Raw genomic sequence first — 141,064 nt, 5'->3', positions numbered from 1 at the left:
TCCGCCTGCTAGGGCGCCAACTATATACTGGTCGTCCGTAACTGCCGACGTAGAGCGCAGAAGGCCTGAGCGGCGTCGCAGGCTCTGTCCCAAGGTGATCGTTGGGAGGGTCTTGACGGATCGGTGATTGTGCGGGCGAAGGAGGCCGTGGACGATGGTCGGGGTGGGTCGGAGCGTCCGAGGGGGCGCCGGTCGGATGCGCCTCGGATGCGTTCGGAGGGTCCGAAGGAGGCCGAAGCGGGGGTTCCCCTGACATCACCCCCCCCTTTGAATGCGGCGTCCCGACGCATAGTTCGGAAGGGCAAGGAGTCGAAGGTCGCTGAGGCGATGTGCCGTGGTTTACCCGGGTATCTCCGATAGAAGTCCGCAATCTTGTCTGGCGCAAAGACACGGTCGAACCGAACCCACGAGTCGTGTGAAGCATCATAGCCTTTCCACCTGACGAAATAGTTAAGACGCTTATACCTTATCCTGGCATCCAAGATTTCCTCGACTTCCCATTCGGGAACTCCGTCCTCTAGTTCGGGGGGCGGTTCGTCGTAGCCGGGTCGTCCATCGAAGGGGTCGTCCTGAGCGGGCTCGAGCTTAACAACGGGGAAGACGGGGTGGAGCTTGGAGTAACGCGGGGGGAGGTCTAGCTTGTAGGCACCTTTGCTAACCTCTGCGAGCACCTTGAACGGTCCAAGGCGCTTGTGGGAGAACTTCTCGGAGGGCCGAGTCGTTCTAATGTCAGAGGCGTCCAACCAAACCTTATCACCAACTTGAATATTCGGAGCGTCCGAACGTTTCCGATCGTAGTACCGTTTATACTCGTCTTTGGCTTTAACGAGCGCGGCCTTTGCCTCGGAGACGCCGTTTGCTATCCGATCGCGAAACTCGTTCACCGACTCCAACTCTGAGCGGGCGCCTGGCTCAAAACCCATTCGGGGGAGCCGACCAGTGTCAGTCATAAAGGGTACCTGTTGAGTGGAGGAGTGAATGTGGTTGTTATAGGCGAACTCAGCGGCAGGGATAAGCTCGTCCCAGTCGTCTTGTTGGTAGTTGGTGAAGATCCGGATGTACTGCTCGAGCTCTTGGTTAACGCGCTCGGTTTGTCCGTCGGTTTGCGGGTGGTAAGCCGTGGAGGTAGCCGGTTTGACGCCAATTAAGCGCCAGAGTTCGCGCGTGAAGTCAGCGATGAACTGCGAGCCACGGTCCGAAATGTACTTCTCGGGGGTTCCGTGGTGCCTCCAGACATTCCGATAGTACAAGCGGGCAGCTCCGACCGCGTCTATTGTCGTATGGCACTCAGTGAAGTGGGCGCGCTTTCCGAGGGCGTCGACCACTACCATAACCGCGTCATACCCATGGGCCTCGGGCAGCTCGACAATGAAGTCTACAGTGACAGTGTGCCAACGTTCGGGCGGGACTTCGGTCGGATGGAGCTCTCCATGCGGAAGCCTTCGGAGGGCTTTCGTGCGGCAGCATAAGTCGCAGGTCGCGACGTAGCGTCCGATATGGCGAGACATCTGCGGCCACCAGTAGTTGCGCGAAACCAACTCTAAGGTCTTGAACCGCCCGGCGTGTCCGGCGACTCGCGTATCGTGGCAGAGCTCGATGATGCGCCTCCTTAGGTCCTTGTCTTTAGGGACTACCACCTTGCCGCGGAAGTACAGGAGGTCGCCGGAGACGGCCCACTCGTCCGAACGTGATGAGCGGGGGCCCCGAACTTGACCTCGGACCTTCAAGAGTTGCCGGGCCGCAAGCGCGACGGGCTCCTCTAGGTCAGGCTCACCGGATAGCGCTTCCTTGATGTCGCGGACAAGTTCGGAGCCAGGCCCAGAGACGGTGACGGCCTCAAGCGCGCGAACGTGGAACAGTTCGGGGCGTAAGAGGGTGACATCCGAGTTGTCGTCGGAGATACCGTGGTCGGGCCGGGCGAGAGAGAGCATCGGGACGGCCCATTTGGCGACCTGGGACGTGGTGCAGCGTAAAGTCAAACCTGGAAAGGTACAACGACCATCGGGCTTGCCGACGGTTAAGGTGCTGTGCCTTTCGGAAATACTCCAAATTCTTATGGTCAGTCCAGATCTCGACCGGATGCGCGGCGCCCTCGAGGAAATGCCGATACTCCTCGAGTGCGGGATGATCGCGAGCATCTCCTTGTCGTGAATCTCGTAGTTGCGCTGGACATCATTTAAGCTTTTGGAATAGAACGCTACAGGGTGCCACTTCCCGTCCGGGGCGGATTGTTGTGAAAAGAACCGCCCCGTCGCATAATCTGAGCTGTCTGCTTCAAGTCGGAAAGGCCGGGAGTCGTCCGGGATCGCTAAGACGGGCTCTGAGACGACCGCGTCTTTGATAGCTTGAAAGGCGGCGGCTTCGGCGTCTCCCCAGGCCCATTTCTGGTCTTTCTTGGTGAGCGAAGAGGGGTTGCGCTAGGGCCGAGAAATCCCGAATGAACCTGCGGTAGAAATTAGCAAACCCCAGGAACTGCTGGACGTCCTTCTTGTTCTCGGGCGGAGGCCATGCGGAGACTCCGGCAACCTTAACGGGATCCATTTCGACGTGATTGTGAGAGATGATAACCCCCAGGTACTCGATTGACGATTTCTCAAGTCGCACTTCTCCTTGCGAAGGTACAGCTTGTGCATTCGGAGTCTCCGAAGGACTTCGCGGACGATCTCGCGGTGCTTACGGAGGTCCGAATGCGCGATAAGGATATCGTCGAGGTAGATCATGACGTCTCCTGAGAGAATGAGATCCTGGAAAATGTCATTCATCATCGTTTGGAAAGTCGCGGGGAGTTCGTCAGGCCAAAATACATCACCAAAGGTTCGAACAACCCTCGGTTGGTCCGAAAGGCCGCCTTCCACTCGTCTCCTTCTTTAATCCGGACGTTATTAAAGCCCCAGCGAACGTCGAGTTTGGTGAAGTAACGGGCGCCCTTAAGCCTGTTGATAAGGTCATTAATCAACGGGAGGGGTACCGGTTCTTAATCGTCATTGCGTTGAGGGCGCGGTAGTCCTGGACAAACCGAAGTCCTCCGTCCTTTTTCTTAACGAAGAAGACGGGGGAAGCCATCGGAGATTTCGAAGGGCGGATACGGCCTGTGGCAAGTCCCTCCTCGATGAACTCGTCAAGTTCGCGCTGTTCAAGGGGGAGATCGGATACACCTTGCAATTAGCGGGCTTCGCGTCGGGAACGAGTTCGATAGCGTGGTCCCAAGCCCTCCGCTCTGGTAACGTGTCGAAGGACTCCTTGTCAAAGACGTCTTGGAACTCCTTGGCCCAGTCCGGAATCTCCGAAGGCGGGGGGGCCGAGTTACGGGCGAAGGCCTCTGCAAGGCGTTGGGACACGGTGCTCCCAGCGCAATCTCCTCGATTGGGCGAAAGGAGGTGTAGAAGATGCGGTCGCCGTCTTCAAGATGCTCGTCGTCGTCAAGGTCTGGTGAGCACTCCGGAGGGTCCGGAGGAGCTCCGAAGTTCGTCGTCGGCATCGTCTGGGCCAGCGATATCGATAGCGCAAACGGTGGGGAAGGCGCCCGCAAGCAAGCGCGATTTAAGGAGTCGGAGGCGGCGAACCTCAGCGCGCTCGGTCCGTTCCTCGTCGCGGCAGGTGGAGCAGCTCGGGGGCAGCGGCTCATTTTCACCTCCTTTGTTTCCCAGTTGATCTCGGGGTTATGCTTTTGAGCCAGGAGTACCCGAGTATCAAGTCCTGTTTCCCAAGGTGGGTTACAGCCAGCTGAACGCGTTCGAGTGTCCGTTGTATCGTAGGACCAGGTCCGCGATTTGGCGAATAGACCCAGCATCATTGGGGGTGCCGTCGACATTGTAGACCGGTATGGGTACTGAGAGATTTCGGACTGGCACGTTGTTTCGGTTGACGTATTCTGTGTCGATAAAGTCCGGAGGGCTCCGCAGTCGACCAGACCTGAGAGGGAGAGCTTGAGCGCGTTCGCAGTGGACTCAAGCTCAAGAGGAAGGTGGAGCGAGTTAACCCCAGGAGCGGCAGAGATGGTATAGCTGCCAGGTAGCTTTTTCTCCCAGGCAAGTCGGCGAATCCGAACGGGGGGCTTCGGAGGGGGCAGGGGGTGCGTCTTTCGTTTCAGGCTCGTTGTAAGGCAAGGGAGTTGATTCATCATACAAACAAGTGAAACGATTTATGGACGCGAACGAGGGCACACCAGTCACTCGTCGCGGGGACAAAATCCTCTGCCGGAGCCTCCGAATGCGCCTCTGCTAAGGCCGCGGTGTCGGACAACCGCGCAAGTAGCTCTCCCAGCATCTCATCGCCAAGTTGCTGGATCACCTCGTCGAGGATGTCCATATGGCGAACATCGGCGGGGAGCGGACAGTCCCGAGCCAAGTGATTGGGGTCGCCGCATCTGAAGCAGGCTCGACGAGGGGCGCCCGAGCCCTAGTACGATCCAACTCCATAGGGACGGGAGCCGGAGGTACCGGGACGGGGCGCGGGCCGCGGGTGGCGCAGGTGCGGCCACCGGGCGGATGGGGAACGGAGTTGCCGAACGAGTGATGGGGAAGGCGCCGCGCGGAGCTCCCGGCGGTCCGGGGGTAGCCGTTCCCTTAATGAGCTTCGCTCGCACCAGGGCTTCATATTGTCGGAAAGCCCGAGTACGCCAGCCCAGATAGTCACGGAGGTCTGGGGGTCGTTCAAGACGTGATGCCGTTGTTGATCAGGGGGTCAAGTCCGTGGCGGTACTTGGTTACCTTAACCAACGCGTCTTCGAAGCCAGCGAGGTCCATCAAGTCCTCGAAGTCGTCGGTATATCCGTAGACATCCCGCGTTCCCATGTGATAACCCGCGCTTTCCAACTTAGCGAGCGAGGTCCTGTTCGTTCTCCTCAACGAACCGAAGGCGAAACTCGGAGAGGAACTGGCTCCACCGAGGGAAGGGGAAGGGGTTTTTGCTCCCATGACGCTCTGCCCATTGCTGAGCAGGTCCCTCCGCCATATAGGACATGGCGTAGCGGACGGCCTTTTCTTCGCTCGGCTCTCCGTTGACCACGAAGGCCTCCGGGGCAAGCCGAGCGTAAGTCTTGACCGCGTATAGGAAGGCGCGGCCGCGTTTTGCGATCCCCGTTAAACGCAAACGGAGGGTTTGGTCGTAAGACCAGTTTTGAGGCGACAGTAATATCACCAAATAACGCATCCGCGTCGGGGGCATTCGGAGATGCCGGGCGGTTCGGGAGCTGCCGAAGGTGGTGCAGCGGAAAGCCTGGGAAGCAAGGTGGGTGAGGATATTGGTGAGGTTGTCTAGTTTCGCCTCAAGTGCGTCCATGCGCGGCGTCAGCGTCCCGGAGCAGCTCCGGTGGACATAGCGGGTGTAAAGACGACAAGAGCAGAGGAGGAGGGGTCAAGTGGCAGGGGCGGTGACGAGGGGGGGGTACGGACTCGTACTCCGAGCCTGAATCAGCGCCAAACCTGGCAATCTTGACCGGTTAATCCCGTAGAGAGTTTCTTCTGCTGTAAGGGCAACCCTGGAGACTCCGACGAAAGCCTAGCAGGGGAGGATCCAAAGCGTGAATAAGAGCTACGGGAAATACACGGAGGGACCGACCTAGCAGGGGAGGATCCAAAGAGAAGAAACTCTAAGGGTCCGCCTGCTAGGGCGCCAACTATATACTGGTCGTCCGTAACTGCCGACGTAGAGCGCAGAAGGCCTGAGCGGCGTCGCAGGCTCTGTCCCAAGGTGATCGTTGGGAGGGTCTTGACGGATCGGTGATTGTGCGGGCGAAGGAGGCCGTGGACGATGGTCGGGGTGGGTCGGAGCGTCCGAGGGGGCGCCGGTCGGATGCGCCTCGGATGCGTTCGGAGGGTCCGAAGGAGGCCGAAGCGGGGGTTCCCCTGACAGCAATGACCAAAAGACATTAGATTCAAGGTGGTGTTTCTTGGATTCATACATGACTCAACAGCTCAGGAAACCACAAGGGAGTGTCAGACTAGCTATTATAACCTATATTTTACTATACCAGAGCTTGGTTATCTCTCCAACCACAAGATATGGAGATGTCTGTTAAGTTGAGATGTCTGTTAAGTTAGCATGTCTGTTAAGTTGAGTCAGATCCAGGTCAAGGTTCACTTCAGCAGGGTCAAGTGTATAACGTGGTAGTATTACATTATTGCTTGCATAGTTTGTCTAGAGTACTCCATAAAGAAAGTCCCTGCTGCCATCGTGTATCCTTTGCTGCTAACATAGCTTCAAACCCCTGCTTGTCTTCTGCTTCAAACTCATCCTCCGTCCGGAACCTGTTGTCCACAAAACGAAAGATACCGCCTGCAGTAAATTGAGTGAATGATGTCCGAGTATCGCCCTTTTGCACAGGGATGTTGGAATGCGAGAGCATTGCTGAAGGAATAAGGATAAGCGCCCCAGCAGGGAACTCGATAACGAGGTTGAGATCCCAGAGAATGAGATGGCCACCTTTCCTGGGGTCGAACTTACCCAACGCCTGAATCGCACACCATCCATAGGGCAGATTCAGGACGTCTCGATGTCGAAAGGTCCAGACATCTGGGCCAAAGTTGAACGCCGCGCATGAATATACTGATTTCATGAAGGGTCGCTGAAGAGGGAACCGTGTAGCTAGTTTCTGGTTGCATTGAATGTAATGTTGGTGAAGACGAGGCGCCCACATTCCAAACGCTGCTGAAAGCCGCTATCAAGGCTTGTAAGGGTTCGTAAATGAAGTACGCACCACTTGCAAAGGCAGCCATCCTAGCGATATGAGTATTTGCGAGTAAATCTTCACATATGTCCTCGTAGTCGTTTTGAAGCCACGTCGGTTTCGTTTGACCTTGGCCATACAAAATCCCGACGTTGATTGCCGCAAAGAGTCCCCTCCTATGCTTGCGCATGGAGGCAGGGAATTGGGCTAGTTTGCCCGCATTGACAATGGCGTCGTAAGCCATCGCTACAGAATGGGTGAAGGTGGGATCGTCAGGCTGGCCAGCCAGGACTGCAAAGACTCGTCCGTTGGCGTCAACCAGTGGACGCGGGTCTCTAGCGCGTGGTGTAAAGTAAAGAATCAAGATTTGGAGATAGAATATGACTCACCTGCCATTCCATTCGACTACTTGAAAGCCACGTCTACGGAGCTCTTCAAGACTCCTCTTCTTCTTTCGCCCATAGCCTTCGGTGGCACCTTCTAAGCTTGCCACATAGGCCCCAGCAGCAGCAGGTAGGGCGTCCGTCTTGAACTGAGTGTGGATTTGAGTGGCGCCATGGACATATTTGGAGGTCGCCGCGGCGCGTGGTTCGTGTCCACCCGCGACAATTCGCGCCTCACGCCTTGCACGTCTCCGTCGATGTGAACCCTTCAGAGGCGGCTGAGTTGCGGGCTCTGGGGGTTCCAGCTTGACCCGTTTGGCAGGGGGGAGGAGTTCCGGGGGCTCTGTCACTTGTGCCACCAACTCGTCATCCTTCTCGTCCTCCTCCTCGCGATCCTCTTGCGCGTCGCATTCCTGTTGAACCGCGGTCGCCAGTGAAGGCGCGATAGAGAACTGGGTGTGCAAGAAAGACGCGAAGACTGTGCCGCTGCGTGTCTGTAGCTCCATGAGCACCAGCAAAAAGCAATGCCTTAACATACCGTTCGAGAGACGGGGAGCCAAAGCATGAAAGATCTGTAGAACTGTGTCAGTAGTGAAGTGAGAAAGATGGAATGGGTGTAGCTACTGCGCGTTGACTGCCCAGAGTGCCAGAGTCCCATGTCTGAGTCTTCAAGGCACGAGGCAGCCAACGCGCAGTGGCTACTGGGAAATGCTTACCTCCACAGTGATCTTTTGCGAAAAGAGAAAGGAGGAAGAAGTTGTTGAGTCACACAGCGTCACACACTCGTGATCACACACTCGTGATCACACCGCCATGGCCTCACGACGTGGCAAGGCCAAAGCTGGTGTAACTGGGGGAGCCACCTCAAGCCGCATCCGAATGAGCTCCAGCGCCAGTAGATGGGCAGTAGGAACTGGTCCTACTGTGCGTCAGCAAACGCTCAACCCCACTCAAATCGAAATGCACAATCAGCAACGGCAGCAAGAAGAAAAGGAGCGTCTCTCAGGTGCGTGGTGGAGCTTGCTTTGGATTGCTCTTTCTCACTGCATCATTGAAGCCCTCTCTGCTCTTCAACGACTTCAAGAAGAACGTCAGTCAGAATGGGAGGACATTCCCTTCGACAACGACATCTTAGAGGGGCGTACTGCTCTCGAAATCAGCCACGCAGGCGAAGGGGATGTGGGTATGGACGAAGACGGACCAACGGCCGAGGACAGCGCTGAGGACGCGCTACTTGAAGAATTGAGGGCTGAACTGAAGTAAGTCAGCCAGCCTAACTGTCTCTGCTTATCTTACACCATGTCTTAGGAAGCTGCATAATCAACCTAGACGCGACCTCCGCAATCGCTCTAACCGCACACAACTGGTCATCGACCAGTTCCGGGTAGAGCTAGAGCGGATGACGGACAATTACATGGAATGGGCGCGATACTGCCACAGATGGCTTTTCGACACTCTTCCAATATCCCAAAGACGTTCAAATTGAAGGATTAATGGATACAGTGGTCGTCGACATCTACGGTACGTTTGCTTCTAGACTGAATAGTTTGAGGTAACTTAACAGACACATGACAGGTACTGAACGGAAAGACATTCCACTTGCTGTGGGGCAAGGGACGCTGGCAGCCTCTTGTGCCCGCCAGGGCCTTATTCCCTGCTCTGCGACCTCCTGCTCTGTGGTCTTCACTATCCGAACCCTCGAAACCTTCCGACGACTCGCACTTCGCTGCCCGCGACTAGGAGTTCAGGCCTTTTCCAGAACACTGAGCGACTTACATGGAGTCGCACCACGGAGCAACCTTGGGCCACAGTTTCGTCGCCCTAGACGTCTACCTGTCCATTCTTCGCAACGTTGACAAACGAGTCAAAGTTGCTTTGAACCGAGACTCGGAGGGGTGGAGGCTACGGAATGCCTGCCCCGCATGCCTCTACAAGCTGGAGGGTGAAGAAGAGCTGGAGGTCGACGTGCTCATGACCATCGACGGCAACAACCTCGCTCAAGCGATTCAAGCGCCGTCAGGCAAAAACCTTCATTGCCGATGGGGTCAGTGTTGCGGGTCAATCAAGCGAGCGGATGGATGACCGACCGCCTCCGGGTGACTACTACGGGTGACTACTACCTCTCTCCAGAGGAAGTAGATCGATGGGCGAAGGAAGGACTTGAGCAGCTGAAGGCGGCTTTGCCACAAGAGGAGGAGCTGCCGCCATTCGATGAGGAGCAAGATGGTTGTGAGGATGAGCGGTGGAAGAACATGCAGGAGGACATCACCAGTCGCGCGCTGGGAATCTACGACGAGACGGGAATCGTGCCAGCAGTCTGCAGACATGGATCTGTTTGGCTGATTGCGGATATGATCAGAAGTGGCAAGATGTAAGTCAACTTAACAGACATCCAACTTAACTGACATCACCTTGATCAGGCACAAGTACGGCTTTGCCTTACTGTACAGGCTTATACTGGGCCTCAAGCGGCTTGGCCTAGGCTACGACATCACCTGTGCAGCCCAGTACCCACCGTGAATTGTCGGGTCCACCCCGGCGGGTTGGAGCAGACAATTCATGGCCGTTTTTTTCTCCACCATAGTAATGAATAATTATTGAAAAGCGAAATGAATAATTCCAACTTTCAAGGTTTTTTCACTCTAAGTCCATAGAGGTATGAAGAATTATGAATAATTTTGATATGGTAAGACTCGGATAATAAGATGTGACACTAGTATGTGATGTCACGAAGAGGCTATCATCCAGGTGTACAATGTTATGAATAATAATGAATAATTCAAGCCTCTAGAGACTTGGGTTGGACTCAGCGCCCGAGTCACGCTGTTACATGTGTCACATAGAGTGACAGATGTCCCAAAAAGGAAACTTTCGCCGTTTGACTGTACAATCATCAGGAAATGTCACAGATCATCACAAAATCAAAGTTGTGTATTTTGACTATACAAACAACTTTCATCGAGTGACCTATAGTTGCAGCTGAATAATTGTGCTGGCATTAACCAATGATTGGCTGATCTACACTGATTACAGTGATAATATCACTGAGTAGATAACCTATAAAGGTGATTGAAGCACTACCAAGGGTGCCTAAGTAATAAGATCAATATCCTGCACAATCAAATGCCATTAGTGTAGCTATATCATCTGATGATGTTTCATCACCTACATTGATGCTGCAGTCTCTCTACCAATCCTGCATCAAGTCAGATGATTCTTGTACTGGTAGGTAGATCATAACCTAGTGTTCATATGATCTGATGTGATCATGGTCTTATATCTTGAGACTATGATATTACACCGTTTTTCTCTAGTTTTCATGTGTCAAATTTGATCAAACTCAATGATCACTTGATATCTCACTGGGGAATCCATGGATAAGCATAATCTAAGTTGTGCTATGTTATAATGGATGTCCATTATAGATATATGAGCTCCCATAATTTTAGGTGTCATATCTACCTCTATATATGACATATATCTTATTGCACTAATATCCCAATAACTCACTTAAAAGTGAGGGATTCCCAATGGTATAAGGGTAGGAAACAAACCAAGGGGTCCCCCTATGAGATTCAATTTCCCACACCATATTATATGAATGGAGAATCTTGTTATTCACCATTATAATAATGAATAGTACTGCACATCATATCGGTAATACAGATGTAATCTGCTAGTTGATTATAGATCAAATATGTAAAACTTGGCAAATGAAGTGTATACATCTACCCACATACTCTGATGGATCTCTATATACTCTTAGAGGTTGAATTAGAGTGAATATTCCGAGATGAGTTGAGTGCAGAACTGGTTTACATGAATGGTGGGGTCTATAGACTGAGCACTGGACATTTGGATGCATGTATGGGGGTATTTAGATGTCTACTCAGACTCTGTACTGTAATTAGTTGTGGTTCTGGCAAGTGTTACAGAAGGTAGCTGAAGAGAGGGTAGGTACCTATAGAGCAAAAGAGAGTGTCTTCGCTATTACAACTGGTCAGAAATTAATTTCAAGTATGATCTAAGACATGAATTTAGGATTGTATGGACCCCCAAATAAACCTGTCCAGCACTTGAATCAACCTTATAGCTAATGTGGATCTCTCACAGTACCATTATCAGTGTTATCTTACCCAAAAATGATGAGTTCACCATAGTATGGCCTTTGCAAATCTCATTGATTTGAGTACATCTACAGGTAGGGGTCTCATGCACCTCCCAGAAAATGGTGTCCTCACCCTTGTAGCTTATCTCCATCCTAGAATATATAGCACCCAAGGGCTCAGGGAATTGACTGATCCTCACAGTTGCTGTGTGGTTACAAATGGATAGAGATGTGGTAGACTATACTATGGTTCCATATCAACTTGGATCATAAGATTCCATGCATGTAGTCCCAAGATATCAGCAAAATACTGCTCCACTTAGTATTTAGGTATTCTTGGGAGGGAATAAATGAAGATAATGATAAAGAAAAACATAGCTGATGAAGCTCAAAAGATAGTAGGATAGTATATCTTCCCAATGAACTCTCTCCCAGCTTTATCCACCAAGGCTAGCTGGTGATATATGCTTATCTTTCAGAGGTGATGGAGATCAAAGGCCACTGATAAATGAATGCATTACATTCTTGGTGCCATATTCACTAGGACTTTGGAGCATACATACCAGAGCTTTATGTTAGAGTAGCCAAACTTGCAAGTTGGTCACCTTACATTTTTAAAGTACTAAATATTCAATTTTTCATAACTGAATAGTCAATATTGCCATCATATCAAATGATAGTAATCCAAATACCTTATGAATCAATAATGCTTTTGAGACCCTTCCTGCTAGTACTTGATTCATGCTTTTAGCTCAAGCAGGTATGGATATAGAGGCCTATCAGTTATACATGAGCTAGTGATGGGTCAGTGCTAACATACTTATGGACCTGCTACCATAGGTTACTTAATGAAAGTTGTTTATATAGTCAAAACATACAACTTTGATTTTGTGACGATGTGTGACAGTTTCTGATGATTATACAGTCAAACGGCGAAAATTTCCTTTTGGGGAGATAGTGTGTAACAGCATGGAAGCTGAAACTAGATATATATAGTATAATATAGATGAGTATAACAAGCCTTTAGATGTCACATACCAGTGTCACATCTTGTTGTCCGAGTCCTATAGTGCCAGAATTGTTCATAATTATCTATACCCGATGGACTTAGAGAGAAAAAGCCTTGGAACTCGTAATTATTCATTCTGCTTTTCATTAATTATTCATTACTATGGTGGAGAAAAAAACGGCCGTGAATTGTCTGCTCCAACCCGCCGGGGTGGACCCGACAATTCACGGTGGGTACTGGGCTGCACAGGTGTACGACATCGGCTGCGCGTTCTATCGTGCTATTCGCAAGCACCCCGTCCTTGGGCCACTAGCGCAGCGACAAGGCTTCCAATGCCTTGTAGGTGCCTTCCACGGCCCAGGCCATTCAAGACGATGTCAAGTTCGAAACCTCCCTCAGTACAGGAAAGGATTTGGGCTGGAATCTTTGGAAACCTGCGAGAACTGGTTCTCCAAATCAAATGCGCTGGCTATGACGACTCGGTATGCCTCAAGATTCCATCGACACCAAGCCATCGTTGGATATATCGAACATGCAAACATTGCAGACTCATATGGGGGTCTAGGTGAGCTTCATACTCAACCTCTAAAGCTTGTGAACTAATAATCTATTAGCCAATCTATTATACAGCAAGTATGAAGAGGCGCTTCGAATCAAGAACACTGCTACTGCCCTCGATGAAACGCTGCACGCGATGGGAGTAGAGAGCCGAGAAGCCGTTGAGGACTGGCTGGAGAAGGAGCGGGAGTTCTTGGATGGTTTGACCAAGGAGCCACCCGAGGAGACTGTGCAAATGGAGTACTACCAGGCACTGGTGGTGTTCTATGACCAGCAGTAAGCATGCACAGTGCTTATGCAGTCTCTTACTGACCTTGTTTGAAAGGGAGAAGGTCAACAATTTAAACCAGCTTATGCCCTTGATTACCTTCGTCGACTACGCCACCGACGCCGCAGAAACGCGGAAAATAGAGACGCAACGACGGCATGCTACCGAAAAGCTCGCGAAGGCATTGGAAAACGTACAAGCCCTTGAACGACGACTGGAAACCCATCGATGGCAGCCAGGAGAGCCAGCGTGGGAGGCTGCTGCAAGGCTGGTCCGGTCTAGACGGTTCAATCGAGCGCTGGATGAACTGGAGGGGCTGGTGGTCTCAAGAATGTTTGAGCTCAACAAATGCCACATGGCAGGCACTGGTGAGTAGCTCTAATGTCATGTTTTGCAACTGACTGATGCCTTTATAGCTTACAAACTTAGAATGCACATTTCCAGGGCTTTGCAGACGCGTTCTAAAGCAGTCCGCGCCTCATTGGACCGATACAATGCTGCAGCCGCCGCCTCGATACCTCCCAAGAGGCAGCTCTCATAGGATGAAGTCGTGAAATACGCCTTCATCGCTGACTTCGATCTGCTTCGAGAAGGTCGAATCGACATCCGCAACGAGCTGTGGGCGCAGCCAAAGGGCCGGGCAGCGATGGATATGTATTTCAAGCTGTTGCGAGCAGACGAGGAGATCAAGCGGCTGAACATCGAGATACGACGGCTGATCACGTATATGGCAGATGAGTCTGCCTTTCTCCAACACCATGAGCAACGTCTGGTGGAAGAAGGCCAGGCTGCACTCGCATATCAAGTGGCTATTCATCAACGAGAGCGAGAGCGATTCGACGTGCATCACACGTGGAAGTTACAGAAGTTGGCCCGGCTTCCAGGATTCACAGGCTCTCTGGTGCCTGGGAGGAGTGTCAGTCGTGAGCGGGATGTTCCAACCGGCCCAGTGGCTATGGGCAGTGGTGCTGGTAGGGAGGAGGAGGAGGATATAGTGAGCGAGGACGAGGACGAGGACATGCTGGTAGAACAAATGGACAACTTAATGCGCAGTGTAGAGGACTAGTGGAATCATAGAGCAACTTAACAGACACATCAACTTAACGGACACGTCAACTTAACAGACATCGGACTTGTAAGAATGGCAAGTGGGAATGATGATGTAATTGATGTGGCAGATTCAGCGCGCGCTGTGGGCTACTAGTAGGTGGGCGAGAGCGGCGGGCGTGCTCCAAAGATGGAGCTGCTATGGTAGCCGCAGGCGTTGGCGGGGCGGGCGGGCAGGCGGGCGCAAGGGGAGCAGTGCCAAGGGCAGGGCGGGGCGGGGGGCGGGGCTCCCGGACCGAGGCGATCGCTCGGCGTTACGGGGACCGGGATCCGAGCCCCGCGATGGCTTGGCGATCACTCGGTCCTGAGGGACCGGGCATCCGGGTACCGGGTGATGTCAAGCACCGGTACCCGGGTGCCCGTTGCTCACATGTCGCGCTGGCGCGCCGGGTCGCTGGATGATGGTGTTGATGCGGGTGATGCTCCGCCTGGCGCCGGACAGCCCGTCAATCACCTGTGGCAACAGGTGATGGATTGCTAATTAGCGTTGCTAATTAGCTGACATTAAGCTGCTCAGCCGCAGTTGCCTCTACCCCCTCTACTTAGAGGGGGGGAAAATATATATTTACCACCTCTATTTAGAGGGGGTAGGTGGGCTATATAGGTGTTTTTTACATTTCCCAATAGCTTAGATCTACCCTAATGCACACATGATGTTTCTGCTCTGATATCACGCCCACAACATAGACAAATGAGCAGACCATTGTTGAGCATCATTAGATGTGATAGCCGAGGCTAAGTAACATTGATTGATGCACATCAAAATCCCGTTGCTGCCCACTCCCACAAGAAGTGAGATGACATTGACCCAACATTCAGCAAGAACTTGCAGACTAAATGGGCAAGAAAGCTTCAGTGCATAGGCTTGCCCTCTCTCACATCTCGTTGACTGACTGCTCAAGGGGAAGCTTGCTGGTGTCAATGATACTTGAGCATAGTGGTGATAGCAGAGGTTGAGGCCCATATTCATGCCAGAGCTCGCATAGTGGCATGGCCAAATGGTGTGCACCCGCCAAACGCCGGCGTGCACGCCACTGATGGGCATGGAATGGCGTGAGCCACGACTGACTGATTTCCCCTGCTGTTTGCCCTCATGGGCGCACATTTTTGGTGCAGTGTGCTGGTAGTGAGTACCCACAGTAAAGTGGCCTACTACGATTTTGTCGGCCTTGGGTGTCGTGCTCCGACTTCTCCAGTAGCATATATGCTTCGGCGTCCAGATTATGATACACAATGGTACACAATGAGTATCCAAGACGTCCACCAGCCTCTGTTGTGGAATTAGAATGTTTCTACCAGCCTCACAACGATTTGGCGACACACATTAAGAGAGTGTGTGACACTATTGTCACATGCCCAAGAGTCTGGAGTGGCCGATGACGATGTGAGTCGGTGATGGCACGGTTGATGATGGTGTGAGCCGCGAATGAATCCATTGGCAGCAATATTGAAGTCTGGTCTGTGAGTCCTGGAAGCAAGGCAAATCTCGGCATAATGGGTCTAGTGCCTCGCATGCCATGCTCAAAGGCAGCACGTGAAGACAGAATATGCGTTCACAGTGCACTGCAGCCAGCACCTACTGATGCAAGGCCACTTTCCAAACCTATAGTAATGTTTATCTGAAGAGTTGAAGAGTTATCAAGTGTCAGACTGCAGGTCGGGCCGCGCAAGGATCTCTCCTAAGAACGCGCGCCCGGAACAGAACAGACGGATAGTCGGGCCCGCAAGTATGGCGGGCGGGATAGATTGAAACTGAAAGGGCCTGTGAACTCGGTCCCTTGTCGCTATTGGTGGTCGAAGAGTCGAATCGGGTCGTGTCGGGCCCGATGAGTCGATAACGCCTCCTTGCACGGAGTAAGGTAGTTCTTCAGACGATCTAAGCAATAGAGTACAGGGTACACTATTGCGTCTTATATATGCGGGCCCGCAAAGGGGGTGATCGGATACCCTGGCCTCTCCTGCTCCTCCTCGCCCCCGTTCCTAGCCGCAGAGGGGACGATCGTACATCCCTTGGGGGCCAGGCGCTACTCCTAACCTCCTAGCACTCCTCCCCAGTCCCCTTGTGTCGAGTTGGGCTCGGCGACAGCTCGACGTGTCGTTCTCGGTCACGTGCTTCCCACGTGTGCGTTCCTCCCTACTGGGGCGCATGTTCCCCGTCATCACGTGCTGCGTGCTACGGGCCCGCGATGGCCCGACACCAGTGCCGGAGCGGACGGGCCGGGTCTTATCCGTGACATGAAGGCCATTACACACCATTTGGACTCCAACGCCACGCCAAGCCACACCAAAATGTCTGGCATGCCAAGGTGACCAAATGGCATGTACACCTGATAGGCGGGCGTGGGCTTTGATGGCCAGCCAAAAAGCCACTCCCATGCCATGCCACGCCATTTGGCACTGGTGCACGCCATTCGGCCATGCCAAAACGGTAGCTCTTGTATTCATGCTGACATTGCAGGTTGGAGTAGAGATACTGATTCAGAGCTGGAGGATGATGTAGATGATGGCAATGGTGCCCCCTGAAATGTGTGGAATGAGAGCAATGGTAAATGCAGAAACAACTCCACAAGCAACCAAAACACCCAAATCAAGGTCTTGTGTGTTCAGAGCTCCATGGAAAATATATCCATGCTGCAACCCATAAGAGCAAAATGATGATGAACAAGCCGAGGTGGTGAAGGTGGTGTGAGTGTGATGGGATCACTGATGACAGTGATGATGTTGATGGTAGGAAGTGTGGTGGTGGTGGTGGTGGTGGTAGTGTTAATAGTGGTGGTGTTGATGTTGAAGTTGTTGAGTTGGGTGGAGAGGAAGCAGGATGTGCACTTAGTTTTACTAATAAAACTGTGGCTACTGGTGAAGGGCTGTACTCATAAAACCTGGGGGAGCTCATGCCAGCCATGGCCGGAGTACTGTGACGAAAAATGTGACATTCAATCAATTGTGAATATCTCAATGAGTTTGACAGCTATGACTAAGCTATTACCAGATATGGAAAGGCAAATCACTATTCTTTCAGGCCGAAGACCCGGATAAACATCTAGGTAGGCCTGTGATCCAGGGCAAAGGTATACATCCTAATTAGGCTAAAATTGATGTATCCTGACATAGCCATCAATGGTACTGATGTCCATCAAAAATCGTTCCACATTGATCACTTTATCTTGATGCCATCAATCCCATCATCAATAACATGATATAACACCCAAAAATGAATAAAATGGTTTTGTAAACAGTGTGACATTTGTGACCCTTGAGCCCTTCCCCAGGTTTTATGAGTACGGCCCTTCACCAGTAGCCACGTTTTTATTAGTATTCCTGAGTGAATGAGCTGGAGGAAGGAGGTGTGGATGTAGTATAGGACAGAGATGACTGATATACAGCATGCCTCTTGTGGTCAAACATCCCCACAACAACAACTCACTCCAAAATGATCTCAACCCAAAACTAACACCAAAACCCAAAATGGTAGTGGTCACAGTCACAGTCACATCTGGTGTTTCATTGCTGAAAATAGATACATTACCTGTTCCCATTGTTGTGTCCATCATTGAGGGCAGAACAACTAGTATCAAGAGCATAAGTTGCCATACCATAAATGGCATAAAAAACTTCAATATGGGTCACTCCATCCAAAGAGGGCAACATTCCATAAAGGAAAGCACATCTGAGCATAGTTTCCCCATATTCTCATCTTTACATCAACCTAGCATTCCAATCTCCTGTAAAATCAAAATAAATCAACACTTGTTCAACAATCAGAGGTTCATCGTCGTCGTAGGTGTTCTCGAGGGTAGCAAGTTCAACTTTCCACTATGGGGAGCAATAGAACCGCTATGGGGGCATTGTATTCTGAAGCCTACTGTAGCATACAGTGGGAATTTAAACCTGAGTGTTCCTGCCTTATCTAATCTGCCTTATCTAATCTTTGGCCGTGGCCCACAGCGTCCCCACAGTCATGTGCTTCGTTCTGAGGCCTCAGTGGTTTCTGATGTGTTCCAGCTCCTGTGTTTTGAGTTACATCCCTTTGTTTAAAGGGCCAGTGTTTTGTCTGAGACACATTTGAGGCCAAATGCGCCCTACTTTGTGGTTTGGGGGTGCCTGGCCGGCCGTGACCCAGTCCAATTCTGCTCCGAGGCCTGCCCGCCTGCCTGGACGTGGCCCGAATGGCCATTCCAGCCTATTTCCACCGCTTAGCATGTTGCGTGCACGACACCCCAAAGGAGTATCATATATCCATTATACATACCATATAATTTTATTTTATTTTTAATTGTCAAGCTTTGGGTCGGGCCGTGCAAGGCTCCTCCTAGGATCGCGCACATGAAACAGAACAGATGGATTGTCAGGCCCACAAAGGAAGCGAGTTAAGTAGAATCGCATCAAAAGGGCATGTTAATGTGATCCCTTGTTGAAGTCAGTGTTGGGGTCGAAGTCAGTTGTTTTAAGCCCAATGAGTCAGCAGTACCTTCTTGCACAAAGAGAAGTGATACAATAGCCAGTTATGTATCAAAAAATTACATCCAGCATATTATGCAAACGGAATATACATATGTACATATCCAACTTTGCTTGTCTTTAATTATCAGAAATTCACCTATACTACAAGTAAATGTTATCCACAACTTTTCCTAGTTTTAGTACTGGTACTAACTCTTGTTATTGTTATATCTGTGCTGACTCCGGCATTTGATTCCGATATCCAATTCTGGTATTTGGTTTTTATGCAATGAAGATTTACTGAGCATTTCCAATTACTCCGATTTATGATCTATGCAATCTATGCCTTGTTCCTTGTATGCAACTCCTCTTCTACTTTACTTGACTTTGTTCTAATCTCATTACTTACTTTGTTATCCCTTATTCCGTTTCCATTACTTCTTGTACTATAAATACTTTGATGTATTACTACGTACTTCAGTTTGTAAATTAACATTGCTGGTCCCTATTCTCCAGGATTGTCTCGACTCTGATCTTGTGAGGCGAAGAGGGTCCAAGTGCCAAGTTGATATCAAAGCCGGGGGAACAGCCCCAGGGCCAACTACTCAAGTACAGGGCTATCTGCGCACGGACCAGTCACATGATCAGTCACAGCTGTCACATCACATGATCCCCTTACAGATCTTCTCTCTTGTCTTGTCTTGGTCAACTGGAGTCTGGAAGCCCCGGCAGTTGATGGCCATAGGGGCCCTATATTGCACCTTGGGTCCCCACAGGGCCCTTAATGGCCCTATAGCCCTATATATAGGGCTGGCTTGTAGAGTGCTACATCCCAAAAAGGAAATTTGTGGTATGGCTGGCCAAGCTCTGGAGACCATGATTTGGAGGTCGATTTCAGCATGAGTGGGTAGCTGTTTGTCTGCACTGACATATGGTCACCCAAAATAAGCTTAACAAAACCTAAATTCCAACAAAGATCAAGGATAAGAGACAATCAGTTGAGATTTGATGGGATCAGATGCAATCATAGGGACTAAATAGGCTCCTACACAGGAAATGATTCCTATTAGGGGGGTCTAAAATAGGGGGGGTTCTGCATGGAAGCCCGTTGGCCCAAGAGATTTTCATGAAGCCAATTTCCAGTCAATAATACTATGCATTAGAGGGAGTGGAGGGTGGGCAAAGAAACAATTAGTGGCTAGGTATGTCTTCGCACGCGTTGTCTGTGTCGCAGAAGGCAGGAGAGTTGTCTCCTGTCTGCGACACATCTCATCCGCAAACCCAGCTCTCGATCACCCTCGTCCCTCAATCATCTAGAGCGCCAATTTGCGGATTCGTTCGCGCGTGGTGTGAAGTCAGAAACGGAAGGTGGGAGAAAGGCGAGAGGTGTCTTGCGGGCATGTGACTTTCGTGCCTGCTCGACAGCTCTGCTTTCCGGCACAACGGGGTTCTGCATGGAAGCCCACAGTCAGTAGGAGTCTAACGACGCATCCAGGCAGAACCCCAGAGCTCTTTAGGAGGGAGACTCACAGCGTATTGGAGGCATAGATAACTTGATGAATTCTGCGTGCAGTTCGGGATTTGCTTGAATGTAAGGAGCCAAAATTTGAGTGTGTTTGCGGAGGTATAGCTGGAACGCGTCGCTCTGCCAGCGTCCCATCATTTTGACTACTTCGAAAGGAACTCCACGTAATAGATAGAACAGAGTTGAACCAATGCAGATTCCGTGGCCTTGAAGCGGGTCGAGGTTGTTCGCTTTGAGAATTTGATGAATGCGCTTTATGAATGCGGACTTGGTTAGAGGCCGCCGAGCTCGGCCTGATTTGTAGGAGAAAAGGTGGGAGCGGGTATCCGGGAGATTTAGGGACAGATGGTGTGCAAGCGCATTTCGCGGGTCGGAAGGTCCACTTTGAGTTGCAAAGACTAAGTCTTCTCCGGTCGGGCACGCTTTGTTATTGGTATATGCAAAGTGATCGTTTCGAGTCCGTGCCTATCTGTTTCTGTTCGCAGCCCAGATTTGGAGACGTGCTTTGTAGCGTCAAAGCTCGCCAACGTTTTTACTACCAACTCTCCCAGTCTCGCGCATGAGTAGTACGCAATTGTGAGGCACGCCCATATTGCCGCATCTTGATGTTTCGACTTGTCGAGGTTGTTGCAGATCAACTCGATTATTTCAAGGGTGAAGGGTCGACGTGGCTTTCGTTTGGAAGTTTCAGGAGCTAATGCGCTGGCTGCTCGCAGCAGCGCCTCACATTCCGAATTGTTTGCCAACCAGTCGACACCATGAATGATGTGCCAAGCACGCACGCCCGCGAGCATCCCTTCGGACCCTTCCAGTGTTTTACCTCCAGCCCTAGAGCCATAGGACCCTACAGGCCCTAGGTCCAACACTGAGCCCTGGTTACCCAAACATCCTTCTGTGGTGTTCCGCCCCCAAGTGCATTCCAACTTCGATTCTGTTCATAACTCCAGTCCTCTGGTCAACACGGCACTTAACAGTTATATAATAAATATGGTATCAGTTATAACTTATTCTTTGTAATATCAATTATTCCAGGGCTCTGAACCTTAGAAATACTTACTTGGAATAATTTATTATCCTATAATAAGATAATAATCATATCATATAAATATAAAATTGGTTCCTACCACATCCTGTGACATAACTATGGTAATAACATGACAACAACAACAACAAGAAATAATCAAAATAATAAGCAGTATAATATAATAATGAATTGGTAATATAGTCATGGCTATCACAGACTACTACTTTGGTGCTGGTCATGCTATCCCCGGCGTGATTACATCCTACGGACCATACAATGCCAGAATGCACAACCATAACTATCAGGATACAAGTTCTTGATTACAAATAAATATTTCAGCCGCGTTATCGAATTACTGGAGCTCCATCTCCTAGAGGCTAGCGTTTACCCGGGTTGCCAGTCGTTCGATAAAAAGCGCCGTTACTGACGATAGGCGTTCCCGTCTAGTCTCCCTGACCAGGAAGTCCAGCGCCATATCAACATGCACACCGCCGCTCTGGACAAACATCTCGACCTCGAGCTTGGACTGTTTCTTCAGAACATCGGCGAAGAAGACGATATCGTCGCGCATAACCTCGTGTGAGCCGGCCGTGACGAGCGCGTAGTCGACGAGCGCTTCCAGACCGTTGAACCAGTCGTCTGGAACGCGTGACGGTTCGGCAAAGGGGATGTACTCCGGCGGAACGCCAAGCGTGGCACGGATTGTTGCACCATCGTCGGCGGGTACTTTGGAAACGGGCATGTAATCATACGGCGCATTGCTTTTCCAGGAGGGCCGGGCCGTGCCAAGCGCTGTGGACGGAGACAATAGGTAGAGCCCGCCAAGTGTCTGGTTGGGAGGGAGCTGCAGACGCGGAACATCGGGGTGGGGGTGTAGCATGTGTGACATAAGCTGGAGCGCAAGGTTTCCACCGGCAGAGTCGCCGGCTACGTGGATCTGCTGTGCGTGCAAGCCCGAGTTAATGAGAAACTCGAGGGCGAGGCGGGCCTGGTTAAGCTGCGCTGGGAAAGTCCGTGTAGGCGCCAGTGCTGGTGTCCAGTTTGTCCAAGTTTATCATTGAAACGAGTGGGTTTAACGCACTATAGTTCAGCATGACGACACTCATGCCTGTGCCATGTTCGCTAACGCGGTCGCCGATATAGCGCCAGAACGATAGGGCAAAGTCTGGCGCTGGCAATATATAGGCGCCACCTGGATTATAATGAGAACTTGAATGGCGTGCAAGGAAATTCGCACCATGAAAAACAAGCAACACGTCCTCACCCGGACGCTTCTCTGTCAGCCATAGGAGTCGCGCGTCGTCGCCGAGCTCATCGACCACCACGGGGTTACCCGACTTCCGCGCCCAGCGGTGGTACACGTCAAACGTTGTCTCTGTTACAGTCACCGGAAGCCGTGCGAGGAGGTACTGGAGAAACTTGTCAGCGAGTATCCTCTTCACCGTCTTGTCCCGGTTGTGTGCCGCAGTGGTTTGGGTCAAGAGTGTCCAGAGCAAAACGGCAGCTGCGATGTGGTCAGCAAGAGAACATAAACCACGGTTCGAAGCAGTACGTAGGGGCACAAGCCGGATCGCAAGGAGGACTGGGTGCACCGCAGATTCGTTCATGGCCAGGAGGAAAATCACGCAAATGAAATTTGTCAGTGGGCCTGATCTTCAAGTACTAGTTGTCGTCCGGAAACGAGCATTGCCGACATCAATTGATCAATCACGTTCTTAACCCTGACCAACAACAACCTTGCACCAACCAAAATTGTACCTAGCCAGCTGTGCCCTGCAGCCGTAAATATCACTAAGGTAAACCTATGACTTCCTAAGCCACACATCTCCCACTGTCCTCGACTCCCTTGTGAAGTCACGAAGACGACTTCTCCAGTTCAACTTCGGGACCTCGCGAGCCTAACTAGTGCTTGCCAACGGTTTGGCGCGGAAATATACTCAGAGGGATGGCTTCTCGCGGCGTTTGGTTTGGCCCCGAAACTAGCGGACTCGTCATGGAGGCGAAAAAACTGTGTGTCCATTGTGGCCTTTTGGATATTAAGCTGACTGTGTCCAGTCCGTCCCTCGCCTAGACAGGCGACTCTCAGAGTCCAGACTCCACAGAAGCGAGGCGGCGTTCGCCACTAGACTCCGAAACTGGCGGACTAGTGGTAGCGTGAAAAGCAGTTTCGAGAAGGGATGGACATTCAATTCAGCCTGAGTGAGGTGCTCCGAGTCCGTGGCGATACGAACTTGAATAACGCTGCAGACTGACCGCGTTACCAGATTTTCTCGGCCCCAGCTGACCAACGCATCCTGCTACCATTCTGACGCGCACCTTGGTGCCTTGAGAAGTCGAGGGCTTGACTAAGACGGGCGGATTCTGGACCAGAACTGCTGGAAATGACGCGGCGTCTGCCCATCCGAGACGAGCGGACTCGTTCGAGAATGAATACATATGCATATTAAGGTGCGTTTTCTCTTTCCAGATGGAACACTTTGAACCTGTGACTTTCCAGGCCTTCGGTACTTCCATTGATTATACCTTCAGTACCACGACAGAATCCAATTACAGGTCTGAAGTGGTGCCTTTACTCGAATTATTACCATCTGCGTTTTGCACCAAGCTCCACAACCGGCGGACCAACAGAGGGTTGCTTTTGATTAGGAACACTGGCAAGGTAAATGTGTTTTCTCATTGCTCGCCGTACAAATGAGTTTCCAAACTGACTCAGCGCAGATACCATCTTGCGTCCAAAACCGTGACCTCAATAACAGCCAGACATCGTCGGTCCCACCGTCAATCTCTGACGCATATGGCCCTGATCCAACATTATGGCGGCTTCGATTTCGGAGCGCCACGAACCGGGCTCCGCTGGCCCCGGGGTTCATGCTGCTACGCCTTCCCTTCCCTCGAATTTTTACGTCAGCCTTCGAGGCCCAGGCTACGCATCGTCCATCGAGAAATGGCGAATCTCCACGTGAGGGAGAGGCGCTAGTTCCGCGAGTGTGGAACCGCTATAAAATGGTCTACCCGACGTGTCTTCGTCAAGCCAGCCTCCCCGCTAGCGTGCCATCCACCCACTCACTCCCCACAATGTCGAGCGCACCATCCAACACCTTTACCCGCAACTTCGCACTGGCAGTCGTTTCCTCCCCGCACGGCCCGGTGAAACAGACCACCCGCGACTCCCCGCTGCTAGCATACGAATCGGTCATGAAGCCGTCTTACCGCGCCGGCCCCCAGTGCTGCCATTGCGGCTGTCGCGGCACCCACACGACGTCATGCCCGTTCTACAATCCCGCGACTTGTACCTGGTCCGTGGCAAGCCACATTCCTGTGAACTTCGCTAACACACGCCCCAGATTCCTTGCCTTCTCGGTCCGCATATAGACTCGTCCGTCATGGTATTTTTGCAATTTTGTCGCTCAACCCCGGATTCTTATCGTCTTCCCCAGACGGCGGAATGGTCGTCCAGCTGAAATTTCTTGGGTCTTGGGCTTTTGCTTATCGTCATTTGTACTTGTATCTTCGCCGCAATTTTCTGTACTCGTGTGGACAATGTACTAGTAAATGTACCAGTTCGAAGTCAGGAGTTGAGAAAAGACGATTGTACTGAGCGCGTCATCGGAAGCGAGCACCTAAGATAGAGGATGAAGTTTCAAAGCAGGTTATTTTAGAGACGATAGCAGTCAGTCCACGGCTGCTACCTAATAATAGTGGTAAGATCGTGAGCTAGTGAGAAGACTCGAGAACTCACTTTCGATGCGAGACTTGCATACTCTGGGTCTATAGTCACTAATAATAGTCTTTTCGCAAAGTCGGCGTTAGTGGAATCGCAATGACGTGCATCCATGTAACCCACAAGAAGCCTTGCATCATTCTCCGTCTCATTACCTTCAGCAAACCTTCCGTTACAATCTGAGAATAGCGAGATAAACAGGCTAAATTCGTCTAGATCTGTGGCTTGCGGCGGCGCTAGCCACCAGTACCTAGACTTAGGCTGATCAGCACGAGTGACATGACTTCGAGCAAGTAAAAGCCAAAGGTGTAAGGTTGCAGAAGTACCGTCGAGTATGTGGGAGGTAGAGTATGACTAGGAGTAGGTACCATAAGTACGGTTACTTGCGATAAGATTGTTGAATCAAACTTATCAACTTGAAAGTTTTCAGTCGGAGGGAAGTAAGGAGGACCACCGCGATAACACGGAAATGATATTTGTGTCAAGTCTGCGTGTCATGTCTGCATGGCTTCCGAACACCGTCCATCCCACCAATGAAAACGGATGAACAGCTCATGGAAGACTGAGTTTTTCATATAGACCAAAACCCGCCACCTTCAAGTTGCTGCCGAGACCCGGGCTGCGGAGATGTTGGTGTCCAATGGATAGTCGCTCAAATGAAGCCAAACGACGGTATTCGTGGGGGAATCACATAGTTGAGGGCAAGGAGATAAGGGGTATAGTCGAGTGGGGAGATAGATGTGAGAGTATTTCGAGTGTGGATGACGGTGACGACAGCTTCTTCGTCGATTGTAAAAGAAGGAGAAGCAATGCGAAAGACCCCGACTGCGGCTCAACAGCTCCCGATAGTGATAGTGGGGTCAAATTCACGACAAGAGAACCACCAGACAGAGATGTGATATGACGCTTCCGGAGATGGAAGAGTGGACTCGATAACATGACGCACTCGCAGATCACATACGTGGGCAAGTTCTCCGCGAAATTGTGTCCACTGAGGACATTCCGTGAATGCATACGACGACTTCGTGGGAGAGCTGCAGCGGCGAGAGTACAACGTGTGGCCAGTAGAGAGTGGACTAGGAATTTTTTTTGCGTGGTCGAGTCGATGGGGGGATGACGACAATCCGTTCGGCAATCCTTCAGTATTGCCGCGTTGTTGAAACTGTTGGGGATGATTGTACTTGAAGGGCGGGCAGGAATTGGAAGATAGAGGGCCATTCTATCGTTTGTCTGGGCTCTAGAATGTGCATTGTGGCCGAAGAAGTAAGCTAAAAACGATGTCGCTCCCGATCTAAAGCACCAGGATGTTGACCTCCGTCCAGAACCCAGGGAAACGAGGTCATGTATGATAAGCTGGCCCAAGTTTGCGCGTGACGTCAACAGTGTCGCTGGATCCCGATATAGGCTTGGTTTTTGGTGGAACTCTGGACTCCTTCTTCGATTCGCCACAACCTCGGCATGAGGCAAGAAGTGTCTTGGTAGCAGTCAGGTTTGCAATGCGGTAGCATCCTCACTTAGTTGAAACCATATGTTTTGAAGAGGCTGTGTATTTGTCAAGGTAAGAAATATGGCGATTGGGGAGGAAGTGTGAAGTTTTTTCTGCAAGTGGTGACTAAGACGACTCGTTCCAGAAGCGTCGTTGAGCGATGGGTGCGTCCCAGATCTGCTTATCGATTTCTCCCGAAGACTATGACGATAAACCCAGGGAAGATTGAAAGACAAAGCTTGGTCGGGAATGATACGAAAAGCTGGATTTAATTTGCGGTAGAGATGAATGTAGCTCCCGAAAGTATTTGTAGGGCTCGAACCACAACGAGTTGAAGACGAGAAATGCGATAGGGACCAGCTTGGCAGCAGGAAGTAATGTACCGCGGGTTGGAGTCCTGGTCTATAAGCTATATAGTAGCGAAGCAGTTAACACCAAGTTAAACGTTCCGTTAGTAACGCACGCTAATACGCCAGACGATCTATCTTTCAAGTTGGTCGTGAATAGACTTCCAGACTGCATAGTTTCACCGTGGGCTTGGCCTACCGGGCGAAAGCCTGTTGAAGTGCTACAAATTAATCAGCGAACACATGCCACAAACAAAAGCACGCACACGTGGGGGACACCTTCCCTCTCGTTTTCCCTACAGGTACTACTCTGTGTGGCATAATCGCAACAGAGTAAAACGACGCTGTTGCCGCAAAGTTGGTCTTTCCATGGCGGCCCGAAATTTTCGATAACGACCGCAACTGGAAAGTACTTGAGTTATGGCGAAGGATGGGTCGGCTTCATTACCAAGTACAAGGACAAGAACAGCACCCTTGCTCATAGTTTCTCGCTAAGCGCAGCATGGAAGAAGGCCGGAAGAGCAGCTATACAACCGCTTCCGGACTTGGTAGGTGTGTTCGGGAGCTGGGAGAGAGTTGGTGAAGTCGGAGGAAGAAGTCGTTGAAGTTGGAGAAAGTCGTTGTTGGAGCGCTCATCTTGCTGGTGGTAAGTTAAACGCCGGGTATAATGGAGAAGAAGCACCAGTGATGCTCTGGGTTTCAACCTTTCGCTGCCAGCGCTACCTCGAACGTCCTCAGGCTAAAAATATGTTGTTATGATGAAAAGTAAGGTTTCAAGGGACAATTTACGCTACCTTGTTCCAGGTCACTTTCAGTTGAGGGGATTAGGCTCTTATGTTCGTCTATGAAGGCTTGCGGACGACAAAGTCGGTGGGCTGCGTTGGTGGTTGGTGGCCGTGAAAAGGGGTTTCGAAACAGTAGGCTTGTCACGCCGGTCACACTTGGTCGTTAATATTCGCCTCCACGATGCTCAGCCTCAACATTTAACCGCATCCTGCACTCAAAGTAGACTTCCAATCCTGCGAATGAAGCATACTTCAGATGCATTCAAGGTACTCCCGCCCATTTCCTTCCTCAAAGTTGGAGATTTGTGTGACTGGGCCTACATACAAGTACTTCAACAATTCTGGCGGGGAGCGTAGTCGTTTCATGCCACTCAATCCTCCCACAGATCTCAATGCGTATCACCTACTTGACACCCTAAACCCTCCCTGGCCATGGCCCCGCTGCATCAACCCACATCTCACGACATTCCATCCAAACACGACTCTCCGCGACCTTATCGGCACTCTGGACAATGACGCTGTAACTACGAGGATGGAGAGGGTCTGCGAAGACTCAGGTATTGATTTCGCTTCTTTGTGCTAGTCTCACCGAAACGTAGCATTGCTTGCCGCGTTGGCATATCCAAGTGCATCTCCAGGCGAGTGTAGCTCCCATTTTTCGACCTCTGCTCACTCTCCGGTAGAAAATTTGCACGTGGCGCATTCCTTGACGCTACTTGTCATGCTGCTCGACGACTATGCCGAGTCTCTTTCCGTGGCCGACACGATAGCATTCGTCCAACAAGCCAGCGATGCTTTACGCGGCGCTAGACAAGGTAGCGAGAGAGATACCCTGTGGAATCAGCATGACCTGCTCCTTTCTGGCTGCTGCAGACGGCAAGGCACTACTAGAATAACATACGTTGAACTAACAGTCGACAGGTTTGCTTATACTGTCCGCAACAGTCAATCACCATCTTCTACCCAGAACCGCGTCATTGAAGGGGTCTGCGCATATCTCGAGTCCCTCCTGCCGGAGGCTGAATACCTACATAATGCCGCCGACGATGCTCAACGCCTCGATATGGACGCCTACCTCGAGCGTCGAGTCGCCAACATTGGCGCCGAATCGCATTTCGCCATGGGCCAGCTGATTCATAATATACAGGTCCATATCGACGGAGATCCCGCTGTAGAACGACTGGAGGATGTGGTCAGCAAGATGTTTGTCCTGAGTAATGTGAGTTCCTTCCCGTTAATATGGCGAGTAGAGATGTTTGACTGCTGGTATAGGATTTGGTCTCTTACCATAAAGAACAGTCGAAGAGAGATTCTCGAGAGAAGTACAATGCCCTCGCCATTCTCACCACAGACGGAATTTCCTCCCTTGAAGACGCCGAGAAGGAAGTCACGCGGATGTACCTCGCCTTGGCCCACGAATTTATGAATTTGTACCAGCAATTGGAGCTCCCCCGCTCAGTAAATCGTGGTGTCTGCCAGTGGGACTACATCGACCACCTTGCCAACTGGCCGCGGGCTCAGGAATGCTTCAACAACGAGAGCGGGCGGTACTTATAATTTGTGCCTAAGACAATGGAACTTACACTTTCGGATGAACATGAGGCATCGAGGATAAGCATTAGCTCCAACAACATGAATAAGTAAGAAATGCCACTCCTAGTTAATTCTCCTAAGATTCCACTATCGATTGTTAGAAACACCGCTACTACGTAGCAGCCCAGTGGAATCGAAGTACTGTAGTATCGTCACGGTAAATATGAGTCCGACTCGTACGAAGGCACAGAGACAGATTCAGGAGAGTGAGAGGTTGATCAAACACGGGTCTTCTGGTGCAATGTTGGAGGGAGAGCAAGCAACGTATGCCGGAGAGGAAGTCGTCGTTGACGGCGTTGGGTGGAAAGCGAGACAGGGAAAACTGGTGGGTGGCCGGTTACATTGAAACATTTGAGTTGACTAGTATTGGAAACTCTTCCCCTAACCACCACCATCGAAAAACTCGATGAGCCAATAATGGCTCTCTCGCAAAGACGAGAGTGTGAGATGAGCTAGACTGGAAGATAGAAGACACTATATCAATAACACCTGTACACGGGGTTTTTTTTTAAAAAAGCCTTCTCATTACCAGTGTGAATGTTTTTAAAAAATGCCTCTAATTTATGCCCCTGCCAAAAGGTGGGTTTTATATAGGGAAATGAGAGATCAAAAAAAGGTTTAAAAAGTTGAAAGGCCATGTCAGGGTGGGCAGTGTGGTAGCTATAAGGCCCCAGACCTGACGTGTGGAAAATTCCTTAAGTATGGGGAAAATACTGAGTAGGGGAAAGCCTAAAAAAGATGAAAAAAAATGTTGATGGGAGTTTGACAGCGTGGATTTTATTCAAATGAGGGGACAACTTGTAAATCACTGATGTTTTTTAAAAATGTTAATCTTCTAATTACAAGGGATCTTTTAAAAAAAAAAACCCCGTATACGCCTGTCAATAATGGGTGCACAAGTACTCACAACAACGCAAAAACATGCCCTCAGGGGGACCGCGCGAGAGACGCCTATGCCACATGTGCAGAATTAGCTTGGAAGACAAAGTGCACATGGAGGAGGGAGTAGTTCCTCCCATGAGCTGTTCAGCATGGAGCCGCTGCTACGTTGGTCCTTCCTGCACTGCTCTTACACGGAATTCTTCAGACAGACACTGGCATCCTGCAGTATTTCTATCCCTATCCCTATCCCGGAATGCGGTCAACTCGTTGGCTCAGTATGTTCACGAGGAGATGGAATTGGTGATGACCGTGTGTCGACTCTATTATGGCGAGTAGCAGATGTTATAATTATAATTCCCCTCATCTGGAGTCGTTCCGCGCGACGGGTGCTGTAAGGAGTACGCTGCTCACAACGGATACTACTCGGATGGGGTCGTAGCATATCTGGTGGGGCACAGGTATGTAGATACAAAATCATGGGCTCTTACGTAGGAGTACTGTGAATATATTTGTCTTGTCTTGTCTTGTCTACTCGATCTCTGAGCAAGGGGGTGTCACGTGTCAAAAAGTGAAACCAGGATGGTCGGTCGGTCCCCCCTCCGGACCCTTAAAAAAAAATTTGGTAGGGACTTTTTGGCTGAAATTGTAAGTCAAAATTGCCTTAGAATGGGTTACAAGTACTGTTTGGTGCACTACACATCCATAATTAAGTATCAACAATCTCACAAGTGGTTATTTTTCAGTATCTCATGATTAGATGGAATATTGTGACAAATCAGACCATATGGGGATGGATATCTGTACTCTGGAGGGAGATTTGTGAGACAATGACCATAGCAGGACTTTGTCTAGAAGATATATATATATCTAGGAGTCTATGTGTCTTTTCATGTTCTTGGAAATTCAGAGGGACTGAGTTTGATGCTATCAGATCACATGACTGTGTGAATTACCTTTCTAATATGGTAATGTCACGTCACAGTCACAGTCACGGTCGGTGGGTCCCCTGGAAGAGCTTAAACAAAAGGTCCAAGGTATGTTCCGTTATTTTTTTTCTAATACCCCCTTGTCTCTGAGTCGGTGAAGTTTGAGGAAAGAAATTTAAAGAAGATCGACGTCGCGAGAGTTTGAGAGGTTTTCAGCTGGAAGGCATTACCGCATTCGCAAACACGTTACAGGATCTAGAAGCTGAGATATGTGTGGTGGGCCAGCTGTTATTTGAAGAAGAGCTTTGATGTAAGGGCAACCCCGGAGGCCTGAGATCAAGGTCCTAGCAGGGGAGGATCCAAAGCGTGAACATTGGTAAGTGAATACAAATGAAGCTAACCTAGCAGGGGAGGATCCGAAGAGAAGAAACTCTAAGGGTCCGCCTGCTAGGTAGCTGACTATATACTGCTTGTCCGTAGCTGCCACTGTCGGGCACAGAAGGCTTGGGCGGCGTCGCAGGCGAGGTCCCAGGGCGACCGTCGGGAGGGCGTTGACGGATTGGTGATTGTGCGGGCGAGATGGAGGGCCGGACCGGAGTCGGAACCGGAGTCGGACCGGAATCGGGCGCGTCTCCGGGCCGAAAGGGAGGTTCCCCTGACATCACCCCCCCCTTTGAATGTGGCGTCCCGACGCATAGACCGGAACGGAATCAAGTCGAAGGTCGCGGAGGCAATGTGTCGTGGCTTGCCAGGGTACTTACAATAGAACTCCGCAATTTTCTCCGGGGCGAAGACGCGGTCGAAGCGGACCCATTGGTCGTGCGATGCGTCGTAGCCTTTCCATCTGACGAAGTAGTTCAGCCGTTTATACCTCACCCTTGCGTCCAGGATTTCCTCTACTTCCCACTCCGGGACTCCGTCCTCGAGGTCCGGAGGGGGCTGGTCGTAGCCGGGGCGTCCGTCGAAGGGGTCGTCCTGGGCGAGCTCGAGCTTGACGACAGGGAAGACCGGGTGGAGCTTCGAGTAGCGTGGAGGGAGGTCGAGCTTGTAGGCACCTTTGCTGATCTCCGTGACTATCTTGAACGGTCCGAGGCGGCGATGGGAGAACTTTTCCGAGGGGCGAGTCGTCCTGATGTCAGAGGCATCCAGCCAAACACGGTCGACAACCTTAAACTCCGGAGACGGAGTCCGTCTCCGGTCGTAGTAGCGCTTGTACTCCTCTTTGGCCTTAGTGAGCGCGGCCTTGGCTTCAGCAACACCAGTGGCGATCCGGTCACGGAACTCGTTCACTGACTCCATGGCGGAACGGACTCCGGGTTCGAAGCCCATGCGCGGGAGCCGTCCCATGTCCGTCATGAAGGGGACCTGCTGCGTGGAGGAGTGGACATGGTTGTTGTAGGCGAACTCCGCGGCCGGAATCAGCTCATCCCAGTCGTCCTGCTGGTAGTTGGTGAAGATCCGCAAGTACTGCTCCAGCTCCTGGTTGACGCGCTCTGTCTGACCGTCTGTCTGCGGGTGGTACGCGGTGGACGTGGCGGGCTTGATGCCGATTAGACGCCAAAGTTCTCGGGTGAAGTCCGCAATGAACTGCGAGCCGCGGTCGGAGACGTACTTCTCCGGAGTCCCATGGTGCCGCCAGACGTTCCTGGAGACGGTATGCCAGCGTTCCGGGGGCGTTTCCGTGGGGTGCAGCTCTCCGTGGGGCAGTCTCCGGAGTGCCTTGGTGCGACAGCACAAGTCACAGGTCGCAACATACCGGCCGATATGGCGAGACATCTGAGGCCACCAGTAGTTCCGGGAGACCAACTCCAAGGTCTTGAAACAACCTGCGTGTCCGGCGACTCGGGTGTCATGGCAGAGCTCGATGATGCGTCTCCGGAGGTCCTTGTCCTTTGGTACAACAATCTTTCCTCGGAAATGGAGAAGACCGCCGGAGACGGCCCACTCGTCAGATCGTGAGGAGCGGGGGCCTCGAGCTTGACCTTGAACCTTAAGAAGTTGCCGGGCCGCTAGTGCGACGGGCTCCTCCAGGTCAGGCTCACCGGAGAGGGCATCACGGATGTCGCGGAGGAGTTCAGAGCCGGGACCGGAAACGGAAACGCCCTCGAGTGCGCACCCGTGGCTGTAGCCTGTTTCAATCATCCCCGGGAACTGCCAGAAAATCCGATTCCATCATCCCTGTGTGTTGCCAGGTCTCTGACAACACTCGAACCCCACCCGTTTCCGTGCTTCCTTGCCGCTGATCTCCGAACTCCGCTTTATCCTGCAGCTTTGATATCATCATTACGACTGATTTGGTCCGAATCATACAATTTTAACATTGTTCTCTACATTCCCTCTGCCATAAATGTTCCCTCTAATATTTCCCGCTCCTCCTCTGCTGCCCAATGACGGACAGCAGCTCCCATTGTTTTGTCCCACTCCTCTCGAAAGCGCACTATAAATTCAGTATGCAGGTACACGTTACGCAGCGCATAAGCTCGGATTCCAGCCGCCGTCGTTCCATCAACGTCTGAACAAACTTCGTCGGCTCGTTTTTGCCATTCTGAAGCCTCCCACTTCAATGATCGCATGACCCGCTTTATCTCCTCTCGCAACAATTCAACCTCCTCGTTCCAGCGTTCCTTCCGTGCACGTGCTTTTGCCCACTCGACACGCATAGCTATGATACCACGTTCAACCGAAAGCAAATGGTCAACAAGCCATAGTTACTCACAGTCATGAAGTTCAACCCCGTCGGCCTGCCCGCCTGCTGCCCAAATCCAGGAAATTGGCGCCGTCTTGGTTTTCTTCTTTTTTGCAGCATGAGTCAGCGTATGTTTGATCGCTGTCATAGCTGTGGATCACAGAGACGAGCAACGTCGTTGGTTCGTTGGTGCAATGACCAGAGCCAGAGACTGGCTGCTGTCACCTCCAGCTGATTGGCTGCCAGGACTTCCACGGTTGTCGCTACTGTTGCAACAGCTGACTTTGTCAAGGCTGTGGGAGCTGCCAGACCGTGGGTGCTGTCAGGGCTTTCACGGTTGTCGCCGTTGCTACAGCTGACTTTGTCAAGGCTGTGGGAGCTGCCAGACTGTGGGTGCTGTCAGGTTGGAGCTGCTATGGGTGCCGTCAGGGACGGTTAGCCGGTCGCTGTTGCAACAGCTGACTTGGACGGTGTGGGAGCTGCCAGACAGTGGGTGCTGTCAGGATTTTCACTGTTGCAACAGCTGACTTGGTGGACGGTGTGGGAGCTGCCAGACAGTGGGTGCTGCCACGGCCCAAAAGCGACTTAAGGTTGCTCAGAGGTACATGGTCACACTGTAACATGGTCACAGATTCGATCTTTCGATTCGATTCTGTTACCACCTCTTGCATTCGTTACACAATGAGTGGCTAGCCGTTGTACCGGCAGCCGTAGCGAGGTTGACTCTGGCGAGGTTGACTCAGCTAGACGGTGGTCGCAAATAGATACCGAGCGGTGGCCAGCCGTTCTACCGGCAGCTTTGGCGAGGTTTACCGGCGACCGTCCCTAGTTGGTCGTTGGTTACTTCGCAACTACTTGACCAGCAACTGTGTGTTCTGACTGTTAGTTCGCGTCTGTTTCGGTCAGCCGTTCTACCGGCAGCCATGGTGAGGTTCTTGATCAACGTTTGCTCTTATTCTTTACGACGTGCTTTCCTGGCGACCGTCCCTAGCTACTGCGCAAATACATACCGAGAAGTAGTCGTAGGGCTCAAGGATTGATTCGCTTTTCACAACAAGCGGCAGCCAGTTGGTCATCTTGACGACGATTGCATTATTTGCAGATGTTTGTTGATGTTTGCTAGTGGCAGGTGCCAGAAATCGGCATCTTGCAAAAAACAACAACCTTGCTTGCTTCTTCCAGTCCTTGTCTGCGCGAGCGGTATGCCAACAACTTGCTCACGAGAGTATCCTAACCTGCTTGTTAGATGACCGTCACAAAGACGAATAATAAGTTTAAGCGCATGAACAAGAAAGACCGCAAAAACAAGAAATTTTGGGCGGAGGGCGTCCGGGCGTATTCTACAACCTCACGTTCAGCGCTATGCGCTGGCACTGTCACTAGACTGGAGGAAAAATCGCGACTTCATTCAGCAAGTCTGCAACGAGTATCATGCCCGCATCCACTGGCGGCTGGAGGACCACGAAGAGCCTGACCTTCCGGATCCCTTACCGCCTTTCAATACATCCTGTTGAGAAATTGTCAACCGAAGACACCCAGTTAATGCAGGAGAAGATTAAATCTGACAACAAGGTTTGCCGCGTCGTTCTATCAGCTTGTCCAGTCTAGTTGATGCTGTTGTATAGCGTATCTCGCGGTATCTAAAATACCACGCGAGGAATCTCCGTGGCAAATACTCACATCCCGACATTGATAGCCCTTATACCCGGCTCTTTTACAAGATGGACTGCGCCCGAAACCAGCGAAAGCGCTCAGCTGCTCAGCAATACATGCACGAAAACAAAGAAGAGTTGCAGCCCAAATATGAAGAAGAGAAAGCCAAAGAAGAGGCGGCAACTGGCCGTAAGGTGACCATCAACGCGCCCGTTTCGAGCGAAAGTGGTGAAACCCATTCTTGCCGAAATGGTTGAAGAAGCAATACAAGCATTGAAGGATCGAGCCCAGGCAGACGTCGCAGAGAAGAAAAAAGAATTCGCCAAGTTTAAGAAGGACGGAGTGCCCACGACGCCCGAGTTCCGCGAGCGGTGAGCCTTTCATACGTGCGAGTCTATTAGTTCTAATGAAGGACAGGTGTATTGAGGAATTCCAAAACTTCTTTTGGGGGATTGCTATGCGACTTGCCGAGTTCACCGGATGTCATGTCTTTTGCATGATCGGTGGACCCAGGCCCCTCGCTCGGGGGCCGTATATGGACGAAGTCGTGAGTTGTGTGATCGGTCTGATAAAATTATGACTGATTATACCAGGACCTACTTCGGTGCGAACCAGGCACCTTCCCCAGTGCCGTGGCCTGCTTGGGACAAGGAGCGATTCCAAAAAATGATCGACTTTTGGATGGAGTATCTGGAGACAGCCTTCAGTGAGTTTGGCTTCATCGTGGTTGAGTTAGTGTTAAAATTGTAATGCAGCTGAAGAGCAAAAGGCCGATGCCGCTCTGCCGAAGAAGACAGACGGATTAGATGGGTTGATCTCTATGAATGACGAAACCCAGCATGTCGACTTCCTCCAAGTTACCGAGTCGGACTTGGACGGGTCCGACAGCGACAGCGACGGTAGCAGCAGCGATGATGAAGGGCAGTGTTGACAGTGGTGATGACGAAGTCACGTCCAGCCTTCGTAAAAAGCGTGATGTCAAGGCAAAGGAGAAGGGGAAGGGGAAGGAGAAGGCAAAGGAGGGGAAGGGGAAGGAGAAGGCAAAGGAGAAGGCTCAAGAGAAGCCAACACCCTCGACAAAAGCCAAAGCTTCAACCTCGAGGAAGGCGCCAACTGTCAAGAAAGCCAACAAAAGCGCTGGCATCGCTGGGCGAGGCCCAGGTCAAATCAGCCACTACTTCCAAGAAAAGGAAACGACAGCAGTCAGGTAGTGATATCGAGACCTCTGAAGGTTCAGACATCAAGTCGTCGCAATCGTTGGCTGCTAATAGAGCTCGGAGGGAGAAGAAAAAGGGGAAATCTATGATGCCGGATTTGCAACCGCCTCCAATTCCTCCCGTTGTTGTTCCTCCTCCTATTGGCATGCAACCGCCGCCTCCAAGTCCTCCTGTCGGCTCGCAACCGCCCCCAATTCCTCCCGTTGTTGTTCCTCCTCCTATTGGCATGCAACCGCCCCCTCCAATTCCTCCTGTCGGCTCGCAACCGCATCCTCCCGTTGGAAATCAACCTCTTCCCCCAACTGATGCGCCGGCATGGTTCCACGATCTACACAACGAGTTGATTAGGATGGAAGCGGGCCCGCAATATCACCACATGTTGCGACTGCTGGGGCAACTAGAAAGGGCCTATGGCTGGATAGACAAACAAGCATCACTGTCTAATGTTGATCGACCTAGCCAGGTTGCGGCTTGGTTCAAACGAGCTCGGAAGTGGACGGCGGCCAACGATGACATTCGTATTAAGGATGTGGCTGCTTTTGCGACCCAATGGCGAGTGTGGTGGACTCGACGCCAGCCCACCTGGCGCAAGGGACCCGCCGGAGAACTTTTGCGGGGTGGCATCGGATGGTCGAAGTTGGGGAGATCTTGCGTTGCCAGGCAAGAGCGGAATGTCAGTCATCGTTGCAACCCTTGGGTGGTGGGGACATGAGCTTAGTTTAGCTAAGCTGCCCTTGTCGAAGTTGTGGGAGGAGGCAACTGCGGAGGTGACCTGGGTGCTGGAAAATCTTGTCAAAGATGCTCCAACAGAGATTATCCGACTCCGTGCTGACTGGCAGCAGCAGGAAGCTAATGGACAAGGCAAGAAGGGAAAACGTAAACTGTAGTGTAGTCGTGGGTTGTGTAAATAGTGAGAATGTCGAGTCAAGTTGTGAAAGAATTCGTCAAACTTGTTTTTTTTACTGGGACTGATTTAAATTGTTTCTGCTCTGTCGTAAACTGTAGTTGTGTGTAAATAGTAAGAATGTCGAGTTTGTTTGTTTTGAAAGAATTCGTCATGTTTTACTGGGACTGATTTAAATTGTTTCTGCTCTGTCAAATTCGCGATTCAAATCAAAGGTAGTCAATTTTTTAGACGAAGAATAAGAATGATCATGGCAGTCGTTGGGCATGCTCGACTATTGTTTGTAACATCAGAAGTGACCTAAAGGGTAAGAGATTGGGACCAACAAACACAATTTGATTAACTGTGATCGCCTGACTGGCACCCGTGGTCCGTGTGATTGCGCTGGTGACGGAGTGATATATCACCTATTTGGCAGCTGCCAGAGCCTGGCTGCTCGCAGAAGCTTTGTAATTGAATGGCCTGACAGCTGCCGGGTCATGTTTGATATATATTACAGCTATGGCTCGAGTGCGCGGACGTGGAAGAGTTCAGGCCGCAGAAGGACGACATCGGAGTTGTCGGAATCGACTCCGTGGTCGGGTCTCCGGGAGAGGGCGTCAGGCCGACCCATATCGCGGCCAGGCTTGTGGTGCAGCGTGAAGTCGAACCGGGAGAGGTACAGAGTGTCACGGATAAGACCCGGCCCGTTCGCTCCGGCGCTGGTGTCGGGCCATCGCGGGCCCGTAACACGCAGCACGTGACGACGGGGAACATGCGCCCCAGTAGGAGGAACGCACACGTGGGAAGCACGTGACCGAGAACGACGCGTCGAGCCGTCGCCGAGCCCAACTCAACACAAGGGGACTGGGGAGGAGTGCTAGGAGGTTAGGAGTAGCGCCTGGCCCGCAAGGGATGTACGATCGTCCCCTCTGCGGCCAGGAACGGGAGCGAGGAGGAGGAGTAGAGGTCAGGGTGTCCGATCACCCCTTTGCGGGCCCGCGTATATAAGGCGCGATAGTGTACCCTGTACTCTATCGCTTAGATCGTCTAAAGAACTACCTTACTCCGTGCAAGGAGGCGTTGTCGACTCATCGGGCCCGACACGACCCGATTCGAACCTTCGACCACCGACCACGGCAAGGGACCGAGTTCACGGGCCCTTTCGGTTTCGATCTACCCCGCCCGCCGCACTTGCGGGCCCGACTATCCGTCTGTTCTGTTCCGGGCGCGCGTTCTTAGGAGAGGTTCTTGCACGGCCCGACCCGCAGTCTGACACAGAGACCACCGGGCCTGTCTCCGGTTGAGGTGCTGCGTCTTCCTGAAGTACTCCAAATTCTTATGGTCAGTCCAAATCTCGACAGGGTGCGCGGCGCCCTCGAGGAAGTGTCTATACTCCTCGAGTGCGCGGATGATCGCGAGCATCTCCTTGTCGTGAATTTCGTAGTTGCGCTGGACATCATTTAAGTTTTTGGAATAGAATGCTACAGGGTGCCACTTCCCGTCCGGGGCGGATTGTGAAAGAACCGCCCCCGTCGCATAATCAGAGCTGTCCGCCTCGAGTCGGAAAGGCCGTGCGTCGTCCGGAATCGCCAGGACCGGTTCCGAGGTGACCGCGTCCTTGATCGCTTGGAACGCGGAGGCCTCCGCGTCGCCCCAAGTCCATTGCTGGTCCTTCTTGGTGAGCACGAAAAGAGGGCGCGCAAGGGTCGAGAAGTCCCGAATGAACCTGCGGTAGAAGTTAGCGAACCCAAGGAACTGCTGAATGTCCTTCTTGTTTTCCGGAGTCGGCCAAGCGGAGACGCCTGCGACCTTGACGGGGTCCATTTCGACGTGGTTGTGGGAGATGATGACTCCGAGGTACTCAATTGACGATTTTTCAAAGTCGCACTTCTCCGCTCGAAGGTACAACTTGTGCTCCCGGAGTCGCCGTAAGATCTCCTGGACAATCTGCCGGTGTTTCCGGAGGTCGGAATGGGCAATCAGGATGTCGTCAAGGTAGATCATGACGTCTCTGGAGAGGATGAGGTCCTGGAAAATGTCATTCATCATCGTTTGGAACGTCGCGGGAGAGTTTGTCAGGCCGAAATACATCACCAAGGGCTCGAACAGGCCTCGGTTAGTCCGGAAAGCCGCTTTCCACCCGTCACCTTCCTTGATCCGGACGTTGTTGAAGCCCCAACGGACGTCGAGTTTGGTGAAGTAACGAGCGCCTTTGAGCCGGTTGATGAGGTCGTTGATCAGCGGAAGGGGGTACCGGTTTTTGACAGTCATCGGGTTGAGAGCACGGTAGTCCTGGACGAAGCGGAGTCCGCCGTCCTTCTTCTTGACGAAGAAGACCGGAGACGCCATCGGAGACTTGGAGGGGCGAATCCGGCCCGTCGAAAGCCCTTCCTCGATGAACGCGTCGAGCTCGCGTTGCTCGAGGGGCAAGATGGGGTACACCTTGCAGTTGGTGGGCTTAGCGTCGGGGACAAGTTCAATGGCGTGGTCCCAGGCTCTTCGTTCCGGTAGCGTATCGAAGGACTCCTTGTTGAAGACGTCCTGGAACTCCTTAGCCCAGTCCGGGATCTCGGAGGGCGGTGGGGCGGAGTTCTTGGCGAAGGCTTCGGCCAGACGCTGTGAGACGGTGCTACCTGCGCGTATCTCCTCTGAGGGACGGAACGAGGTGTAGAAGATGCGGTCACCATCTTCGAGCTGGTCATCTTCGTCATCCGAGTCCGAGTCCGGCGTCAGATCAGGCAGGTCGGAATCGAGACCGGAATCGGAATCGTCTCCGTCCTCAGGGCCAGAGAGGTCCATAGTGCAAACCGAGGGGAACGGGCCAGAGCGGAGACGTTTCTGGAGCGACCGGAGTCGCCGCAACTCGGTCCGTTCGACGCGTTCCTCCTCGCGGCAGGTCGAGCAATTGCAGGGGCACCGTGTCATCTTGACCTCCTTGGTTTCCCAATTGATCTCTGGGTTGTGTTTCCGCAACCAGGAGTACCCCAGGATGAGGTCTTGCTTGCCAAGATGGGTGACGGCCAGTTGAACTCGTTCGGGCGTGGCCTCTGTAGCGCAGGACCAAGTCCGCGATCTGTTTGATGGAGCCAGCGTCATTGGGGGTGCCATCGACATTGAAGACCGGAATCGGCTGATCGAGGGTGCGGACCGGAATGCCATTCCGAGCGACATAGTTCGTGTCAATGAAGTCGGAGGTGGCACCGCAGTCAACAAGCCCAGAGAGCGAGAGCTTCAGCGCGCTGGTAGTGGACTCTAGCTCCAACGGGAGGTGGAGGGAGTTCGCCCCAGGGGCAGCGGCAACGGTGTACTGCTTGGGCAGTTTCTTTTCCCAGGCAGTGAGGCGGCGAAGGACGATGACCGGAGTCGCGGGCGGAGTCGGAGACGGAGTCAAGGCGGGAGCAGGAGGGGGTGTGTTCTTCGTTTCGGGCTCATTGTAGGGCAAGGAACTGCATTCATCATACAAAGAGGCAAAACGATTTATAGACGCGAACGAGGGTACACCAGTCACTCGTCGCGGGGGACAAAATCCTCTCCGGCCATCGACTCCGCTATCGTCTCCGGCAGGGCAGCTGTGTCCGTGTAGCGGGCGATCAACTCCGCTAACATCTCGTCTCTCCGTTGACCACGAAGGCCTCAGGGGCAAGGCGGGCATAGGTGCGAACCGCGTAGAGGAACGCGCGGCCGCGTTTCCGGTCACCGTTGAAGGTGAACGGGGGATTTGGTCGCAAGACCAATTTTGAGGCGAGGTTGATGTCGCCAAAAAGGGCTTCGGAGTCGCCCTGGACCGGAGTCGGAGTCGGAATCGACGTCTCCGGCAATGGTGTTTGGGGTCCGCCAGCATTATTAGCAGCAGCAGCGGCAGCGGAAGCCTGGTTGGTGAGTAAAGCAAGGGCCTCAGTTAGGCTATCAATTTTCGCCTCGAGTGAGTCCAGCCGGGCGTCTGCGGTAGGAGTGACTCCGGACGGCATGACAGGTGCGGGGACCACAGGAGTAGAGGAGGAGGGGACAAGTGGCAGGGGCGGTGACGAGGGCGGGACGGACTCGTACTCCGAGCCTGAGTCAGCGCCGAACCTGGCAATCTTGTCCGGCTGATCCCGTAGAGAGTTTCTTCTGCTGTAAGGGCAACCCCGGAGGCCTGAGATCAAGGTCCTAGCAGGGGGGGATCCGAAGCGTGAACATTGGTAAGCGAATACAAATGAAGCTGACCTAGCAGGGGAGGATCCGAAGAGAAGAAACTCTAAGGGTCCGCCTGCTAGGTAGCTGACTATATACTGCTTGTCCGTAGCTGCCGCTGTCGGGCACAGAAGGCTTGGGCGGCATCGCAGGCGAGGTCCCAGGGTGACCGTCGGGAGGGCGTTGACGGATCAGTGATTGTGCGGGCGAGATGGAGGGCCGGACCGGAGTCGGAACCGGAATCGGACCGGAATCGGGCGCGTCTCCGGGCCAAAAGGGAGGTTCCCCTGACAGGAATATCTTTCTGTCTACCTTTGCACTTGCAGAAGATCCAGACGACATCTCGCTCATGGGCTATGCCTTGTCGCATCTTGAGCATGCCGATGATATGGCACTGATTTCGCGCTCCTGGGAGGGCCTGCAGCGTCAGCTGAATTGTTTGGGCTGTTGGTGCTCACAGAACTTCCTGCAAGTCAACGCCGCAAAGTCGGGGGCAATGGTGTTCGGTCCAATATCGCAACGCTCGTCACAGCGTCCGACCGTGTGCTTGTCCTTAGCTGGCAGGTTCATTCCATGGATTTCGCAGCACAAATATGTGGGCATCTGGTTCGATTCGACATGCCGCGACATTTTCCGCGCGCATTACGAGCGCAAACAAGAGGCGGCATCTCGGGCTTTCTGGAAAACTCTGCTGGGGGCCGAACTTTACGTTGGGAGAGGCCGTTTGCCCCCTGATGTTGGGTGCCAGCTCTACTACGCTCTAGTGGATCCACAACTGACGCATGGATGCGATGTTATGCTGGACGTGGACCCGGTTTCGTTTGCTTGGCTGGATAGCTTGAACCGAGGCTTTCTACGGCATATTTTGGGACTTGCCAGCAAGTCGGCCATCGCTCCTAGGGCTGTAGACCGTACCGTATACAGCTACGGCCGTGTACGGTACGGCCTCTGACGGCGCCGGGACGGCCCTATGCCGTACCATAAGCTGTTAGCGAAACGCGTAGTCAGAGATAATTGATAATTGATAGACGTAGCGTAGAGTGTACGATTTGGCGTTATCAATTGATAATGTGTTTAGGGTTCAGTTCAGTTCATGCGACGACACCCAAATATCAAACAATACTCCAAGTCAGTTGATTGAGTCTTCTCTTAGAATAAGAGAAGATGAGATAACGAAAACAGTAAAGCTACTGTGAAAAGAAAATAGAAATGGTAATCTTGGTATAACCTCAGATTCAAGGCTTTCTCCGTATAACCTCAGAGTAAGGCCTCTGTTTAACCCCAGAGTCCAGGCTTCTCCGTATAACCTCAGAGCAAGGCTTCTGTTAACCTACAGAGTAAAGGGTTCTCCGTATAACCTCGGATAAAAGCTTCTGTATACCCACAGAGTAAGGGGATCTCCGTATAACCTCGGATTAAGGCTTCTGTAATAGCCACAGAGTAAGGTGTAGTGAATGACAGTGTCAATTCAGGTAGTATCTGAGACAAAAGAGGATGTGTAACTACTAGGGAAGTGAGCTGTATTTATACCTTTGGGCAGAGTCATGCTGAGTCATCATGAGTCAGTATGACTCTCCAAAGTTTGAATTGTTTGTTCAATTGTTCTGAATTGCACAGTCAATGCACAGTCAAGAACAATTGAAATGAGTCATTCCAAGTCAAGAGTTTATTACTAAACTCTATTGTTCCTGCATGCACAGTCAAATGCACAGTTTGCACAGTCAATGCACAGTCAATGCACAGTTTGCACAGTAATGCACAGTTGATGCACAGTATGCATAGTTGATGCACAGCTATGCACAGTCATGCACAGTTAATGCACAGTCAATGCACAGTCATGCACAGTTGATGCACAGTATGCACAGTTGATGCACAGTCATGCACAGTTGATGCACAGTCAGAAACAATTATGGTGAGTCATTCTAAGTCAGATGTTAGAATGAATCACAAAAAGACTATTGTTCTGGATTGCAGAGTCAATAACACTGTGATCACAGCATGTTCAATGCATTTCGGAAAATTGATATGATCAATGATGTGATCAAAGTGATACAAACAATAAATAAGCACTTTTTCCCAAAAAGGAAATATTTAAGTACATTGAGGCTCCAATATAAATAGATTCCATCACATAAGCCCTTGAGCTCGAGGCACTTACGGTACGGGACGGCGCCGTCACGCCGTATTACGGTGATGGTGACGGCCAGCTAGGTCACTGGGTGTGACCTAGGCTAAAGGTGCCTCCGAGCGACCGGGCTGGGACGGGTGGCAGTGCCAAGCGCCCGCCTGGAGTGCTAGGCTGCCTCGGAGGCTAGCCAGGCCGTGTTGGCTGACCACCGACAGCGGCTGGGCCCTAGCAACGGGCATCCGGAGGTCTGATACCCGGCGGATCGACGATCTCCGGATCAAATCGCGCGCTAGCCGAGCCTTCGCCGTATACGGCAACCGTCACCGTATACGGGACGGTCATTATGGCGTCCACGGCCGTCCCGTCGCCGGCCCGTACACTTGGGCACCAGGGTGCCATACGGTACGGTTACAGCGCCGTATTACGGCGTGCCATACACCGTAATATACGGCGACGGCCTACAGCCCTAATCGCTCCGCTGTATACGGAACTAGGAGTCTATCCGCTGTCAGTGCGGCGGGCCGAACTGGCACTGCGTTACCTCCAGTATCTGGTCTCACTTCCCACCTCTCATCTTGACTTGATGAAGCAGATCATTTGCAGCGCAAGGGTTGCCCTTCGTGGACAGGGGATCTGGCGGTCGTGCTGCAGCAGATGCCATTTACCATGCGCCGATTACCGTGCGTGGCTCATCTTGATGTTGCAACCTGCTCGGCATTGATCCTAGAGCTCCGACAAGGCGTACGGGCACATCTGGATGCGGAGATTAATGTGATGGTGTCCATCCCATTGCTGCACAATCGCCGCAAGCCCTCTAAGGACAAGCCGCCTAAGGCTGTTCCACTATGCCGGTGTCACTATCTTACGTGAGTGGCCCATACGAAGCATCGTCTGGCTCTCACGAGGCTCTTGTGCGGCTCCTTTGGATTTCGTGGTCTGCATTTAAATGTGGAAGAGCATGCTCTGGAATCTGTTCTATGTCGAAAGTGTATGGGGGCACTGGAGACACGTGCACCGGGGGCATGTTTTCCTGCAATGTAGAGCACGGGAGACGGTGGAGCTGCGCATAGAGCTGCATGAGGAGTTACGCGACCGCTTCGGGGTGGTACTTGGCCCGATACCTGACTCGCGGGCTGGTGCAGAGCGCCGGATGCAGGAGCTGATTTTTCACTGGGAGTTGGTAGTGCCAATGGCGCGTTTCATCTATCAAGTGTGTCGGTCGTGGCAATTCTTTGGCCGCAAGCTGCCTTCGATGATGATATCAGAGTTGGCGCCGGCAAGTGACGACGAGGCTGCGCAGTCTAGCGACGAGGATTTGGTAGGTGAGGATGACTAGTGTGGGGCCGGTGGTTGTGGAATTCTGGGTCAAACTGTGATGGTTACTTATCATTGGCTGTGTCTTGGCTTCGGACTCTCAGGCTGTATTTACTTGAATGGACAATGTCTCTTGCTGGTATTTTACTGGGTTTCTCTGGACCGGTTTTTACTACTCGGATACCACTGGCATACTTATACTTATAGTTCTCCAGTGGGCAATGGGCCGACGTACTCGTAGGAGGGTGCAGTTCCCCCCCACTCATTGGATGAGCTGCCCGGCACTCAGTTTTGAGGCCGTATGGGCTTTATTATTATTATTATTATTATCGCTGGAGCGACCCAGCTTTCTTTGGGATTTTGACGAGGATCAAGAGCTTGTTTTCAATGATGTGCTTCCCAACTTCCCCTTCCTCGAATTGCTTTTCGTGTATGAGACAAAATCACTCCATGCTGTCTCCATCTTTGAAGCAGCTCCCAAACTGACTAGTGTTGCATTCTCCTCAATGCCTCCAAAGCTTCCCTGGCGTCAATTGCGTCATTTGGCATGCAATTTCATGACCCACGTCGAGTTTGGTCCGGCTTCTCGTATAGATATGGTCAAGTGTTTTGATATACTAGCCAACCTTTCTGAACAGTGCAGCGTCGTCTACCGGGGCATTCCCATCACCAGGCTTCATGGTCTGTGCACTGTTTCCGCACTACCCGCACATCTCCGTCTAGGCCTCTCGCGCGAGACCGAAGATCTGGAAACCGCGACGAGGGCTGTGGAGGAACTCCTCGACCATCTCGAGCTTCCACGCCTACAAACTCTTCACATCGAGTTGTCTTCAGGCTCCATCTTTGAGGCGGTGAACTTCATTCCTTGGCCTCGCGCCTCATTTGTCTCCTTCGCGCACAAGTCCACTGCCTTGTCTACACTCCTCCTCCAAGACGTGCTGCTATCACTCAAAGATCTTCTCGCATGTCTTACCTAGGGCTCCCAGCCGTACCCGTAAATTTACGGGTATACAGCACCGTAAGTATGGTACGGGACCCGTACTGTAGTTGGGCCCAGCGCTCGGTCCGACGGTACGGGCACGCCCCGCCTCCGACGACTTTTTGTCCAGGACCTCAATCGTCGCAACACAACCCGGATCCAAGAAGGCGACGACGATAATCGTGTCATCTTAACCGACCATGTTCTCATCACAAGCACCTTTTTCGTCGAATTAGCCAACAAAGATCTGCTGCAGGATCTCGAAGAACTCTTGCTCGCCGCGTTCTTCTTGCCCACAGATGTCGATGTCGACTCCTTGTGTCAATTTTGGACAGGCCGAGCTAACGGCTCCTTCAAGTTCATCCTCTCATTCCTCGAGCTCTATGGAGTCCTGAGAGAGGACAGACACAACCCTTCACAACAAGTGACAGACTTGTTCAAGGTCCTGGAGCCGGGCATCCGAGACCGAATCGAGCTGAAACAGCTGAATAAGCACGAATTAAATGAGTGAGTGGGACTATTTTCCCGGGATGTGCATTTCGTTAACGAGTTCAAGATATCTGATCACCTGTACACAGAGTTTTCTTTAAAAAAGCCTTCTCATTACCAGTGTGAATGTTTTTAAAAAATGCCTCTAATTTATGCCCCTGCCAAAAGGCAGGTTTTATATAGGGAAATGAGGAGATCGACAGTCTTGCTATCAACTCTCCACATACTCTATGGAGACTGCTAGCTTGAAGGATAGCTATAGCTAGCTTGTCAGACTGTCTAAGGCTGTACTGGTAAGAACAACTGTAGCTGCATTGTCAAGCCAGCATAGGTTGCTTGTGTTTTCTAGCTATAGGTGGTCTTGAAGGGCAGCTATAGTTGTTTTGAAATGTTGCTGTAGATGCTTTACGGAGCTGGAGGGGGCTGGCACTCAAATTCATGCTATATCTATACTGCCAGCCACCTATCCCACTGCTTCTTGGTGTAGTGGTATCATTGGTATGTTCTCAATCTTGTGTCTCTTCTTTTATACAGGCTCTTATCTTATGTAAGTACTGTGGAGATTTGTTTTCTTACTTTTTCGGGGTCTTCTTTTAAGAAAAAGAATCCTTCCACACACCAGCCTTCTGTTATTCATATATTCCTATCTGAATTCATTTCTTGCATAGAAAAATTTTCATAAAGGGATTTTTTCCCTCACAGATCAGAGAACTCTTCAAAGCAGCTACAGCTGCTCTCAGTCACAGAAGGCAGCCCAAGTTAAGTTATCAAGTCAGCAACAGATGTTTTACCAAAGCAGCCCAGGCTATCTTCAGGATGCAACACTAGATTTACCTCTGTACATGCCTGTAGATATGTTCTCAAACAGCTAGTGATGCTGTAGAAAGCATCTGTGGTCATACTCAGAAAGCAGCAGACTCTATGGAGAGCTCTCCATGGAGAGTTGATAGCAAGACTAGCTATCTGGAAATGAGAGATCAAAAAAAGGTTTAAAAAGTTGAAAGGCCATGTCAGGGTGGGCAGTGTGGTAGCTATAAGGCCCCAGACCTGACATGTGGAAAATTCCTTAAGTATGGGGAAAATACTGAGTAGGGGAAAGGCCAAAAAAGATGAAAAAAAATGTTGATGGCAAGGTGCCAAGAAAAATACGGAGTTTGACAGCGTGGATTTTATTAAAATGAGAGGACAACTTGTAAATCACTGATGTTTTTTAAAAATGTTAATATTCTAATTACAAGGGATCTTTTTAAAAAAAACCCCGTATACGCCTGATCTGATAGCTGGAATCTCATGAACAGACAATTTGGAATTGAGCTGCTCTGTTTAACAATTACCTTTAACTAATGCTACCACTGTCCGGATTCATCGCTAATTTCCATGATCATGCTGCAGGGTATAACATATGTCTAAGCGGAGTCGCCCTTCCCCCGCTGCACCGAATCCAGCTCAATCGACCCTCCGGATGCAGTCGCATGTGACACCGTGAATGGCGCGTCAGCATCAAACTAGCGACAGTTAGAGCTAAAGTACAACACACGAAATGCGATACGCACGGTTGATAGTGGCTCGCCAGAGCCTGACAGGTTCCCAGAACGCGCCTGGCGCAGTACTGTCCGCGAGTTGAGGCTAGGGCGGAATTGTCACTTTCAGTGGTGGCATGATAGAATAAAGACCTTGCGAAGAGAGAATTTGCGAACACTAGGCAACATCAGCCACGGACGCAGACAAGCAATAATGGAGCATACGGCGCGCTTCAATGGTAAACATCGCGATCCACACAACTGCGAGCACAGATCAGCGTTAGGAACAGAGCTGGGATTGACGCGTCCTACAGTTGTTGGACATAAGATGGAACTGCGAGTGTATGAGGACGACTGAATGCGTTGGGCCAAGAGCACTTACACAGACGAGCATTGCCAGCGAAAATGTACTGAAAGCGTCAAGACGGCCATATGTCGGCGTGAATTCGTGCATACCTTGTCAAGAGTCCAGTTTCTACAGCCATTAGACTAGCTCAGGCCCAACGAGACACTTACCGATGGTCCACATAATGATCTTGTCGAGTAAAATAGCCGTTCTGAGGGGCTCTGAGCAGACTTCAAGTGACCAATGACAACTTACTGCCCAGTGGTGCTGTCTTGAGCTCGCTGTCTCCACAACAGGAAAACGAGGGTCGCGGTGATGAGTACGTCTTCTGCAGCGCTCAGACTCCAGATCGCGAGCGCCAGTTTGTCCCATTTCGCAACATACTCGCTCAGGGAAGCAATCCGGAAGCCGACGCCGAAAATCGTCATTCCAAGGGCAAAACGCGCCACAGAGAGGAGGGTAGCGAGGCTGGGGATGACCAGGGAGGAGGAGAGAACGTAGATGCGGTAGGAGAAGAAGAGCTGGACTGCGAAAGAAATTGTGAATCCTTCAAAATCTCGAAAAGTTGTCGGTCGCACCGTAAACCGCAATGACCACAGTCAGGAAAATAAATCCGAGCACTGACGGCGGTGGGCGCTCCATTAAGCGTTCAGGATGGCCATAGTCCGTTACGAGCCAGGAATAGAGAGTATGCATGACGCAAGTTATATGAGCAGTTTCGCATAGACTAGACGAGGAAGATTGAGCATGAGTAGCATGAAAAGATCGATGTAGCGCACCAGACAAATGCAACCGTGGCTTTTATAGCCAGCCTGTCTTCAGGGAATCGCGAGTAGTACCCGTAAACCTGGACGGCGCCAATGCCCCAGAGAATGCATGAGATCAGCGTCCCAATCAACAGAGCACCTCCAGAAAGTCAGCAAGGATTGCGAGCAGCGAGCAAGCCACGAAGATACCGAGCGTAGGGCCCGCATCGAAAGCCGGGGTGGTCATGCAAAGACCATGAAGAAGTCGGGAAGGAAAAGTCGGCGGTGTGGAAAATACGGCAGCTCCGTGGAGTTGCTGTGGAGTCAAGACCGCCTAATGATTGCCGTCGCTTGCGACTGAGTTTCTTGTTGCAATGTCGCTTGTGACGGCGGCTTGTCGACTGTCCGCAAGTTTTGCGGCCGCGGGCTCTCTCGTTGAAGTTGTTCATTCAAAAACAGTGAGTTCTCAATCGGATTGAAATCAAACCTCAGGGCCGTTAGGTCATATGATGACGGATCTCTGGGCAAACTGTAAGTCTATCTGAACAGCCCAAGAACAACCAGAGGCCAAGCATCCAAGGCACGGTCAAGAAGCAACCTCACCGTTCTCCGATTCGGCAAGAGATTTGCCCGACTTTCGATTCTCGCGAACGGGTCGCCAGTTGCCTTATTTGGATTGTTTTCTCCTCCCACGACAGGCGCCGAGAGGGTTCAATAGCCAGGGCTTTCGAGGAAGGTTACAATAGAGACCAGTAGCATAGATTATCGTGACGGTGCGACAAGTAGTACCTAAGGAAAAGGACGGCATGCGGAAGAGCGCGAGGTGGATTGATTTCGCGTCGCTGTTCAATGGCGCACCCGGACTTGGGCAGTCTTGCTCAAGGTTGCTGGCTGTCACGAGGGCCACCCTATAACGGGGCTCGATTGAGACTCGGAAGTCGACCGATTTGTAAGAGAAGGGACGGTGGAGTTGGATGAGGCGAAACGCAACGCTCTGTCTCAAAACGTTCGAGATCTTGGAGTTTGTTACTGTCCATCGTCGTCGACCACTATAGCCCGTGTTGGGGCTTATCGGCAACTCTTCTCCCAATGTCATCCTCGTGGAGCTCAAATCCCAGGAGAAAAATTAGGGGAGATTTGCGTGAAGCGCATGGTGGTGGTGTCTTTTGCTCCATCACCATTTGGCCCAATCCAATACCACTATGGTTGGAATAGATGAAGGAGGTGAACGAGGGAGGCTCCCAATGTCGTCATAACATAAACCGAAAGGCGATATGGATGTGGACGGTGACGCGGTGTGGCGCTCCCTAGGTTTGTTTGGGCGTTACACTGAAGAAATGGCTCGAATGAGACGATCCACTGGCAGTCAAAGTCGTTATAACACAATACGCAACGCAATATATGCGAGTGGATTGTGCAAGCAAAGTGTGGCGCTTCGGAGGTCACGTCCCTCTGGTGCGGGTAGTACTGGAAAAAGGCCTAGGGTTAGAAGACATAGAAAGGACAGTTAGTGTCCGGTAACCTTCACTGGCATTCGTAGTGCAATTCAAGTTGAGGCGAATGGAGGAAGGGCAAAACGTCAGCAACGGTCCAGGACACCGTTTTTCTTGTCGGTTGCTGAGAGCGTTCTCGACGATTCGACAGACATCGCATGGTCAGCATAACAAGTGTTAGCTCTGACCTGCTCTGACGCGGCGCTGAGCAGAAACGCAAAGCTTTAGGAGAGGGAACGTCCGAGTTGTGGCTGAGAGAATGGTTATGGGTTCGGCACGATCCAGTATCATCTACGGGAGAGTCAGGTTTGTCTGATACGGGGGCAAGATTCGGTGCACGCACCATGCATGAATCAATCCAACCCCCGGGTTTGTCACGGTGGTGTATTCTCCTGGCTCCTCTGGGTCATTCCAATGCCTCAAGTATTAGGCTACTAGTATTGTTCGGCATAGTAATGAGCTCTGACTGGACATCGAAGGCATACTGCCAGTGGCGACAGAACGCGATGATCAGAGGTGTTGAAAGCAAATCTTAGCAAAACTTGAAGGTCACATCTTAGTAAGTCAAATTTCTGTCTCATGTTTGTTACAGCCTCTATTTCTGGTTGACTGGAATTAAGCATTGTACATTTTTCCATGCTCTCCATCGTACTCAACGTCGGCTCTTCCTTAATCTTGGGCGAATTTCAAGTCATCCACTCTTCTCCCAAAACATGTCCACTTTGCAACACCACCGGCTTGGCACCTTCAAAAACAAGGCCGTGAACGGTTTCCAAACTCAACTTGATGAGCGGTACTTACCCAGCGCAATGAAGTACACTCGCGCCCATTCGCTGCTTTCATTTCTCCAGCTATGCATCGTCCCGCGCTGGACAACGGTGTCGCCTTCCTGCAGCGTCACCCGCCGGCCGTCTTCCATGACAAGCACAACTGAGCCCTTCACCACAATGCCATAGTCGAGCGATTGGGTGCGGTGGACAGGCTAAAGCTGCATTAGCTCCTCAGCAAAACACAAACAGGACCACGCCCACCGAAACTGAGCCTGGCGCGAAATCGCACGCTCTAAACAAGACCCCCGCCTTGCTATACACCTCCGCTGTGTGATTATGTACCTCGTCCACCCACTTTCCGTCCCCACTGTGGAGCTCAGAGTCAACAGCCGCAGGAACGCTGGCAGCATAATGGAGGTCGTATTTTGGGTTTTCGCTGGCGAAGCCACCCCAGCCTGTTGGGGGCTGGAAACTGTCGGAGAGGACCGTTGACTGGCCCTGGGAGGTGTGGCCTGTGACGATTCGTCGAACAGTAGGCAAAGGGGAGGCCATGAGTGCAGTGAGGGCATTGATAGATTCCCGTAGTACGCGTCACCACCTTTTATCGTAGCTGACGCGTCCCGCTAAATAAGTTATCTACAGCCTGATATATTAATAAGCCCCTGCAAACTTGATTGAAACAAACAACCTCAAAGTCGAAGAATAGACCATCACTACTTAAGCCAACCCATAGTATAAAGTAACCTTGGCCGATGCCACCTCATTACGCCAGAGGTGAAACTGAGCGTTATCGTCAACACTATGAATGATAAAGAGGATTGAAACCTTACCGCCGCGCGCGCAAAGAGCGCAATTCGGTCGCCTGGCTGCATAGCCTTGACAAAGCCCTCGCCATCTCCCGCCCCATTCCCAGTTGTCCCGCCTTGCTCCGTCCACCGCACGGTACGTGTGTTAAGCTCCCTGGCCGTGGCCAGATTCATCTGCACGAGCCACCGCGTTGCGGAGGAGAAGTTGACGCCCTCGAATTTAAGCACGTTGACGTTATTGTGCTGTACTTCGAGCACGGCGCTATATCCAACAGAAGGCTGGGAAATGACCTCCAACGTTTCAGGAGCACGTTGCGCCATCCGTTCGAGGATCGCTGTCGAGTTCGGAACTTGGGATGGGCGTAAAATCGCTGTTTCGTGCCAGGTAGATCCGTCATAAGTGTCTAAAAGTGCGTGATTGGCAATAAGTAGCTCACGAAGAGGAAACTCACTAATTAGGTCCTGGTCGCTGCACCACCCCTGGTCGCGACTCTTCACGGAGAACTCCACCGCCCGGGGCTTAAGCCTAAGCATAGCATGGCTTGTCGGCAGGAGCTCAAGGACCGGTGGGGTAAGCAGGTATAGGTCCGTCGCATTAAGCCGGGGCGACCGAGAAGCCTCCACCGTGCGTGACTGCGTGCAGTCCGTGGTCGAAAATGCTGCCCAATACTCGCCAAAATCGAGTACAATGAAAGCTAGTTCTGGCGGGAGGAAAGCATGCAGGATTCCTTGCACAGCGAAAATGTCGTCGAGTGTGGGTGTGAAAGGGGTTGGTATATCACTGCTCATGGTGGTGAGAGCAAAGGACGACATCCTGAGAAAGCAGACAATTCCTGCACGCGGCGAACACGAGGACTTGTGTTTTATGTCAGCCCACTCTAATTGCTGGTCTTGAACGCTGCCAACGGGTATTCAAGCTGCCGCGCACGCATATGTCCTAAAATCCATAATTGAAGAGACGGCATCATGCCCCAAGTCTGGTCCAAGAGGCAAGCTATGTTGTTGAGTTCATATGAGTATGCGACCCAGGCTTGGAATGGCCTATTACATTGCGTTCGAGCCTCGAATCTGTCGGCGGATGGAGGGCGGCGATCACGAAACAGCCGTATTAGCCGTAATAACTCGTCTCATGCAGGCGTCGATGTTGGGAAGAGACATGAAAGGAAGAGAATCCGGAAACTTATATCCCATTTGTGTGAACGAGCGCGAGTCAAAGAATGGGTCCATTGAGTGTCATAAAGCTTCGCTACGCCAACCCGTAGTACAAAGTGACTTTGGCCGATTCCACCTCGTTATGCCAGCCATAGAACTTGACATTCTGGTCAGCCCTGCAGAGATCTTGATAGAAAAGGGTTGCATGCGTACCACTGCACGCATGAACAGCGCAATCTGGTCGCCAGGCTGCAGCGCTTCGACAAAACCCTCGCCAGTTCCCGCCCCATCTGCAGTAAGACCCCTTTGCTCTGTCCATCGCACAGTATGGGTTTTGAGCATCAATGCGGCGACCAAATTCTTCTGGACCAGCCACCGCGTTTCTGAGGAGAAGTCGGTACAAGGGTTATCGTGCTTCACTTCCAGCTCAGAGCAATATCCAATGGCAGGGTCAGAGATGGTCTCCAATCGCTCGGGAACACGCTGCGCCACGCGTTCGAGAATGGGGATTGAGTCAGTGACTTGCGACGGCCTCACAATTGCTGCTTCGTGCCACGTTGACCCGTTATAAGTGTCTAGTGATCGGTGAGGGCGAAGGAACTAGGTTATAAAGGCAACTCACTGACGATGTCGGTGTCGCTGCACCACCCCTGGTCCCGACTCTTCACGGTAAACTCCACCGCTCGGAGTTTCAGCATCACGGTGCCCTCCTTCACGTTCCCTGCTTCGTGTGATTTGAGTGCCTCTGGCTCGAGAAGCGGCGGGGCAAGCAGGTATAGGCTTGTCGCATCGAGCTGAGGCGACTGGAGAGCCTCGGCAATGTGTGACTCCGTCCGTTCCGTGGTCGACAACGGGGCCCAGTATTCGGCAAAATCGAGCACAATGAAAGCCAATTCTGGTGGGAGGAAGGCATGTAGGATTGCTTGAACGGCGAAAACATCGCTGAGGGTGGGCGCAAAAGAGGACACATCGCCGCTCATGGTGGGCGAAAGCCAAGGAGGACGTCATAACAACGGCGTTGTTTACATGCTTGTGAAAAAATGTGCTAGCGTTTCATCACGTAGGACCAATAAGATCGTGCTTAAACCAGGCATACCCATTTGTAGGTGCTTGAGGAAAGGGGCCTTGACGTTAGCACGTATGTACTTGGACAAGCAAGAAATTACTTAGAAGCTATGCACACAGTTCAAGTTTTGATTTTTGAGAGCCACACTCTGACCCTTAGTAGTCCGAGACGAAGAATGAACAAGCATTCTTTTGAATCTTTTCTACCAGTTTGTCAGTGTGAATCAGACCTTGAACTCGAAGTAGACGGACATGCGAACTCGCGATTGAAGTCGATTGAAGTTGAATATAACACATGGCGTATGCTACACTAGGGAGTCCAGTTCTCGTTCAAGTACAAGAAATTCAAGAGGGTGCTACGGTAGTTAGCAGCAGGTAAAATACCGGGACTCGGTAGAGGGCTCGAAGGTATAAACCAAGGTTCTAAGCTGCATTGGAGCTATACCGCGCCAAGAGATGCGTATAGGTGTCGGAAATCTGGGACCAGAAGTGGGTAATTTTCTTTTCATATAGTCGGACTGACCTTCTCCGCCCGCTCTTCGCCGCCAGGGACAAACTTGCACAGGAGGGTGGCTGTTTCGAACCAGCGTTTTGCTTCGTCCAGCATCGATGCCCTGGACGAGCGGAGTTAGAGCAGCAACGTAACGCAACCGTTTGAAACTCACTCGAGACATTCAAAGCCCGTGTTGTACGCCGTCCCGAGGAGCCAGTTCCGCTCGTCGACCGGATACGCCTATATGGAGCTCATTTTCGAAGTAAGCACGGCCGAACAGACGCAAACCTGGTCATCTTGGTGGTGGTCTGCGATGACGGCGACGGCTTGCTCAACAAACCCAATCGCTTTCACGCGATCTTGCGAGGAGTTCCGCGCGAGCATTATGGTGCACACGGCGCGCAGCCACCGGGAGAACTTTTCGACCGACAGAGAGCTGTGATCAAGACTTGCACGGAGAATAGCCTTGGGTAGCATTAGCAATAGCTAAAGAAAGCCATAATGCTAACCTCCAGTCCAACAAGAAGAACTAAAGAACTTCAGATTAACTGTCAGACTGTGCAAAAATCAAGCGCACCGTCAATTGGGCAATCAGATTCGGCCCACTGTCATGATTATCAGTTAGATTCGTGACAAAAAACGCAAAATACCAAGATGTCTGCGATTGCTTCATAAGTCCCAACAGCAAGCGGGCCAGAATCGACAACATCCTGACACGATTAGAGCGACATTGCGAACAAATTAGGAGTCACCGACGACAACAATGCGAGATAGATGTTGCCATTCCTTCAACTGAGCCCAAATCTCCGCCTCGAACACACGGAGAACGTGGAGAAAATATTCAGCGCGGGTGATGTCTTGCCGCTCAGTCAAGAGGTTCTTGTTGACGATCGCTGAGATGGATGTCTTGGCAGCTGAAACTCGAGCCCCATTCTCGCGGAGACGGTTAGCCTGGATAGAGTTTGACTTGTGAGGTTAAGGAGGGAAGGTGTTACAAACATCGATGGTGCCGTCGGTGGCGGATAAACGAGCGGCAAAGACTTGACAGGAATGAGTAAGGATGGAAAGAGTGACTGAGATCACGCACCACGGCCAGACACACCGGAGAAAGTCGCGTTGATGAGATGCATGTGAACGTCAGCGGGAACATCCAATGCTGCCTCACAATACGTTGTCAGAAGATCTCTGGCAACTTCGAAGAGCTCCGACACCCGCTCGTCGTTGCCCTCCTCCCATTCGGCACAACATTGGACCGCGCAGTTGTAAGCCATCCGCCATAACCACGAGACATCCTTGATGACGAGCGAAATTGCCTTTTCCGTCAATGCGTCTTGAGCGAGAACTCTGGCTTGATAGATGTGAGATCGAATGAGAGTCTCGGTGGGAAATAACACACCCGTTTGGAAGTGGGATATTAAGGTTTCGATGAGGCGTGGTCTGTCAGACCGAGGTTAGTCTCATCGATAACAGACCGCCGCGGAAACACCACTGACTTGTTTGCAGTTGGCTCGGCCAACAGCTTCCCAACCAGCCGTATGATACATCGGACTAGCGCCATCGCCTCCACCACCGTCTCGCCACCATTGTTCTTCTCGACCTTGAGTGTTTTCAGCAGCGCCTCGAGGACTGTTATTAGCACCGTCTTCATTTCGGATTCATGCGAGATCTGCGTCGCGAGTAATAGCATCTTGCGATCAAAGTCCACAGCTTTGACCATTTCGCGAACAGCCCGAATGGCTTACGGTAGGTAATTCGTCAATGTAATGACAAACCTAAGTCAAAGCCACACCTTCATCTTCCAACCCTGGACGAAGTCAATAAGCCTTCTGCGGGAAAAATATTTAAAAACGATACCCTGATGAACTGCCGCAATGAACAGCACGTATTGTGTCGATGCTTCGGCATGACCAAGACCCACCGGACATTTGCGGATGACTGCAGCTGCCCTGGCATATTCCTTGTGCTCGATGTGACAGAGTGCTGCCTTGCGAAAGCATTTTGCCGCGCTTGCTGGACATGCTGTTTGGAAGAGCGCGTGGGTGCCAATGAGAAACCAATCCGCGGCAGGACCAAACCGCTTAGCGGCAAAGTGTCGGTCGCCGTATTGCCAGAGGAGCTGGGGTAACAGCTCAAAAACGGGTCGAAGCTAGCTAAATTTACGTACCGTAAGGCATGCCGTTGATGGAACATCGAGAAGCTTAAAATCGGTTGCATGCGCGGCTAGGCACTGTGAGAGCGGAAGTAACGTGCTATTCGGAGGCATTACTCGTTAGCACAGACTCCATAGTCTCCATTGCTCGTTGATGATCTTCGTCCTTAGAACAGTGCACGATCAATGACAGAAGTAAGCGATTAACACCCTCGGTGGTATCATCCCATCGCAGGGCTTCTTGTAAGCAGTAAAGATGGACTTGCGCAACTATAACACTTCCACAGGTTCAGGACGAGTGAGTAAGTGTCGCAAAACTAACTGACTGATGATGATGGTGGTTTAAGGTTCGAAGATCTTGCAAAATACTAAGGAGGAAGCCCAAATCGCACCATGATAACAACGAAGGAGGAAGGAACTTACTCGGTAATATTAGACTCGGAAAACGTCATATGGTCAATAATGGATTTGAAGGCTAAGGAAACTAGTCGATCCAAGGATAGGGCGGACACAAGTGGAAGAACAAACCGTCCAACAGGGTTGTGCCGCTTGCTTTGCGCTTTTTGACGACGGCTAATCGAAGCCATCTCAGCTCTTGATGCTCTGAACGACCCTGTAACTAAACTAAGTACCGAGATTATCACATAACTGCTACTCACACTCCGAGAGTCTGCCAGCGCATCGACAGCCGGGATGAGTTCATCGAGCACGGCCTCAGCTCGGTCGTACGATCCAGTAATGAAGTAAGCCCTTGCTGCAAACCGTTAGTCACGTCCTGATTAGTTGGCGCGCACCCATGGTCCGGAGGATGGCGATCTGTGAAATGCATTAGAAATCAAATGACGGACGAAGCGAAAACGTGCCCTGAGTGAGGCCTTCGATCCACTCGTTTCTTCTGCACCTATTCTCTCAGCTATCGAGAAGGCTTTCTGGAGCCAAGCCACTGCGTCAACAGCCCCCGAATCGTCTCCATCGCCGCCAACACTACCAATGTGAGTCTTCAATACCGCTTTGCCGATTTCGTGGAATTTGCATGCTAAACGTTCTTGCTATCGTTCTAGTCAGAATGAAGATGTAATACCATCGTTCTGCCCACGCTCACATCGGGAGACGGAAGTACCGACAGCCGCTGTTCGTCATCTGTTGGGCAGTCAGCATTCGTGGCTTCCGCTTACTCTGCCTTTTACCCGTGATCTTCTGCGCCATGAACGACGCCACACTCTGGTTTCCCTCCTTCCAAGCCTGGATGGAGTAACATGTGAACGACATTGATAATGGTTTTGCTTCAGACACTCACCGCTTCCATCCTAGCTGCAAGGTACACTAATGTTGCGCAGACGCGGTCGACATGGTGAGTGCTGTCAGGGTCTTCTGCATTTCGAAGGAGTTCTTCGTACTGCAACATAGGACGATGAATCAGAACAGCATGGCCAGAAGAGGAAAGGCTCACCCGCGCCGCACTCGAAAGCACACTTCCAGCAACCTCCCCGCTTCCCGCTTCTGTGAGGCCTGTTCATTTCCTGTCCACGACGGGCAGCTGCCGTACCTGATAGGGTCGAGCCGGTCTTGCTGGCCAATTGGAGAATATGAATTAGGCCTAAGAAAGATTAGAATGGTTGAACGCTCGGACGCAGACACACTTTCGATTCCCGGCTTCAACTCCAGGCCAGCCTCAATCAAGCGGAAACCTGCTAGCCGCACTGCAAGAGGATGTCAGCGCGAGTGGAAGTAACTCGGGACATACACGCAGCCACTAAGCTCATTCTCCCACTCCCACTCCCCGTCGATGTGGGTGATTTCTGGACTAAACCGGAGATATTCCAAAGATTGACGCCTGTGAGGAATATGTGAGTACTTTGCCTGATTCTGCAGCTTATAGCACACGCACCTTCCTGGTCAAGCTCATCTGCTAAGTGGATCCACCCGGACGCATTACGCCCTCGTTGTTCCGCGAAAGATTCGGCCAGGGAAGCTATTTGGCGGAGGTTTTCGATAAGCATCGGCTGCGCGGCTGAGTCGGCATTGTCAATGCGAGGCTTCGTGGCTATAAGGAGATCTAGTAGACAAGTTTTACTTGCTGAGCATGACGAAGCTTGGCCAATGAACGAACCTCTAATTGAGTCGAAAGCCTGCTGTAAACTGGGACCGCTCTTCTTTTTGCGGGATGCCATGGTCGAAGAGGCAAGTTGGCAGCGCGGGCTTGCCCCGAAGAATAGCCTGCGATGACGGAGCAAACGATGACCTGAAAGTGTGACTGATCGCGTTTATGTCACAATGACTTTTCGACCAAACAACGGTGTTTCTTGTGTCTGCCTCTCAAGACCGTACTATCCACCATGGCACATTCTTCAAGCTTTCACTCCCATAACTGCTACTATTGGTGTCCTTGTGAACTCTGTCGAGTTCGACATATCCTCAGAATCTTCCACTTGCTATTTCGCTATGTCTCCGTCGACACTCGCTCCCCCTTCGTCGTTATCACCGCCTTGTTTCCTATCCTCTCCGAGAATCTGGGAATTCCTGTCGTCTTCGCGTTCTTTCCCCAGTGCAGTGAACAGCAAATTTTGCAGCCTGGAGTCGGACCGAGGATCGGATCACAATCGAGTTGACGACCTCGGAAGTGGTTCCAAGGGCCGCTGACGAAATTCCAGCTGATTCAGACAAATGTCAAATGAAAGCGGATGCAAACCCCGAGCGCTTATCTGTCCTCAATGAATGGAACAGGATCGTGAAGCCGACTTGGTATGAATGAGAATTAATCGTGATAGGGATGACACGGGGGAAATAGGCCCAAGGTTTGAGAGTCTTGACCTACTTACTTGAAGTTACTTCCCAACTGATTGCCAATAGCAACTTGATTCCACCATGGCTTTGCGTGTGGGCGATCTGCTAACATGTGCAGGACTGCCCGTTGACTGATTATTGAGCCTGGTAATAGGATGCGAGCCGGCCCACCGAAAGGGAAGCGATGGAGTCGATGCTCCAACTGAGTACAATCCGCTTAGTTAGCTTTGGAAGCCACAGTGAGCGGCCGCCGTACCAGAAGAGTAAGTATCTACCCTCCACCAGGTTTTCCATCGCTTGATGTTTATTCTTGCATTCAACAGCGAGCTACAACCTGAGGTCGAGAGATTCAGCGAAGCGAAAGACGTCCACCAACGAAGTTTGAGCGAGCATTAGGTGAGTTGGATGACGCGCCGAAACTACTTCCAGAACTGAGCTGGCTCGGTTCTCGGCAACTCTATGGTGCCTTACCCCCATTCCGTCCGACATCCTACACGCCGTCCACGCACGTCACCTTGTCAACGCAGAACATCAAGATTCCAAGCCTCCCCCTTCTTGTCGTTCGCCTTCACCTCCCCTAATCCGGCCGACAATTCACGGATGTCTTCATCCACCCGTCGTCTACGTTATAAGTAACAAAACCAACACACTTTCATGACTCCAATGTTGCCCGTGGCCATGGCCAGCCCCCGGCGATCTTTAGACATTTCACATGGCCGCGACCACCACGAGCATCGTGCCAGAACCCGCCTTGCCAGCTCGACCACCTAAACCCTACTTCACTTATCGATTGCCATCGGTTTTGGTTTGATTCCCTGACACACCCCAAACGCTCAACATCTGGCGTGCCGCGTCCGGATGGCGTCCTGCTATCCGCACCTTTTCCGCATTCTATTTGAGCAAGGAGACAGGGAGCAGCCTCCATTCGACCAGATGATGCAATTCCCATCGTATCCGCTGAGACCCTAGCGCATCAGAGTAATCCACTCCGCAACAGAGCTAAGCCACATCTGCGAGGCGGTAATTGAAAACAGCAACAAAAAAGCATGACAATTGATTCGCACATGCCCAGACGACAAGTCGTCGGTCCGTCCCGACGTCGGGTATTGGTGGATGTGTGTCTGGTCAGCCTGGCCCTTATGCGCTGATAGGAATGGAGCGAGGGAGATGGCAGCCAAAGGGGAAAAATATGCGAGTGCCGAACAAATGGTGGAGGCTCCAGTCTCTCCTCCCGAGTCCGTGGCAGCGGTACCTCTGTTGGGCTCTAAGCAAATCACCCACCCAAATCACCCCTTCTCTCCACCATCGCCGCACTGTCAATGATCTCTGATTCCATCTTCCACCCAGAAAACGCGCCACAAATCCACTCCCTGCTGACTTGCATCCATCGTCCGGTCAGGATCCAGCGCAGACGAACAGTTAGTAAGTACGCTGATAGAGCATATGTATTTGTCTGCATCGCGGCATGGGCACGACGGAAGACTTGGACAAGACATCGCTCGACTGAATAACACCCTGATTCAGGTTTTCGGAGGATTCTTCGACATATCGGCCACGAGGCTCTCTAGCGTTAGCTGTTCCACCCTACTGCCTCCACCTTCTCCGGGCCGCGAAAACGAATACGAGCAGCCGCAGGTACGCGGACATCGAAACACGGACAGCCGTGGCGATATCCTGGCAAAGCGCCTGTGGCATCGTATGGCCCTGGGTGCTAGCCTTAACTCGCCTTCTTTCTCCTCATAGTCTCTTCTGAGGAGCATTCTTTCACACGTCTTTTACCATGGCCACACACAGCTTGTTCTTCTTGTCCAACAAAAAGGCATCTATTGGATCGATCTTCTGTTCTGTTCTGCTCTAACAACAAATTACCGGACTCGGCGTTATAAGTATACGCGTCGTCGGAAGGCTGAACTGATATGAAGCTATAGTAGTACTACTAGTATGCAAGTATGTGTGTGTGAAGAATGCCAAAAATGCCGAAGTCAAGGTTTGCAGTGTGCGTATGCGAGATGAGTTGCGTGGAGTATGAGGGATCACGAAAGGACAGCGATATGTACAAGTAAGGGCATGAGACATTCATGAGTCAATGGCGAATGCAAAAGATTAATATGTAGCTCAAAGGAAAAGAGTCAAGAGAAAAAAAAACAGCCTAATAGGCATAGGCATAGCCGCTTACACCGGGAGGCCCGGCGTTGGCAAAAACAGCTCGGCGGGGCTGGGGTTGATGTGTTTTGCGCGACTCAGGTGGAGGTAGTGAAGGAGGAGGTTGATATTGTGATTGCGCGGTGGTCGTCGGCCGAGTTTGAGACTGAGATTGTAACAGTCGATGCTGGCCAGACCACTTCTCCAAGTCCGCAAAATGAGGCAGAGCAACGCGGGGAGGCGTCCATCCCCCGCCCCCAGCGGAAACCTCGGCATACGTAGCTCGAGGCGGCGTCCACTCAGTTGGCTCGGCTCGCATTGGAACGGCCACAGGTCCTCGGACAGGCGAAGTTCGTGCGCTTTGTACCCCCCATCGATTAATTAACGCACTGCCTGCAAATGGATGCTGTGGCTGGGGAGCCGAAGGTAGTGGCAGCCAAGACGATACTGTTGACGTTGTCGTGGATATGGGGGCGGGGGCGTAGCGAAGACGCGCGCGACGGGCCTCTTCTCGGTAACGTTCAGGGTCACGGACGCGATCTCGCAGATCGGAAATAGCTTGAGGGTGGCCTCGAGCAACCGCAGTTGGTTGCTGGCGGTAAGCTTCTCGTCCGTCGTCTGACATAGCAGAGTCGTCGTCCGATGGGTCATTGTCGACAGGAGAATACCCAGAGGAGGAAGAGGCGTCTGACATGGGCGAGCAAGTCAGAGTGTAAAAGTACAAATCCTAAGACAATCGATATTAGCGTTATGGGCAATCGAAAGGAACAAGCATATGGCTCACCTGCGCAGTTGGGGCTTTAGCGCCGTCCGAGTAGTCCCAACGTGCCGCCAACGTTGATGGATATTGAGGTTGCGGCTCGTGTTGCCCATATCCAGTAGAAATTGAAGGAAGAGAATGCTGGACCTCACGAGGAGGGTACTGCACAGTCGTACTCGGCGAAGGGGCTACGTAGGCCGATGTCGAGACAAAAGGACTTGTACCCGGACTCGAGGTTGTCGCGCGTTCAATCGACGAAACGCCCCATTGGTTACTCCGCTCCCGACCGCGTTCAGCAACAACTGGTGAAGCTTGGAAACCGCCATAGCGCTCCGCAAACGCAGTCAGCCCCGCAGAACTGGCTGTTGTCGCGCCAGCATAAGAAACGGGTCGTTCCCGTAACCGCCTCCTGGGTGGGCTTGGCGTTGGATGCCTGCTTACGCTCCGACTGATTGGGTTCGCGTTGGTGGACAAGGACATGGCGCCAAAGCGCTCGAGGGGTGTAACAAGACTGACATTCGTTGTTGAAGTCGCCTTGGGTAGTGGTAAAGGGAAGGAATGGCCAGAAGATGCAGAAGCAGAGCTGGATGTGGAGGTCGAAGTTGCCTCGACTGGACTCCAGTGGTTGGCACCAGCGGAGCTTGCGTACGTAAAAGAAGTCGAGGTCGGTGTGGGTGTGGGGATAACCAAAGTGGGTGCTGGTCGTTGTGAGTGAGTATTCGTCAGAGGAGTGTTGTAGACGGTGGCAAAACCAGGATGATGCGGCCGAGAATGATACGATGGAGGGCTGAATGCTGCTTCGGCTCGTCTTTTACTGCCAACTTCCATCTCTCGCTCTCTTTCTAACCGTTCATCCACACATTCATCCACTCGCTCCTGAGATCGAGCCCGTGATCGTCCGCGGTCGTCATTGTCGAAATCCGAACTGGTCGCGTTGTCTTCGCTACCCCGTCTTTGAGAGTACAGCGGGGCTGAAGGGGATGGGCTGGAACTGCGGTCTCTCTTGACGCGAAGGTTGCTGTGGGCGCGACTGGGTGTTGCGTAGACCCAGCTTGAATAACTCGTCGTTGACGAGTTCGCAGACATTGCTGGTCGTCTAGGAGCAGAATATAACGAATGAGTTGGATGTTGCGGATGCAGTCGTCCGCCACGATGATGCATCGCATGTCGCCTAGGAAAAATTTGAGTCTTTGAAACTCAATGATATTCGGCAAGCGCTTACCGTCCTCTCTCCCTTTCACGCTCTCTTGCTCGAGCACCAACCAGACCCCGCAATAATCTCCCCCAATCCTCATACACTTTCCGGCTGACATACAACGCGTAGTCGCAGCCTGCGAGGAACTCGCGCTCCATCGTGTTGATTTGAGCTAATGGAATTGAGGAAACAGATGCCCAAGTGGCGTTCGTATACGTGTTGCTGGACTTGAATGAGAAACGAGCAGATAGAAGAACAATACTACGACTTACTCGTCAAGGAACTTGTTGGCCATCATTAGACCCGCGACACAAACGCGGAACTCGCTGCCGGCTTGGGCGGGTATTCCCCGATTTCGTTGTCGCAGTCGATGGATGAAATGGAGCGCAAGAACAATAGCAGACTGCGAGAGTTGGGTTGTCTCGAGCAGCTTCTGCGTGAATGCGACAAATGGCGGCGATGGCAAAAGTTGGAGGGGCGAGGGGGAAGGGGTCGAGCTCGTTGGCGAGGTTGGTGATGAAAGAGAGGGGGAAGATGGGCGCTTGCTGCTGGTGGGCGCGAACCACAGGTAGCATATCATCTCGCATGTCTTTTCCGCCACCAAGGCAGAGCTCTCGGGTCGCGTCCGCGCAACATGAAGCCAGTCGCGCGCCCAAGCATCTGTCTCCGTCTCCTTTGAGTCTGGCTTCGACTCAGCTGGCGGCTGTTCATCGCAGGACATCTCTTCTTCGTCGCTTTCGAAGTCGGGAACGGAAGTGGGCGCTAAGTGGTGTGAGGAAGGTGGGGGATAGGTGGTGTCAGACGGGAAATCTGCTTTTGCGCGGCTTGAAGAAGGTTGTGGATGTGGAATGGCCTCGTCGTCGTCGGGGGGAGTCACTAATCTTGTCTTGGTATGAAAACAAAGGAAACAAGACAGAGACGCACACAATTGAACCGAGTATGTAGTTGTCCTCCTTGTCGCTGGGACCCACAACCGTCTCGGCTCTACGGTGTCGGTCTGTGGAGGTGTCATCGGTCCAGCAGGGGTCCCCCAATGCGGCAAATGGTGGCTCTCCATCGTCGTAGTCATTCTACCCTCCTTTCTCTCCAAATCCCAGTCTCCGTCGTATTCGAGCCTGTCGTAATGGAGGTGTGTTGGCGTAGTAGTCGGAAGGTAAGAGGGGGAGGAGCAGAAGCACAAGCGGCGCAGAGTCTGACTCTACAGAAATGGCTGTCGGCTCTGCCCTTCGCGTTCATTATGATATTATAATGGCCACGCGTAAGGGCCAACTGAATTCCCAATCCGGCAGTGTGTGTGTCACGGCAATTCCTGACTGTGACAGGACCCACGCGAGTATAAGATCAATAAAATGAATTTAAAAAATTTCACGATCAAATGATTATTTTTGAAGCGTGGCGTGGCATTTGGGGGCAGTGCGGCTCGGCTCTCAAGACACCAATTGGGTCTAGAGGGATCCGGCTCAGTTTGTCTCCAGTCGGTCCACAAGACACCTTCATATGCCGATGTGACATGAGTCAAGCGTACAATGGTCGGCTCACAGAGACCAGCACCAGTATTCCCCCAAGAATAAGGAATGAGGTAGGTAAGTAACGGCTGCTAGAGAGAGTTTCCGCACAATGAGCTCTTAGTGGCGCAGGGTCGCTTCTCCAGGAACTCGGGTGTTTGCGAGATTGCCAAAAACATACTCCCTTCTAACTGGATTCAAGGGATGTCTACTTGGTGTAGTAACGAGTGTAACAAAAAAGCAGCACTGCTTCCATTACCATCTGCGACCTCCTGCGCCTCCCTTCGTGATTTATTTGATCGGCTTTGGGTAAGGTTTGGGCAAGGTTGGCTTGCACATGGCATCACATCTTTGACCCCAATCAGTCACTCAAGCCCAGATCCGATTCAATCTCCCCTCTAGACCCCGAGTCTAATTCAATTTTTTCCCGCACAAGCCGACTGGGACACAGTCTGGGCAGTGATCACCTCCCCGATACGGACATTGATTTCCGCAGGGCATTGCCGGCAACTTCCACTTCTGGAAATTTCATCGAAAAAAATGAAGCCGTCACGCACACTAACACCCTTCTTGATTTCTTCCAAGTAACCCCCCTTTCCGGGAAGGGCGGACGGACGGACGGACGGGTGAATCCGTACCCGGTCTTCGTTCTTGTTACAATTCTTGTCTGGCTTGGAGACAAATGGTTTGGGTCCGCAGCGGCATAACCAGGGACATAACATACCCTAAGACTCCCATCTCGTCCTCGATACCCGTGTTGCACCCGAGATGCGATGTCTAGTCCCCCCAAACTTTCACTTGCCTTCGTTTCCGGCGACAGCTAAGCGTCAGTCCCTCGTTCGAAGCATGCTCATGATGTATCGCCGTGACTCCTACTGCTGCCTGACTTGACTAGAAACGAACGCAGTGAATGTCGATCACCGCAACTTCCAATGAACATTGTCCTTGCACCGCAGCTCATATTCAGCCACCTCACCGATGTTGCCTGACAATTGCCTCGGTTTGACTTGACTACGAGGACACAGCTTAACTACGGCGGAAGGGCCGCCCGCCGCCGCGATTTGCCCGTCCCATTCGCCGACATCGCTACGACCATGCTCTCCCCTTTGGCGCCGACTATGGGGACGGCATCGCGACAGCCTTCCGCCACGCACCATTCGTTGCCTTTCCTACGAGCCTTGGTATTCCTTTGTGAAGGCCAAATACAGAATATGCAATCCCCCATTCTACGATTGACATTCAACTCAGTTATGCAGAGGTTCGCCATTGAGTCTCGCCTCGGGGCCAGTTCGGCGACGGAAATGGATATTTGGTTTGTCAGTCAATGCTTTGTCTCCACTCATCCACCTCTCGATTACAGCTCAACAACTTCGCACTCTCTTTTTGTGACAGCTGACGTGAAATATCATACCCACAAACGAATTCAGCAATTTGGGACGATCAAGTATCTTTTGTCAGTCCGGACCCAAATCAATTCTGAGTGCCGAATGTATTCTATTCGAATGCAGAGCATGAGATCCGCGGTATGTTGTTTGTGTACGACCACGGTCTCCAATCGCCTCTTGCCAGCTCCGTCGCCTCGTGGATGTTCCAGCCCTATATGAGAAATCACCCCCAGGTAACAGTCCGACCTCAATGGTGACTAACCAACCGCCAACCTCAACACGAAGCTACCATCGAAGCATATGCCTTCGGAGATGCGGAGCTTGTATCATATCTCCGAAGACATGGTGATTGGCAGCCAACTTTACTGCTCAGCTTGTGCTCAGTCGAGATTACGGCGCCTGGGCGAGCTCAGTAAGTATCAGATCGTTGATATCTATTCGGTGGAATGCTCGGGACCCGCGTACCATCCCAGTCGAAGGCCAGTCCATCGAATCATCGATGGGGTCATCTCCTGTCAGCTCAGGCTCGGCAGATTTCATAGCACGACCAACTGTTGGCTTGGATTGAATGTGATGGCACAATGAAGGTAGCGTCTGTTCTTGACCCATTCACGCGAGAGCTGTCAGCCCATTCCGCACGTGGATCTTTGACAGCGCCTTCGATTTGATCTTCGTTGGAGGAACACTAAAGCGGTTGGATGAGCCGGGAAGGGGAAAGGGCGCCGCGAGACTGCTTCGACTTCGCCCCAGCTTCGCACAGCGCTCGTCTGAGCCTATTGAGGCAGCCTCTGCCTAATGGCGTTGGCGTTGGGATTGGACGGACTTCCGAGGCCAGAACCATCTGTCTATATATGAGAAACAAGTTGGAGACAAGTGCAGGCAGATTGAATACTCGCCGGAGATACCACTAGCCGAATCGCCGAATCGCAGCCGCGCCAAATTTGTTGTTCCGCGCTCCCTGCTCATCCGCAACATCAATAAAAACTAGACAAGTTGCCGGATAAGTACCGCGTAGGCCGTGCGATTCGGTACAGTGCCAGTGTGAGGAACGGCGATGTCACGGAAAGCCATGTGTTTGGCTGGGTTTGTTGACACGATTTGATGTGGAGGGGCTGGACATTCCAACTCAATTCGAGCTCACTGCGAACGAGAGAACCCTATCGCCTTCAACGCCAAAGGAAGAATTTGAAGGCAAGTGCGCGCTTTCCCGAAAAGAAGCAGCCAAGAATCGATATCAAGCTGCGAGTCCGAGTCTAGACTCAGGGCCTGGAGAAACGATAGGTAAAGCAAGCGAAAGACTTGGGAAGGACCACAATTCGATGGTCATAGCCTTAGCTGGGTACAAGAACCAAGAGAGGGACTTGAGCTTCGGGTGGTTCTTCCCAGGCGAGGGTTTGCTTCCGAGAGGGCAATCGGAGACTCGAAAAGCGTTGAAATCAACGTGAAAACCACCAATCCAGGCCCAGCTGGCAGCAGCTCTGCTTCCGAGTACTTAGCAGCAACTCGCAGAGCTGAAAGACTAAAGTTGCCTGCCAGTCTAGCATACCTGAAGGCGGCTGATGGACGTCTGAACCAAGGTGTCGGTATGCCGGTGGCGACGGGCGGCGTTTTGTGGCGTTGTCAGACGGTTGTCCTAAGTGGGCATATGCAGTCTCCGCAACGGTTGCCAAGCATCTGACGTTGACGTGGCACACGAGTTCGAGCCCACGTGTGCCAGTGTTGACGTTGCAGGAATGAGACCGGGCAGTCAATACTAGGAATGGCAAGATACTCTCACTTCACTTATGACAGGATTGACTTAATATTCTGAGTTATAACAGTTGCTGATTTTCGACTTGAAAACTTGAACTTAGCAAATGTAAAAAAATCCTAAGTGTTAGATGCTAACATTTGAATGAGCTATCAAAATACCAATGAGACTGTAACCCCATTACTTTAATTTACCATACACATGCACCCCAAACACTACTCACTGCCATGAACCAAAGATGTTTAGGTGGGAAACATTACTGGGAATATGTAAAGTTTTGGAATTAATTTTTTATTATCTAAAATTTTTTCAGCCCATAAAATGCTCACTTGGCAGGGGGGCAGGAAGAAAAAATTAAGAAACATACATGCTAAAAGAAAAATTAAGGGCTCACAGCCTACAGGTGGACCAACCAACCGTGACATGCCTGACAATTTCCTATTTAGGCAGATGTTTCACAGGGTCACCTAATTGACTCACTAAGAAATAAATTATAATGCAGGCTAACTATTGTACTACTGTACTGTTTTACTCAATCTGTCAGCAGCAAAGCTGCGGTGTGACTGACAATCTTTTTCATCACATGGAGATCATGGCCCCGGGCCGCCATCAGCCCGGGCCATTTCGTTGGCCTTGTTAAACCCCCGTGACCAACAAAATTTTTTCATTGGATCAGCAGGGGTGCAACACATGACTGACGAAATGAATAAAATAGTACAGTATGTCTAGATGCTGAATTATAGCTGCTATGAGCAGAGTCATAGGATTAGACTTGTGTCAATATTTCAGAACCTAGATATGTGAATCTGAGAAGCACCAGGCCACAAATGTGACAATATTGACCAAATATGGAAGTTTACTGATAGGATACAGAGAACTGTATACACAGTCTCATATTATACTGAGAACCTATGAAATACCTTCTTATACTTACTAATCAATGCCCAATACTTAAAAAAAGAAAAAAACTACCTAAAAAAATATTCAAAGCCCACTGGGAGGACTGCCTAATTAGCATCATATGCATTAATGCTATTATATCCCATGCATCTTCAAATGCTCTGAGATTATCCTTGGAGTGCAACAGGGTTTTTATGCAATGAAGGTATCTGAGTGTTTCCCTTCAAACAGTTAATCTGCAACCCAGACTCCCTTGGACAAGCTCGGATCTTCCAACTGTCAATATCAGATCTAATCCTGTTTGGAATTTTGCTTGTTTACACTGATTTACTGGAAATTGGGTGCCCATCTTCAATCTTGGCCCCTGATTTCTCACAAAAAAGTCCAGGTCCAGGTTACTGTTTTTGCACAAAGCGCCCTCATGTGAATGGAACACCATTATAATATAATACAATATGAAAATAAATTAATATTGGTTTTATCAACAATACTATACTATTTTAAATAGTTTGTTAGTCACATGTCACATGTCACACAGGGCTTAGTGCAACAAATTTTTTTTTATGGGTCACACATGTCTGATGATATTTTTGCCCCAAATTCATCTATAAAAGACAACTTTTTGCCTGTTCTGGCACTCCCTAATGGGGAAGGCACAACAAATGTTGAGGTTCATCATCTCAATATTGAGCTCATTATATGTCACTGCACTGCTGTGAGCATTGAGTAGCCGGTGTGGTGCAAGTCATTTGCGCTTGTAAGGGCAACCCCGGAGGCCTGAGATCAAGGTCCTAGCAGGGGAGGATCCAAAGCGTGAACATTGGTAAGTGAATACAAATGAAGCTGACCTAGCAGGGGAGGATCCAAAGAGAAGAAACTCTAAGGGTCCGCCTGCTAGGGAGCTGACTATATACTGCTTGTCCGTAGCTGCCACTGTCGGGCACAGAAGGCTTGGGCGGCGTCGCAGGCGAGGTCCCAGGGCGACCGTCGGGAGGGCGTTGACGGATCAGTGATTGTGCGGGCGAGATGGAGGGCCGGACCGGAGTCGGAACCAGAATCAGACCGGAATTGGACGCGTCTCTGAGGGGCCGAAAGGGGGGTTCCCCTGACAGCGCTGCTGGCCCATGCTGCTGTACTTTGGGCCATTTCCTGGAGGCTGTCATGCAAGTTGAGCAATGCCATGAGCGAGTTAGCAAACACTAGATCTAGATGGTAACAATCAGTTTCATTGCCTACCTAGAAAGATCATCTAAGACATACGGTGAACTTTGACATTGTCAGGAACAGGGCCGGCCCGGGCCCACGTGACGGTCTCCTGCCAGTCTGACAAGTGTGGGAAAGATGGTTCAACCCCCATAGCTGGGTGGTCGGCAGCCAGGCAGCGTAGATGGTGCCACTGCTGCAATAGAGAGCAGGGTAGGGACAGCTCGGGGCGACTCGAGACGCCCCGCTGTCATGTTGTGTGACAGCGGTGTCACAGGATACGAGTAGTCGTCTAGAGTGTCCTACCCCTGCTGAAGGGAACGAGTCCATAGCCAAAGAGTGCTGCCTAGTAGAGTTGGTGCCCAAGGCATAGGGCAAGGCATAGGCTGGGCCAGTTGAACAAGCCGTTCGGGCGGGGCGTGACGTAACGCGGTCACGCCCGACGGTTCGGGGGGTCGAGGGGAGTCGCCCCGCAGCAGGGGCTGCGGGCCCGAGACCCCTGGAGCGCTTGAGAAGGGTTGCCAGTCCAAGGGGCGACATATCTCCTTTCCGGGAGAAACGAGTCGCTGTGGCTCCTAGACACCGCGTGACTGCGCGGTGTGACGCGTGACATGCGGGCCCGATCGGGCCCGCACCCTCCCATCGCCCCGTACCAGGGGAACCCAGAGCTTGAGGCCAGAGAGCAAGAAGAAGTGGCTAGGACAAGGGTGAACATAAGAGACAAGAGCCTGAGCTGTCCAGCCCAACCAAGGGCTCAGGTCAATGAGGCAAGCTAGCCTGGAGTGTTGGAAGTCGTCTAGACGCCCCTTTCCTGGGGTATGGTCGCAGCAACCCCGCTCTAGGGGACCAGGCCGGAGTAGGGTCCAAAGGAAGAGACTTCAATGCTAAACCTAAGGTACAGGAGTAATACTGTAGTCTTTATATACTGTGGGCGCTAGGGGCCGATCGGGCCCGCTGAGGGTCGATCAGAATGGAGCAGGGGATGTCTCTGGTCGTCCCTGGTCGCTCCGCTAGGAGCCCAGGGACCATTCCTCTGGAAAGGAGCCATGCCAAAGTCGACACTAAGGAGTGTTTGGCAATGCAACAGTGAGAAGCTCCCTCCTGATCCCTGTGGTTGTCTGGGGCCGATTGGGCCCGCTGTCAAGGGCGTCCGGCGGCGCATCATGATCCCTGATGGCGGGTCATGATGGCTTGATGGCTGACTAAAGCGTGGTCCGTTATTATGTCCCTTCTCTGGGATATTAGTGTTGTTGCTCAGTGCTTTGAGCTTGTGAATATATGAGGGCTTGTCAAGCCCTAGGGCTCTAAGGGTGGTGAGGGCCCGTCGGGCCGTATAGGGCCCAACGGCCCGACCCGAACCGTCACAGACATCATGTAGAGATAGCCAGATAACTTGTCAACATGTTAATACCTTGGAATGCAGAACTCTGGGCATTGGGCAACAACATATAGTCATTGGGATGTTGGACACACTATCCTAGTATCAGAATTTGGAAATGTATTGGGTACCACGAGTAGCCAGTTGAAGCGCTCGTTGAGTGTGGGGATGTTGGCCACCTGTATTGAAAGAGCAGCGTCGGCTGTGGTGTCAGCGACAAAGAGCATTATGGTAACGCAGAGCTTGAGCAGCACCAGTTTGAACAACTTCAAGTTGTTTTGCACAAGAGTCCAGATACGGAACATGAAGAAAGCCTCCACTAAGTTAAGATTAGTAGGATGAAACTAGGATCGGGATACATAAGAGTTAAGCATACCCAATGCGGTGTTGACTGAGCCAAGGAAAATTGTGAGAGTGAGCATGAGGGGTATCTTATCGAGGAATATCAATGGATTGCCATAATTTACCACCACATATGTGTAGAGAACATGGCTGATACAGAAAATGTGGACAAACTCCATCAACCTGAAGATGTGTGAGTATTCAGTGTTTCTTCATTTCATGTACTTGCTTACCACACAATGGTAACCTGTAGGAAGTTAGCGGACATCAACATGAATGACCACGGATAAATGCACCAGCCACTTAATCATCCGCGGGTCCTGTGGGAAACGACGGTATTTTGCTGCGTTCTCTGTAAGATAGATTATAGTTACACCAGAATAAATAGCAGAAGACATGCAGAGCTCAGATTCCTAAGCGCCACATCAATGTTGAACATTTTAAAACTTGTTGCGCCCGTTCAAGTCACGGGAGAGGCTAGACTAGTAGAGCGGTTCCCTTAACTGCTGGCGAGCAGCAGTGTGAGGGGTGTAGGGCAACAGGAAATACCTAATAGTTTAGATAAGAAATGAGATAGGAGGAAGTAGAAGTTTACAGTGTACAAGAATATCGAGACCTTTCAGATGGGGTCTGACTTTTGAAGCGGCCTTGCATGGTATGGTGATGGCAAGCTCAGTGTGAAGATGGAAGCCATGTTGGCTCAATTAAGATGCGGAGACATCAGGTGTAGTATTGACATTGTGGAATGGGTAGAGAGCAAGATGTGGACTGAGCGCTTGATGAGGGTTGCCCATGGCTGACGGTCACAGTGTGTCACAGTGTGACCAGCAACGCGTCCATTTTTCCCAGCTCAAGTCACAGCCGCAATTGAAAAATTTTTAGGTGGGAAATGTTAGTGGGAATATATAAAGTTTTTTCTTGGCCCAAAAACTCATTGCAAAACATTAAATATTTTGGTCCTAAAAATCCTGTTGCCCCAGCCAAGTCAACATTTTTTCGGCAGAAAAACTCAAAATTTTTTACACAATAAAAGATTAATTGCAAAACTTTATATATTCCCACTAATGTTTCCCACCTAAACATTTTTGAATCACGGCTGTGAGTACGACTGGATCTTCCAACAACTACAAGCACTCTGACCCTGCCAGTGACCCTGCCTCCATGATAGCTAATTTAACGCGAACCAGAAATCTCAGGCAGAAATCATTCGCAACCTGCAAGCGGCGAACCGAGAAGCAAAACCACTATTGTAGTGCTCTGTCTGCGCGACGGCCTTGGAAGCGCAAAAACGGCGCCATCGAGCCCTTTCAATCCCTCCAAATATGCCGCCACTTGTGCAGCAACAAACCCGCCAACTGACGTAGAAGGACTCCAGCTGTTGTCTCAGTGACAAGAACGACATAGAGAGCTTAAATTCTCAAGCGCTATGGCGATGTTGAGCAGTTTGAAAGTCGTTGTCACGTTGCGGGGGCTGAGAGCGGTTATGCGAGACCCTGCCGTCGAGCATCGTGAAGGCTAACAGAAGATGCTACCTAATGGTTGTGATAAGGAGTGAAGTAGTAATTGACAGCGTACCAGATATGTCGAGACCTTTCAGATGGGGGGCTGACTTTCGAAGCAGCCTTCAAGTTGCTACAGCCTACGGCGAATGGCCAATGTGCGCGGATGGCGGTGGCAGGTTAAGCGAGAGCCTGAAAGATATGGGTCCTTGGTTGAGATGCGGAGACAAGAGGAATATTGTTGAGGTTGTGGAACCCACAAAAAGCTAGTTAACTGAGAAGTTGAGAAAGGAGAGAGTTGTTGTTGATGTACACGTGATATGACGCGATTGATGTGACAAGTAACGCGACCATCTTTTCCTAACGCGACCATCTTTTCCTCGTCCCGAATCCGAAGCTGGAGCACAACTGGATCCTCCGACAATAACAAGCGCTCTGAACCTAAGACTGGCTCGCCTGTTGACCATTCTGGTGCAAACTTGAAAATCTGAGGCAGAAATCATTGGCAAGCGGCAAAACGATAGGCAAACGATCATGATGTAGTGCTCTGTCTCCACACAACTCTTGGAAGCGTTACAATGTAACCATCTGGGCCCCTAAATTTCCCTCAAGTATGAAAGATATGCCGCCATTCGTGCAAGAATCAGCCTTCGTCGATTGACGCAGAAAGACTTCGGTTGCGATCTCTGCAAGTACTTCCGAGTCCGTTGTCGAATTCCAGTCGCTCGCTGTAAAGAAAAGCCGAAAATCTGCGCCATAGAACACGCATCAGTCGCCCGCTATACTTATTCAAGTATTTCAAAGCTCCTCACCAAAGCGCATCAATCCGCGCCATGACCCGCCACTTGACGCTTGGTACAACGAATAACGACGGTCCTCTGAGCTTTGAACGTCCTCAACCTCATATTTAAGCCGCTATGCGCCCTCTCAACCCTCAACAGCTCCAAACCAAACACACCAACACTCCTCCTCCTCCTCGAAAAATCACCATGTCGTTCACCTCCCCAACCAAACGCCGCGTTACTCCCCGCCCCTACAAGCCGGCGGACTGGCGTGTGCAGCGGTCCACCAACCACCTCATGCAATCCCCCATCTCATTTGACTACCGCCACACAAGCGCTTCGCTCGCGGGCCAGGGTGTCGCCATGCGCGATTTGAGACTCCAAGGAAACGCGACGCGAATTGAAGGCGCCAACGACTTGGTGCTTGCACACAGCGGCCTTGCGCGCATCACTTTCCGCATTATCGTCAGTGGACCTTACTGCTCTATCCCGTTGTTTTCTGACTTGGTTATTCAGTGGCCCGGCTACGAACATGTTGAATGGTGCCGCACAATGAGCATCGTCTCCGACCATGGCGCTCCCATCACCCGCCTTGGCCTCGCGATCCAAGTGGCAAGCAGCTTCGCTCACTGGACAGAGGTATGTTGCCCACTTCCCAAATGCTAGCTAACAGATTTTGCAGAAAACCCAATACGAGAAACCGACATCTCCTGAATGGATGGTGTCCCCCGCCTGCGTGCAATTCAAACATATGTACCTTGTGTCCCTACACGTTCGAAAACGTCTGGCAGGCTGACGTTGCGTTGGACGTCGTTTAAAGTCACTGCCCGAACAACAACTGTATTTTTAGTGACATTATTCCCGATGTATTTCGCTGCCCATTTAGAATGTGATTCATTTCAACTTTTCCTCGACTGACCTATTTGAGAAACGCTGCTGGTTATCAGTCCTCACGACTGCACCTAACCCGCCACGTATCCCTTGTTGTAGTAGTCGGAAAACCGTGCTCGACTGGCAGTTCAAAGCCATTTCTTCAAGCGAGCCGAAGCCGCTCCACTCTTCCACCATGTTTTTCTTCAAGCAACAGGACACTTGATGAAAGCTCTTGATAGTGGAACACAAGCACAAGGTAGCATTAGTAGCAATAACAGGATTGACATGGAGCAAGAAGTCATCCAAAACAGCATACATTCCCGCTCGATGGCTGCAACGCTTAGCACCAAATGGCCGACATAAGGTCCCATAGAGCCCTGTAGAGAAAGCGCGGGTTTTATTAGGCTCATTTTGGGGCTACATAGACTAGGTAGATGACTGTGAGCGGAAGCACCAGCCTATTATCCCGAAATCAGCTTGAGTTTTGAAAACATAGGAGGAAGACCCACACTCAGCCCATTTTTGTAGAAGCCGGGTCTTCAACGCTGCGACTGGATGAATAATCACTTGCCGGTGCCTGAAGTTTGGGGACCGCTGCTTCCTTCTGCTACTTCGTGTGTCACAGGAGCGGATTCGAAGAGAATAAGCATGTTCTTGATTGGCCATATATGTTACAGTCTCTGGACAAAAAAAATGAAGGAGAGTAAATGAAGCGATATCAAGACATACCTTCTTGCGAAGTCCAGCCCCCCGCCCCATACTTTCCATTTCCATTTCCATCTCCCCCCCCCACACACACGTCGTTGATGGTAGCGGAAGTGAGGAATGGTAGAAGGACATCTCCTTCGGGGTCCGCACGGGTGGTGTCGGCGCGAGAACAAAATCCTCGGTTTGCGTAAGGCTGGCTGGACGGTGGACGCAAAGGGCAGTGCGGGTGAACACTGGAAGGTGTTGAATAAGTATGAGACGAAGAAAGAGAGAGTGCTGCATGCCTATTAGCCTGTAGCGGTTATGCACTTGTTCATTCCGGTCCCAGAGTATCACAGCAGAGACTGGAGGAAAAGTTGAGTAAAGACGGAGAAGAAAAGTTGGGCACTCACACATCACCCGCTGAAATCTAATGAAAAAAACTGAACGAACGTAAAAGAAGCGGTAGCGGGACATACCTTCTTACCAAGTCAAGTCCCTGCCCCGCATGTTTCCATCTCGTCCCACGCAGAAAGAGCACTCGTTGGTGGTAGCTGGGGTAGGGAAACATCTCCTTTAATCCTCGTACTGGTAGTAACTGGCGCGGCTGGTTAATGCCGGCGCGAGCGAAAAATGTTCGGTTTGTGCTGGTCGGTAGGTGTCGAAGTCCACGTTGTTGAATAAGAGAGGAAACCTATTGCTTGCCTGATGTCCCAGAAGTATCGCCAAATAAGAGCTCGTATGTCAGACTCGCAATTGACTGGAGAAAAAAGAACATGGGCAAGAGCAGACGAGCAAAGCATGGCACTTACCTCGTTACATATCAGGCGCTATATCCCGGAAACCTCGAGGACGAGCAGCAAAACCTCGCCGAAGCTTTCGTGGCGGCACATGAACGCTTGAGGAGGCACAGTGGCCTAGCGTGGGGATGAGATATGGGGTGAGATGGGCATGAAAGCGGCCGGCAAGAATCTTTTCGCCCTCGACTTCAGCCCCTTCTTCCACATGATGAAGGCGCTGCTATTTCTAATTGGTAGCCAAGTCGTAGTCGGAAGTTGGTTCCATCCCAACCAAGTTTCTGGAGAGCACGAAATATCAGAGATAGACAGAGGAAAGCATCATAACACACCTCCATACGAAGTCATCTGCGTTGCGAAACTCTATGTCGTCCCGCGAAAAGTTCTGGCTATCCGCGAGCTAGCAAAACGTCGCTAACAACGCGCCACTGGCTTGCAAATGTCGTCCTGTATTCTTGCCCAGGGTTCGCGGATGCACGACTATGGCTGTCGCTGAGAAGGCGATTCAGTTTGGGAGAAACCCAAGTACCTGCCCTGTACATGTGTAGCGCCGAAACGACATCGTTTGCCCACACTCCTTACTGGTAGCGTATCAAAGGCAAGGGCAAACGCCATTATGGAGAAGGTCCAAATGAGACGCGTGGTGCGTGATGGTGGTCGTGGAAGCAGAAGTGAGCACTAAAAATTTACTGTTTCCAAATTCGGAGTTTCACATCCGATTACAAGAAACCAGATACGACTACGTTGTATCGCTATGACTACATTTGAGGCTCCTGATTCCTCAGGCTGCCATTTTAAGATGGCGAGAAAAACTAAGGCAAAACTCCGAGTCAAAACTGTGCCATTGATTCATTTTTCATTCCCAGTCTCCACAAATGCTCCTAACGTGTAAAGCGGCGGAGGAGTGTAGTGGCCTGCAGCCTTCATCATAAACGAGCATAAGCACAAGGCTCACACAGCGTAGACAGGTCGACATACCTTCATCCGAGCAGACCCAGGAAGTTCCTGGCTCCCAATGCGCAGCTGGAAGCCATTCTTCAAATGGGCAGAAAGCTCTTCGTAGCCCTGATGCCGGTTCAACAAGCGCTCCTTCGCATTGGTTGCGGTAGCATCGAAATCAACATCGTCCAACAACATTTCCTCCAGACCCAAATCCTACTAGTACCAACTGCACCAGCGGCAAGTAGGGAAAGACTTGCGCAGCCCGTCGCACGACGATCTTCTTCAAATTCGGAAAGGATGCTGTTTTGAGCGTCTGGAGGAGCGCACTGAGAACGCCCATCCGAGGGTTGGCATAGTCAGGGAACTCGAGCGTGAGCTGCCTAATGGTCGGAACAGCACATATGATGGAGAGGGTTTGCGTCCACACTTCAGGTGTCTTGATCGTGAGGGACTCGAGCGAATATCCAGAGGTTTCAGCCAAACCCTTGATGTCATCTTCCAACATTTGGGAGTAGTTGATGGTCAAATGCTTGAGATTAGGCAGGATTATGTACCGGAGCCATTCGGATGAGCGAACTGCGAGTTTTCCGCCCTGTGGCGGCGGCGCGTCTGGGGGATACCACTGTCCGATCGTCAAGGTGTGGACCGAGTTCAGGGTCAAAGCATTCGGTCGTGCGTTCAATGGACAGTCCGACAGGGTAGCCTGCATCGCGAGGAACATGATAATGCAGCTCCTCGACGTTGCTTGTGCGTTGAATGATGTGCAGGAAAATCGATGTATGCTGACCATGGCAGGTCAATGAAGTAAGCCTGTCCCACGGAAAGTAGTCCCATGTTGGATAATAAGAGCTTGAAGTCAACTCGAGCTGCCGCAAAGCCGGAGCATCCCACTCGAGTCCTGGTGGCGACAGTAATGCATCAAGTCTTTCATCGCGATAATCAGAGCTTGTGATCGTAAGGCGCAGCTCCTGCAAGCGAGGGAAGCGATAGTGGTTCGCATGAGTGGAGTCCGAATCTAAGTCTTTCTCCACCACAGTATTTTCCAAGCTGGCAAGAACGTGGATGTCGCAACCGAAGTAAACCCAATGGTCAGGACTGGCAGTTGTGATCAACTTCCGGAACACATCTAAGGCGGGTTGGAATCGAGCGGACAATTTTTGCCGCTTTTTGTCGTTCAGAGAGGCCTCCCAGGGTGCGGGAGGGAAAGGCGACGGCTTCAGCCCTCGAGCCATCCGGATGTCGATCCTAGTTGGTTGCATATTGGCTCGTTTTAGCAGCGCATCCAGACCGGCGCCTTGGTCCACCTCGCCCACGACACCCTTGATGCAAAGACTCTGCCACAATTGCGGCAGCGAGAGCGCGATACCGCGCCAGATTCGGCAGACCGCGAGCAGCGTTGTGGGGCCGTAATAGCCCTCATTTCGGGCGGCATGCGTCTCCCGCGCGTCGGCCGCGTAGCGTTCAAATACCCCCGTCATTATCTCGACTGGCAAGGTCAAGACTGGGTAGCGCAAAAGTCGCAAAGAGCTGGCGACCGTTGCGCGTTTGATGACGAGGTCTTGTATCGTGTCGTAGAGCTTCTTTATCTGGTTGTCGAGACATGCCAGCTCTTGTCGCAACGCCTCACCGTCCTCAGGCTGAGCCGCCATGAGAAACGGGAAAGACAAGCAAATCGGTGACACTTGTCGTCACGCGACACGCGACAATCGCGCATTTGGCTTGCGGAGAACATGAGACAGGATCATGAGAGTCCTTTGTAAGGGATATTTAGTGCATTTGTGACCCGTGAGTTACTGAGTATGCTATGGACTTGTAAGTTTTCGCAGAGAAGCCAACTTTTGGCCAACTTGAACTTGGGGCATTCAGGTCGGGAAAGAAACGGGTAGTCCGCGCCGAACACATGGAAGACTTTGGAGATGGAAGTCTTGTGGAAGCCATAGCGCGACGGGTTGTTGAGCTCGCCCACGTGATATCACGCAATTGATCTTGGACGCTGACCATGACGACCTTCTGCAGCCCACGCAGCCTGCTCTATGAGGCAGTCTGCCATTGCGTCGAAGTACTGCCCGAGCTGCCGGCCTCATTAACGGGAGGCACGCACTGGCAGAACTAGCACTGGCAGTCGCGGCCCCCAGCGCCAGACCGACGGAATCTTTCAAGTCACTACTAGGCTACGTCAAAGATGCAAAACTTGTTCAGCTCGTGCAGCGACTAATGACTCATCGCCATAATGCATGGAAAAGACTGCAATCCCGTTTCCAATACCAACTCACGAAAAATCTCCCGTCAAAGCCCTCCACAAACGCTTCAAAGCTCCCGCAAAGCACATCAAATCCGCCATGACCCGCCGCAACACGCATTGTACGACGGAGAGCAGCGGTCGTTCGTGCTTTGAACGGTCTCGGTCTGTTATTTAAAACCGCAATACGGCCCCTAAGCTCCAATAACAACTTGAGCCAACGGAACCAGACCCACTCGAAAAAAATATCGATGCCCTTCATCTCGCAGACGAAACGCCGCGTTCCATTCAACCCCTACCAGCCCTCCGAATGGCGGGTCCAGAATGCCACCAACCACCTGATGCAACCCTCCATCTCGTTCGACTACATCGGCGCCGCCGCCGCCGGGCAAGGCGTTTCCATGTACGATATTCGACTGCAAGGAAATGCAACGCAACTTAAGGCCGCTAATGACTTGGTGCTTGCAAGCAGCGGCCTGACGCGCATCACTTTTCGCATTATTGTGCGTCTTGTAACACTCCATTGCGTTGCTTTTTCATTTTTCATCCAGTGGTCTGGCTATGAACATGTTGAATGGTGCCGCACCATCAACGTCGTCTCTGAGACTGGCGTGCCTATCACTCGCCTCGGACTCGCCATCCAGGTGGCAAGCAGCTTTGCTCATTGGACTGAGGTTCGTCGTCCCTACTAGTAGTTCCCCTTATTCGTCAACTAATTCGCCCCCTGCAGAAGGCACAATACGTGAAGCCCACATCATCCGACTGGATGGTTTCGCCCGCTTGTGTGCAGTTCCGCCACATGTACCTTGTTTCCCTTGTCAACACCTTTGAAAATGTTTGGCAGGCTGATGTCGCTCTGGACGTTGTGTAAAATACGGGCCTAAACATTTCTAGTGATGATTCAATGTACTAAGTAGCATAGAATGGCTTCCTTGTTTCTGCAACTCGAAATAACGGTGTATGGCGGGCTCTATACCAATACGAGAGCTAACTATCGCCAACTACTCAACACGTTTGGCTACAATACAGCACACAGGAAGACTTCTGGCCACAACTTTGAAAGAGCATCGATAATATCTGTTACTAGTAGGTAGCTTGACCTAATTCGCGTTCCCGCTGACGGGTTTGTCAACTATGACCTGATTTAGCACCGAGACACGCCGACCATCCAAATTGGAGTCAGTACCAAGTAAAGCGACGACTACCTACTCACCGAAAAAGCCATGGAACCCAGGCGGGAAATGCGGCTTCGTAAGACTCTTGTCTTCCTCGATACTGAAATTGGCCGTCAGCGCTTGTTTGGGAAGCGGAATACTGCCTACACAAGGTTTATAGACGATTGAACCCGCGTCTCTGCCGGCGCGGACTGAACGAGGTCGTTCTGAACGATTGTGGCGGTATAAAACAGACCCACGACACCCGCCTGGCAAGGATATTTGGATCAACATTCACCACTCAGAACACCACTCACACTGAGCCCAGTGTCCACCTCAACCGCTCCGCTGAAGGAAACTTCAGCGCCAGCTTCATTGAAGCCTTCGCCCTGGAGCTGCTTCTTGTACTCCTCCCGCGAAACCGATTTGCCATTGACGGCAATAGTTGCATGCTTTGCCACGAAGCTTTCGAAGGCAGTATCAAAGTCATCGGCAGTGGTCGCCTTGAGAATGGCTGATAAGTGCTGCTCTGCCCATGCTTGCAGGCCTGGCAGTACAATGTTGACAGACATTAGATATGGGCGGAAAGAGTGAAGATATTGGTCTCAGTCGACATTATGGCGCTACTTTAATATAAGCCTTAGGCCTCAATTCAAATGTGAATACTCACATTTTGCTCACATTCCCGTCGCTGCCCGTAATTGAACTTCGAGACAAGACCCGGAGTTGACTGAGTACTAGTACTCGGCTCACGATTGTGGCTGATTTTGCCGAAGACACCGTCTGTTGCAGAGCCTGCCTCTAGAATATGAATCGATTACAGCGTACCCCTGTTTCACGCTAATGCTCGCCGTGGCGAGCCCGATGTGAACGCCTGCGTTTCGATATTATTGTGGCTGGCATACTAAATGAAGCTGTGCAATGTGAAATGGTGTATGAATCAAACGGTCCTTGCACACACCTTTCGCAGCATCAGCTTCTCGGGGCCTCCTTTCGCGTACAACCATAATTTCAAGGTGTGTACTTTGTAGTGACCCGTATGCTAGAGTCGCACCGACACGAAGATATGGGCACTTACCCTGACCTGAGGTAGAGCTGGAGACACTACTCGGACATACTCGCTTCACCGATGATGTCGGTCCAATTTCACGGCACCCAGCTCCAATTTGGCTCTCTTGGCTATGATTTCAGCGGGAAGCTGACGAGAATAAGCGCCTGCGCAAAGCTATACTCAAGTACTTACTTAAGTGACATGACGCGGCTGTACTAATCGCAGAGCTGACTGTTGTCATCGCTAGCATTTTGGAAGGTCACAGAGCGAATAAGGTAGGATACGAGCGCGGACTTGTGGCCACAGCGCCGGACGGCGAACCCAAGATTGATTCAAGATGAAAGTCGAAGGCAAGGAATTTTTCACCTTCCAAATTTAGGTTTCTGATCCTTGTCTGATCCTTCAGCTTTCTTCGTTTTCAAGTCCCAACTTTTTTCGTTCGCTGTTGATTCAAGTTTCGCAGAGGGATAGTGCCGAATTTACGACTCGGAGTGTCTGCCAGTAGTGCTGGCCAGAATTATATTATGCTTGATTAAATATTGAATATATTCAGAATATTATGAATATATTATGCACTTCGTGGATCACTTGAATATGATTATGTTTGAATATATTATATTATATTATGACTATGCTATCGCAGAATATTCAACTATAGTAAGGTGGATGATTACAGCTATTTTCTCAGTCTATGTACTCAGTCATAGTACTAATCTTAGTCTGAGTTAGCCCTACTTCTGATAAATGTCACATATTATCTATTATATATGGTGATTCATACATTACCCTTAGTAGGAACAAATGTCAGGAGTGATCACTTTAGACTGCCAGTACACTCCACTCAAACCTTCCTCATGCCGCAGCTCCAAAGCAAAGCAAACCGTGACCAGCTTCACCCGAAGTACTTACTCCCGAAATTTCTTGCTTGCCGCAGCACATCTCCTAGCTGCGCTCAAAATCCTGATGTTCACTTGCTCCTCTCGCTGCCCACGACATTCAATCAGCTGCTATCCACTACATGCCATGATGCATTGACAGCGGAAACGGCAAAGCCTCTACTCAGATCTAGTTTTGTATTAGTTTCTACTATCGTGGAGAGACCGGGGAGGTATACTGTGGCTAACTGAATACTAGTACGACTGCCTGTGGACAATTGGAGTCTGGTTACATGTATGGGCATGCTGTAGTAACGGCGCCGGATTGAAGCCGCACAAACTTAAACCCTGCTCGTTGAGTTGTGGCTACCCCGAACTTGAACCTGCTAAATTCTAATCAAGCTCTGTTCAAATTTCCTCCGTGCTCCGCCCTTTCGTTGCCCTTTCGTCCCCGCCTTACAAAGCTTTCGCTCTACGTAGACCCACTGGCACTGAGGCTTCTCTATCAATATCGTTTACTCCTAGAGCGAAGTTAGGATTGAAGATTGTATTATCGCCTCGAGCCAGTCATTCAAGTTATTGGATACTAGTACTTATCTGCCTGGCAGTGATCGCCCTTTTCATCCGCCGCTCGCCGGGGCTGGCATCATCTAGCAACCAACTCCCAGATGCCAGATAAGTCGTCCGAAATATTGCAAACATGACTGGCAATCCCGACCATCGTTGCTAGGAACAGGACCGTGACGAGAACAGGAGCACTTGGAATGGACGACCTCGAGTACGTAAGCTGATTGACTCTTTGAGCCTCGGATCACTTTCAATGGGCCAGCTGAGTCACCCTCTTCCGACTTGCTTATGCATTGCGATGTGAGCATCTGCCTCGACTTTGCTTGTTCAGCAAACTTCGAAGTTGCTTCGAAGACAACTTGAAATATTCACGATCTGTGTCTATGTCGTCATGTACGACTGCTCCTGGCGTTGGCGCTAAGGTTTCTGGGTTTCGTTCATTCAAGTCTGGCATCTTTTCGTGCAGGAAGGAACATGGCTGAGCGTGAGTAGCCATTAAAGACCTATAGCTTGAATAATCTCCACATAGAATATGCGCAAACCTGAACCGCCAACCCTGTCTCTGCCTACTCCAGGCAAGCACAATTCCGTCCTTCCCAAGACATTCGAATGATCGTTTGAATCAAGATGGACATGTCGGGTATCACTTGACAGTGGGCCAAGGATTGTCTCTTTCCATGTCATGAAACAGGAAGCACCCACGAGTTGCCCGACAGTAGCAACAAGTTACGGCCAGCTTCCCACAGTGTTTGTTGACGAGGTCAGCGCATGCAGGATGTAAGTACTCAGACCTTTGCTTTCGCGTTCACAGAGATGTGGGAGGCAATCGAGGAGCGCAAATTCTACAAGACATATTTTGGGATCGTATGTAGAGCCAAACGCAATCGCTGGGGAGCTGACAGGATGCTTGTAGTGCAGGCAACGCCAGGGAGTCGACATCCTCTAACTCAACAGCCGTCGATGAACCCAAAATGTCTCCTCTTTCTGCTCCGCAGTCGACGCCCACGATGAACGGCCCCTCGCCAATCGTTTCTCATGCACGGATCGGCGGTACCGCCACTGATAAGGCGGGCCTTCCACCTGCAATCCCCCACAAGACACCGCCTTCTGACAGGATGGCGATATCGACTTCACGGCCTAACAGCGTAGGATGTCCACCGGTGTTTCAACTATTCTCTCACCATGTTCGCTAGCGATTGCAATCCGGGCCAAGTCTTCATTCGATTTTGATGCGCCGACGCCTCCACGCGCATGCCCTCGCCATCAACTCTGAACAACGACATCCCAGAAAAAAAGTACATGAACCCGTACTTATAGACAAGCCGCGGGACCGGAGCCCTTGGCCACCGACCTCCTACTCCCTCCCAACCGCCAGCCTCATGTATGACGACCATCCGTTTTCCCAGTGGCTCCAGCCAGCTTTGGGCGAAAACGACTCCCCCATCTCCCCCGCGTCCTCTTCGTCTGGCTCGTCATTTGCTTCTTACCGTCCATCGACAGTGCCACAGCCCTCGATATATGGCGCGCTCCCCTATCCTACCCACAATCCCCGGCCAGCCTTCATGACCTTTCGCTTCACGGCCCTGGAAGCTAGCATATCGGAAGGAGGATTGCTAAATGCCAGCGTCACGGGTCCTCCAAACGCAAAAACCTACTATCGCATACGCACCGATGCGCCTGCAGAGGGATTCACGGTCGTTGCCCAGGCAGGGTCCAATGCGCCGGTGGCGGTCATCCAGTGGTCAGGCGACGGCATAATCTCTGGTCCGGTGGTAGAGGTCAAGGGCGTGGTGTCCAAGAGGCTGACACGGGAGTGGTTGTCTTTGTCGCCTGAGAAGAGGTGCGACAACTATCCCACCTTTTCCTTGCTCAGCCGAACCCTTTTTTAGCTACCGTACAATGTTGGCTCGGGAGCGCTCGTTCGTGTGGGTGCCAGAAGGGGCTCATATCTCCGTTTGTCCCGTCTGCTGTTCTATCATGGCGCGCTCACGGGATGGCACAGCTGTACACTGCTGGCCTACGGCTGCCGCAAATGTTCGGCCGGATATCTTCGGAAGCTGAAACCGGCGCATTACGACTCGAAATCACCGCCGAAGCTATTCAGATTGGGCTACTCGAAGTATGCGTCGTCTCTGCCATCCTCCTCCAGTCGGGCCGGCGCATCGACTAGGCCTCTTGCGAACCACAACGACCACTCGTCCTCCAAAAAGTATACATTCTTTCTCTCTATCTTGGCTGGGCAGACGCTCAATGCCAGACGTGAACCCCCCCTTATTTTACTACTCTACCTGTTGCCAATAGTGGACTAGTACGCTCACTTATGGACCTCCTCTTTGGACAGATTGTATCCATTTGTATAACCACACGCCACCATTATTGACTACACTTATGGACTCCCAATTTGTACTACCACCCCCAAATTATACATCTATATACTAGTATATAATTCTACTCCAGCTTATACTTACCCTTCAATCTCAGCCTTTCACTGAGGCCCACTCAAAGAGGTTTGCTAGGAGTTTCTTCTGGGTGTCTTTATCCTACTAGCCTCAGTGTTCTTGTATATACTTACTATATATATATATGATTCTAGCTATAATATATAGGTGGTTATTATCAGTCTGACAATAACAATAGGGAAGTAGTCATCTAGCCCACACTGTATAAAATTTCAACCTTTTCATAACATGTACTGTACTGCAAAAAAGCCTCAAATCTGCAGCACCTGTGTGGCCCATATATCACTGTGAACTTGAACTATCAGGTCCAGCCCAGCAGGGTGTTAAGATGCCTATCATGGATATAGGATAGGGGTCTTAGGTGGTCCATGGCAGTGGGGGGTGGTGAAACAAAATTTGCTATGCAAAAGTTTTGGGAGGTTTGGGTGGGTCTGAGCATATATTAAATATTTAGACTACAACATAAAGTGGGTATGGGTATATGCATACTACTTACTTGTGAGAATGTCTCAACAACTTAGCTTGGCTGCAGTATGACTGGTATCACAATGTTACCTTGCTTTAGCTAGGTCCTGAGACTGAAAATGATTTTTAATTCTGTGATTTGTACACATGTACAAACAATGATGTGATAGGCACCTACGTTTCGGGTCAGCGACAATGTTCCCACTCCCATGCCTTCAATCACGGATGACAAGACATGACAAAAGACAGAAGACAGCGTGAGTTGGGGCTTATGGGTCACGGTGGCGGCCTATGCACAAATAAGGGCATGACTGTGACATTGCACTCTTGTTGTCTGATGCAGGAAGATCTAATGACAATAAGGCCAGTGATCAACTAAGGGGGCCTTTTTTCGGCTTCAGGATGCACAAGGCCCTTATAAGGGCCTAGGACCCTTGCCAAGGGCCGATGGAAGGGGCCCTTAGACCAAAAAAAGGAAAGAGAGGAAAAATCATAATAAATGCACTTACTCGATATAATCGTCATCGTCTGATAGATATAATGCACTATCATCTGGATTCTCATCCTCCTCTGCATCGACCAGGTCATTCAGGTACTCCACCTCAGCTTGTGCATCAAGCTCGACATGGCTTAGGTGTTTGCATCCTTGAACAGCTTCTCAAGTGTCATCTTGCCCCACTTGGCAGCGGCCGTTGCAATTGCCTCTGACTGTAGCACCTCCAGAGACAGTAGATCATCCACTTGATCATCATCTGCTGCTCGCGCCTTGCCGATCCATCAGGCCATTTCCGTTTTCCAACCCTCAGCTCTGCAAACAAGCTCCTGGCCATGCTCAGTTTCATCTTCGTTATCTTGATCTCCAAGCAAGTCGGAGTAAGTTGGAACAACCAATAAACGGGATTCGACGGCGTGGTTCTGGCGTTTTCGGGATGGTACAGTGCGGTGATGAGTGCGGAGTGCGGACAGCAAATGAGCTCTCTAACCAACCTAACCAACAAAAACAACCAAACTCCACTTTTCGTAGAGAGAAAGATGTATAATGTCGAGTAGGAAAAGTCACAAAACCCAAAAATTGTCAACTCCTTGTGCGACAACAGGCCCCTGTGAACAGAGCCTTAGCATAGATGTGTAAGGTTGCAGGGTAGATACAAGTTTCTTGCGAAAAATGTTGATTTTGTGTGCCCCAAAGCGTACTATCGACGAAACTTCGCAATAGAGAAGCGCCAATACGATGCCCGGAGAGTTTATACTCGTTGGATCAGGACTAACTGCCTTAAACCCTCTGAGTTGTCTCGAGTCAGGAACTAACTGCCTTAAACTCTCGACCAGCAACCGAAACCCAATAAACAGCAACCGGAACTCTTGTATTCAGCAACCGAAACCCTCAACCAATAATCCTTCCGACACGATGATACTATTTCGAAAGAGCTAGCAAGATAGATTGACGAGCTAGATCCCCAGATGCACATCAGGCATGTTGACGATGATAACTTTGTGCTCAATATGGGCTCAACCCACAACTTCGCCAAGCTTATGCGTGTTCTTCCGCCTGCGCTTCACCATCTCAAACTTCTCCATGCCGACCGTGTTCCCTTTCATACCAAAATGGGGGGAAAGGCCCAGATCGCTCACATGACAGCTCGTGAGAGAACGGCCGAGAAACGCTGACAGACAGCAGCCAGAAAGAAACAGCAGGCAGCCTAAGCAGCAGATGAAGCCCAGAGAGCCGAAGAGATTGCAAACAGAGGAGACGAAGAAGACGACTCGGGTGCTGACGAATCAGAGCTTGAACATGGAGAAGAGTTAGATGAGTCGGAGGGTGAAGTCGACGATGACAATGGAGAAGAGGAATATGTTCCCAAGAAGCCGAGTCGGAAGCGAGGTCCCAGAGCCCAGGGAGGAAGCCAACAGAAGAAGAAGAAAAAGTAGAATCATATCCATTTTTGTGTATTATGTAGTACATTTGACTGAGTCAGTCCGATATTTGTCTTAGATGTCAGCCGAAGCACTCCTTGGACGTCAGTCAGCCATCCCATGGATATCATTGTGAGATACCTGTAAGGGCAACCCTGGAGACTCCGACGAAAGCCTAGCAGGGGAGGATCCAAAGAGAAGAAACTCTAAGGGTCTGCCTGCTAGGGCGCCAACTATATACTGGTCGTCCGTAACTGCCGATGTAGAGCGCAGAAGGCCTGAGCGGCGTCGCAGGCTCTGTCCCAAGGTGATCGTTGGGAGGGTCTTGACGGATCAGTGATTGTGCGGGCGAAGGAGGCCGTGGACGATGGTCGGGGTGGGTCGGAGCGTCCGAGGGGGCGCCGGTCGGATGCGCCTCGGATGCGTTCGGAGGGTCCGAAGGAGGCCGAAGCGGGGGTTCCCCTGACAATACCCCATTGACCTCAGCGGAGGGTTCATGGGACCTCACGTGGATCTCTTCTCAAATGGTCAGGCTGATCTTGGTAACGAAGGTCAGCTTGATCTATTCTTGGGTTGGGGGTGTAGTAGAGCAATCCGTGAATCTGCCAAATACAAAACAGAGATATAAATACTAAACAGAAATTGATAGAATCAGGGAAAATCATGAGTAAGAAAAGTAGTCCATGCGCATAATTGTATAGGTATCGTTTCGCCATACGGCCCAGAGTCGAAAATCCAGGTCCAGATGACTGGTATCGCGTGTATTGGTATCAATGACCTGTGTAAATCTTCCGTATTCGCGACCATCTAGTTTGGCTTGTGAAGTATCCCTCAATCTTGAGTAGGATGAGTTGATAGCTCGGCTTCCCAGCTTTCGATTGACACCCATAACTCGTATCTTGTGTGTATGGCCTCAGCAGTGGTTGTCCCAACTCTCCTGGCGCAAATCCAGTGTTCAGATGTCCAGTTCCTCAACAGTGTTTTAGAGTCGCTGTTGATCGCAGGTCCAGGCCCCAATCTATTGAGTTGGTTTCTCCCGTTTAACCGTCCCTTGGCACTCTTGATCCTCCAGCAAGATCCAAAACCATGTTCCAATGATGTCAGTCGTCGATACCAACAGAGATAGGGGTGTCCCTTATCTAGGAGAAGTCGATATCGAGTCTCCAGTGCGCGCCAAACCGAATATGCCTTTTAGTTTACATTCCCTTTGGGTATTTTGCATAGGATTGGATAGATCCTAGCGAGAAACGGGCTCTGCGAACTTTTCCTAGTCAAGATTTTAGAATCACTGAGCGCGATTTGATAGATTTTGACTGGTTCTTTGTCAGATAACTCCCTAGTCGACCATTCGGGACTCATGTCAACTCTGAGACATGCGCTGAGCAACAAAATCGACAAAAATAGTCATTTCCTAGTCTGTCCCAGACTGCGGCTTATCAGCAGATCAGACCTTTTGCAATGTGTTCTCGTCAAATTTGTTCGTCAATCTGATGAAGTATCAACCGTCAAAGCAGTTAAGTTGAAGTATATAATACCTGTGCTTTTTTTTTTCGAAATTGATCCAATCAACGGTCCGGAGCACTATCAGGACAAAGCTGAAGGCCCTCATGCAAGGGCCCCAAGGGCCCCTGCACCCTTGGTAGATCACTGAATAAGGCTGGAGTGGGGAGTTGGTAGTAGGAGCTACACAGAGTAGCTTAAGCTTGTTCAATCTGGTGCTGAGCAAGTAAATATATTTTGTGTCCATTATGTCCAGAAACCAATTTTAATAGCAAATACTGAGGACTGAAGTTTTTTTATGTTGCAAGTGTGTACATGTCACACTATCCATGTCACACTGACCTGTATATGCATGTGCAGAAATGAGATAAATGACTTGATGTTGGGGCTACATAATATTTTCAGCTCTCATTGCATAGATGCTCAGATCTGAGATATTGAAATCTAATTCAAAACTTGAATATTATGGCATTATCAGCCCATAATATGAAAATATTTGAGATACATGAATAAATGCACCTGCAAGGCTACTACCTATTAAGCACTAGGTGACTTTCTGTAAGGTGGATAAAATAAAGAAATAATTTCCAGTCATACCAAATGATGTCAGCTAGATAATTGATAAACAGAATGTTTTCTCTGGTTTCCTGTAAAGCAAAATTATAATAAATTCAGATCTGGATCACTTTACCATTGCCACAGTTTACATAATGCATCAACAGCTACCATGAATGCATAGAGTGGGAATTAAAGTTATTACAAGTGTATTAACTGCCTATTGATGCTGCCGCAGCTTGTCGTCAAGCAATACATGATGGTATGATGCTCCGTGAGAGTGATCATAGTTGATTGTAATTGTTCCAGAACATTATAGCTGATTGCAGAAGTTTGTGTAGGTATGGAGCTTTGTTTATTGTTTGCAAGTGTTGTTGTGCTGTAAGAGTTGACACTGGTACAAGAGCATTTGGTGGAGCCTTGTGACCATATATGGAATTTTTTAAGAGAACCTAGAGCCTGCACTGTGTGAGTTTGGGAATAAATAGCTCACATTTTGATTGATTATACATCTAAAATGAATGTACAAAAAAAAAGAAGAAAAGAAAAAACTCTTTTTATGCACCAAAAAATATTCACTTATATGATACATATCAGGGCCCTAGATCATATAAGTGAATATTTTTGGGCACAAATAGAGATAGAAAAAAAAAACTTTTTTTTAGCACATTGATTTTAGGCATATAATAGAAAGTTTGCACTGAGCCATCAGGTGGCTGTGGTGAGGCTCATTAATTCCTGATTTGTTCCATGCTTTCTAGGTAGAATGAAATGAATTTTCGAGAGATTATATATATCACAGAGGACCACAATTCGGGCCTAATGAATAGATAACGCCTCCTTGCACGGAGAAAGGTAGTTCTTTAGACGATCTAAGCAATAGAGTACATGGTACGCTATCGCACATTATATACGTGGGCCCGCAAAGGGGGTGATCGGACACCCTGGCCTCTCCTGCTCCTCCTCGCTCCCGTTCCTGGCCGCAGAGGGGACGATCGTACATCCCTTGCAGGCCAGGCGCTACTCCTAACCTCCTAGCACTCCTCCCCAGTCCCCTTGTGTCGAGTTGGGCTCGGCGACGGCTCGACGCGTCGTTCTCAGTCACGTGCTTCCCATGTGTGCGTTCCTCCTACTGGGGCGCATGTTCCCCGTCGTCACGTGCTGCGTGCTATGGGCCCGCAATGGCCCGACACCAGCGCCGGAGCGGATGGGCCGGGTCTTATCCATGACAGCACGCCAGCAAATAGCCTCTGGTGTCGCTCCTCCAGACGTGCGATTTCCAAAGGACATTGGTCCGCTGCGCAATGCTGTTGTCCATCCACTCGTGAAGCTTTACAACTTCCTTCAGTCACACGAGGGCCGTCGGCTTGTCCGCCAAAGCTTCGAGAAGTGCCGAATTCCTGATTCCCCATGGTCTCTTTCCGAAGCCTGCTTGTACGGGAATGCAAGCGAGATGGCTCTGTTGGGATACCTTGGCTCGGACCCCACGCTTGCAAAGGAGATCACTGACCGTTGCGGCGCTGTGAAACTCGCATCAATCCTGGAAAACCCAGGCCTTGAGAAGGTCGATGAAGCAAATATTGATGGGTTTGCGTTGGACGACACAGACATTTCGCTGGAGGATGTGATCAACATTGCTTTTAATGGAGACGATGAGTTTGTGGAGGGACTGGAGACACACAGTGAGCTTGAAGATGTAAATTATATGGTGACAGATGATTAAATACATGTTTTTTTTCTCAATTTTTAGTGTATTTTATAATATGCTTCATTGCTCAAAATAATGTATTTTTTCGTTTGGTACAAAACCTGAAACAGTATGACCATTGACCGTGATGCGTTTCACGATGCTGCAACGAAACACCCCAGCCGTTCTGCGTGATGTTTCACTCCTACAAACAGCTACTGTGACGGGTATATCTCCAGCTGACGATTCAGAATCGCTCTATCAGATACGGATAATCATTTGATCTCAAGTAGTCACATTAGTCACTAGTCATGTAACGTACACGTGGCTACAGTCAAGTCCTTCTTCCTCTTGTGTCTCATCTTCATCTCGTCTTTCCTCTCCTCGTGGACCCGTCCCGACCGCCTGAGTACGCCTTACTGCTCCCTCCCGCCGTAGGTTACGGGTCATCCGTCGGGCAGCCATTGGATTCCAATGGCTGTCCGACCCCCTTATTGACACATTTCCTCTTCGCTTCCGCCCAGCGTAAGCTCCTCGAACGACAGTGTCACAGCTACAGTATTCTGGCAGCTAACTCTATAGTTGTTGAGATTCATCAGCCACCTGGTAGCTATGGTAGCTTGGCACAACCAGGCTAATCAATTGAAATGGGTGCTATTTACTCTTGAACTCTCACAGTGATACTCTATGACCCACACAAACTTCTGCAATCAGCTGTAAGTTTTCATGATAGAGGCAATAAACCAGTTTATTTAGCAGGGTCCTGACCCTCTAAAAAAAATTGAAAATTGTGGCAGGCCCAAATGGGGATTTCAGTCTGATAGGGTCCTAATGGGACTGCCGGCATCTCGGCAAAGCAGTTTGATGTGAAAACAATTCCTTTTATCTCACCTGTATATAGGGTCTTTTTTTTAAAAAAAAAGCCTCATAGTTAACATTTTTTTTTTTAAATGCCTCTAATTTATTGCCCCAGCCAAAAGGCGGGTTTTATATAGGGAAATGAGAGATAAAAAAAAGGTTTAAACAGTTGAAAGACCATGTCAGGGTGGGCAGTGTGGTAGCTATAAGGCCCCATACCTGTCGTGTGGAAAAGTCCTTAGGTATGGGGAAATTACTGAGTAGAGAAAAGGTAATAAAAGACAAAAAAAATGTTGATGCCAAGGTGCCAAGAAAGATACGGAGTTTGACAGCATGGATTTTATTAAAATGAGGGGAAAACTTGTAAATCACTGATGTTTCTTAAAAATGTTAATATGCTAATTACAAGGGATCTTTTTTTTAAAAAAAATGTTGTATATGTCGTTTATCTTATGGGAAGTCATGTATTCTGTATGCTCTCAGGCTGCAAAGCAAGGTCCTTGGCTATGGCGGTCACACTGGAGACCCCTTGTTATCATCTGATTCTTGAATACCTTGATTGCAATGACAATTGCATATAGTCATAGCGTCACGGATAAGACCTGGCCCGTCCCCTCCAATGCTAGTGTTGGGGTTCCGACTCCGGTCCGGCCCTCCATCTCCCCTGCACAATCACCGATCTGTCAACGCCCTCCCGACGGTCGCCCTGGGACCTGGCCTGCAACGCCGCCCAAGCCTTCTGTGCTCGACAGCGGCAGCTACAGACAAGCAGTATATAGTCTCAGCTCCCTAGCAGGCGGACCCTTAGAGTTTCTTCTCTTTGGATCCTCCCCTGCTAGGTCAGCTTTATTTGTATTCGCTTACCAATGTTCACGCTTTGGATCCTCCCCTGCTAGGACCTTGATCTCAGGCCTCCGGTGTTGTGCCTCTAGCGGCACTGACCGCGGAAACCGCCATCCCGGGGCGGATCAAATCATTCACAAATCCAAGCTACGTCCAGCATCCCGCCCCATCACCGGCATCAAACGCATCTCGGCGTTTTACGGCGACACGACGCCCGCCTCCCGGACGCATCGGGGGCGGTCCTGGAACGGCCTTCGACTGCGCTATTTGTGCCTATCTTGTAGTATAAAACCTGTAACTATTTTCTTGCAACTCAGATCATTCTCCCCGCAGTTTCTATTTAGTTTCTGTGTGCTCTCGCGCCCGTATCTACCTCGTCTTTGCCCGCGCTTAGTCAGCCTCTGTCCCCGCCCTCACCGCGTGCCGGTCCGAACCTTCGTCGGAACCCTCGCACTTTCTTTTGTTTGTGTCAGCTGCCAAGCCCGACGCAAGCACATCATATTTTGGAGCCCACCGCGAGGGTCTCCTTAGCACCATTGATTCGTACTCGGCACGCAACCTTCGCAAACAACGAGCTCCGAACTCTCCGCCTTGAGTTGATTCGCACTGGTCAAAATCCAAACAACCTTACCGACACCTCGACACATAGTCAAAACTCGAGTCCCGACGAGTTCTTGGTCCCTGTCCCCGTCTCCATCGCCCAGCACTCATACCTTCCCCCACTCTCGCCCTCTGATCCCTACTTCGCTTATTTCTTGCCGCTCCCGCCCTCGCGCCCGACATCTCCGACCATGGCAACAATTCCCATGCCCGCCCGAGGCGACCGAAACGCCCCCCGCTTTGACTCCGCCAAACCGCGTGAGTTGCTCCGATACTTCTCGGACCTTGAGTTCCACTTTACCCGCGCTGCTGTGACCGACCGCGCCCGAGAAGAAGCAGCATGCGACGCGCTTCTTGAGTGTCGACGACCAAGATCTGTGGGAGTCTCTGACTGAGTTCAACGACGCTGCCAAAACCTATGAGGACTTCAAAGCCTCTGTCGTGAAGCTATACCCCGGAAGTGACACTGACCGCAAGTTTGCGATGAGTGATCTTGATGCACTTATCGGCGAAACCGGCCGCATGGGCATCCTGTCTCGCGCCGATTATGGCGAGTTCTATCGCAAATTTGTCCTGATCACCGCCCACCTTATTACCAAAAACCGCCTCTCGTCTGCCGAGCAAAGCCGAGCGTTCCGTCGCGCAATATCGCCTGCCTCGCTTTGGGAGCTAGCACACCGCCGACTTCAGATCAAGAAGCCGGATGTCCATCCTGACGATCCATATGACCTGGTCGATATGAACGAGGCCATGGAGTTTGTACTCGCCGGCTCCAACGCCGACCTTAGCGCATCTGCTTCGCATCCCACATCTGCCGAATCACCTTCATCAACCGCGGCCATCGTTAAGCAAGAGCCGGGAGTAGCTGCCATCTTGGACAGCATCAACGGCTTAATTAAAGTGCTTACCACGCAACAACAGCTTGCCGTTGCTGCGCCACCACGTCCCAATCTGGCAGTCCCCCGCTCCTCGCCCGGTCTGTGCAATATGTGCGGAGAATCTGGTCATTATATTGGTACCTGCCCCACGGTCGAAGAATACGCAAAACAAGGCAAATGCAAGCGCGACGTTAACGGCCGCGTCACACACTGCCTAGCGGTGCCTTTGTTCCGTCCCGCATCCTCGGCGCCAACCTGCGCGACCGAATCGATGAATACCATCGACAGAACCCCGGCCAGCTCGCGGCCGGCCAGCTCATGCTTGATTTAGCACCAAGAACCGCTCCTGTTGCCGTTCCTGCCCAACCGGTCGCCCCGGCCTTCGTGCTGTCCGAAGCCGACCGGATCGAGAGTCTCGAGCGAGAACTCTTTGCGCTGAAGACTCGCGCACAAGCCCGCGCCGCCATCGCCGCTGGAGAGCCGGTCGAAAGGCCTGAACAGCCTATTCGTGCTCAGTCTGTGCCAAGCCAGCCACCCGTTCCTCCGCCCGCCGAGAACCCGCCTGTCCCACGCATCCTACCTCGCCCAGTCGTGGCCCCTGTCGTCGCTCAGCCTGAGCATCCGTTTGCCAAGGCCCGCGATGCTGTGTATGCACCGCCCGCGTGACCGTAATATCGGTGCTCGCGCTCCCGTTCCAGCTGCTGCAAAGAAGCCCGAAGTCGCTTATCGAACAACGGCGCCGGTCTATGATGATAAGATTGCAAGTCAGGTATTTGGGCGTTCGATGGACGCACCTATTACGTTGACGCAGCGCGAGCTGCTTTCGCTTTCACCTGAAGTCCGTGCCCAAGTTCGAGACGCAACAACGAGCCGCCGCGTGGTGCCCAACGCCAACGACAAAGCTGCCGCGGCCGCCAAACCAGTGCAGCAGCTATTTGCTGACGACCTACCCGCAAGCAACGCGCTACTCGACACATTAGAAGAGCAGAAAAGAAGGGACTCACAAAACACTGCCTTTTTCGACTCCATGCCCGCCACGTTTGTCCAGTCGGCTCAGCGCGAGCTTCCACCCAATGCCTTCGTCGTTCCGGACCCCTTCGAGACATTCTACGCCGCCGGTGAGATGCCCAAAGACCTTGTCGTCTCCCTCGAGTCGTCCGCAATCCGCTCTATACTCCCCATAGTCGATAATCGACTCCGCATCGAGTCCATCTTGGATGGCGGCTCGCAGATTATCGCTATGTCCGACGCGGTTTGTCATGAACTGGGCCTTGTTTACGACCCCACCATTGTACTTCAGATGCAGTCTGCTAATGGCTCAGTCAATCCATCACTCGGACTTGCGCGCAACGTACCCTTTGGGATCGGCGACATCACCCTATACCTCCAGGTCCATATTGTCAATAATCCGCCCTACGATATCCTTCTCGGTCGTCCCTTCTACGTTCTGACTGAAAGCGTCATCAGAAACTTCTCAGACGAGAAGCAGACCGTCACCATTTGCGATCCGAACACCAGCAAAGTCGCAACCGTTCCGACTATCCCACGTGGTCGCCCTCGCTCGCGCCCTCAAAATTTTTAGATCTCGATGATTTGATTCAAGATCAAGGAGACATCGCACTTACCATCGTTCCCGACCCATCCAATCCCGACTCATTCATCATCATCGAATCCTACGCGCCGCTTCCATCGCAATATTCCCTTTCGGACCTCCAACACACCTATTTGTCTGCCTGTACTAATTTAGAATCAGATTCTGACACCGTGCTGTTTGCACATACCGTCGTTCAACCGGCGTACAACGCGACACCAATGCGGGATTCAACTCCCGCCAATATATCGCTTTCCGCCTTGTATTCTGCCTCGTCACCATCGTCCCACGTCGCCAACTCGTCCCATGTCGAAACCTACGCTGCAAAGAAAAAGTATAAACCAGTTGCCCAAAAGGTAAAGCCTGTTTTGGGCACACTACCTGAAAAATTCCGAATCGTCCGCCATATTGATGGCGACCCGCTTGCCGACATGCCTCGTTTGAACCCGAACCCACCCCCCGTTTGTTCCCACTGCCCGCTATACCGCCGAGCGCCGCGAGATCATCGACAACGCCCATCCTGGGAACTTCATGCGCCCAGCCGAACGCGACTTGATGCACCACTTCATGACCGAGCAGTGCGACGCCTTCGCTTGGAATGACAGCGAGCGGGGTAAGTTTCGCCCCGACTTCTTCCCTCCTATCGACATGCCCGTCGTCCCACATACGCCATGGGTCCAGCGAAACATCCCCATTCCGCCAGGCATCTACGAGGAAGTCTGTAAAGTCATCAAAACAAAAATCAAAGCTGGCGTTTATGAGCCGTCGAACTCGTCTTACCGGTCGCGCTGGTTTTGTGTTGTCAAGAAAGACGGCACAAGTCTCCGCCTCGTTCACAGCCTCGAGCCCCTCAACGCGGTCACCATCGCCCATTCCGGCGTCCCGCCGTTCACCGAGCAAGTAGCCGAACATTTCGCGGGCCGTGCTTGCGGCGGCATGCTCGATTTATATGTCGGATATGACGAACGCTTGCTCGCGGAGTCGTCGCGTGATTACACAACGTTCCAGACCCCGTTCGGGGCTCTTCGTCTTGTTACTCTGCCAATGGGTTGGACCAATTCCGTTCCTATATTTCATGATGATGTCACCTTTATCCTTCAGCCCGAAATCCCAAAGTATACCATTCCCTACATTGACGATGTCCCCGCTCGCGGTCCCGCTTCCCGCTACGAGTTACCAGGCGGCGGCTACGAGACGATTCCCGAGAACCCGGGCATTCGCCGCTTCGTTTGGGAGCACTTTGAAGGGTTAAACCGAATTGTCCAGCGGATGAAGTATGCAGGCGGGACCTTCTCTGGCCACAAAACCATTCTCTGCGCCGAGCGCATCACCGTCCTCGGCCATGTCTGCACTTACGAAGGCCGAATCCCCGACGAATCCCGTGTCGCCAAGATTGCCAACTGGGGCCCGTGTCGAGACCTGTCTGACGTACGCGCATTTCTCGGTACCATCGGTGTTGTACGGATGTTCATCCGCAACTTCTCCCAACGCGCAAGCGCACTGATTTCCCTCACGAAGAAAGACATGCCGTTCGTCTTTGGAGAAGATCAGATCAGAGCTCAAGAGGACTTGAAGCACGCACTTATTAATTGCCCCGCACTACGGCCCATCGACTACACCAGTGACTCACCCGTTATCCTTTCTGTCGACACATCCTATATTGCCGTCGGTTTCTTGCTGTCTCAATGCGACCCCGCTAACCTCGTGCGTCGATTCTATGCACGCTTCGGCTCCATCACGCTCAATGAACGTGAGTCACGCTTCTCGCAACCGAAACTCGAGTTGTACGGCGTTTTCCGAGCTCTTCGTGCCTGGAAGGTCCATCTAATCGGTTTGAGAAATGTTGTTGTGGAAGTAGACGCACGATATATAAAGGGAATGCTTGCCAACCCAGATTTGGCCCCCAGCACGAGTATAAACCGTTGGATTCTTGCGATTTTGACATTCCAGTTCACCCTCGTTCATGTCCCTGGCGTTTCCCACAGGCCCGATGGCCTCTCTCGCCCGACCCGCGCAAGTTGGTGACGAACCGGAGCCCGAAGACGACTTCGAAGACTGGATTGATCAGGTTCATGGATTTATGCATATGATCAACGACTCACCGTTTGTCCGTCGCCCGCAATACACCATCGCCACTTACTCCGAGGAGCTCGTGCTCGCCGACCAACCGCCTCCCGAATCCCTCTCATATGATCTCGTCCCACATTCTGAAACCGCTCGACTTGCTGACTTGCGCGTGGATCTTGTGCGTATCTGGCACGAGAAGCTGGAACGACCACAAGATATGACTGATAAGGAGTATGAGTCCTTCGTTCGCTATTGTCTGGAGTTTTACCTCGCGGATGGTAAGTTGTGGCGCAAAGATGCCCAAAATCGACCCCAACTCGTCGTGCTTCCGCACCGGCGGCTCTTCGTTCTGCGCTCCGCACACGACGACCTTGGCCATAAAGGCTTTTACGCGACCCGCGCACTGATCTCCGAGCGGTTTTGGTGGCCCAAGATGGCCGACGACATCCAATGGTTTGTGTTATATCCGTGCCGACTCCGGCATCCGTCTCCGATATCCGTCTCCGGTATTTGGTTTTTACGCAATGAAGATTTACTGAGCGTTTCCAATTACTCCGACTTATGATCTATGCAATCATCTATGCCTTGTTCCTCGTATGCAACTCCTCTTCTACTTTACTTGACCTTGTTCTAATCTTGTTACTTACTTTGTTATACCTTATTCCGTTTCCGTTACTTCTCGTACTATAAATACTTTGATGTATTATCACGTACTTCAGTTTGTAAATTAACGTTGCTGGTCTCTATCTCCCAGCGTCGTCTCGACTCCGCTCTTCCCTTCTTGTCTTGTCTTGGTCAACTGGAAGCCCCGGTCACCCAAACATCCTTCTGTGGTGTTCCGCCCCAAGTGCTCTACGACTTCGATCCCGTTTCCGACTTCGACTCCGTCTCCGTCTCCGTCTCCGTCTCCGTCTCCGTCTCCGTCCCTCTGGTCGACACGGCACTTAACAGTATTTACAAACTCACTTCCTTTTGACCATGTCAAACGTACGCCTCTCTTCTGGCAACATAGACCCCGCCAATACTGGTCAACGGCGTTCATCCCACTTCTACGAACAAATGGTTCCTCTCACTTCGCCTATGGCGAACTTCACCTACAACGCTGGCGCTCCTGTCACTTCGGTTCCTGTTCCCGTTCCTCGGACACCTACTGGCACGACCAACCCTTTCCGGCCTGGTTTTGTCATGTCTCCGCAGGATCCTGATCCAAGTACTATCCCTATGCCAACGACTCCGCATCCAAACACGGGTCGTTTTTCTAACGTCAGTTCCCCTCCCGTCTCTCCTACTTTACGTTACCGACCCCTCACTCCCACACGCCTTCACGACATCGAAGAAGAAAGCGAGCCAGTCCCGATGTATCGGCACGCTTTTAGCAGGCCCATGAGCCCTGCTCAAGGTCGCTCCGGAAACGGAAATGATTCCGGTCAAGGTCAACCAAACCGCAACCCCTCTCCGACTTTTAGCGGCAAGCCGAGTCCATTCTTGACTTCGCCCTCTGGCTCCCCTCCTGGCTCTCCCAGAGGCGGACCTCCTGGTGGTGGTGGACCTGGCGGACCTGGTGGTGGTGGACCTGGTGGTCCTGGTGGCGGCCCTGGTGGATCTGGAAATCCATTCTGGGGTCCCCCTAGAGGTGGTGGTGGCGGAGGAGGTGGAGGTGGAGGTGGTGGGCCACCTGGTGGAGGTGGTGGTGCCGGAGTCCCTCGAGCTGGCTCTCCGGGCCGTGATCTTCAACGCGCTATGATTGGCGCTCTCCAAAATTTCCAACATTTCCTCACCAACTTTCCTCAGCGCAACAATACTGCGCCCCGTTCCAATCGGAGTCTTCTCCGGGCACCGGACACGTTCGACGGTTCCGATCCCGGGCTTCGTCCCTTTCCTCACCCAGTGCTATATGCACTTTGCCGAGCGTGAGCAAGATTTCTCTACTGATGACGAGAAAATAATCTACATCACCTCGTATCTGCGCGGAAACGCATTGGCGTATTTTACGCCTAACCTGTATGCCATGAATCAGGGCCAGGCTATTGCGATTCCGGCTTGGGACGGCAATTTTCCTTTGTTCATCAAGGAACTCCAGGACAACTTTGGTCCTCAGGACCCGGTTGGCGACGGGAGGACAAAATCCGAAATGTGACGATGAAGTCCGGTGATAAGATCACCACTTACATTATCCAATTCGACACCCTCGCTCTCATCACCAATTGGGGTGATTCCGCTCTCCGACATACCTTCTATTCCGGTCTTCCTAAACGTATCAAGGACGACATGATGCACTACGTCTACGCTAATACGCTGGACGGAGTCAAGCAAACTGCCCGTCTCATCGACGGCAAGTATTGGAAGCGTGAAGCGGAGAAGCAGAGGGAGCGGGAGTTAAGAGACTCTCATGGTGGTGGATCTGGTTCTGGTTTGGGCTCTGGCCATTCCGGTGGCCATTCCGGTGGCTCGAATTCTGGGTCTGGGGGTTCTAAAAAAGGACTCCTCTTCGAAAAAATCGTCTGGTTCTTCTGGCTCATCTGGCAACAACTCCGGAAACGGAAACGTCTCCAGGTGGTAATTCAATTCTGGCAACAAGGGCTCCAACAGCTCTCAGCAACAGGCTTCCTCGTCGTCTTCCAACAATAACGACAAGACGAAGACAGCCAAAGCGCACGCTTCCCTTCTTGGTCCTGATGGGAAGTTGAAGCCAGAAATACGCGAGTTCAGAATCAAGAACAAGCTTTGCCTCTTCTGTGGCAAGTCTGGGCATATGGCCAACGAGTGTCGAAAGAAGAAGGCTATGTTGGACGACGCGCCCACTACCATCACTCCGGTGGCTGCGTCTCCGGCGGGTCGCCACTCCGGTCGACAACACTGAGTCAAAAAAATAGTCAGCGACTCGGTCCCTCTTGCAGCCGAACCGAGCCGCGTTGACTCCAGGTTGCTACCGGAGGTGCCTCTCAACGCGTCCGCTCTTTCTTCTCACGCCCTCTTTCTCGATCTTCACGTTTCCGCTCTCGTCCCGTCTCCGGGGGTCCCGGACTCGATCCTGTCAGGAATAGAGTCTGGTTCAACCCCAACTCTTTCCGTCGTATAACGCATAGCGGGGGATTCAACTCCCGCTTGAGGACTCTTATCGACTCTGGATCATCTCATTGTTTTATATCTGCCTCTATCTGTAAAATGAAGAATCTTTTGCCCTATGCTGTTTCGCCTGTCAAGCTACGGTACCTCGACGGCTCCTCATCAACCATCAACCAACAAATCCGTCTTCTCATCCGCTTTCCGTCTGGCGAAGTCCACCTTGTGGAATTCTATGTTACCCATCTGGACTCTCCTTGCGAAATGGTTCTTGGATATAGTTGGCTCAACCGCTTTAATCCGTTGATTAACTGGTCTGAAGCCACCGTCTCTTTCCGTTCCAACACGTCTAGGGAGTCTTTGTCGACAAAACTGGCTACTATCACGCCTGCTCCTGTTGCGATCAGCTCCTCTACGAGCGAGGACACTCCGGAATCGGAATCGACTCCGTCCTCTCCGGTTGCTCCTATATCGCCCCCTTCGCCAACAAATCCTGGTCCTGTATTGGACGATCCGTCTCCGGTTGACACTCCGTCTCCGGCCATAACTCTCACGCGCAAGACTCCTCTTGTCGCGCCCCAAATCTCTCTTGTTTCTGCTGCGGCTTATCGCTGTGTTATTGCGGATAAAGATACGTATCAGTACACTCTTCGTGCAGTCCCTTCTGACGAAGCCTTTGCTCGAGCAGCTCAAGCCGAGCCTGAGGTTAATCGTCTCCCACCCGAGTACCAAGACTATGCCGATGTGTTCTCGGAAACGGAAGCCTTCAACCTTCCGCCCCATCGCGAATTTGATCTCAAGATCGAGACCGTTGATGGTGAAGAACCACCCATCGGACACGTCTATTCTCTGTCTCAGAACGAGCTGGAAGCTCTCCGCAAGTTCATCGACGAGAATCTCCGCTCCGGGTTCATTTATCCTTCGCGCTGTAGTCATGGCGCGCCCTATTCTCTTCGCTAAGAAGAAAGATGGCAGCCTTCGCCTTTGTGTTGACTATCGCGGACTCAATCGCATCACGAAGAAGGACCGCTACCCGCTTCCGCTGATCTCGGACTTGCTTGACGCACCGGGAAAGGCACGTATCTATCCGAAACTCGATCTGCGCCACGCCTATCATCTTCTCCGCATCGCACCCGGAGACGAACCAAAAACGGCATTCCGCACTCGCTATGGCTCTTACGAGTTCAGGGTTGTACCTGAAGGTCTTACCAATGCTCCTGCTGCGTTTCAAAGATTTCTCAATAGTCTTTTCGCCGACTTACTGGATGTTACAGTTATCGTCTATCTTGACGACATCCTAGTCTATTCAGACGACAAGTCGAAGCATGTCGAGCATGTTCGGGAAGTCCTACGGCGTCTCCGCGAAGCCGGACTCTACTGTAAGTTGCCAAAGTGCGAATTTGGCGTCACGACTACCGAGTATCTGGGCTACATTCTCTCCCCTGACGGCTTTCGCATGTCTCCGGAGAAGGTCTCCAGGATCACGGACTGGCCTACGCCTAGGAAAGTTAAGGATATTCAATCCTTTCTCGGTTTCTGCAACTTCTATCGACGTTTTATCTTCAACTTACTCCGACATCACGATTCCGCTCACTCGTCTCACTCGTGCCAACGTCCGCTGGAACTGGTCCACTGAGTGTCAAGAGGCTTTCGATTACCTCAAGAAGGCCTTTGTCGAGGCTCCGATCCTTCATCACTGGGTCCCAGACCGCCAAATCACCCTAGAAACGGACGCCTCCGACTATGCTATCGCCGCTATCCTTTCCGTCTCCGGCGATGATGGTGAAATCCATCCTGTGGCTTTCCGGAGTCGCTCTCTGGGGCCATCAGAGCTCAACTATGACACACACGATAAGGAATTACTCGCTATCTTCGATGCGTTTACTCACTGGCGTCAATATCTTGAAGGCGCCCGATTCCGGTCGATGTGGTCACTGATCACAAGAACCTTGAGTATTTCTCTACTACCAAGGTTCTAACTCGGCGCCAGGTCCGCTGGTCCGAGTATCTTTGTCGTTTCAACATGACAATCCGATTCCGCCCAGGTAAACTTGGGGGTAAGCCTGATGCGTTAACTAGACGATGGGACGTCTACCCAAAAGAGGGGGATAAGTCCTATGGAAAATTGAATCCGCAAAATTTTCGCCCTATTTTCACGTCTGAACAACTCAACGCCTCTCTCCGCTACCTTCCTTGAAGAACCTGTGCTTCGCGCCTCCGTCATTCTGGATGTCAAGAAGCTTCACGACGACATCCGGCTCATATCAATGACGATCCCGCTGCCGTCTCCGGCCTCTCCGCCCGCGAAATCTGGCAACTCATCGCGCTGGAAACTCGATGACACTGGTCTCTTATGCTATGACGATCGAATCTGGGTACCACTCGTCTCGGTACGTCTCCGGAGTTGCGACTTACTGTACTCCGACACCATCACGACCATATCCTCTCCGGTCACTTTGGCCAAAATCGTACTCTCGCTCTTGTCCGACGCGAATACACTTGGCCAGAACTCAGAACCTTCGTCAAGGACTACTGTGCATCTTGTATCACATGCAAGCGCAACAAGAAGCCAAGGCATCGACCTTATGGTCTGCTAAAGCCTCTCCCCGTTCCTCTCCGTCCCTGGGATTCTATCTCTATGGACTTCATTGAGCAGCTCCCCACATCCGGTGAATTCGATACCATTCTAGTCATCGTTGATCGTGCCTCCAAACAGGTCATTTTGATTCCGTGCGACACTCACATTTCGTCTCCGGAGCTCGCTCGACTTTTCCTCATTCACGTCTTCTCAAAACACGGAGTCCCTTCCCACGTCACTTCTGACCGCGGAAAGGAATTCGTGTCCTCTTTCTTCCGTTCCCTTGGAGAACTACTCAACATGGAACTCCATTACACTTCGGGTTATCATCCTTCAGCTGATGGGCAAACGGAGCGCATGAACCAAACTGTTGAGCAATATATTCGCATCTATTGTTCTTACCAACAGGATGATTGGCACGAGTTACTGCCGATCGCAGAGTTCGCACTCAATAATGCTCCTAACGCTTCTACTGGCATATCACCCTTCTTCGCGAACAAAGGCTACGATCCCTCTATTACGATTCATCCAGAGCGTGATGTGGCTAATGTTTATGCTAAGGACTACGTCGTCGATCTCCAAGAGCTGCACGAGTTCCTCAAGGAACAGATCAAGTACGCTCAGGAGCAATACAAAGAGACAGCGGACCGGAAACGCATTCCCGGATCCGTCTCCGTCTATTGGTGATGAAGTCTTTATCTCGACCAAGTACATCAAGACCAAGCGTCCGACTCCGAAGTTCTCGGAAACGCATTTTGGTCCCTTCGAGATAATCGGAAAGCCCAGTGCTGCGTCCTATCAAGTCCGTCTCCCGAAATCCCTTTCTCAAGTTCATCCCGTCTTTCACGTTTCCCAAATCGAAATCCACACACCCAACAAGTTTCCTGGTCGCGAAGAGCCACCACCTGCGGCAATTGAAGTCGATGGAGAAGAACACTTCGAAATCAAACAGATTGTTGACTCCAAGATTGATCGCCGTTTCAAGGGTCCGGCTCGACTCCGCTATCTGGTCGAATGGCTTGGTTACGAAAACACTGATGAACAATTCACTTGGGTTGGTGCACCTGACTTGGAAGCTGAAGAATACATCGAATCCTTCCATCGTCAATACCCCAACAAACCCAAACTGGATTAATGTCACACCGGATTTACGAGATAAGGAAAATTATTATTCTATTTTACATTACGACTCTAATCTTCGTCGTTGTCGTTTCCGTCTCCGAGGCGTCTCCGTCTCCGCTACTCGGCTCTTCCCTTCCCTTTGTCAACCCTCGCCGGGGGCTCCTCGTCCACATCCATCGCATCATCTTCTTCGACCTCTTCCTGCTCCTCCTGCTCTTCCTCGTACGGCTCGCCCTCAGCATCCTCCGACTCCGACTCATCCGCATCCCGACATTTCTGGCCTTCTCGTTGGATGAAGACGTCCCAGTGTTGCAGGGTCTTGTCGATTCCCTGTAGACGCTCGTCCAGTTGCTCGGGTGTGGTCGACGAGTTGATCGCGCCGACGTTGAAGCGCAACTCGCGGGCCAAGGTTTTGCAGTCCCATGATCACGCGGTTGAGCTGCCGGTGATCAGTCCGCTGACGCATCAGCAGATTGGCCATCATGGCGGAGATCCCCGCGTTGCTGAGCGTTGGACCTGGCGTTTCCGCTGGCGTCTCCGCGGGCGACTCCGCAGGAGCCTTCCTCTCAACCACCCTGGGCACCACAATCCGTGGCCCCGCAACCTTCTTCTTCTTCCCCTTCTCCTTGACCATCCCAGCCTCCTTCTCGTCTTTGCGGAATCGCAGCGGGGGGTTTCCGTCCTCGCAGCGGACCTTGAGCTTGCGGCAATTGTCGCAAGACAACCTCCCGTGCCAAGTCGTATTGGGCTTAGGTTCGCTCCAAATGCACTCCTTGCCCAGCTTGACACACTTGGCGCATTTCTCTGCCAAAACGGGTCAGGTTTATATTCTAAAGTCGAATTTCGCACTTACTTTCGTCCCCGACGTCTTCTGCACCTGACCTATCGGTCTGGGCCTTGTCGGCGTTCTCGGCGGCTTCGGGTTCACCTGTAGTTGTGCACATTTGACAACTGCACTGAGTGCACTGAGTCAACCTGGTGTCAAATCCACTAGCTCCACTGAGGCCTGAGTGCAGTTAGTGCATTTGTCTTCTGTTCCCCTATAAGACTGATCAAACTTTGATATAACATCAGTATTAATAATTATTATACTTAATAAATGAATGGTAAGTTCCTTTTCTTCAGGCCGAAGACCCGTTATATAATTTGGAAGACTATATATATATAGAAAATAATTAATAATCCCAATTTGGACAGAAATGATGTAGCTGGTTACAATCATCAAAACTTTTGATGGCAATCAAAAATGTTTCCACATTGATGACATTATCTAGATGCCATCAATTCCATCATCAATTACCATAATAGTAGTCTTATATAAATAAAATAAGCCTTTGAAGGAATGTGACATATGTGACAAAAAGCCCTGCTCAGTGTATTTGACAACTGTTATGCTAGCTGTAGCTAGTTGCATTTGTAAAAATATAACGCCTATGGCTCTCGGGTTTATCCGCCACCTTCTCGGCGACATCAGCCGAATCGGGCTCCACGGGCGAAATCGATACGCCTCGTGACTCGGCGACCGACTCGGGCATTCGCCTCGGCTTCCTCGGCACGCGTCAGCGGCGCGAGTCCGCGCTCACGGCGTGCGTTGACCCGCTCTCTGGCCTTTTCGGCTTGGGCTTGGCGCCGTCGTTTCTTGTCTTCGGCTTTCTCGGCCTCTCTTTTCTTGTCCTCGGCCTCGGCTCTCTGGCGTTGGTTCAGAGCCGCCTGCTGGTCGATTTCGCGACGCCGCTGTTGTTCTGCTGCCATCGCTAGCAGCGCATCGTGATCAGCTGGTGTCCACACCATGGGTGCCACTGCGGACCCGTGCTCCGACTCCTCCTCGTTGATCGGCTCGTTGTTGATCGGGTCATCAGGGTCGTACGACTCCGACCGACCACCCGGTGACGGTGCTCGCGGAGCCGTTTCCGCCAGTCGCGCGCGCAACTCTTGCGCCCTGCGCTCCAGCTCCTCCAACTCCCTCCGCATGTCTACGCGTCGGTTACTACCCGACGGTAACGCGTCAGCCAAGGGGTCACGATCTCGTCCCTCAACCCACTCATCGACCTTTTCCGTCTCCGACAGTTCGTCTACGCGCTCCACCTCGGACTCGAACAAGTTCTTGGGGTTCTTCTTGGAGTGGCGTTTTGGCGACATGGTGGGTGTGGGTAAAGATGAAAAGATTGATGTCAATCGGTGACGTGCTTCTTGTCACCCCTTTCCTTTTTCGTCCTCCTTGCTATTATCACGTTCTCACCGGCTTCCTCGGTGATCTCGGCCTTTTCCGGCTTTCGACTCAAAATTTTCACAAGTCCAACTCTGACTCCAACTCTCTCTGATCCCGACTCCTACCTCTACGACTATTGCTCCTGTTTCTTGTGGGCAAGAAACGCAAGAGGGGGATACTGTTATATCCGTGCCGACTCCGGCATCCGTCTCCGATATCCGTCTCCGGTATTTGGTTTTTACGCAATGAAGATTTACTGAGGCGTTTCCAATTACTCCGACTTATGATCTATGCAATCATCTATGCCTTGTTCCTCGTATGCAACTCCTCTTCTACTTTACTTGACCTTGTTCTAATCTTGTTACTTACTTTGTTATACCTTATTCCGTTTCCGTTACTTCTCGTACTATAAATACTTTGATGTATTATCACGTACTTCAGTTTGTAAATTAACGTTGCTGGTCTCTATCTCCCAGCGTCGTCTCGACTCCGCTCTTCCCTTCTTGTCTTGTCTTGGTCAACTGGAAGCCCCGGTCACCCAAACATCCTTCTGTGGTGTTCCGCCCCAAGTGCTCTACGACTTCGATCCCGTTTCCGACTTCGACTCCGTCTCCGTCTCCGTCTCCGTCTCCGTCCCTCTGGTCGACACGGCACTTAACAGTTTGTGAGGACCTGTCTTCTCTGTCAACAGCGTCAGCTCCGCAAGATTTCAATCCCACCCGTCGTCGCCGTCCCCGCGCCTGTATTCGCCAAGATGTATATGGACACAATGCACTTACCAACGAGTGGTGGCTTCAAGTATATCGTCCAGGGCCGCTGCTCGCTCATTCACTACCCGGAGTTCCGCCCGTTTGCGCCGCGAGACTGGCAAGACACTGGGAGATTGGATATTCGAGGACATTCTTTGTCGTTGGGGTACTCTGTGCGAGATCGTCACCGACAATGGAACTCCGTTCTTAAAGGCGCTTGCTTACCTTGAAAAACGCTACCACATTCGCCATATTCGCATCTCGGGTTACAACTCGCGTGCTAACCTCGCCGAGCGACCCCACTTCGATGTCCGCCAAGCGTTATACAAAGCAGCAGATGGCGACCAGTCGAAATGGTCTGGAGTCGCGTTCAGCGTCTTCTGGGCAGAGAGAGTGACAGTCAGAAAGATCATGGGCTGTTCGCCCTACTTTGCGGCAACTGGGACTCACCCGTTGCTCCCTCTCGACATTTCCGAGGCCACTTATCTCCTCCCGCCACCCGAATCCGTCTTATCCACAACCGACCTCATAGCTCGACGCGCCATTTCCCTCCAAAAGCGCCGCGACCATCTCTCCCAGCTCCACTCCGACGTTTATGCGACTCGCCTCCGCGCTGCTCGCCATTTCGAGCTCGAACACGCCGCAATTATACGCGACTTCGACTTCCAGCGCGGAGCGTTAGTCCTAATGTGAAATACGGCCATTGAGAAGTCGTTGAATCGGAAAATGCGTGCACGGTACCTTGGCCCGCTAATCGTCATCTCCCGCAATCGTGGTGGCGCCTACATCCTCGCTGAGCTCGACGGCTCTGTCCTTGACCGTCCCATCGCCGCCTTCCGCGTCATCCCGTACTTTGCCCGCGAATCCATCCCCCTTCCACCCCTCCACCCCTCGATGAGCTCATCGATATCTCCACCGCGCGCCTTCGGGAACTAGAAGATTCGGTACTGGCGGACCCAGAAGGGGCTGAAGGAGACGAAGATGGTGGTGGTGTTGAGATGGATGCGGAGGCAGAAGATGAGGAGTAAACGCGTTTGTTGACGCGCGGCGCGTGCATGACATGGACGTCAAGAGCAAGCGAGTAACGCGTGAGGTAACGCGTGACGACAGGTCCAGCACCACGGCTAGCGGCAGCAACCAAGGCCGCGCACGGATTGTATCGACTTCCGAGTGACTGAGGACAGTCACAATTTCACTTGGGAGGGGATGTTGTGCCTCTAGCGGCGCTGACCGCGGAAACCGCCATCCCGGGCGGATCAAATCATTCACAAATCCAAGCTACGTCAGCATCCCGCCCCATCACCGGCATCAAACGCGTCTCGGCGTTTTACGGCAACACGACGCCGCCTCCCGGACGCATCGGGGGCGGTCCTGGAACGGCCTTCGACTGCACTATTTGTGCCTATCTTGTAGTATAAAACCTGTAACTATTTTCTTGCAACTCAGATCATTCTCCCCGCAGTTTCTATTTAGTTTCTGTGTGCTCTCGCGCCCGTATCTACCTCGTCTTTGCCCGCGCTTAGTCAGCCTCTGTCCCCGCCCTCACCGCGTGCCGGTCCGAACCTTCGTCGGAACCCTCGCACTTTCTTTTGTTTGTGTCAGCTGCCAAGCCCGACGCAAGCACATCACCGGGGTTGCCCTTACAGCAGAAGAAACTCTCTCCGGGATCAACCGGACAAAATTGCCAGGTTCGGTGCTGACTCAGGCTCGGAGTACGAGTCCGTTCCGCCCTCGTCACCGCCCCTGCCACTTGTCCCCTCCTCCTCTACTCCTGTGGTCCCCGCACCCGTCATGCCGTCCGGAGTCACTCCTACCACAGACGCCCGGCTGGACTCACTCGAGGCGAAAATCGATAGCCTAACTGAGGCCCTTGCTTTACTCACCAACCAGGCTTCCGCTGCCGCTGCCGCCGCTAATAATGCTGGCGGACCCCAAACACCATCGCCGGAGACGTCGATTCCGACTCCGGTCCAGGGCGACTCCGAAGCCCTTTTTGGCGACATCAACCTCGTCTCAAAATTGGTCTTGCGACCAAACCCCCCGTTCACCTTCAACGGCGACCGGAAACGCGGCCGCGCGTTCCTTTACGCGGTCCGCACCTACGCCCACCTTGCCCCTGAGGCCTTCGTGGTCAACGGAGAGGCGAGCGAGGAAAAGGCTGTCCGCTATGCCATGTCGTTTATGGCAGAAGGACCCGCTCAGCAATGGGCGGAGCGCCACGGAAGCAAAGCCCCGTTTCCGTTTCCGTCCTGGGGCTCGTTCGTTTCCGAGTTTCGACTCCGGTTCGTCGAGGAGAACGAGCAAGATCACGCTCTCTCCAAGCTGGAGACTTCCGCCTATCACATGGGCACAAAGGATGTCTACCAGTACACCGACGACTTCGAGAACCTGATGGACCTCGCCGGATTTGAAGATGTGTTGGTCAAGGTGACCAAGTTCCGCCACGGACTTGACCCCTTGATCAACAACGGAATCACGTCCTCGAACGACCCCCCGGACCTCCGGGATTACCTTAGCTGGCGCACCCGGGCCTTCCGTCAATACGAGGCCCTGGTCCGGGCCAAGCTCCTGCTTCAGGTGCGGCGACCCAAACCATCTCGCCCGGGATTGCCCCCTCCCCGCCGATGTCCGCTCGATGGACATCCTCGACGAGGTGATCCAACAACTCGGCGACGAGATGTTAGCGGAGTTGATCGCCCGCTACACGGACACAGCTGCCCTGCCGGAGACGATAGCGGAGTCGATGGCTGGAGAGGATTTTGTCCCCCGCGACAAGTGACTGGTGTGCCCTCGTTCGCATCTATAAATCGTTTTGCCTCCTTGTATGATGAATGCAGTTCCTTGCCCTACAATGAGCCCGAAACGAAAGACACACCCTTTTCCTGTCCCCGCCTCGACTCCGTCTCCGACTCCGCCCGCGACTCCGGTCATCATCCTTCGCCGCCTCACGGCCTGGGAAAGGAAGCTGCCCAAGCAGTACACTGTTGCCGCTGCCCCTGGGGCGAACTCCCTCCACCTCCCGTTGGAGCTAGAGTCCACCACCAGTGCGCTGAAGCTCTCGCTCTCTGGGCTTGTCGACTGCGGTGCCACCTCCGACTTCATTGACACGAACTATGTTGCTCAGAATGGCATTCCGGTCCGCACCCTCAATCAGCCGATTCCGGTTTTCAATGTCGATGGCACCCCCAATGACGCTGGCTCCATCAGACAGATCGCGGACTTGGTCCTGCGCTACAAGGGCCATGCCGAACGAGTTCAACTGGCCGTCACCCATCTTGGCAAGCAAGACCTCATCCTGGGGTATTCCTGGTTGCGGAAACATAACCCAGAGATCAATTGGGAAACCAAGGAGGTCAAGATGACACGGTGCCCCTGCAATTGCTCGACCTGCCGTGAGGAAGAGCGCGTCGAACGGACTGAGCTGTGGTGACTCCGGTCGTTCCAGAAATGTCTCCGTTCCGGCCCGTTCCCCTCGGTTTGCACTATGGACCTCTCTCAGTACATATAGCTGTATCTATGCAAAAGATATGGGCACTGTCCCAAGGCTCTACTAGTAATGCAAAAGATGTTAAGACAGATGTATTTCATGAATTTCTCAGTGGAATCAAGAGATATGACTAATACAAAAATATATATAGTAAGAGAAATCACTATTTCTTCAGGCCGATGAGTCGCAATGTAATATTTGGGACTTATAAGCCCAGGGACCAAAAATTAAGAATCAATTAAGTAAGGTTGATGTGGCAAGATATAGTCATCAAAAGCTCTGATGGCAATCAAAAATTGTTCCACATTGATCAACATACCTATATGCCATTGATCCCATCACTGATACCTTGATATAGCAGGCAAAAACAGTCAAAGAATATTATTTCATTTTATTCTTGGGCAGTTGCCCTCATCTTTTGCATTACCCCCCTGGGACACTGCCCATATCTTTTGCATAGATACAGCTATATGAGCTGCCTCTCTGGCCCTGAGGACGGAGACGATTCCGATTCCGGTCTCGACTCCGACCTGCCTGACCTAACACCGGACTTGGACTCGGACGACAAAGATGACCAGCTCGAAGGTGACCGCATCTTCTACACCTCGTTCCGTCCCTCAGAGGAGACACACACAGGTAGCACCGTCTCACAGTGTCTGGCCGAAGCCTTTGCCAGGAACTCCACCCCACCACCCTCTGAGATCCCGGACTGGGCTAAGGAGTTCCAGGACGTCTTCAACAAGGAGTCCTTCGATACGCTACCGGAGCGGAGAGCTTGGGACCACGCCATTGAACTTGTCCCCGACGCTAAGCCCACCAACTGCAAGGTGTATCCCATCTCGCCCCTCGACGGGCATCATCAGCCTAACCTCAGTAGTGGAGTTGAACGAATGAACAGGCGAGAAAAATTTGGAAAGCTGATCAAGCAGATTAAAGCGGCGTGAATGCCAATTTGAGGACCAGCCCAAATAGAGCAATTTGATTCAAAAGGAGAAAAAGAATACAGGCAAAAGGGTAGAGGTAGTTATTCGACGTACCAAGAATCGAGCGCAAGTTGCAGCACAAGAGCCAAGTGCTCCGAGCTGTTAGGCAACGATGCTAGGTCGGCGTAGCCGTCAACGGCCAACTGATAGAAGAGCCGAGTGGTCGCCTATACAGACAAGTCATCAGTCAAAAAGACGAAGGAGAGCGCATACATCGAATAGCAAGATGGCGCCTTGAACAGAGCGGTCGGCGTGTTCCACAGCGTAGTTGCAGCAAATCTCTAAGGAATATTGAGCAACTTCCACACGCATAGAGAACGAACAAGGAGACAGCAAGAACGTACCGAGTTGGGTCTTGTCAGGGACTTGCTTTGCCAGTTTGGCCCAGATGCCGAGATTTCTATTTTTTAGTATATTGATTTTAAGCATATAATCAATCAAAACGGGGGCCATTTATTCCTGAACTCCCGCAGTGACGTGTATGGCCTCTTCCATGTTGTGCTGCCTGTGCACCGTATCGTGGGCCAGCGAATTGGTGGTGCGAGGAAGGAACGTCAGTACTTAAGTGAGTACTTGTGTCACAATGACAATATTCAATTGCACATTCTCTCGACGTTTCACTTCTCCTCTCACCACAAATGTTAAATACGCTCACAGCGTATATGTTCCAAGTAGATTCCAAGTGCCTGTCGACGACTGTCTCATCCTTGGTCTCATCTGCCTCGAAGAGATCGGACTTGGATCGGACAATGGATCAGATCGTCTCACCGACCACGGGCGTAGAATCCCGTCCGCAGCACTAAGCCAACAAGCGATCATCCGCAGCTATTCTAACCGATGACCAGCAACAACAGGGCAACGGCGCGAGGTATGTAGGACCACCCACATCCAAACCATGAAAATTCTACCCATTGAAAGCCAACGAACGCTACGTTCGGGCTTGTCAAGACGATCAAAGCACTACGATTAATCTTGCCGTTACTATGTGCTACTGCAAATCCGATTCCGAGTCGCTTCCTTGCGTTGTTGTTGCGTTGTTCCCGTCCCGCCTTATTGCTTGCTCCATGAGGAAATAGGTGCCGAAAACTTCTCAAAATGTCGCCACGTTTATGCACCTGTCCGCCGCTCGCAGTTCTTTCCCTCCCTACTCCATCCTGCAGGCTATATGCCATCTCTCTTTCACAATCCTTTCTATTCGCGACTGCCCACCTCTAGCAGTCGCTTGCCCGAACTTGCACTCGACGACTCTGAATCGGAGCCAGACGCACCATTCCTCCAATCCGAACTCTCTCTTCCCCGCCCAGCCTTCGCTAAATCGACTAATCGTCGCAAATGGACCGCACCACTGCTGGCATCGGTTGGGACGACCGTCACATTGGCCCTCTTCATCGTCCTTCTCATTCTCCCCCGCCGCGTTTCCTCCAAAGTAGACCACTCGGAATACTTCGCCGCTGCCGCCCGGAACTCGGTAGCGGACCTGCGCGACCGCCAGTCAAGGACACTGGCTCAGGCCACCGCGCGCTATACGCTCAAAACGGGGCGTCAACCGCCACGCAACTATGACCGCTGGTTTCAGTTTGCACAGGAGCACAAGTGCCTCATCGACGACTACGACCAGATCCACCGCGACTTCAAGCCATTCTACCAGCTGGCTGAAGATGACCCGGCCTTTTTCCAGCGGATGATAGACGCTGCTGCCGTGGTGTGATATCGTCCGCTATACGAGTAACAGTGTTAATGGCTGCTCAGATGAATGGCGACAACAGAGGGCTGGGACGGTGGCATATCCAGAATGGGAATGTCGAAGAGACATCGGGGACAAGTGTGGCCTATTCGTATTATTGGCAGGTTACACTGGGAAAGGTGAGTCTCCTTCTTTCTCAAAGCATTGTACTCATTTCTTTTCCAGTTCGCGCATATCCTTCCCGACCTCACCGTTGTCATCAACGCCCGAGACCAGCCACGTGTAGTTTTCGACGTCCGCCAAACGGGCAAAGAGATTCGCGAGCGGGCGCGCAAGCTCACCGAGAAGACGCCCTTCAATGTGTCCCCCAAGCAAACGCAGACATATTTTGCTGGCCAGCCAGGCTGCACTATCCTGCGCAATCCTGATGGCTTTCCCGACGTCGCCAGCGACGATAGTGCTTGTAGGTCTGAACTCGTAGTCAATAACGACTCTTCTAAAACGTTTCTAGTCCTGCTATCTAGTGCGATGAGCCAATTCACCGAAGACCTGTACCCGATTTTGTCCATGGCCAAGATCGGTCCCTGCTTCGCTGACATCCTGTTCCCCATCGAGGTATGTTATCAGTTTACTTCCTTCACCGACTTCTGAGTCGTGGCGCAGTACTACTACCAGCGCTCATGGTGGTACCGCAAGTTCTCCTACGCCAACAACATCCCCTGGGACCGGAAGAAGGCACAGCTCTACTGGCGCGGCATCGCGAGTGGCGGACAAATCGTCGACTCCAACTACCACAACTTCACCCGTTTCCGCCTGGTTGATCTGGCGCGGAAGCACCCAGACTTGATCAACGGGAGAATCACGTCATTTGCGGACGAGCTGTGCTCGGTGGCCGTCTGCGACAAGGCGAAGATCTTGAAGGAATACGACATCACGGGCGAGCGGTCCCAGAAGGAGGATGCGTATGGGTACAAGTACCTGCTTGACTTGGACGGGACCACGTTTTCGGGCCGCTTTTTGGGATTATTACGGTCGGGGAGCTTGGTTTTCAAGGTACGGCGCCGCCCAAAGGAGGACTCGAACTGACTCGACTTAGATGACCGTCTTCCAGGAGTACTTCAACGACTGGCTGCGGCCATACGAGCACTACATTCCCGTTGCGTCCGATTTGTCCGACCTCACCGAGAAGCTGGCGTGGGCGAAGGAGAACGAGGTTGAGGCGCGCATGATTCAGGAGCGCGGGCGGGAGATGGCGGAGAGGGTGGTCACGGACGAGCAGAATGACTGCTATTTTTCGCTGGTGTTACTTGAGTGGGCTAGATTACAGGAAATGGCAAGGACTAATAATATAAGCACTTTTCGTTGAAAAGAAAGCCCAGAATGCGCGGATATCTAGTATTGCATCGAGGCAAGAAAATTGAATGCGTCGAAACGCACCAGGATGTGCCACGCTCAAGCCACGCCTTTCGACAATGCCTTCCCTTCGGCGCTCCTCCTTCTCCACACCAAGACCTTAAATGTGCGCGTTTGCGGCGGCAGTGATACTCTTCTCACTTCTAACATTGCTTTGAATTTCGTCAAGTCTTCGCTTGCCAAAGGAAATCGTTGTGGAAAATTCGGAAGAGCGACGTTAGGGGCTCGCTTTTGCATGGCGAGACGAGCACATGTTGCTTCCAACTACTAAGGAACGTGTACTAGTACTAGTAGCTGGTTAGTGCAGTCGTGAGGACTGAAAACCAGCAGCGTTTCTCAAATAGGGTCAGTCGAGGAAAAGTTGAAATGAATCACATTCTAAATGGGCAGCGAAATACATCGGGAATAATGTCACTAAAAATACAGTTGTTGTTCGGGTAGTGTCTTTAAACAACGTCCAACGCGACGTCAGCTTGCCAGACGTTCTCGAACGTGTTGATGAGGGACACAAGGTACATGTGTTTGAATTGCACGCAGGCGGGGGACACCATCCATTCGGGAGATGTCGGCTTCTCGTATTGGGTTTTCTGCAAAATCTGTTAGCAAATAGCATTTGGGAAGTGGGGCAACATACCTCTGTCCAGTGAGCGAAGCTGCTTGCCACTTGGATTGCGAGGCCGAGGCGGGTGATAGGAGCACCATGGTCGGAGACGATGCTCATTGTGCGGCACCATTCAACATGTTCGTAGCCGGGCCACTGAATAACCAAGTCAGAAAACAACGGGATAGAGCAGTAAGGTCCACTGACGATAATGCGGAAAGTGATGCGCGCCAGGCCGCTGTGCGCAAGCACCAAGTCGTTGGCACCTTCAATTCGCGTCGCGTTTCCTTGGAGTCTCAAATCGCGCATGGCGACACCCTGGCCCGCGAGCGAAGCGCTTGTGTGGCGGTAGTCAAATGAGATGGGGGATTGCATGAGGTGGTTGGTGGACCGCTGCACACGCCAGTCCGCCGGCTTGTAGGGGCGGGGAGTAACGCGGCGTTTGGTTGGGGAGGTGAACGACATGGTGATTTTTCGAGTAGGAGGATGAGGTGTTGGTGTGTTTGGTTTGGAGCTGTTGAGGGTTGAGAGGGCGCATAGCGGCTTAAATATAAATATAAGGTCGAGGACGTTCAAAGCTCAGAGGACCGTCGTTATTCGTTGTACCAAGCGTCAAGTGGCGGGTCATGGCGCGGATTGATGCGCTTTGGTGAGGAGCTTTGAAATGCTTGAATAAGTATAGCGGGCGACTGATGCGTGTTCTATGGCGCAGATTTTCGGCTTTTCTTTACAGCGAGCGACCGGAATTCGACAACGGACTCGGAAGTACTTGCAGAGATCGCAACCGAAGTCTTTCTGCGTCAATCGACGAAGGTTGATTATGGCGGCATATCTTTCATACTTAGGGCCCAGATGGTTACATTGTAACAGTTGTGTGGAGACAGAGCACTACATCATGATCGTTTGCCTATCGTTTTGCCGCTTGCCAATGATTTCTGCCTCAGATTTTCAAGTTTGCGCCAGAATGGTCAACAGGCGAGCCAGTCTTAGGGTCAGAGCGCTTGTTATTGTCGGAGGATCCAGTTGTGCTCCAGCTTCGGATTCGGGACGAGGAAAAGATGGTCGCGTTACTTGTCACATCAATCGCGTCATATCACGTGTACATCAACAACTTACTCTCTCCTTTCTCAACTTCTCAGTTAACTAGCTTTTTGTGGGTTCCACAACCTCAACAATATTCCTCTTGTCTCCGCATCTCAACCAAGGAGCCATATCTTTCAGGCTCTCGCTTAACCTGCCACCGCCATCCGCGCACATTGGCCATTCGTAGGCTGTAGCAACTTGAAGGCTGCTTCGAAAGTCAGCCCCCCATCTGAAAGGTCTCGACATATCTTGTACGCTGTCAATTACTACTTCACTCCTTATCACAACCATTAGGTAGTATCTTCTGTTAGCCTTCACGATGCTCGTCGGCAGGGTCTCGCATAACCGCTCTCAGCCCCCCGCAACGTGACAACGACTTTCAAACTGCTCAACATCGCCATAGCGCTTGAGAATTTAAGCTCTCTATGTCGTTCTCCATCTATTCTTTGTCCGACGGACAGCACAGCAAAATAGGATCGCCTATACTACTAAGTGGCCTACTCATCTTCTGTCAAACTTTGTGCCCCAACAGATAAGCCCGCGATAACTCCGGATCCACATGCATAGAGAGCGGGCCAGGGCCTTCGAATCAGTACGGCTTCTGCTCTCTTCATGTCTTCGCTCTCTAACAGACGTTTGACAGATTACCACCCTCCTTCGAGTCGGAGGACCAATCGGAGCAAAATCATGGCGGGTGTAACGGGCTACCCTGGACGAGCGTCGCTCCCTCGATTGCTATCAGGCCTGAATCTAGGCTTCAGAATCCTTCTATTCAGGTACGATATTTGGCTCGGCAGACTCGCCACATTCGAATGATCCACGCTTTTAGAATTTCGCCTTTCTTCAAGTTCCCCTCACCTTTGGGCGCGGACATGTGGGAGGGATACTCACGTAAACCACTGGGAGAATACCGTTAATCATCCCTCGCGGACAGACATCCCACTCGAAAATGCCCAAGCCGCTTTTGTCCTCAGCGGAGGCTACCTAACAGCGAGGGCGGCACCCATGCCGAATCCCACTTGGAATCCTTGACATGGCGGATATGGCAGATCGATGCAATCCGTTTGACATGGCGCGCGTAAATCTCGAATCTCCCTCCCACGCAAAATTAGCTGTTCGGGCACCTTATAAACGACGATTAACCCTTGGGGCTTGGTGCTTGAAGATGGCTGCGCCTCCACCAACATCTCCTCTGCCCTCGCTTCCGCCATTCGACCCCAACCCAACAATTGGTAGGAGGCTAAAACGTTTTCTCCCCATTTTGATCTTCCCGTAGGTGCTCTACTTGTCGGGACGCTGGCGTCGGGTGGGTTTGCGCCACAATCTGCTGTCTCACTGGCACTTAGCTGACGCCCTCGAAAGGTATCCTATTTGGGATTAATACCACACAAAACTATGTCTACTATCGTCGTTTCCCGCAGGACCCGCGGATGATCAAGTGGCTGGTGCGTTTCTCCGTGGCCATTCATGTTGACGTCCGCTAACTTCTTTCAGGTTACCATTGTGTGGTAAGCAAGTACATGGAATGAAGAAACGCTGAATACTCACACATCATCAGGGTCATGGAGTTTGTCCACATTTTCTGTATCAGCCATGTTCTCTACACATATGCGGTGGTAAATTACGGCAATCCATTGATATTCCTCGATAAGATTCCCCCCACTCTCGCCCTCACGATTCTCCTCGGCACGGTCAATACCGCATTGGGTATGCTTATTCCTTACGCGTCTACCCCTACCAACTTGTCTTAGTGGAGGCCTTCTTCGTGTTCCGCATCTGGACTCTCGCGCAAAACAACTTGAAGTTCTTCAAACTGGTGCCGCTCGTTCTCTGTGTTACCATCACGCTCTTCGTCGCTGGCACCACGGCCGACACCGTTCTGTCGATTCAGGCCGCCAACATCCCCGCGTTCAACGCGCGCTTCGACTGGCTACTCGTGGTGCCGAACTCGCTGAATGTCTTCAATGACGGCAGCATTACGATCTCGCTGATCACACTTCTCCTGTTGACGAGGAAGGGCGGGTTCGCGAAAACAGCCATGATGTTGGATCAACTTATCAAGTGGACCCTCGGTGACCAGTAGTGCTTGCTTCATTTGCTCTGCCGCTGACGGAAATTTAATAGAGACGGGGTTGATTACCGGCATATTCAGTTGTCTGAGCTTGATCTTCGTGAGTGCATCCAACAGATGAACTTTCCGGACTCTGACAACAGAGCAGTGTGTCCGTCAACCCAACGACTGTGTGTGGTTGTCTATAGTCCCATTTTATGGCACTAACACGTTGGTTAGTTATATGGGTATCTCTGCAAGTCGTCAAAGCACGCTGTGCGTTTCGTCTCTGCCTTGGGTCGAATGCTAATTCTCCAGCACAGTGTTCGCAAACTCGCTGATGGCCTCGCTCAACTCGCGCGACAACCTCCGAGAGATGACGAGAAGTACAGCAGACTGGGCCAGCAGCGGGAACAACTCGTACCGTCCCGGCTACTCGACCACCGCTGCCCACGGAAGCGCGGTGGCGCACAATGGGGTCAATATTGCGATGACGAAGGTGACACTAGGGGAGAGGGACGGTACGATTACGGAGCCCGGCGGGTATGAGTATGGGTATAAAAGTGCGGAGGACAACAGGGTTTGATGGTCTGTAATCATACTAGTATGTAATAATAGATTGGGTGGTCATTCAAAACTGAAACACTGGGAGGGCCAAACAAGCAAGTCGAGGGGGACATCGCCAGAGCGCTCCAGCTGGAGTTCCAGTAATGCGAAGTGACCCAGACTTGCTGCGCTATCGTTGACCAGAGCAAAGCATCGGATATTGCGACCATCTCCACCGGCGTGAGACCTGTGCAGGCCGCCACGGTGGGCGTAGACCATTTGCTCCCACTCGCGACGGAACAAAAAAGCGAATATGGCGTATCGTACTAGTAGTGCGTCTGGCGGGGCCCGGGAAGCATAAGCGTGAAGATTTCACGTACAGTAGAAGCTCTTCAGGGAGTTCATCGAATGGTCACAGTGAAAGATACAGCAGGGTGAGCCCCTGCGTGACGGTATATCAAGTCCCAATCCACCAGAAACCATGGGGATTCGTCCATGATAGTGAAGTTTCAGTCCAAGAACCAAGTAGTATTCCCATGTCACAAAAAAAATAGTAAATAAGTGCATTATGACTAGTACATTTCTCTGGTAGATTATCTTCTACATCCACACACACACACACAACATACCACTAAGTTACCAATAGATACTTTTGCCAGCCTCAGTCCAACGCCTCCCCTTCACCCTTACTCTTCCCTTTATCCGTCTTGACCCGCGCTTCCTCCGCTGCTTCCGCCATCGCTTGTAACCTCCCCCACTCTAACATCGCCAGCGCGAAATAACAGTCCATCTGCCCGTCCGTCAACACCCGCTCTGCAAACTCTTTGCCCGCCTTCTGGATCGCCCGGGCCTCCGCATCGTTGTTCTTCGCCCACTCAATCTTGTCCAGTAAGTCAGACAAGTCCGGCAGGACGGGAATGTAGTGCTCGAACGGCACGAGCCACTGTGAAAAGAATTCCGTAAAGACCGTAGACTGCGGACAAGGTCAGATGTGGTATTCAACGTGAGGGAACTGAGTACTTACCTTGAATACCAACGACCCGCTCTTCAGCAGCCCAATATATCTCCCCGAAAACGAGTTGCCGTCCACATCCATAAGGTACTTGTACTTGTATACCTCCTCCCGGGGCCGTTTAACCTCCGTCCCCGCCCGAACAGCACCATACTTCTCCATCAAAACGCGGGCATCGCAGCCCGCACCGCAGAGGTAGTCATGGAAAGCGCTCAGCGCCACATCCATCAAAGGACCTCCTCGTTCAGTGCGGGAGATGTCGACGAGTTTAAAGCGCGGGAAGTGGTGGTAGTTGTCGTTGTAGATGTGCCCGCCAGTCGATGAGCCGCGCCAGTCTACTGTCCGTCAGACTGAAAAGGAAAGAAGGAGAAAGAAACGACGAACAAAGCTTCTCTTCTTTTTTCCGCCAGTCCACATTGTCCTTGTACGCGTAGAAGGCCGCAAACTCGGAGTCGGAGTAGTAGAACTCGCTGGGGACGACCAAATCCGAGAAACAAGGGGAAATCTTCGTCACGCTGAGGACGGGGTATAAGCTGGTTGTGAACTCGGTGCTTGAAGAGTAAAGCATAACTGGAAGAGGTCAGGCCACATAACAAGAAAGCCAGAGCACATACAAGCACTAGAGTTATTTCCTGGATCCGTAAAACCCTTTGGCGCATTCGGTATCAGGCAGCCCATTTCATCGCGGAAGTATTGGTCGGTCGGTGTTGGCGAGTGGTGAAAAGGATGCGGGTCTGTCTCCACAAGCGCCTGGTGCTTCATGTCGGGGAGAATCTTGCGGTGATTGAAGAGGACACGCGGTTCGTCGCGACTATTGAGAACGAGTGACATATTGGGCATGAACGGCGCTAGCTTTTCTGCGGGTAAGCGCTATGTCAAAACAAGTGAGACAACGCACTCTTCCAAATGTGCGCGGCCAGGAATTGGTATACATGACGCCGTGGAAGTCCGTATATTTGAAGGCACCGTTCTCAAAGGCTCCCGTAGTCATGCCCAGTCCATTAGCATGAACCTCGTGTACCGTTAGCAAGGATTGTCAATGACAGCGACTGCGCACGATGTCTGAGGCTTTACTGAGCATCCTTTTGAAGTACTCCGGGTCCTCTTTCGCGAGCTGGTAGAATGGCTCGAAGTCTTGAGCAATTTGGTGGTACTCGTCGATGAGACATGAGTGCTCTCGCGCGTAGTCAAACCACTGGGAGAAGTTGGGTGGAGGCTCGCGCCCGTTGCGTAGTCGATACCTGGAGGTGGCTTGGGCGAGCGTGGACGATTGGCTGGACAGCAACAGGTCGATTTTGGTGTGGGGGGAGGCAGCGAGGTTCGGTAGTGTTGTGGCTGGAACGGTAGATAGGTCAAGGGCTAGCTCAGAAGACAAGCAATGACACGCACGATGGGGGGGCTTTTCTCGCTCTGGCTGGCTAGGTTTGCTCGCTCTCCTCGAGCCAAGTAAGACTAGCGCCAGTAAGCTAAGCGGGACGACGAGCGAGTACCACTTGTAGCGCCACAACCGCTGTCTCCAGCTCTCTTTCTTTTCGGAGAACCGCTCTATTTCGTAGTCCTCCTCATTCTCCACACTCGGCGAGAATTCATGGGTGGGGAGGAGCGGGTCTTGGTCAACTCTCGATTGGGACTGCAATGGCAACCAAGCAGGGCGTCCACTTGTGCCAGAGAGTGACATAGAAGAGGGATAACAGGATCAGTCAGGGTGCCGGAGCCGAATACGAGGCGAAAATAGCTTTATTAGCACATAAACCTGGCTGCGCTTGGCTCAAAATAGCCATATCTGCTGCAATCATAATTCAGGAGATTTTTTTCGTCGAATTTACCCCGATTTAGAGACGCCCACACTTAGCCAATGGCTTTTGAATGGCTTGGTGATATGCGTTTCATCGCCGCCTGTCGCCAGATTATGACCCTGTCACGGTCTCGGGGAGCTCGGAGCGCCAGAAGAGTAGCTCAAGTTGAGCTCAAGAGTAGCTAGTGTTCCTCTTCCTTCAGGTAGGTTTCTTGCGTGGAGATGTCGACGAGCGTTCGTTTGTCATTCAGTTAATTCTGGCGTAGTATAGGTGGGGCGAGCGTGAGCCACCTGGGCGAGATGGCGCCAGGACCGTCCTACCCGAGTCCGGGCTTATAACGTCGTTGTCGGGTCAATTCCTTAATGCGGAAGTGAATCTTCGAATGAAGAAACAGACCGTCGTCACATCAAGGTGACGTTTGATGGGGAGGCAGCCAAGCGACGGCAAACAAGCCAAGATTCGCTCAAGCGACGATCTCGATCTCGTCGGATTGCAATCGCGCGGACGCAATGAGGGAGGGAGGGAGGGAAGGAAGTGAATCTTCGAATGAAGAAACAGACCGTCGTCACATCAAGGTGACGTTTGATGGGGAGGCAGCCAAGCGACGGCAAACAAGCCAAGATTCGCGTTCTCTTCTGCGGAGTCCGGACTTTTACTTCCCGCAAGTACTAACCTATACTGCATACCGAACGCGGTCGCCTCACTTCCCAGAATGCTCGCTTGGCCCGCCAGAAGTCGCATTTGAATGCTGGGAGCGAAAAGTATCCACCTTTTTCTCGGCTGCTTGTAGGCGAAATACTACTAGTATTGAAGTAGTAAGTATACTTATATGACTACCAACGGCACCGGCATTGGCACCAGTTGCCTGCATGCTCCCATTTCTCTCCATCTATCGCGGCCAATTCTACGTCCCCACCGCGGAGGGTGCAGTCGAAGCTTTACTCGCACCACACGACCACTTGTACATGGAGCCCAGTGCTAGGAGCCACCTTCACCGTGACCAAAATCGAGAGAGGAAGACAGCCCGTACCACTCACTATCTCGTCATCGTCCAGTTGCTGCTCATCTTTGGCTGGCTTTTCACTGTCACTCTCGTGCTCTTCGGTGGTCGCAAGCCTGGAGCGGATGAGGGTGCAACGGCTTTCGAGTTGTTTCCACTGCATTTGGCCAGCCACAACCTCACCCTCGGGTAGCTCTCGCACAAGACAACCGGGAGACCTATTCTTGCCGACCGTTGGACCAGCTGGAGCAGCCTGAAACGACTCGAACTTATTTATTTGTGTGTTCATCGCATTTGGGACGATCTGAAAAGTTTAGCAAGCAGTTCATGCAATGCAAATGTACAGTCTGAGGGTGTATTCCTCCAAATCATCTAACCTTCAAGCTCCGCAAGCCCTTGACAACTTCATCCATATTCTGCACATTGCCCACCCACTCACCACTCCAGCCGTCTTCCCGCCTCCGAACCCGCAACGAATCATTCATATATGGTGCCAGTGCAGATGCCTCATCGAGATATTCATCGTCATCCTCTGGTATGTCATCTTCCTCCTGCTCGTGTGGCGGGTACCAGTTAAATGGCGGTGCCCCACTGTCCACTCTCCTCCGCGGCTTCAATTTCACTTTTACCCCCACCGGAATTTCCTCTGGCCGCCCTACCCACACCCAGCCCCGCGATATATCGTCTTTCCCCCCGCGTTTCCGACTCCTTGTTTCCCTCGACGTCCTGCTCGTGACCGATTCCCGCCCTACACTTCTCACAGAGCCCTTGTCGCTTTTGACCGATCGCACGGTCAGCCTGCGAGCCTTGCGCTCTTCCTTCTTCGCAGTCTCGCTGTCCGGGGGGAAGACCAGCGCGGGCGGCACTGTTTCTCCTAGAGTTCTCGCCAGCTTTGCCATGGTCCTGCGACGGGCAGATTCGTCTTTGATAGTAACGCCATAGCGACGGATCGCACCCGCAATGGAGTGGGGATTGGCGATGAAGCTCTTGACTGTTGAAGAAGGCGAGGGAAGCGGGGTCGGCGTCAGGGTGGGTGTTAGCGTGGGTGAAAGTGTAGGCAATGGCCGGGGAATGGCCCGCTGTGGAGACTCTGGGAGGTTTATAAACAGCACTGGACGCGCTATTGACGCTGAGGCCGCGCCATTGGACGTTACTTCACGAGTATAGTCGAGCGAGGGCCGGTGTCGATGCCGCAAAGCGGTATCCTTGGGTGGGGGGACGGGAGGAAGCGCCTTCTTGTCCGGTTTCCTTGCCTGAGCTGGGTAAACAGGATGCGGGGTTTCGCCCATAACCTCTCCAATCTTCCGGGTCGAGCGCATCAGGCGCATGCGGTCGTCGCGATGGAGACTGTGGCCGGGTCCGACATGTGAATAGGCCTCCATGAGAGCCTGAGGACCAAGGTAGAAAAGGGCGGAAGAGGAATGGGTGTGGTGACGGAGGAAAGCAAGAAACAGGCTCGGATCGGACGGTGTGAACGCAACACACTGCGCTTTAATTATTAGCCTAGGCAGCTTATGAGCTTGTTACCCTTGGTCTCAGCAACGATCACTTGTGATTGTTCCTCCCGAATGAAGGTACGGAAAGTGCCAGTCGGCCGTTGCGGGGAGTTTACGCGTCGTAGTTCCATATACTTACTGTAGTGGTTGTGGCGAAAATGAGTGGGACAAGTGACAGTGGTGCTGTCAGTACGGCCCGGACATTGGGGAATTTCCGGGCCGTGGCTGTTCACTGAGCAACCGTCGCCAATGCGAAACCGGATCACGGGTACACACAAAGAGTTCAAACAGAACTGAGAAAATGATAAAGATGTAAAATACGATGCCTTTCCACAACCTCAGATGCACTTTTACTGTAGCATTTTATTCAATTCGGCGGTCACGCGTCACACCGGCCTTAAAATGCCGAAATTTTTTCGGCGGTCACACTCGACAGCCTAGACGCCGAATTCCCTCGGCTGATGTACCATTTTTGGCTGGCGCGGCCCTGCGGGCCGCGCCAAAATCTGCCCAAAATTTTCGGCGGTCACACTTGGAGCTACCAGATGCCGAAAATTTCATTTCGGCGCCGATGTCACACCGATTTCGGGCGCCGAATTGAATAAAATGCTACAGTACTTTCAGCAGAACATGATGCCGGGCAGAAGCCGGATCTGCATGAGGACCCCGAAGCTTAAAGAGTGGCATACACTCTCTTACTTTCCTTGAATCTGAGGAGGGGGGTTCCTACCTAAAGCTCCGCACGAGTGTCAACACCCGCGGATGTTTGCACAGGTACCTGCAGGAAAACATCCGCAGGTTTGACATCCGCGGATACAGGTATCCGTTTCCCACGGATGCCAAGAGTACAGGTATGACTCTGGAAGATCTTAATTTTCATTGTCTTCTATATATTCCAGTCACTACAGTCTTCTTATGCCCTGTAGTGTCCATATCAGTATAGTACTTGATACTATATTCTATATAAGCTCTTAATATTGTCAATATACCTCAGTATCCTAATATTTTATTCAAAATACCCATGGATAACCCGTGCAGGCGGGTATCCGTGAGTACAGGTACCCGTTTCCCACGGATGCTGCAAATACAGGTATTGGTTTTGAAGCCTAAATTACCCGCAGGTAGAGTACAGGTATTTATCCGTGACACTCGTGAGAAGCCTTATTCCTACCCCCTCCTTAGATTTGTAGTGTTCTACAAATGCATATTTAGCCATCTTTGGCTGACGGTCCGCCGGCGGCAATTGGGCAGAAAAGGTCCACCTCCGTCACAACTTGAACACCGCCAACAGCCGCGACCCTCCTTCTAGCAGCATTTGCTTGCTATGGAGCCCTGAGTTCCACCATTAAATCAAGCCACTGGGCACCGTCACGGTGTTGTTGATATTAGTGGGATACATGGGAGCCTGGAGGGAAAACCGAAGGAAAACTGCGCGTTGACACGACTTGCCACTCAGCCAAAAGGCAGTCAGCTACATTTGAGTAAGTGCATTATGGGAAGCGCAAAACTCCAAAACTCATTATTTCTCAACTACTCAAGTCTCATTGTGGTACCGCTAGAAGTGAGCAACACACAATCTGAGTTATGGAAAGGCATCCACTGAGTTCAAGTTGATCTTTCAGGGACTTATCACTACTCGTAACTTATACAGGCACTACAGGCACTTAGAGTTTCAAGCAAACAAGTCTTGCCGTTGCCTTCTTGCAGAATTGGCACCTAAGCACGAAGAATTCATTAGCAGTATAATAGTATTTGCCGCTCTCCTGTGGTAGAGGCAGCAAGGTATATGGATTGGATCCATACTGGGCCACTGGCCTGTAGGCTGTTGTAAGTGGCAATACTAAGCCTATATTTATAGTCCTATCCATTATGGTACAAATCACCTAGTCACCACTAGTTTTGAACAAGCAATATTAGTCTCTGGAAAATACCTTGATTTCTTATCACTCTAACCCAAATAAAGCTTTTAGCAAACTGAACATTTCCTCTAGAGAATTTGTGAAAACTCTCAGAACTGAAGAACTTGTAAGGGCAACCAGGCCTGAGATCAAGGTCCTAGCAGGGGAGGATCCAAAGCGTGAACATTGGTAAGCGAATACAAATGAAGCTGACCTAGCAGGGGAGGATCCAAAGAGAAGAAACTCTAAGGGTCCGCCTGCTAGGGAGCTGACTATATACTGCTTGTCCGTAGCTGCCGCTGTCGGGCACAGAAGGCTTGGGCGGCGTTGCAGGCGAGGTCCCAGGGCGACCGTCGGGAGGGCGTTGACGGATTGGTGATTGTGCGGGCGAGATGGAGGGCCGGACCGGAGTCGGAACCGGAATCGGACCGGAATTGGACACGTCTCCGGGCCGAAAGGGAGGTTCCCCTGACATCACCCCCCCCCTTTGAATGCGGCGTCCCGACGCATAGACCGGAACGGAATCGAGTCGAAGGTCGCGGAGGCGATGTGTCGTGGCTTGCCAGGGTACTTACGATAGAACTCCGCAATTTTCTCCGGGGCGAAGATGCGGTCGAAGCGGACCCACTGGTCGTGCGATGCGTCGTAGCCTTTCCATCTGACGAAGTAGTTCAGCCGTTTATACCTCACCCTTGCGTCTAAGATTTCCTCTACTTCCCACTCCGGGACTCCGTCCTCAAGGTCCGGAGGGGGCTGGTCGTAGCCGGGGCGTCCGTCGAAGGGGTCGTCCTGGGCGAGCTCGAGCTTGACGACGGGGAAGACCGGGTGGAGCTTCGAGTAGTGCGGAGGGAGGTCGAGCTTGTAGGCACCTTTGCTGATCTCCGCGACTATCTTGAACGGTACGAGGCGGCGATGGGAGAACTTTTCCGAGGGGCAAGTCGTCCTGATGTCAGAGGCATCCAGCCAAACATGGTCGCCAACCTTAAACTCCGGAGACGGAGTGCGTCTCCGGTCGTAGTAGCGTTTGTACTTCTCTTTGGCCTTTGTGAGCGCAGCCTTGGCTTCAGCAACACCAGTGGCGATCCGGTCGGGGAACCCATTCACAGACTCCATAGCGGAGCGGACTCCGGGTTCAAAGCTCATGCGCAGGAGCCAGCCCGAGTCCGTCATGAACGGGACTTGTTGCATGGAGGAGTGAACGTGGTTGTTGTAGGCAAACTCCGCAGCCAGAATCAGCTTGTCCCAGTCGTCCTGCTGATAGATGGTGAAGATCCGCAGGTATTGCTCCAACTCCTGGTTGACGCGTTCTGTCTGCCCGTCCGTCTGCAAGTGATACGCGGTGGACGTGGCGGGCTTGATGCCGATTAGACGCCAAAGTTCTCGGGTGAAGTCTGCGATGAACTGCGAGCCACGGTCAGAGATGTACTTCTCTGGAGTCCCATGGTGCCGCCAGACGTTCCGGTAGTAGAGGCGGGCTGCCCCTACTGCATCGACCGTCGTATGACACTCCGAGAAGTGGGCGCGCTTTCCGAGGGTGTCAACAACGACCATGATCGGATCGTACCCATGGGCTTTGGGGAGCTCTACAATGAAGTCAACGGAAACAGTATGCCAGCGTTCCGGGAGGCGTCTCCGTGGGGTGTAGCTCCCCATGGGGCAGTCTCTGGAGCGCTTTCGTGCGACAGCACAAGTCGCAAGTTGCGACATACTGGCCGATATGGCGAGACATTTGGGGCCACCAGTAGTTCCGGGAGACCAACTCCAAGGTCTTGAAGCGACCTGAGTGTCCGGCAACTCGAGTGTCATGGCAGAGCTCGATGATGCGTCTCTGAAGGTCCTTGTCCTTTGGTACGACAATCTTTCCTTGGAAATGGAGAAGACCGCCAGAGACGGCCCACTTGTCAGAACATGAGGAGCGGGGGCCTCGAGCTTGACCTTGAACCTTAAGAAGTTGCCGGGCCGCTAGTGCGACGGGCTCCTCCAGGTCGGGCTCACCGGAGAGGGCATCACAGATGTCGCGGAGGAGTTCAGAGCCGGGACCGGAAACGGAAGCTTTACTGTTTTGTTATCTCATCTTCTCTTATTCTAAGAGAAGACTCAATCAACTGACTTGGAGTATTGTTTGATATTTGGGTGTCGTCGCACGAACTGAACTGAACCCTAAACACATTATCAATTGATAACGCCAAATCGTACACTCTACGCTACGTCTATCAATTATCAATTATCTCTGACTACGCGTTTCGCTAACAGCGTGAAGTTGAACTGGGAGAGGTACAGAGACCACCGGGCCTGTCTCCGGTTGAGGTGCTGCGTCTTCCTGAAGTACTTCAAATTCTTATGGTCAGTCCAAAGCTTGACAGGGTGCGCGGCACCCTCAAGGAAGTGTCTATACTCCTCGAGTGCGCGGATGATCACGAGCATCTCCTTGTCGTGGATTTCGTAGTTGCGCTGGACATCATTTAAGCTTTTGGAATAGAACACTACAGGGTGCCACTTCCCGTCCGGGGCGGATTGTGAAAGAACCGCCCCCGTCGCATAATTCCGCCTCGAGTCGGAAAGGCCGTGCGTCATCCGGAATCGCCAGGACCGGTTCCGAGGTGACCGCGTCCTTGATCGCTTGGAATGCGGAGGCCTCCGTGTTGCCCCAAGTCCATTGCTGGTCCTTCTTGGTGAGCAAGAAAAGAGGGCGCGCAAGGGTCGAGAAGTCCCGAATGAACCTGCGGTAGAAATTAGCGAACCCAAGGAACTGCTGAATGTCCTTCTTGTTTTCCGGAGTCGGCCAGGCGGAGACGCCTGCGACCTTGACAGGGTCCATTTCGACGTGGTTGTGGGAGATAATGACTCCGAGGTACTCGATTGACGATTTTTCAAAGTCGCACTTCTCCGCTCGAAGGTACAACTTGTGCTCTCGGAGTCGCCGTAAGACCTCCTTGTAAGGGCAACCCTGGAGACTCTGACAAAAGCCTAGCAGGGGAGGATCCAAAGCGTGAATAAAAGCTACGGAAATACACGGAGGGACCGACCTAGCAGGGGAGGATCCAAAGAGAAGAAACTCTAAGGGTCCGCCTGCTAGGGTGCCAACTATATACTGGTCGTCCGTAACTGCCGACGTAGAGTGCAGAAGGCCTGAGCGGCGTCGCAGGCTCTGTCCCAAGGTGATCGTTGGGAGGGTCTTGACGGATCGGTGATTGTGCGGGCGAGATGGAGGGCCGGACTGGAGTCGGAACCGGAATCGGACGCATCTCCGGGCCGAAAGGGAGGTTCCCCTGACATCACCCCCCCTTTGAATGCGGCGTCCCAACGCATAGTTCGAAAGGGCAAGGAGTCGAAGGTTGCTGAGGCAATGTGCCGTGGTTTACCCGGGTACCTCCGATAGAAGTCCGCAATCTTGTCTGGCGCAAAGACACGGTCGAACCGAACCCACGAGTCGTGTGAAGCATCGTAGCCTTTCCACCTGACGAAATAGTTAAGACGCTTATACCTTATCCTGGCATCCAAGATTTCCTTGACTTCCCATTCGAGCCGTAGTGGTAACCATTTGACAAATGTACCCTGCGGGAGCAGGGCGGCCAAATGTGTAATTTCCCTGCAGGCCACAGCCTGTGCCTTGCAGGGACATTTGACAAATGGCCGCCTATCGGACCTCGGCTGGACCGCCCCCCCCCGGCGCTCCATTTTGGGGGTACCTACCGGTGTGATACCATCAGGCCTTCCTTTTTGGGACAGGTCCGACCCCGAAAATGATTGTTGTCCCACATGTGAATATTTTTACGCCGGCAACCTACGGCATTGCTCTCCTGGGTTGATTTGCTTGATACCTGATGCGATCACTCCATCCCGGTACCTCCCGCCATACCCGGTAGCTCCCCGGTGACCGGTCTTTGCCCTACCCTAATCCATTCTTTTTCTACTGAACTCAGTGTCATTCCCATTTCTTTTGTGCTTTTATCTTAACTTCTATTCTATCCACAATGCAAACGAACCCCTCCCACAAGGCTATCCTCCCACAAGGCTATTTACGCACGTGACTGACGCCATAATTTCACAAGTCCGCACCACTCACGAAATGAAGCACAAATGTCAAGTCTATGTTGCTCAGATGTAAATAAAAGACATGCAATATTGTATATAACATAGCTAAGAGGACTCGCCACGCTTCGCGTTCGCAACCTGCGTCAGACACTCCATAACCCAAAGTACGTCGTCTGCTGCTTTCCACCAGCTCTTCATCATGCGGTTGTTGACGCGCTTCTGGTCGCAGGCCCACCAGTACAGCGTAGCCACGACGCTCAACATGCCGTTTTGTCCTGGGACCAACCTACCGGTGTGATACCATCAGGCCTTCCTTTTTGGGACAGGTCCGACCCCGAAAATGATTGTTGTCCCACATGTGAATATTTTTACGCCGGCAACCTACGGCATTGCTCTCCTGGGTTGATTTGCTTGATACCTGATGCGATCACTCCATCCCGGTACCTCCCGCCATACCCGGTAGCTCCCCGGTGACCGGTCTTTGCCCTACCCTAATCCATTCTTTTTCTACTGAACTCAGTGTCATTCCCATTTCTTTTGTGCTTTTATCTTAACTTCTATTCTATCCACAATGCAAACGAACCCCTCCCACAAGGCTATTTACGCACGTGACTGACGCCATAATTTCACAAGTCCGCACCACTCACGAAATGAAGCACAAATGTCAAGTCTATGTTGCTCAGATGTAAATAAAAGACATGCAATATTGTATATAACATAGCTAAGAGGACTCGCCACGCTTCGTTTCGCAACCTGCGTCAGACACTCCATAACCCAAAGTACGTCGTCTGCTGCTTTCCACCAGCTCTTCATCATGCGGTTGTTGACGCGCTTCTGGTCGCAGGCCCACCAGTACAGCGTAGCCACGACGCTCAACATGCCGTTTTGTCCTGGGACCAAGAGCACGTCCCATTGTTGTCCTTCTGCCGGCTCCGCCTTTGCCCACCTTTTCTTGTCTCTCCATTCGGGCTGCAGGTTGGACCACCACGCCCATCACTGTTTTGAAAATAGTATCGCGTTACCGATGGGAAGTGGCCCCGGCGCGTTTCGGGCACTCTGAATCCATGTCGCAACCTGTTTTGGTCGCTGAGACGCCGATAAAGCCTCTTGATCCGTCCCAGTTGAGCACGTTCTCGAGTCGAGCCAAGGCCAGCAGAATCGAATTGTATTTCGAATTCAACGGTTTTGCAGTAAGTTGCGACCAGAATGCTCTTAGCCATTGGAGGGTTTCGTCAGGGCAAGGTGGTGGGGGCACTTCGGCGTCTTCGGGGGAGGGTCTTGGCACTGTCGGAGTCCAGGCAGGCTCGTCTGCCTCCACCGGCTTCGCTGTCGCTACCCCGTCTTTTTCCACCACCGTCTCTAATGGTTTCTCCACCACCACTGCTTTTTCCACTGCCATCTCTGATGGTTTCTCCACCACCGTTTCTTCCTCCACTGCCACACGTTCCGTTAACGCCGGCTCCGTTAACGCGTCGTTCTCCTGCGGCTCCTTTTGCTTCCCCTTCCCCTTCTTCGCTTTCTTGCTTTGCCCCGGCGACTTTGCGGGACTAGATGCAGTACCAGCACCTGTCTTCGCACCCGTCTTGGACGCGCGCCAACACCTTTGCCGGTGGCCTTTTTCTTTAAGGCACTGCCAATGCCCTGACCATCGTTGTCCGTTGTTTTGCGTTTTCGCTTCTGCGCCCCGCCTCCTCCCCCCTTGTCTCCGTTGCTCCCGTCGTCCAGTTCCATTTGCTCCTCTGTCGATGAGCTGGCAGCAATTGGAAAGCGAATCAGAGAGGGGTCATCGAGCGGGTGGTCCGCAATATCATCTTCATACTCGTTCGGTGCGTTAACACACATATCTTCAGGCAGCGAAGCTGAGACACATTGTTCTTGCGCTGCAACACGGGTCAGATTATTGAGGCATTCAATACCGTTTTTTATTACTCACTGAACGCTGTTCGCAGAAAGCTCTTCATTTTCCCCAGCGTATGGCGATTGAAATGTGCAGGGTCCCATTCAGGGAACGAGACAGGTGCAGGAGCCCGGTTTTCCCCCACCGAGAAGCTGTGAGATATATCAGTTTGCCGTTTCCGTATGGTGAAAAGAGACCTACTGTATCGTATGCAATGAGCCATGCATCTTCGGAATCGGCCCTCCCATCACGAGAACGATTTGCTCCATTCCCGTCAAATCCGACAGGCCATTCAGGAGCCTGGACATTGTTGGCGCGAGATTATCCAATGCACTGGCCCGTTTTCGTCAGAGGAAGCACATGTAGCAGTCAATAAACCTACGCTTGTCGTGAAATTGGATCTTTTGGTGGCCAGGCCTCCATCACCTTCTCGAATTTGGCCTTCCTCTTCTCTGCGTCGAGGGCAGCTCGAACGCTATAAGGAGCTTTCTCCTCCTCCGTCTTCTCCGCAAACAGAGCTCGCACCACCTTGTTGCGATACCCTCCCCCCGGCTTGATGTCGTTTTTCCCCCTCTTTCCTTCTGATTTTGCAGTCGCAATCGCTTGGGCCCGTTCCGTAGACGTTGGCCACCGTTTCTGCACCTCAACTTCGACAGTCGTCTGCGCTTCCTCGTGCCAGAACTGCTGAAAGCCTTGGAGGGGCCGAATGACGGGATCGCAGTCTGCAATTTTGAAGAGCATAAGGTTGATGGGGTCGTGAACATCCAGTTTGCTGGCCGTGCCGCCGCTCTGGCCGCCGCCCACGCCGCCGCTGCCGCCCACGCCACCGGGCCAGCCCTTGCGGAAGCGGTAGTCCACCCAACTGTCAGGGGAACCCCCCTTTCGGCCCCTCGGAGACGCCTCCGATTCCGGTCCGACTCCGGTTCCGTCTCCGGTCCGGCCCTCCATCTCGCCCGCACAATCACCGATCCGTCAACGCCCTCCCGACGGTCGCCCTGGGACCTCGCCTGCGACGCCGCCCAAGCCTTCTGTGCCCGACAGCGGCAGCTACGGACAAGCAGTATATAGTCAGCTACCTAGCAGGCGGACCCTTAGAGTTTCTTCTCTTTGGATCCTCCCCTGCTAGGTCAGCTTCATTTGTATTCGCTTACCAATGTTCACGCTTTGGATCCTCCCCTGCTAGGACCTTGATCTCAGGCCTCCGGGGTTGCCCTTACAGCAGAAGAAACTCTCTACGGGATCAACCGGACAAGATTGCCAGGTTCGGCGCTGACTCAGGCTCGGAGTACGAGTCCGTTCCGCCCTCGTCACCGCCCCTGCCACTTGTCCCCTCCTCCTCTACTCCTGTGGTCCCCGCACCCGTCATGCCGTCCGGAGTCACTCCTACCGCAGACGCCCGGCTGGACTCACTCGAGGCGAAAATCGATAGCCTAACTGAGGCCCTTGCTTTACTCACCAACCAGGCTTCCGCTGCCGCTGCCGCCGCTAATAATGCTGGCGGACCCCAAACACCATCGCCGGAGACGTCGATTCCGATTCCGACTCCGACTCCGGTCCAGGGCGACTCCGAAGCCCTTTTTGGCGACATCAACCTCGCCTCAAAATTGGTCTTGCGACCAAACCCCCCGTTCACCTTCAACGGCGACCGGAAACGCGGCCGCGCGTTCCTCTACGCGGTCCGCACCTACGCCCGCCTTGCCCCTGAGGCCTTCGTGGTCAACGGAGAGGCGAGCGAGGAAAAGGCTGTCCGCTATGCCATGTCGTTTATGGCAGAAGGACCCGCTCAGCAATGGGCGGAGCGCCACGGAAGCAAAGCCCCGTTTCCGTTTCCGTCCTGGGGCTCGTTCGTTTCCGAGTTTCGACTCCGGTTCGTCGAGGAGAATGAGCAAGATCACGCTCTCTCCAAGCTGGAGACTTCCGCCTATCACATGGGTACAAAGGATGTCTACCAGTACACCGACGACTTCGAGGACCTGATGGACCTCGCCGGATTCGAAGACGCGCTGGTCAAGGTGACCAAGTTCCGCCACGGACTTGACCCCCTGATCAATAACGGAATCACGTCCTCGAACGACCCCCGGACCTCCGGGATTACCTTAGCTGGCGCACCCGGGCCTTCCGTCAATACGAGGCCCTGGTCCGGGCCAAGCTGATCAAGTCAGCCGCCCCCCAAGACGCCTGGCGGTTTGATTCGGACTCCGTTTCCGGTCAACCGCATCCCGGCTCCGGCCCCTTTCCGCCCGGTGGCTCCGGTCGTGCCACCCGCGGCCCGCGCCCCCCTCCGGCGCCTCCAGCTCCCGTCCCTATGGAGTTGGATCGCACCAGGGCTCGGGGTGCCCCTCGTCGCGCCTGCTTCAGGTGCGGCGACCCAAACCATCTCGCCCGGGATTGCCCCCTCCCCGCCGATGTCCGCTCAATGGACATCCTCGACGAGGTGATCCAACAACTCGGTGACGAGATGTTAGCGGAGTTGATCGCCCGCTACACGGACACAGCTGCCCTGCCGGAGACGGCAGCGGAGTCGATGGCCGGAGAGGATTTTGTCCCCCGCGACGAGTGACTGGTGTGCCCTCGTTCGCGTCTATAAATCGTTTTGCCTCTTTGTATGATGAATGCAGTTCCTTGCCCTACAATGAGCCCGAAACGAAAGACACACCCTCTCCTGCCCCCGCCTCGACTCCGTCTCCGACTCCGCCCGACTCCGGTCATCGTCCTCCGCCGCCTCACTGCCTGGGAAAAGAAACTGCCTAAGCAGTACACTGTTGCCGCTGCCCCTGGGGCGAACTCCCTCCACCTCCCGTTAGAGCTCGAGTCCACCACCAGCGCGCTGAAGCTCTCACTCTCTGGGCTTGTCGACTGTGGTGCCACCTCCGACTTCATTGACACGAACTATGTTGCTCGGAATGGCATTCCGGTCCGCACCCTCGATCAGCCGATTCCGGTTTTCAATGTCGATGGCACCCCCAATGACGCTGGCTCCATCAAACAGATCGCGGACTTGGTCCTGCGCTACAAGGGCCATGCCGAACGAGTTCAGCTGGCCGTCACCCATCTTGGCAAGCAAGACCTCATCCTGGGGTATTCCTGGTTGCGGAAACATAACCCAGAGATCAATTGGGAAACCAAGGAGGTCAAGATGACACGGTGCCCCGCAATTGCTCGACCTGCCGTGAGGAAGAGCGGGTCGAACGGACCGAGTTGCGGCGACTCCGGTCGCTTCAGAAGCGTCTCCGCTCCGGCCCGTTCCCCTCGGTCTGCGCCATGGACCTTTCTGGGTCTGATGACGGAGACGATTCCGTCTCCGGTGACGACTCCGGCCTGCCTGATCTGACGCCGGACTCCGGCGACGACGATGACGATGGTCAGCTTGAAGATGGTGACCGCATCTTCTACACCTCGTTCCGCCCCTCGGAGGAGATACGCGCTGGCAGTACTGTCTCGCAACGCCTGGCCGAAGCCTTCGCCAGGAACTCCGCCCCTCCGCCCTCCGAGATCCCGGACTGGGCTAAGGAGTTCCAGGACGTCTTCAACAAGGAGTCCTTCGACACGCTACCGGAGCGGAGAGCCTGGGACCACGCCATTGAACTCGTCCCCGACGCTAAGCCCACCAACTGCAAGGTGTACCCCATCTCGCCCCTCGAGCAACGCGAGCTCGACGCGTTCATCGAGGAAGGGCTTTCGACGGGCCGGATTCGCCCCTCCAAGTCTCCGATGGCGTCTCCGGTCTTCTTCGTCAAGAAGAAGGACGGCGGACTCCGCTTCGTCCAGGACTACCGTGCTCTCAATGCAATGACTGTCAAAAACCGGTACCCCCTTCCGCTGATCAACGACCTCATCAACCGGCTCAAAGGCGCTCGTTACTTCACCAAACTCAACGTCCGTTGGGGCTTCAACAACGTCCGGATCAAGGAAGACGAGTGGAAAGCAGCTTTCCGGACTAACCGAGGCCTGTTCGAGCCCTTGGTGATGTATTTCGGCCTGACAAACTCTCCCGCGACGTTCCAAACGATGATGAATGACATTTTCCAGGACCTCATCCTCTCCGGAGACGTCATGATCTACCTTGACGACATCCTGATCGCCCATTCCGACCTCCGGAAACACCGGCAGATCGTTCAGGAGGTCTTGCGGCGACTCCGAGAGCACAAGTTGTACCTCCGAGCGGAGAAGTGCGACTTTGAAAAATCGTCAATCGAGTACCTCGGAGTCATCATCTCCCACAACCACGTCGAAATGGACCCCGTCAAGGTCGCAGGCGTCTCCGCTTGGCCGACTCCGGAAAACAAGAAGGACATTCAGCAGTTCCTCGGGTTCGCTAACTTCTACCGCAGGTTCATTCGGGACTTCTCGACCCTTGCGCGCCCTCTTTTCGTGCTCACCAAGAAGGACCAGCAATGGACTTGGGGCGACGCGGAGGCCTCCGCGTTCCAAGCGATCAAGGACGCGGTCACCTCGGAACCGGTCCTGGCGATTCCGGACGACACACGGCCTTTCCGACTCGAGGCGGACAGCTCTGATTATGCGACGGGGCGGTTCTTTCACAATCCGCCCCGGACGGGAAGTGGCACCCTGTAGCATTCTATTCCAAAAGCTTAAATGATGTCCAGCGCAACTACGAAATCCACGACAAGGAGATGCTCGCGATCATCCGCGCACTCGAGGAGTATAGACACTTCCTCGAGGGCGCCGCGCACCCTGTCGAGATTTGGACTGACCATAAGAATTTGGAGTACTTCAGGAAGACGCAGCACCTCAACCGGAGACAGGCCCGGTGGTCTCTGTACCTCTCCCGGTTCGACTTCACGCTGCACCACAAGCCTGGCCGCGATATGGGTCGGCCTGACGCCCTCTCCCGGAGACCCGACCACGGAGTCGATTCCGACAACTCCGGCGTCGTCCTTCTGCGGCCTGAACTCTTCCACGTCCGCGCACTCGAGGGCGTTTCCGTTTCCGGTCCCGGCTCCGAACTCCTCCGTGACATCCGTGATGCCCTCTCCGGTGAGCCTGACCTGGAGGAGCCCGTCGCACTAGCGGCCCGGCAACTTCTTAAGGTTCAAGGTCAAGCTCGAGGCCCCCGCTCCTCACGTTCTGACGAGTGGGCCGTCTCCGGCGGTCTTCTCCATTTCCGAGGAAAGATCGTCGTACCAAAAGACAAGGACCTCCGGAGACGCATCATCGAGCTCTGCCATGACACCCGAGTTGCCGGACACGCAGGTCGTTTCAAGACCCTGGAGTTGGTCTCCCGGAACTACTGGTGGCCTCAGATGTCTCGCCATATCGGCCGGTATGTTGCGACCTGTGACTTGTGCTGTCGCACCAAGGCACTCCGGAGACTGCCCCACGGAGAACTGCACCCCACGGAAACGCCTCCGGACGCTGGCATACCGTCTCCGTCGACTTCATCGTAGAGCTTCCCGAAGCCCATGGGTACGACGATCATGGTCGTCGTTGACACCCTCGGAAAGCGCCCCCACTTCTCAGAGTGTCATACGACGGTCGATGCAGTAGGGGCAGCCCGCCTCTACTACCGGAATGTCTGGCGGCACCATGGGACTCCGGAGAAGTACGTCTCCGACCGCGGCTCGCAGTTCATCGCGGACTTCACCCGAGAACTTTGGCGTCTAATCGGCATCAAGCCCGCCACATCCACCGCGTACCACCCGCAGACAGACGGTCAGACAGAGCGCGTCAACCAGGAGCTGGAGCAGTACTTGCGGATCTTCACCAACTACCAGCAGGACGACTGGGATGAGCTGATTCCGGCCGCGGAGTTCGCCTACAACAACCACGTTCACTCCTCCACGCAGCAGGTCCCCTTCATGACGGACACGGGACGGCTCCCGCATGGGCTTCAACCCCGGAGTCCGTTCCGCCATGGAGTCAGTGAACGAGTTCCTGACCGGATCGCCACTGGTGTTGCTGAAGCCAAGGCCGCTCACTAAGGCCAAAGAGGAGTACAAGCGCTACTACGACCGGAGACGGACTCCGTCTCCGGAGTTTAAGGTTGGCGACCGTGTTTGGCTGGATGCCTCTGACATCAGGACGACTCGCCCCTCGGAAAAGTTCTCCCATCGCCGCCTTGGACCGTTCAAGATAGTCGCGGAGATCAGCAAAGGTGCCTACAAGCTCGACCTCCCTCCGCACTACTCGAAGCTCCACCCGGTCTTCCCCGTCGTCAAGCTCGAGCTCGCCCAGGACGACCCCTTCGACGGACGCCCCGGCTACGACCAGCCCCCTCCGGACCTCGAGGACGGAGTCCCGGAGTGGGAAGTAGAGGAAATCCTGGACGCAAGGGTGAGGTATAAGCGGCTGAACTACTTTGTCAGATGGAAAGGCTACGACGCATCGCACGACCAATGGGTCCGCTTCGACCGCGTCTTCGCCCGGAGAAAATTGCGGAGTTCTATCGTAAGTACCCTGGCAAGCCACGACACATCGCCTCCGCGACCTTCGACTCGATTCCGTTCCGGTCTATGCGTCGGGACGCCGCATTCAAAGGGGGGGTGATGTCAGGGGAACCCCCCTTCGGCCCCTCGGAGACGCCTCCGATTCCGGTCCGACTCCGGTTCCGTCTCCGGTCCGGCCCTCCATCTCGCCCGCACAATCACCGATCCGTCAACGCCCTCCCGACGGTCGCCCTGGGACCTCGCCTGCGACGCCGCCCAAGCCTTCTGTGCCCGACAGCGGCAGCTACGGACAAGCAGTATATAGTCAGCTACCTAGCAGGCGGACCCTTAGAGTTTCTTCTCTTTGGATCCTCCCCTGCTAGGTCAGCTTCATTTGTATTCGCTTACCAATGTTCACGCTTTGGATCCTCCCCTGCTAGGACCTTGATCTCAGGCCTCCGGGGTTGCCCTTACACCAACGCCTGATTCGCTGTCCAAGGGAATTCAGCTCACATAATAAACCGTGAGAGGCCACACGCACCACTTTTGTTGCGTTCACCTACTTGTCCTTCTTCACCTTCTCCTCTGGAGATAGCAGTGAGTCGTCGTCCGGTATCGTAGTCTTTGTCCACTGCCTCGGGTTTTCCGGCTCTTGCCAATCATCCAGGCGGTAGTCGACGACGTATATGAACTCATTGAAAAGTTGCTGGAGAACTTCGCCGGCATCCTCCTTGCTGACCAGCTTTGGTTCGCAATAAGCCTTCAAATACTTTGTCATGATGTCGGCCCGGATGCCAGAAGCCCAGCCCTTGTTATTGAGGAGTTCCTCCTTGGGCTTTTTCCGCGACTTCCGAC

At 52.0% G+C, this 141,064-nt stretch overlaps 15 protein-coding genes across 15 annotated transcripts; 8 read left to right on the top strand and 7 right to left on the bottom strand.

Annotated features, from left to right (window-relative positions):
* Window positions 1-21,459: 21,459 nt before the first annotated feature.
* MIND_00414400 (Abhydrolase-3 domain-containing protein) lies at window positions 21,460-22,696 on the bottom strand (the record flags this gene model as incomplete). Its single annotated transcript, XM_037360965.1, has 4 exons — window positions 21,460-22,118; window positions 22,171-22,281; window positions 22,327-22,593; window positions 22,642-22,696. The coding sequence occupies 4 exons, from the start codon at window positions 22,694-22,696 to the stop codon at window positions 21,460-21,462; spliced, it is 1,092 nt and encodes a 363-aa protein (XP_037221257.1).
* Window positions 22,697-35,417: 12,721 nt separating this feature from the next.
* MIND_00414300 (uncharacterized protein) lies at window positions 35,418-37,272 on the top strand (the record flags this gene model as incomplete). Its single annotated transcript, XM_037360964.1, has 7 exons — window positions 35,418-35,539; window positions 35,586-35,699; window positions 35,762-35,874; window positions 35,924-36,047; window positions 36,094-36,329; window positions 36,376-37,058; window positions 37,114-37,272. 7 exons carry the CDS (start codon window positions 35,418-35,420, stop codon window positions 37,270-37,272), a joined length of 1,551 nt encoding a protein of 516 aa, XP_037221256.1.
* Window positions 37,273-47,760: 10,488 nt separating this feature from the next.
* MIND_00414200 (uncharacterized protein) lies at window positions 47,761-49,213 on the bottom strand (the record flags this gene model as incomplete). Its single annotated transcript, XM_037360963.1, has 12 exons — window positions 47,761-47,859; window positions 47,908-47,980; window positions 48,028-48,052; window positions 48,100-48,135; window positions 48,187-48,208; window positions 48,257-48,284; window positions 48,331-48,349; window positions 48,391-48,431; window positions 48,476-48,746; window positions 48,799-48,947; window positions 49,000-49,126; window positions 49,177-49,213. 12 exons carry the CDS (start codon window positions 49,211-49,213, stop codon window positions 47,761-47,763), a joined length of 927 nt encoding a protein of 308 aa, XP_037221255.1.
* Window positions 49,214-54,675: 5,462 nt separating this feature from the next.
* MIND_00414100 (uncharacterized protein) lies at window positions 54,676-59,065 on the bottom strand (the record flags this gene model as incomplete). The annotated part of the gene is made up of 31 exons (XM_037360962.1): window positions 54,676-54,729; window positions 54,776-54,866; window positions 54,918-54,985; window positions 55,034-55,210; window positions 55,255-55,274; window positions 55,323-55,350; window positions 55,396-55,455; window positions 55,502-55,696; window positions 55,745-55,785; window positions 55,833-56,093; window positions 56,142-56,182; window positions 56,239-56,482; window positions 56,535-56,549; window positions 56,600-56,861; window positions 56,910-56,965; window positions 57,012-57,172; window positions 57,221-57,262; window positions 57,318-57,369; window positions 57,423-57,507; window positions 57,554-57,648; window positions 57,689-57,710; window positions 57,758-57,943; window positions 57,997-58,034; window positions 58,082-58,136; window positions 58,192-58,290; window positions 58,345-58,394; window positions 58,441-58,491; window positions 58,535-58,594; window positions 58,639-58,728; window positions 58,783-58,950; window positions 59,005-59,065. 31 exons carry the CDS (start codon window positions 59,063-59,065, stop codon window positions 54,676-54,678), a joined length of 2,928 nt encoding a protein of 975 aa, XP_037221254.1.
* A 2,762-nt stretch (window positions 59,066-61,827) lies between these two features.
* Window positions 61,828-64,943, bottom strand: MIND_00414000 (uncharacterized protein; the record flags this gene model as incomplete). Its single annotated transcript, XM_037360961.1, has 5 exons — window positions 64,700-64,943; window positions 64,048-64,651; window positions 63,803-63,997; window positions 62,605-63,751; window positions 61,828-62,547 (listed from the first exon to the last, which is right to left on the bottom strand). Exons 1-5 carry the CDS (start codon window positions 64,842-64,844, stop codon window positions 61,828-61,830), a joined length of 2,811 nt encoding a protein of 936 aa, XP_037221253.1. The 5' UTR covers window positions 64,845-64,943.
* Window positions 64,944-74,654: 9,711 nt separating this feature from the next.
* On the top strand, window positions 74,655-75,315 carry MIND_00413900 (uncharacterized protein; the record flags this gene model as incomplete). Its single annotated transcript, XM_037360960.1, has 3 exons — window positions 74,655-74,984; window positions 75,036-75,158; window positions 75,202-75,315. The coding sequence occupies 3 exons, from the start codon at window positions 74,655-74,657 to the stop codon at window positions 75,313-75,315; spliced, it is 567 nt and encodes a 188-aa protein (XP_037221252.1).
* Window positions 75,316-80,308: 4,993 nt separating this feature from the next.
* On the top strand, window positions 80,309-80,928 carry MIND_00413800 (uncharacterized protein; the record flags this gene model as incomplete). Its single annotated transcript, XM_037360959.1, has 3 exons — window positions 80,309-80,560; window positions 80,609-80,731; window positions 80,788-80,928. The coding sequence occupies 3 exons, from the start codon at window positions 80,309-80,311 to the stop codon at window positions 80,926-80,928; spliced, it is 516 nt and encodes a 171-aa protein (XP_037221251.1).
* A 334-nt stretch (window positions 80,929-81,262) lies between these two features.
* MIND_00413700 (uncharacterized protein) lies at window positions 81,263-81,783 on the bottom strand (the record flags this gene model as incomplete). Its single annotated transcript, XM_037360958.1, has 3 exons — window positions 81,263-81,332; window positions 81,380-81,480; window positions 81,529-81,783. 3 exons carry the CDS (start codon window positions 81,781-81,783, stop codon window positions 81,263-81,265), a joined length of 426 nt encoding a protein of 141 aa, XP_037221250.1.
* A 2,603-nt stretch (window positions 81,784-84,386) lies between these two features.
* On the top strand, window positions 84,387-85,874 carry MIND_00413600 (uncharacterized protein; the record flags this gene model as incomplete). The annotated part of the gene is made up of 6 exons (XM_037360957.1): window positions 84,387-84,481; window positions 84,527-84,568; window positions 84,618-84,849; window positions 84,898-85,544; window positions 85,594-85,657; window positions 85,707-85,874. 6 exons carry the CDS (start codon window positions 84,387-84,389, stop codon window positions 85,872-85,874), a joined length of 1,248 nt encoding a protein of 415 aa, XP_037221249.1.
* Window positions 85,875-94,776: 8,902 nt separating this feature from the next.
* On the top strand, window positions 94,777-96,129 carry MIND_00413500 (uncharacterized protein; the record flags this gene model as incomplete). The annotated part of the gene is made up of 3 exons (XM_037360956.1): window positions 94,777-94,843; window positions 94,959-95,574; window positions 95,682-96,129. 3 exons carry the CDS (start codon window positions 94,777-94,779, stop codon window positions 96,127-96,129), a joined length of 1,131 nt encoding a protein of 376 aa, XP_037221248.1.
* Window positions 96,130-96,247: 118 nt separating this feature from the next.
* Window positions 96,248-97,060, top strand: MIND_00413400 (uncharacterized protein; the record flags this gene model as incomplete). Its single annotated transcript, XM_037360955.1, has 2 exons — window positions 96,248-96,853; window positions 97,046-97,060. 2 exons carry the CDS (start codon window positions 96,248-96,250, stop codon window positions 97,058-97,060), a joined length of 621 nt encoding a protein of 206 aa, XP_037221247.1.
* Window positions 97,061-114,477: 17,417 nt separating this feature from the next.
* MIND_00413300 (CAP10 domain-containing protein) lies at window positions 114,478-116,362 on the top strand (the record flags this gene model as incomplete). The annotated part of the gene is made up of 6 exons (XM_037360954.1): window positions 114,478-115,014; window positions 115,062-115,175; window positions 115,222-115,459; window positions 115,508-115,611; window positions 115,660-116,049; window positions 116,093-116,362. 6 exons carry the CDS (start codon window positions 114,478-114,480, stop codon window positions 116,360-116,362), a joined length of 1,653 nt encoding a protein of 550 aa, XP_037221246.1.
* A 2,764-nt stretch (window positions 116,363-119,126) lies between these two features.
* Window positions 119,127-120,729, top strand: MIND_00413100 (uncharacterized protein; the record flags this gene model as incomplete). Its single annotated transcript, XM_037360953.1, has 10 exons — window positions 119,127-119,325; window positions 119,370-119,399; window positions 119,456-119,538; window positions 119,588-119,601; window positions 119,652-119,800; window positions 119,845-120,165; window positions 120,218-120,264; window positions 120,313-120,334; window positions 120,384-120,419; window positions 120,467-120,729. The coding sequence occupies 10 exons, from the start codon at window positions 119,127-119,129 to the stop codon at window positions 120,727-120,729; spliced, it is 1,164 nt and encodes a 387-aa protein (XP_037221245.1).
* A 621-nt stretch (window positions 120,730-121,350) lies between these two features.
* On the bottom strand, window positions 121,351-123,379 carry MIND_00413000 (CAP10 domain-containing protein; the record flags this gene model as incomplete). The annotated part of the gene is made up of 7 exons (XM_037360952.1): window positions 121,351-121,662; window positions 121,714-122,036; window positions 122,086-122,271; window positions 122,316-122,553; window positions 122,600-122,713; window positions 122,759-123,036; window positions 123,091-123,379. The coding sequence occupies 7 exons, from the start codon at window positions 123,377-123,379 to the stop codon at window positions 121,351-121,353; spliced, it is 1,740 nt and encodes a 579-aa protein (XP_037221244.1).
* Window positions 123,380-124,865: 1,486 nt separating this feature from the next.
* MIND_00412900 (uncharacterized protein) lies at window positions 124,866-125,879 on the bottom strand (the record flags this gene model as incomplete). Its single annotated transcript, XM_037360951.1, has 1 exon — window positions 124,866-125,879. The coding sequence occupies one exon, from the start codon at window positions 125,877-125,879 to the stop codon at window positions 124,866-124,868; it is 1,014 nt and encodes a 337-aa protein (XP_037221243.1).
* Between the last annotated feature and the right edge of the window lie 15,185 nt (window positions 125,880-141,064).

This window comes from Mycena indigotica (assembly GCF_014461135.1).
Source record: "Mycena indigotica strain 171206Taipei chromosome Unknown Mind.scaff0004, whole genome shotgun sequence".
Lineage (NCBI taxonomy): Eukaryota > Fungi > Basidiomycota > Agaricomycetes > Agaricales > Mycenaceae > Mycena > Mycena indigotica.
Note: the sequence above shows the minus strand (reverse complement) of the source record. Positions and strands in the feature narration are given on the sequence as shown.